The following is a 105,425-nucleotide window of genomic DNA, read 5'->3' as shown; positions in this document are numbered from 1 at the left end:
CTTATGAGTAACAACCATTGAAGATACAACCCAAATACATAGAAAATCCATCAGTTTGAAAGCAGGGATCCAAAAGCAATAATGAGAAGAATTGTCCTGCAGAACAAATAAATGCTTTTTGCAGCTTACTTGAACTACAGGAATGGTGTTAAACCTCAGGCTCTGCACACAGCTGTGCTTAGCTAAAATGGAAATAGTCATTCCTATGGTCACTTCCACCTGGGAGGGTGTCACCTGCAAAGCACATATCAAGAGCAAGCCCAGATGTAATAAACTTTTGATCATGAGCGACTGTAGTACTTGACACCATCCATGTCTGCTCTGCATTTGCTTCTTCTGCATAAACAAAAGGTACCAAATTTCTGTTCAGAAGCGCATGCAAGCTCAGAGTTAATTATTGTAATTATCAATTCAACAGACTCAGAATGCTAATTTATTATAAAGTGGTCTGTTAATTGGTGTTAAACTGTCATTAGTCTGCCATTTCCTCTGTTATCAAGCTGACCTGGAGCACAGCAGAGCTGAAAAACCAATCCATTTCTCATTGCTGGCAACTGCTGATTACAGATTCGGAGAAGAAAAAAAAAAAAACACAACTGCATACTTGGAATTGAAATCGCTATAAGAACAAAGGAAAACATAATTCTGCTGCTTTAAATTACAATCTTTTTGTTACATGTAGTGCTTTACCTGCATGTAACCCACCAGTGCTGCCCATGTGGGTCTGCCCGCTGACTCCTTCCTCTCCTCTAGGGTTTTAGTTACCAAAACTGAGTGCCCAGGAGGGCAGTGAGCTTCCATTTAAATATGCTGCAAGACAGAGAGAAGGCGTTTCAGTCTCCCCCCAAAGCTGCTGTGGAAGCAGCATGACCTGCCGGACCATTTCTCAGGGTAGCTCACCTAGTCTGGGGCATCCAACCACTTGCTGCATCCTCACCTTAGACCAGCAGAACTCCTCGCTGTACCTGCATGAACCTCATTTCTCCTTCACTTCAAGAAACATGCAAGCCTTCCTTTGTTTGATACTCTTTACTGCCACACAGATGCTCATCCATGGGAAATTCCTATTTACTTTAATCTGTAAGACCCCATTACATTGACAAACTGATCCACATGGCAACGAGGCATCCCATTCCTATTTCTTGGTAACAGACAACAGCAGGAGGCCAACACCACTCTGCAGAAAACCTACCCCTCCAACTGCCCATCTCTCAATATGGCTTCTTTGTCAGCATTTCCAGCCGAAGTGGAAGTCAAATTAATTGTTACAGCAGACGGATACCTCTTCAAAGAGCTGCAGCACAGATCATCAGCACTGTCTGTCAACTCCTCTCTCTCAGAATAATTTTCTTGGCAGTAGCTGCCGCATCAAAGTCATGCATACCTATGAGAGTTTTACACATTGCACTGTACATTATGCAGTGGTACCACTGGCCGCCTGGTTTTGGCAGGGATTGGAAAGCCATCGGGCCCCAGCTTTTTCTCAGCCTGTCCTATCACAAGCAGAATTTATTGTTGCTGGGAAACTGTTGCTGGGACATTCGCTGGACATTTTGTTTTCCTTATCTTTTGCTCTTGATGGCACTACATATTCCCCGTCCTTTATCTAATTCCCTCATTACTATTCTATCCATTGCTCGCACCTTTATAGTTCCCACAGTCGCCTTCATGTGGTCTGGCTGCCTTATTTCCTGCCACCGACTTCAAATTCTGCTTGAGTGCATATTCCTTTTACAGCAAGGAAGGAAAATAAACCTGTGCAGATGGAAACCCAGATCTTCTGCTGCTCAGGAAAGAGGGCTCTACATGATTTCTACTAGAGGAATTACTCAGGCTTAGGGAAGACTGATGAACATGATGTCAAGGACAGCTGTCAAAATGAGAAATGCCCATTGTAGCTTTCTCTACGCTTCAGTCAGTCACATTTGCTATTACTTCACAGTATTGATATACACTGACATGGTCCAAAATGGATACAGAGACTTAGTGAAGACCAAAGGCAAGTTTTTGCTGTTTCAGGAGATAAAGATCTTGCTCAGCACACTCAAAGGGGGTGATTCCTCTAAGTATCATTCCTTTCAGGAACAAACACACAAGTAAAGAAAAATGTTGCTATGAGCTGAAATTCATCTTCTATCACTTTAAATCTGAAAATAAAATGAAAAAGATTTCCACAGTGCCATTAAGAAACTTGCTTTAGTACATGTAAAACAATGAAGACCACTCTTGGCATCTCAGGACACATTGTACTCGTTGCTAGCAACTTAACATAAGTGCTCGTGGTGACAGTTATGGAGAAAAGGGAAACTGGAGAGTGCCACAAGGCACAGCATTTGATGGATTCAGAAAACAGAAACAATGCTCAAAGACGTACAGACTTTCTGTAGCAGAAGGCAAGCAAAAAGCACAGGGATCTCATTTGTTGGGTGGTTGGTCAAGACTTACTGTTCAGCAGATGCACACAGTCAGCGTGCTTCCCCTGCAATGAATAAACGTCCTTCCTTACAGGCATTTGCTTTTTGTGCTTAGCTGAAGTGGTTCGCTGGGAGATCAGAGACAGAGAAACTCAGATTGCTGGCTTGCTTCTTCTGTTTCCTTTGGCAAGAAGCTGGGTGCTAATTTAATACAAAATGTTGGCTTTTTTATGGGGTGTGTGGGCTGGCAGCCTTATGCTTGCAAAGGCATGCAAGGCTACAGGCGATGTTTTTTGGGTTTTGTTTCAGTAAACCCAAAAGGTTCATTTTCCACTTTCACCAACTTAAATGCTGTATAGAAGTTGATGACTGCGCCTCAGCTGCTGTTCAAGATGATGGCTGAACTCCTAAGGCCATATTATTTTATGACTCCAAGTATCCAACAATACTTTCTTATATCAGAAAACCACCCCTAGTGACAACATCTATTGCACTGCAAACTCCTGTAAGGAAGCTACTGGAGCACTCCAATCTGCCAACTTCGATGCTTACTGCATAGTTAATTTTTTCTGACTGCACCATATGCTACACCATTATTACAGTGGTGCCAGGGCTTTTCTTTCTCATATATTGATTGAAATGATGTATGTTGTACATGGCCTAAGAACCTGCAAGAGTCTCTGACTTTTGAGCTGTTTCTCTCTATCTTGGCTCTTCCTGTTGTGATGATGGGTTTGACTGTGCAAACCAGTTCCAGCCTGACTGATTTAGTTTCTTTATGCCCAAGACCAACTAATTAGCAGCTTTACCAGGATTTATCTACCTGGACAGGGAGAAAACTGAGGCATGAATTTACACAGTGTTGCTTCTCAGCAGTAATTCTCTTCATGGGAGCTCCTAGTGTGCACCATCAAACACAAGCTTGCTCACTTTCCAAGGGGAGTAAATGACTGGCACATATCAGACGCTTACAGAAACTGTTCTTGAATTCTCTACAAAAACAACACTGAAAAAGTAACTTAGATATATGGGGGTAAAAAAAAAAAAGGGGGGTGGTGGGGGTTAAAAAGTAAAAACTTACTTTTTAAGTGTTATTTTTCTTCATTTGCTCTTTTTGCTTTCCATTTGCTGTTCATGAGGACTAGTTCCCTAATTAAAGCAATTAGGTAGCACCTGCACTGGGTCCAGCTTACCTTCCCAGGCACAATGTAGAGCAGCTGGGGCAGCAGCAGGAGCTGATGTGAGTGTAGCTTCTAGGCTGGGATCTGTGCTCAGGGATGGAGAGAGCAGGGCAGCCACCAGGTCAACCCCTGAGCACATGCACAAGGAACTGATGATGAGTGGGAGGATCCTGGCAATCACCAGCTCTACTCATTGTCTAAATTCACTCATTTTTCTATGGTGAAGGTAGGTGAGAAGCCCGAGTAAATTGCTGGGGCATATTGTGTACAACCCTTAATGCAGACAGGTTGTAAAATTGCAGGCTATCTTGTAAGAACTGCCTGGCCTCCACAATTGTATTTTTTCAAATAGCAATTTCCTAATTAACAATTTTTGCCCTTTGAAGTCTTGCACTGACAAATTATTTTTCTCTTTCTTTTCTAGCGACAGCAAAATTATTTATCCAATTTCTTCACATAAAGGGCTCATTTTATGTTCTAATGAACAAGGGCAAGAACAGAACAAAAGCAGAAAATACACAAAGTGAACCCCTGCCCAGATCAGAGAGAAATTTCTTATCTTTGACACCTGCTGGCAATTAATCCTTGGCATGCCTGAATCTACAATTAGCAGCGCTCCTGTAAGGGGTCTGAGCTGTGGTTCCAGCTGCCATTCAGCACTGCCCTTTGGCTCCTTGGGCAGTGTCTGAATGCTCTTCGGCACACACATGAACAGGAATCTGGCTTACCCATGGTGGCTTCCTGCACCACACAGAAGATTCATCCCATTATTTTTTAGCTTTTTAGACTGCAGTAAGAGTGGGAGTTGGGAGATGCTGTTTCAGCAGACTCATCCACAGGAGATGGAGGCAGGTCCTTCCCTGCAGTGCAGTGATGCTTGTCCTCATGCTGCAAGGTGCTGCCATGCACCCAGTCATCCCACCAGTAGCATCCAAGGAGGAACTTCTCTCTCCCTGTTAACCATTATGAAATCCCTTTGGGATGCACCAGGTTTGCACCCCTTACTTGCTTAAGTTATCCTACATTCATTGTTAACTTTTCTGCTCAACAGACATAACCAGTTAAAGCTCAGTCAGTCCCTCTTGGACTTTACTGTTGTAGGTTCCTTCTTGTTTTCTTGCAACTCCATGTGCCCACTGATGTGCTGCACTGCTCTTCTTCCCAAGGTTTGGCATACAAGGCAATGAGTAGCTTGAATAATTACATTACAAGCAGCGGAATGTGGAATATGGAAGTCTACTTGGAAAAGTAACTTTCTGTGACACGAAATTAACTTAGCATTGCATTTAAACTTCTACTTTATCACGTATGTGGTAGAGTTTGAATCCAGCATTTTGTTGGAGCATGACAATACTCTGATACCACTCATCTTCTGATGTTTCTATGCTACAAAAATAAGTCAGCTGTGCACAGTGTAGAAAACTGAATAGAAATATTGTATAGAAATATTGTGAAGAACACTGTTCTTTGAAGCAGTGGATGGCATTTGGAAGCCATTTAGTTCTTTTAAGAGCAGTACTTTATGAAGTATTTCAAGGGAACTTTAAAGCTATTATTTCTTACTCGGCCATTAAAACCTAGAGGTTTGCAAATTAATAGCTATAAGAACTTTGATGCAAAGATCTCTGAATAAAATAATTTCTGAAGGCTATTTTCACATTGATTTATATTAAAACTTCAAGTCCCTTGTTAATTCAATGCACATCTCAGAAATTATCTTAAATATTAGGAATAATTTTATACTAAATAATCTAAAAAACCCTCACCATGACTTCTTCAGTTTTCTTCCATTCAGACCCACATCCCTCAGTGCTTTCTAATAACCTTTAAATAAACATTCTTGGGTTACTAATTAGCATAGTAAACAATGGGTTCACCTTTCATGGGTAATTTCATGGTCAAATGACCTGCCTGGAACAGGCTGCAGGTTTGGCAGCTCGCGTACCTGCAGCAGGCACCTCCGTCTGACATTTATTCTTTAAGCAGCATCTCCAGGAGCATCTTGGTGCCTTTTTTACCTAATTCCTGGCAGCTGATTGGCCTTAAGCTTCCAGTAACATGTAAGGCTTAGAGGAGTGGTCTCATACAGGAGGAGGAAGATGCATCTTCAGCTTCAGGAGCTTCAACCACAGTGCAGTCGCAGCTCTGGGGCAGCGGGGAAGTTTGGTGCACTGCAGAGTAACAATATGCATTGCACCGTTGTCACAACGCGTTTCTTATCACGCTGTTCTCAGGGCAAGTTTCTCTTGTCTTTTCTCAATTACGCTTCATTTGCTTTTATCACAAAATATAATTTGAGGCAGTTGCTTGGCAGATGGGTTAAAATGTTTTTTTTCCCTCTGTCAAGTAAGAGAAGACAAAATGATTACTGGTGCTGTCCATAAAACTGAGCCCCGTTTTGGTGCAGCACAGGAAATCACAGGGGAAGGTTTTTAGGCAGGTGGAGAGAGGCTGCATTCCTGTGTGCGCTGCTTTTGTACCACCATTGGCAACACAGGGTGGATGTTGTCATAGCCCAAAGTCAGAGCCATCCCAGGCAAGCAGGGCAGCTCCCCCCAAGCCCCAGCGTGCCCACAGCAGTACCATAGAAACCCATTACCACACAGCACTGTGGTCCCAAATGCACTGCAAGGCCTCTGCTGGTGCTGCCAGAATGGACCTCTATGCATTATCCTCTGGGAACACCTCCCTGCCCCATACCAGGATCACCAGAGATGGAGATCTGCAGGCTGCTGTGCTGATACAGCCTGATCTCCTACACAGCACTTGTATGTCTTATTTCCAGCAAGTTACAGGGAATTTTTCCACTATGTATCTATATACCTGTACATTGCAGTTAGATTAGATGATCTTAAAGGTCTTTTTCAACCTCTGTACCATGAGAATGACATTATGTGAATAATTTTATGGAAATAAGCTTGTCTGCAGTGCATTATATAAAGATAATATCATATAGATGAAAAAAGAAATAATATATTAAGGGAAAAATCTACAAGCGCTTCAAAATTCACCCTACAGCCTTCCCTAACACGAAGCCCAGGAGGTCCAGCTGATGTTAAAGGTACTCAGACAGGCCAAAGAGGGCCCAGAATTAGGTTAGTAAGCCACCATTTGCACACAGAATGACATGGCATGGTTTTCTGAAGTGCTGAATCCCATCTCAGAAGTTCCCTGGTGGGACACGAAGCTTTATTTTCAGCGCTTCCTTTGATAAAGGACTCTCTGTACCATCTTTCTCTAGCTGCCATGAAATTAATTCCACGTTACATAAGCCATTGATGAATAAGCATTATTTTCCATATATTAAATGCGCAGAGACAGGTTTCAGCACTGAGCTGGTATTTAGCGAGGAAGGCCTCAGAAATTGTCAATTAATGCTCCTTGACATTTTATAAGTATGCTAATTTACATTAAGCCTACCACAGGTAACTGCATAAGATAACTTGGAGCCTCAGTCATAAACTAAAAAGACTTATGTGGTTCACAAGTATTAGGGCTGCTTCTTATCATCACTTTGACATAACGCACATTGTGTATGCAACGCGGTGAAGATAAACACACATATAAAACAGGCAATTACTTCAGCTCACACAGACTATCGTATTTATGACCATTTGCAGAGGCTTCATGTAATTCATTCACTTCAGGTGCTCGAGTAGATACATCATTACAACCCCAAAGGCAGACAAGGCAACTATCAAGATCTGTGCCACCACCTTCACAGAAATCACTGCTCCCATGGAGGGCAGGAGAAGTGGGTCTGGGTGTCCCATGGCATAGGATGGAGTGGGATACTCTCCACCATTGTAGCCACACCAGCCCCCTTAGGTAACAACTGGACTCTTCACCTATCGGGATAACCACAAATATTGGTTCACTGCATATGACTAATCTGGGGCAATTAAGGGCTAATTACTCTTTGTCATGCTTGTTGCCATCACTCATATCAACACAAATGAGCGGTGGGATGGGAGGTGCTGCCTGCTGCTTTGATTTCCTGTCATTTCACACCCGATTTGATTTGATGCAAAACAGGGGAGGCAGTAAAGAATCAAATCAGAAAAGCCATTTAAACTCAAGGATTATGAGAACGCATCGCTCTGAATGCAGCATCTCCCAGACTGGCAGTTAAGCTGGTCTCAGCTGCCTGACTGCATCCCGAGCACATAAAGGCTGCATGTGCACATCTGTGCCATGGCAGCACAGTCACTTTTAGATGGATGTTTAGCAAACACAGATTCTGACAGACATTTCCTGAAATCTGAGACATTTTTTGGATTATATCTTTAAAAATCATTGCCCATGCTATTCCATAAAGTGTATAAGCAGCTACTTTAGGACATAAAATACAGAGTTTAAAAATAAATAAATAAACATGGGAAGCAATAACAAAAGAATTGCAGAAGCATGCTGAGAAAACCCAAAAGGGAAGAGCTGTTCTACAGAACCACAGGTGAAACTTTGATGTTCTACCAATACAGAAGGGGAAAAGGAGGGATAAATGAAGCACTTCACTCTGGAAGTCAGTTTTAAAGTAATGAGATAACAACAGCTCCCACTAGCACTTTTCCATGGCAGCAAAGACTAAAATCGATAATGAACATCAAGGCTTCCACTTTTTAGCCATTTCATAACTCAGCCACAGGAATCTGCTTTTCTCCTTCAGCCAAGAGAGGGCCACGACTGACCTGGGCAGCACTTCCTCACCTGGCATCTCCAAGAACCACTTGTTTATTACAGACAAAGAATAACATGGCTTCACAAGTTGTGCTAAGGTATCATTATTTTGTGGAATGGATGAAGCTTTGAGGACTTGAGTTTGATTTGAATAGATCTGCTGAAGGAATTGATAGAATTTTGCACGTGTCATCTAACATTGAGATGTTGATGGCTTGGATTGTTCCATATGTCTTAGTGTCTTGACCAAGAAAAACTCACAAGAAATCTGCTTGTGTGCTTCTGGTCCTGCTTCTGCGTGAAATTGTGGAGGCTGGCAACACTAAGACGTGATTCTTCAGGAGAACAATGCTCTGTGAGTGCTCAAGCCAGAAAAAGCAGAATATGCTAAGCCTACTGCACAGCCCCAGCTTCAGGAATACCCCTCTTTGAAGCCTCACGAATATTTTCTTTCTGAAAAACGAATATGGAACAAAAGGGCAACAAAAAAAAGGAAAAAGCTGAACATTCTTCTTATGGCAGTAGCTGATTTTCATAATCACACGTCCTCTGGACCACCTTGAGGATGCTGTGAGCCTCTGACAAGCACATTCCATCACACGGAGGAACCCAAGCTGCCTCGCACGGCAGGAGCCAGCAGACCTTCCTGAACCACTAATGAGCAAATAATTCACTTTCAACTACAAATAGACAGTCTTGTGTAAACTCACAGAATAACCCGACGTTGTACATGAGCCAAAAGTAATAAATGCTCTGTACCATGTCTTGACAATAAAGCTAATGTGCGTGGCTTTCTTTAATGCAGAGCGCCCAGTTTTGTTAGCTCAAGCATCCTTCAGCAGGATTTTGAAAGAGGTGAACTACACTCTATAAAAACCCTGGCACCACTTCCGTTAAGTGACATGGCAGCTTTTGTACTGCCTGAGGCCGCAGGAGTAATTTCCTTCTTTGCAAGGCCACACTCACTAACACAATGCAGACAGAGAAATCAATACTATCAGTGCAGAGCACGAACCCACGCACTGCTTCTTGGGCCAAGTTCAACAGCAGTGACCTGAACCTCTGCAACCCAGGAAGAACGTATTTCAGACCCAGCAGACTGCTCACCTCATGAAGGCATGGATTCACAGCAAGAAAACATCAGGGCAGCTCATGATGGCCGGTGGGGGCAACAAGCAGAATGCTGATGCTGGGAGGGGCACAGAGGGGTTCAGCCTGGAAACATATCCAGCACAGCAGTTATTTCTTCCACTGAGACTGAAAAAAGAGGTGAAGCTGTGCCCAGATTTAAAACAAGAGCACACACAGTAAAGCATTAATTCGTTGCAGGGCAATGCTTTTCAGACAGTTTTCTACCAGAAGAGATGAGGATATTTGCAGAAGGTCAGATACCTTTGACATTATCAGACTCTGACTTCACCAGTTTTATTACAGGATTTGTGACTGCCTCACCTTGGCTGGTTTGGGTTTAAACCCAGACAGTTCTGAAGTCTGGAGACGCACCAACCAGGGTCCATTCAGCTCCCTAGACAGCTTTGAGAGCTGACAGCCACGTCCTGTTGGGCTGCCCGAGCACAACCCTCACCCTGCCCCATGCCCCACAGTCCTTGCTGGGAGGAGAGGTGACAAATGGAGCCTGCATCAATGCACAGCTTGTGCTGCACTGCCTCTGATGGGGTCGTACCATCTGTAAGTGATATACCCAGCTATTTTGCTAGCTGGCCATTATTCTGTCAGGCGGTCTGCTGCCAGTTCCAGCCCTCCTAACCATATGCATGGCTGTAAACCCTGAGAACAGTCGTCTCTAAAGCATGCCAGCTGAGGAAGAATAGGAAAACAAATTATATTAAACAGATTAACTTCCCTTTAACATCCTCAGAAATATTTCTTTCCCATTAGCCACTGTAATCTCATTTTTCAGGGAGTTTGGTCTCTTTATTGGTTATACTTACCAGTGTGACTAGAATTTAAAGCTTTACACTTCCTCTTTCTGCTCCTGGACCTGTTGCAATTATAATTTTTGGTCTTTCAAGCTATGGAAACAGCTCTCAGAGCAGTCTTCAGCCTGCACCACTGATGCTCCCCAGGAGACAAAGATGGATGGTGCAGCCTGGTGCATTAGGGTGAGCAGACCATGGGTGGGCAGTGGCAATGCTCTGAGAGCCCTTACATCATTGTGAAGGAGAGCTCAAAGGTTGGGTGATGAAGCTGGATCAGCCCTGGGGTGGGACTGCAGAAGGATGAAGAACATCAGCTCCTACCTTGAATTCAGCTGCTCATGTGAAGGTGAGGTCCTGGGGGAGACCAACTTCAGGAGCACCTTTGGAGGATGAAGGAAGGTGCTGGAGGTGATGGTGCTGGAGCCATGAGTTGGAGCCCATGTTGGGGCCACGTGTCTGTCCCACTGCCACCTGGCTCGGCCACTGCAGGAGGAATGCTGGCAGCGTGGGAGGACAGGAGGTCCAGTCCCTCTGGGGACAGCAAGAGATCTGAGAGCTAAAAACTGAAATCGCTGCCCATACCCTCTGCAATTAAAGGCAACTTGAAAGAGTTTTCAGTTTGGTGATATCATTAATTTCCCCTCTTCCTCCTCCCTCCTGCTGCAGTTCAGAAGAGTCCTTTTCAACTGTTTATTGACTGTGTGATGAAAGACTGAGCTGATGAGACCCTAAGAAAAGGAAAGTTTGAAAAAGTTTTCATCCTTTTCATCAGTTCTTTAAACAATGTTCAGAAAAAAACATGAGAGGAAGACTGAGAGAAATATTGTAATTAAAGCTATGTGCCGTTGGCTTTGTCGTCCAAATGTGACTTGAATATTTGCAGCCCTGATGTAGTGTGAAGATTCAGTGCAGGCTTTTGTTACAAACAAGGCTGTTAGGAGATATATTTATACTTACCCAGTTATTTCTGGTATTCACTAAGGATCAAAAATTGCTTTGGTATGCTCTCTAAATAGGAAAAGCAGCATATCATCCACTTAAAAATAAACGTGCATACACAGCATGCATACAGGAGGACCCCCCCAATGCCATGGAGAAAGGGATTGTACAGCACACAAAGCACCTCCGGAATAAAACCTGAGCAGAGGGCACCCACACCTGTGCCCACTCCTGTCTCGCCCAAGCAGCATGTGCCTATCAGCAAATGCAGTATTATCTTCTGTATCTTATTCTGAACAAATTCCTGTCTTAAAACAAGTACTGAAAATTTCCTCCCTGTGTTTTGTCTCCTGTGACTGCTGGCACAACCTTGTCCTGTGGTTGGAAGGCAGCTGACCCTGGGAAGCTTGGTGACTCACATGATGGTCCCATGGATGACAAGAGTGATGGTGGGATGGGTTTCTACTCCAACCCACCAACTGGTGTAAAACGGCCTGATCTGGGTCTGCTCAGACATGCCAACAGAAAGAGCTTATGTAGCCTATGCTGAGTCTTAATAAGGAAGAAATGCTTAGAAACAGCTCTGGCCCATCAAGATCTCTGGGCCTCATCTACCCTCAGAAAGGATCAAAGACTTCAAACAACTGCATTTCTTTGGCATGGCTGGATCAAAGGCGCTTTCAAAGTCCAGCCAGCGACAAGGAAGCGACAAGGACCAGTCCCTGATCAAAAGTGTGTGGGCAAATGCACTCTGCTTGCTGGTAACCTCATATCAGAGCCTCATCTAGTGACAGCCTTGTTGTCATGGCAAGAGACAAAAGTCTGGAGCTCGCCTTGGGAGAAGACCATCCCAACAACACCCTGCACAGCAGCCACGCGCCAGCACTCCCTAATTGGAGCCAGCACTCAATGGCTCTCAGCTTCTGCAAATTAAAATTAAAAATGGAAACTTTCCTAGCTACAGACCACACTGCTCCACTGGTGTGGAGAAACCAAGGCAAAGTCCCCAGGGTGAGGCTGGGGTTGGCCCACACCAACGTTGGCCATCTGGTCTGCCTTTGGGACATGCAGGGACAGTTCCTGTAAGTACTAATTTGTGTTGAATAAAGCTTTCCTAACACACCGCTTGCACCTGCTGGAGTCTGCTGGCCTATTAACACAGCACAGTGCTGGGGGTACCTGATGTTTGGCCACCCCCCAAAAAATGTGCATTATTCACAAGCAGTTAGCACAGGGGAAGAGCATGAACTACAAGAAGGTAAAAAGGTGATTGAGTGTTTGAGATCTGTGAGTCAGAACTAAATGGGGACATGGAAAGGACAGCACGTGAGAGGGAATATTGGTAAGGAAACCCAAAATCTGGGGTGACAGAGCAGAACGAGATAACACTGTAATCAAATTATAAAACAGTCCTAATTATTTAAGCAATCAAAAGCAATGACTCATCTTATCAGGCAGCCAAATAATACCATCACAGACACTTTCCTTGTTTATATTCTTGTCTTCTTAGACAAGAAGAAGAACATGGGGGATCCCATTCCCAGCCATCTGGCACTAGTGTGAAAGATGCAATAAGAGATATTGTACAGTTGTCTCCGTAACTCCCTTCTAGATGATAAATTCACACATTCTCATTAACTAGATTTGGGGGTTTTTGTTGTTGTTGTTTTTTCTGTTGGTTTTCTTTTTTTCCAGGCTTTATGACTACAGCCCTGGGAGATTTGTCCATTTATAATCCGAAACACAATCAGATTACTTCAGCTGCATTATTAAATCTGTGGTTCCCAGAAAACAATTTTTATTCAGAACTGAGAATTTTATAACTCGGAGTCACGTGTGCTATCTGGCTGCTGTTCACACTTTCTCTTGAAGGTTGCCTTGAGGATCTGCCTCTGGTGTAACTCAAAGCTCACAGTGTAAACTCCCACCACAACTCATGGAGCAGCCATTGCTAATAGCACATTTTCACTGCTGCAGTGCACATGTAGCCCCAATCTGGTAGTTACACAGTCACCCCATGGTCAAATCAAAGCAGAAATTACTGACCTGCATTGCCATTGCTTTTGCCAATCACACCATTTGCAGACAGGAGGAAAAACCTGATGAAGTCTAAGCCTTGGCTGCATGGAATTGACCCATCAACATTTCCTGAGCCAGCAGGCTGCATCTGTACCCATTCAGTGCTTTACTTCTGAGAACCACGGCATCTCTGATTGCTACCAGGAACATAAAGTTGGATTTAGTACATCATAAATACAGTCTCAGATGCCTAAAATTAATGTGACTGAGTACTTGCTTACATAAAATGTGCAACAGCCTCACGACTTCAGAGCAAAATGATATATTGATAGTCTTACCTCCCTTGATGCTAGACCCAGTCTCTGCAAACAGTTCGCACTCAGGGATGCATTAGAAATGAAGTCTGGTCTTTGCTTCGCATGTTCCCCCTTTTTAGAACAGTGCTGGGAGCCCCGTGGGTGGCTCACCCTGCTCACATGCCCCTCAGACCCCGGTTGGGTGGGAAAGCTGCAGCCATCACCATCAATACTTCCCCAGTAGTAACAGTGATGGTCTCAGCATCATTTTCCTGACAGTTCACTCCCAATGAATTGTTTTACCCCAGCCCCACACACTGAGGCAGGGCAGAGGAGCCTGCAGGTGTCCATGACTTACATGACTTAAGTGCTGCCTTCATTGCTTTTGCAGCAGCAAAACTATGGGCAAAGCACATCCTCTGAATCCCAGGCCTCTGCTCTTTGCAGAGAACAACCTGTGGCTGTCCTGGCAGCAGAGTAGAACAGTGAGATCAGCCCCAGATCCTTAACATTTTGGGCACAATGCTTTCCTTGGAATAGCAGCTGCCTTACTCTTCTGCATTTGTCTCAGAAGCCTGAGAAGTGACGATGCGCTCCCTCCAGGTTTGTTTCTCCTTTCATACAAAGCTGCTCTGTGAATTGCCCTCAGTGCAAGGCAGCTGTTGGGAGCCCAGAGAGTGCTGCACTCAGGGGAAGCAGTCTCCTAGCAATAAGAAAGTTATAAAAGCCCCCAAAATAGCTCCTCCTCCCATTTCTCCTCGGTGACTCATACTGTACAGTACTGTTTTGGGATGGGTCTGGTTTTTTCCCCCAAACATTCTTACAGCAAAACAATCCCCAAAGCCATTGGCTGCGCTGCATGTCAAGATGAAATGAGGCAAGGAAAAGGGTGCGTGCAACGTCTTCGTTAGAGAACAACACACATCCCAGGTGTCCCACACAAGCTGAATGTGTTTCCAATTTTCTTGCTGACAGAAGAGAACAAGCTGTAAGCACTGCGATGATTTGCTGTTACTGTGCATTTGCACAGCCTGGGCAGGCTAACAATTGACTTTGCCTGCTAAGTAGTACGAACGCGGAGCGGGTACGCTGCAAAACAGAAGGTAAATAGTTTTGAATGTTTCTCGTGTTTGGCAATCAGGAACGACTGTACTCAAGGCAATGGAGTTACACAGCTATGAAATTGGCCTAGATGATAATTCTATTTTCTGAGCAGACTGTGGATTTAGCAGCAGTGCTGAGCTGCAGGTTTCTGTACCACTGTTCTTCTACCATCTCACACCCAAACGGCAGGAAAGGAATACTAACAAACAAATACTAACAACTAAAATAATCATTGAAGAAGCAAACAAAATGAATGGCCAAAGTTGCCTTCAGTCCCAGGAGAAGTAACCATTTCTCAAATCTGCCATACTTGTGTTCCCTGAATCACCCTCACCCACTAATTCCAATTTAAACACATATATCTAAAAGCAATTCCAGAGAAGAACGCTAATGAATTATGCAATGGACATATGTTCTCCCATCAAATCTTGGTGTTTACTTATCTGATGTCACGCAGAAGATTGAAGCACAGGACTGTGCGGGGAATGATCCCAACCCTGCAGCAGGATTCTGGGTCACATCGCTTCAGCTCTGTTCTGGCACAGGAGCACCTGGAAGAGCAGATGGCCAGACAATGTGGCTATCACTGGTGGTTTTAATTTTCCTGGATTAAGAAGCAAGTGCTATGCAAGGAGTTGGATCTGCTGAAGACACAGCAGTGGCCCTGGCACAGGAAATCCTCCCCGAGCCCTGATAACTAAGTTTTCTTGCACAATCTCTGGTAGGACCACAAATCTACAGGCAGCTCGTTCTGCAGTCATATTCCAGTTATTTCCATTTTTATTGCATATGTCTCCTTGTAAGAAACATACCCATCCTACCAAAAAAAAAAAAAAAAAAAAAAAAAAAGCAAAAAAATCCCAAAAACATAAATCCCAGCTTCTGATGACACAAAGCACGGTGCGCTTTCTCCCAGTGAAACTATAAACAAGGGGAAAGCAAAAATATTTGCATGGCAACTCTTTGCAGCTGTGGCCTCTCTCCACCAGGACCCTGCATCCCTGAGCCCTGCTCTCTGCACAGCTCCCTGAGCACTCTCAGCACCACCTCCCCAGTCAGAACATGCTACCAGCCAGCACCATATTTGTTAGCCCTTGGCCATCCCCCGTGCTCTGCTCAGAGATGGGGCTGTAGGGAACTGCAGGCAGCATGGAGCCCTGAAATGCCATCTCTCATCAGCAGCTTTTGGGGCTAAACTTGGGGAAATTTCATCCACAGCAGTAAATAAAGGAAGAATTACTGTCCTGGAAAAAGAATGGCTAACGCGAATGTGCTGTGATTTAGGGCTGTAACGAGGCAGTAGTTCAAAAGAGCACTATTTCAAAAATGTGTGAAAGGAGGTAAATTTATTCCTAGCATAAGTCTATTGCCTTCAGAAGAAGCGCGTTAGGAGTGGATTTAGTCCAGTATGGGTAGACAACATGGCAGAGCAATTTCTTCCTGAAAACGTATAGGCAGATGTGAAGATTACCACTGGAACTGCTAGATTTAGAATTCATAAATACATTTCTTATTCCTCTAAAAGAAGGACATAGCAGGATTATGTAGAGGGAATTACACATCCATGTACTAAATTATAGCTAGGAACAGCTTCAACATGAAATTAACTGGTGGTAGTGAAGGCTTTGCCACTAGAAAACATCAATATTAAAGTAAATAAATAAATGAAAGACTTACTACTCAAGTTTTCATACCTATCAAATTTGGAGGAATAAGAAAACTACAGCAGAACAGTATGTATTATCAGGACAGTCAATGAGACATGAAACAAGGACGAACTCCATTTGCCTGGGCAAAAAGCCCAGTTTGGAAGTAATTGCTGTAGTGGTGTAGCAGCTGCAGATATAGCCAGATCAAATCCAAAGATCAAATGCTTATTTCATTTTGATAAAAGTCATTAAACTGCAAATCAACTTACTTTGGATGACAGTCAGGAAATAACTCTGTCTATACCATCTGCACATAACTGTCCCCATATAAATTAAAGCAATGACAGCAGCTTTCTTATGTGAAATCCCCAAACTTACATTTCATTAAAATATCAGCATTTATCATTTAGATTTTATTTAGCGGATAAAGCAGTGCACCACGTTCCAAGTCAGACATGGGATTTCTCAGCATTGGAGTCCACTGGGACAGCCTGCCCAGATTGGGACCAAAGAACCCAGCACAATGTGGAATGGCCCTTCCCTTTCCATACTCATGAAAGGAGCAGCACTGTGGGATTACATCGAGAATTAAGGGAGCATCAAGGAAGTTCTGGAAGTGTGGTGTTGGTCAGAGATAGTCAAAAGTTAAGCAAGAATAATAGCCTTACTATACCGGTTAAGACTTGCCTACCTGAGCAGCGTTTTATTCTCCTGCTTAGCTAATCAGAATTCAAGAGTATGGTTTTTCAAATAACACATCTCTGCATTTCCTCTAGATTCTGCCCCTTTGAGTTCTTTATCTCCAAAAAAAACATAGCTCTCAAGCTGCGATTATTATAACCCAACTCTCACTGACGTTTAACTTAATAGATTGTTCTAGATGTCCTCACCTGAGATTCTAATACCACAAACCTTCATCAAAACTTCAAGAGATCAAAGATCAGAACTTTATATTAAGAAATCAGTTGATTTTTTAAAGTTGGAATCAATTTGTCAACCTAACGCACCTCCTGCAAGAGGCAACCCACCATCACTTGCATCCTTCAGAGAATCTGTTACTGATTGGTGGACTGATAGCTAAAAAATCATTATTAAAATCACTAATGACAAGAATTACCAAGCTAACGTTAGCCACCCTAATGGAAAGATTGTGAACTGAAGGAAGGAATCCTCATTTCTGCAGTCTTCTGCTATCCCACACACATTGTTCTACCAAGTCTCCTTTTTACCTGCATTCATGATTTGACTGGAAATTTTAGCCATATAAGTGGGAATTGCCTTTTATCCTGAAGTTATTAAAATTCTTATGGTCTGGGAAAGATTTCTAAGGATAAAAAGAGAAGTTTAAAATTAGTTTTGAAACATACTCCCAAAAACTAATATGATAGCACGACTATTGGATTTTTAATAAAACCCCCTCTATTTGAATTATTATATTTATATTAATAGATTCTCTCTATGCTAATTCTCGAGATGTTCTCACTTCAAGCAAAACTTCCCAAATATTAACCAGGAAGAAAGGGAGTCATTCCACAATGTGCAGTTATCAAGAGACCAAAGCAAAGTTAGTCTACCAAAGGTGATGATATTAATAATGACACTCATGCTGCGGGAATTTAATTAGACTGAAAAAGAATTTGTAGCAAAGATGTCGCAATAACTCAAGACAAAATGAAAATCAGTCCAAAGGCATTCGGTCCTTAATTAGTTTGGGAGTAGCAGATTAAAGATAAACTTAGAGCAGCCGGTGGAGTGACTGGCTATTAGGGGCCACTAGAACACACAATGTCAGGTTGCATTTTTCACTTCTCGAGTCTCTTAAGTGAGACTGAGTGCAAAGTATTTTTAAAAATGCAGGAGCTGACCTTTTTTCTTTCTTCAGAAGATCAAACAATTGTGCTTTTAATAAAACCAATGACAGCCACAAGCTTTGATTGTTGACAGCGATGATTTTTCTAAGCCTTATGAAATAATGAGCTGCACAACACCTTGGTTATATATGGAAAGTGGCAGCTTCACGTACAGACAACAGCCAATTTATATGTACTGCCTTTTGAAAACCAGGAGAGAGAAAAAAAGAAAGGTATTTCTTATCACCCGCAAAAAGTTACTTTCTTCTTGTTGACTTGTTCTGCACAAAATACATGAAAGGAATAATGAAACAGAATGTTCATAAAACACACAAGAAGATTTTCAGGTTCCACCTATTGATCTGTATGTGTTCACATTTAGGTAAGAGGAAAGGGAGATCTGTGCAAAACATCTTGCAGTCATGAGAAAATACATGCTAAAACCAGACAAGCCCTTAGCAGCACCTGTTCCCATATCTTTGATGCACCAGGCTGCTCCCACCCCATGGACACCAACAGCCAACTCACAGCATGTCCAAGTGGTCATCCTTGGTCTTTCACCAATACTTACCTAAAACAAGAAGTAGCAAGCCAAACCAAACCAACCAAAAACCAAAAACAAGAGACACTAGCCTGCTTTCTGCCCGACCTGGTGAAGGGACCTTAGCCCTCCTTGCCAAGGGATGGCTGTAACAGCTAGTTTTCATTTCAACCACAATACATTTTCTTCTATTTTATTCCAGCTAGAGAAGTCAGCAGATTAAGGGAATCTAAAACCAGGAAGGGAAAACACACGTCAGAGAAAAGTTCAGCAACACACAGATTATAAACATCCTATTAGCAGCAGCAAAAGCCACTTTGAGAATGTCATTCAACTATATTCCCATTTTAAAGAATTTTTGTGTCAATCCACAGCTAAAACAACAACACTGTGAAGCCAAAACAAAGCAAAACCTCTCCCCAGTCTGCATCCAGCGTGGTTAATTGGATGGACTGACTAATGGATTGCTTTTTGTTATAAATCTTGTGTAAATCATCTTGGTATCATTTTTCATCTAAAGAAATACCCAGCAGCAGTGCTAGATTACAACCTGCACACAGTAGGTTGCATCCCTGTGAAATAACTCAGCACAATTAGCACCGAGACACTGTATTTTCAATAAAAGCAGACCTGTGCTTGCCTAATGCTACAAGTAAGGCCCTGATCAGTTCATCTTTGTCCTTACTCAAGGACAAAGACATTTTCCCTGACTTTAGGATAGCAGGAAATGCCATTCTCAGCATTTTGGTACGCAGTGCATATGGTGCTCCCCATGCCATTTCCCACTGCAGCCTTTCTGCCGCTCTCCTTGATGGCCTCAGGCTTTCAGTACAGGTGCTGCAGCAGCCTGCATCCTCACTGCTGATTTGTGCTGCCGTGATTCCCTCCCTCAGCTCTTCTCCTTGACCGTGGTCAAGCTGTTTTCTTCTAAGGTGGATTGTTAAGCCGAAGCATATTAAGCACCATTTGGAAACATGTTTAAAAAACAAACAAAAAACAACAACAAAAAACCCAGTGTTGGAGGTTCTTTTTACCATATTATGGAGTAAATTACCATATGTGCCCCAGCAGCTTTAAAGAGTTTTAAAGCAGTTTTGGAGTACAGTTCCCACAGCCAGGAAGGAGAAGGACTTTGCCTTGCCAGCAGACAGACCCAGTTTCTTCAGATCTCATAGTTTGTTGTGTCTTGGTTAGAATCACTATCAATCACAATCCCTACAGGTACAAGAGACTCCAGTGCACCAGCAGGATGCTCTCACCAGCTCAGGGCAGGAGAGGTCAGTTTGCACCACACCTCTGCATTGCCCTGATGGCTCCTCCACTATAGCTAAGGGAGACTTGGAGCCTTTTCCCCACCTCATTGTGTTTCACCACACTGCATCGCCCAGCCAGCACTGAGTGTATCTATAAAGCATGATCCACCCTAGTCTCGCCCTCTTAGCATCCAGATCCAACCTAGAACACTGTGTTTTGAGGTTTCTGCCTGTTAATGTCTTCCATAAAATTAATTACTGGTTATTTGAGGAAATTAATTGTCTTATTATATGGTTTCTAAACATGCAATTGGCATAATTTTTGGAATTATTTTCTGTACGCAGCACCAAGTTCCTTCGTGTCTTACACCTCCACTAATGCCATCATCTGCAGAGTATAAGCCAGGGCAGAATTTAACCTCATATATATAAGTATACATAAGCATACACTCATTCCTCCAGGGAACTGACCTGATCTGGAGCACTGGCTATTTATAACACATTCAGAAATGAATTGCTAGGCAAGAGAGTAGAAAAGCTGTTAAGAAAGGCTGTATTTGTTGACAAGACTAAAAAAAGTAATACAGCTGTGGATTCCCATACAAAGCCAGCCTCACCCTCTGCTATAATTTTTATTTGTTACTAAAATGCATCTTGTTCAAGAACAAGGTTACATTATTTTTTCCACTTGTGACCAACCACCCCCAGGCAGCCTGCTTTAACAGAACCTAGGTAACTAAATCATAGAATGGCCGGAGTCAAAAAGGACCACAACAATCATCTTGTTCCAACCCCCTGCTGTGTGCAGGGTCGCCAACCAGTAGCCTGGGCTGCCCAGAACCACATCCAGCCTGGCCTTGAATGCCTGCAGGGATGGGGCATCCACAGCCTCCTTGGGCAACCTGTTCTAGTGCATCACCACTCTCTAAATCCAGTGGTAGAAACAACTTGTACCACTGACAGAAGAGTGGTGCACCTGCTCTTACCTTCCGTTTGTGAGGAGAATCCCCATACAAGGAAAGCTGGGCTCAGTTCCCTCCTTAGCCTACGGGAATTGAGGGCACTGTTGAGTACCAGTTAATCCTCGAACCAAATGGCCTTATCTGCATTACATGCCAGCTGGGACCCATAGGGGAATCCTAAAGCTAAGTGGTTAGGTTAGCCCAAGACAGCTGAGATAATACCAGAGATTTTTCACAGCTCATTAGAGCTGTGAAACAGGAGGTGATGAGAAAATGCATCGCATCTGTGAGAGAAGACCCTGGAGAGCTTTGTCTTGGAGAGAATTCACTGTCTGACTTCAGAGCAGTGTCCATCATGGACAGCAAGGAATGGGAGCAGACATGGGGGGAAGTTGTTTGGCAATGCAGAAAGGCCCTGAGTCATTTCTTGGGTCTGGGCTTTAAAAAAGGTACAACAATTGGAGCTGGTTGGGCTTTGGGAGAGCTTTACAAGAGAAGGCAGTGGTAATAGAGCTCAGTTTAGATTGCCTTGTCTTTACTGGGTACTGAGTCTTTCCCAAGGACAAACATCTGCATTTGGCCTGCAGCAGCTGGCGCTGTGCAAGCACATGTGGGGCTCTGTGCTGTTCTGGGACTCCTGCAGGCAGAGGGGAAGAGAAGTTGTACCAGAAGGAACTGAAGTTCTTTGTTGTCTCCCTGTTCTTCTAGGTAGCTCTAAGCATTAGACCCTTTTTCATTCTCATTTCTAACTTTTATCAGCAGAGAAAACTGCTGAAGAATGACATGAGATAGATTACTCGAGCCAGCAAAGCAAGACTCAAAGCAATGGCTTTGTATGATGAAATATTGATAGAAAACACTGTGACACAAGAAGGTGCTCAAAGCTCACGTAGTCCTTTATATACAAATGTTTTTTGCTTGTCTGTACCCTAGCAGTAATTATGTCACTTTTCTACCTTAGATATTAAAACAATTGACTTTTCCAGAAAGGAATGTATATCCTGTGAGAAATTATAAAATAAATTATTTTTTTTTTTCACTTTGCAGTATTTTTTTTTGTATTTTTCCCCATGTCATTTTCAGCAGTACATTATGAAACAAGGGGTATGAAAAAATGGCTGATTATGCTGAAGACGTTGTAACTCTTCAGTCTCCTGTTCTTTCTCCTGTAGCAAAAAGGAAAAGGAAATAAAATAAATTGGAAAAAGAATTATTATTATTATTTTATTTTTTTCCACCAGAAATACCCCAAAACCACGATCAATGTTTTTCCTTTGGAAAACCTGGAGAAATCAAAACGTGTTCATGAAACATTCATTAGAACAATATGCTGACAAAACAGTTTTTCAATCAGAACTTTTCACCAGGTCTACTTACACGTATGTGGTGTGCATCCCTTCAAAAACGTGTTCCTGGCATACCAGAAGGCCAGCGGGTTTTGTCTCACTTAGCTTTTCTTCCCAGAATAAACCCTATGTATCCCAGGAGGTCTTTCTTTGCAGACAACTTACTGGCTGCGCATTCTGCTTCTCTTTGCTCTGCTGAACTGACCCACGTACCCTGACTGTGAGGTCTCACTGGAGTCCCAGCCCGCAGCCATCCAGCCAGCAGAGCCATCCAGGCCATAGATCACCATGCACAGCCACACTGCTGCAGCTCCCAACTCCACCCTCAGTGACCACAAGAAGTACCTTTGTCACCCAGCATCCCACTCATACCCAGCCAGGTGCCCCCAGCAAGGCTCCCATCCACTGCTGCTGCAGAAGACTGGCATTTCCACATTCCTCTGTGATGCAGATGCTTTGCTCCACCACTCAGCATCTCCTGGTTTGATACATTTTCACACAATCACAAGCGGATCATTAGTAAAACTTGCTGTAACCAAATAATGATCACGGTGAAGGAAATCAGCTGAATCCCAGGAGCCAAACTAAGTATTTGGTATCTAATTAATGACACAATGTATTTGTTGATGCCCTAGTCAAACTATGCGGAGTTCTAATTAACTGCTAAAGAGCTGACACTGCCAAGGGCACACTAAACTTTTGTTCAGTCAACTTTGACACAGAAGTGCTACCTAAATTGTCTCTGGCATGTTGTGCAGACTTCAGTGGCACAGATCAAGAGGACCCAGATCACAGAAAGCTGCTAAGATGAACCTGGCAAAAGCATGCGAGTGAAATACCATGGCTTGAAGTCATGCCACCTTGCTGGGACAACGTCCAATCTCTCATGTCAAGCTACATAAACCAGGGTAATGAGTGAAGAGCACCTCGATGGCCCAGGAAGGGGCACTCATTAGTCAGCACGTCGCATGCTGTCAGCTGGGTCAGGGGCATGCTGATTTCTGGCCAAGAAGGACACTTGTGCCTCCACATGAGTGCCTTTTGGATGAGTGGCAAAACACAAAGGGCAGCTAAAATAATTACTGAGCCTGTTGTGGAGGTTCTCACACATGCATTTCCACGGTGTGAATACAGCTCAGAGGCTCTGTAGCCCTTCTGGTCTGTTTAGGAACAAATGAAACTTCATACCATCCTCTGGCCTGTTTCAAGAGAACAAAATTGAAGCTGTGCATGCGTTGCAACCATACCACGCAGCTCACAGTCAGGAGGTGACCATAGCAGAAGACATCTCCTTCCCATACAGAATACACTCACTTCTTTCAGTGAGCTCCCTCCATCTCAATAGCGACTTTTATTGACAGATACAAAGCAAGACTAATGTACTATAGATAACCCTGGCACAAAGGATTATTAGACAAAGCATTTTTATTTCGTGGGCATTGATTTATTTGTCACAACCACAGTTCAAATGAAACTGGTAGTTTAAACAAATGAACTTGAATGCTAAACATTCATCCTGGTTACTCGTAATAAACGGGTCGCTCTGTTTATTCCTAATAGTAGCCTAAATGCTCTTACAGGTGCATTGGCATGTGCCTGCATCTACCTATAGCCTTAGTCCAGATGGAATTATGAAAACAGGAATGAAATTTGTGCTCCTGCGTTGGGGGAAATCCAGAAGGAAATTTCACTGGTTAAGATATGATGATGTGCCTTTTCTGGCTATCCAATGGCAAACAGATAGCCAGCACCCATCTTTGTCTTTAAAAGCTCCCCCTAGCTCTCCTGGTGAGTTATCAGTCACCTATAAAGAATTGCCACTGGCTTCTCCCCCTTCATCACTAACACTCCAATTGCTTTCCTAAGACAACAGGAAGGGACAAAACACTCCTTAACATTTCCATTGGTGAGCAGTTCCACCTGCCGCTTCAGCCTGGAAAACTATAAAAGAAAACTGCATTTTCAAGAACTTTTAGTGGAAAAGAGTTGGTTCTTTTTTTGTTTAACTGTGTTTTTCCTTCACGACAAGCCCCAACAGCAGGGCGCTTCCCCTCCTCCCCCCTCTGTTAAACATGAGGCTCTCAAGCACCATCTTTGATACCCCGGGGAATATATTATTTTTGGAAAGCCAATTCGTCCCCATCCTTATTGCAGGTCTGAAGCTATGAGGTTTTTTCACTTCCTCCACCTCCTTTTATTTTCTTCTCCTCCACCCCCCCCCCCCCCACCCAATGCTAGAAATAGATTAAACTGGCACTTCAGGATGCTGAACTGCACCTTCAGCTGAGCTCTGTGGTTTGTGGAGATTTATCAAAAATGACAAGATTCAACATCTTGTAGTGCCCAGGAGCTCAAGGAACAGCAACCACAGAAATAAGAAAAGTGCTCAAAAAAAGAAAAAAAGAAAAAAAAAAAAAAGAAAAAAAAAAAGAAAAAAAAAAAGAAAGAAAGGAACTGTGCAGACCTTCAAAATAAAAGGTCTGATACGAATAGGAAGATGCTGTGCTGATCTGCACTGCCCATCAACAAGAAAGAAAGTGTCACTGCTGCCTTCTCAGAGTCAAAAGCAGGAAAGCTGCCCTTTGTTTCAGCTCCATGGGCTGTTTAAATGTCACAGCCACCTGTCTGAGCCATGCAGATGTACAGGTTCTCTCCCATTCCATTTGCAAAAAGCACAGCATACCTGATCAGTGGGGGCTGTGTATTCGCTATCTCTTCTTCTAAGCTAAGCTATCAGTAAAAAGAACAAAGCACAATATTCTATGCATTCACATTTCCACACACATGCGTGTAAAAGCAAACAATATATCTGAAAATCTATGGAAACTATTGAGCTATCTGGAGAGTAAATACTTATGAACCACAAAATCCTCTCTTCTCTCCTTAATCAGCTTTTGCCTGGATAACCCATGCTGCCAAAAGTAATTGTTATGATAGAGAAGCCCCTATGCACAGACTGCACTAGAATTAACACAATGCAGGTGGAACGGGCACTGCCAAGGATGAGTTTCCCATCTGGAAAGCAGAGGAACCCTTTCCCTGCTCCAAAACAGAACCAAGCTCCTCCTGCACTCCATGGCTACAAAATTCCTCTTCATGCAGCAACAAAGCACTGAGATGGCCCGAGGTTTTCAGTGGAGCATTCAGTGAGGGTCCTGCAGGGACCAGATGCCTTTCCCCCCCCTACAATGAAAGTTCAGAGCCATATCATAAACCTCACAGCCTAAGTGGGAACACCAATATGTGGTGCCCTTAATTTCCTGTGTAACTTCCATCTGGTAGCATCAGTCTCTCACAGGTACATGGCAGGTATCTGCACTATATCTCCTAGCCCTGCTGCCCATGCTCTCACCTCAGACAGACCATGCTTTCAGCACATTGGGGATCCTCAGGTGCTCATCAGCAGCCCAGGCAACATGGTTCCTTGTTTGCATCTATCTTCTATTGAGGGGGTATTCATTCCAAGGATCTATGCAGTAACAAAGAGATAACATTAGGAAAACATATATATATCAGTCTCATCTCTATAACACATAAGCACAAGCACCTCAAGGCTACCCCAATATTTCATTAGCTGTTTCACAGGCATAAACTGAGATGAAGTAGCTACAACAGTCGACAAGGGCAGAGAGTACAACAACAAGATATTTAACAAAAGAAATATGTGTGCATTAATGACTGTTCCAAAGAAGTGAGAGAAATTCATCACAAAACAGCAACCTTGCACATTAAAAAGCAGTGAGAAGGCAGTGAGTTCCCTGCAAGAGAAGCCCTGCCCTCAGGTTGGCTTCTGTGGATCTCCTAACTCCCTCTCTGAAGCAAATTCCCCCAGGAGGAAGAAATGCACTGACCATCCTCCCATCCCTCCCATGCACCAAAACCTTCTCCTTCACGGATGTCAAAATAGCTGAAGGAGCTATCAGCTATGAACTGAAGGAGTGAAGCTAACCTAGAGGAAAGTGATATGGAAATAACTCCCGTAAGACGTTCTGGAAAGCTTAATCCAATCTTCTCTTGTGAACTAGATATTATTCCCCTATTACTTGCCTTCAGTGGTGATAAACTGCAGACAAAAGAGAAAAGGGATTCACACACCTCACATTTAACCACTCACAGTAAATACACCTCTCTCTTTTGCTTATCTCACAGCCTGGTATGGATTTCCTTTTAGTAACCTTCTGAATTACAATCAAATTATACTTTGAGGGCCATTGAATTGCATGACTTGCAATACCTTAATGGGTTCTGTTCCGGCTCCTCGGGAAGGACTTGTAATCCTGTCTTCTCCTATATTTCAGTGAGACTTAAGGATATGCTTCACTGCTATGCAGAATAGCATCTTCCCTAAATTCACCAGTGAGTTCTATGCAAACAGTGCATGGGCGAGCGAACAGCCTCCTAGGAGAAAAAATTTAATAGCATATGCATCTTCTTCTGCCTTACTGTACAGGGTTTGAATGATACAATAATTCAAAACAAATCCTTCGGACTCATTTGTTCCATTTGATTTAATGGTGCGCAGCGTATGTGCCAGGTGGCTGCTGCTCTGCAAACTATTTGAAAATAAATGAAAGTATTAATGCTTAGAAATGGTGCAGCACGCCACATTCCCCTGGATGCTGCTGGCAGTGCATTTCTTAGGCATGCTATCATCCTAGAATAAAGAAATGGATGCTTTGTTAGTTATAGGCTACTCTGCAAAGAAAAGATAGTATCTGGTACACAGCTTTCTTTGCTGCAGCAAAATACACTTTTTAATTTGACAATTGTTAAGGTAATGGAAATGAGAGAGATGGAGGATGAAAGGTCCCCAAGTCCTGAAGAGACATCGTTCCAGGATTGAGCGCTGAGATTCTGAAGGTCAGGATGATGTCTATGGCAAACGTGCTGATTCTTCAGAACACAGTGTAGCTATAGGGCACACAGCTGTGCTCCTGCCTGCTCCCCTGTACGGACACAACACAAAAAGCACACAGTGGGCCCGGAATCAGCAGAGGGGTGGGGGCACTTCCAAAGCAAATCCCATTCACTCCCCACAAAGCGGCATGCACGTTCTACTGCAATATTCCTCATCCATGCCATGCAGGCAATCCAGAGAAGGACCAGCCTTATGATTTTTGGTTTTACTTAAGGCAGTAGGATTTCTGCTGCCCAAATACTGCACTAGTTGTTGTTTTTGCTTCTTCCCCCCCCCCCCAAATTAACATTTCTTATAGCCAAGTAAACTGCCAAAGTGGTATCATAGCTTAAAACAGAAATGCTGCACTCATATGAGTAGAAAATGGGCAATTATTAATATATGCATCATGAATATTCAAATGTGTCTGCAAAAGAGACTTCAGCTGTGTCCTTCTCCTTTGTGTGCTTTCCACAAACACTGTAAAAGGGAACTTTCCTGGCAGCAGCATTTCTCAGAACAGAAAGTTTCTAAGAAGCTCAAAGTTACAGTAAATGTGGATGAAACACGCACTTTGAATTGGAACGTCTTTGCAAGAGGAGCTGATTCTGGGAGCCTCCAATCAGGCAGCAGAAACTTCTCATATGACCCGCTCACAAATAAAGCTGCTGAAAAAAAGGGCTTATTTTGATAAATTATTCAGCAAAGATCTTTGAAAGGGCAAATATAAATGTGAGAAAAAAAGACAAACTTTGTCTGTAAATTATTCACTCAGTATTGCGAGGGAAGAAACATGACAGCAAGCTAAGCCTGAAGGAGCAGCTACCTGCAAGCCAAGCCAACCTCCTGTATGCAACCAGCAAACCAGTGACTTGCATGTTCTGACTTCCCTGCAAGCTCTAAACCCTGTGCCCAGTGCAAGAATTGTCCTCATTAATTTCTAATAGCCTAATTTTGCATCTGGTGGGGTTTGATGCACAACAGCAGCCTCAGCTCCTGCCTTAAACCAAAGCAGCAGCAATTCTCACCCTTAAAGCAGCAGGGCTTGTGCCTTCTTTTCTACCTCCAGGCACTGGGATTTGAGTCTATGATAAGACATCTCCAAACTCTAACAGTAACAACCAATGTTACCAGATGTCTTCCTTTTTCCCTTAGTGGGAACATGGCATAGAAAGTCTACGGATACAATAAATAAATACGAGTCAGGAATAGCTGGTCTGAAGGAAGAGCCTCAAATATCCAGGTCTCTCCTTGATTTCATTTAACTTGTAGAGTTTTCTGTTTGTCTTACAAAACACCCTGACAAGGATAATTAAAATAGAAATGTACGTGGCTATTCTAAATATTTTGTCAAGCATAGAGGCTAACATCTATTTTTCTCAGGTTCTGTTTGCCAAGGGAGATACAACTGCATTAGAAGCAGTACGTAGGTGGTTCATTTTTCCCTCTTCACATGCCCCTTAACAGCAGTTTGAAATAATGTTCAGCAAACAATACAAAAAATAATTAAAAGAAATTAATTAAACAACCTTGGAAGAAAAATAAGATGTCTTTTCAAAAGTATTTGGATGATTCAGTTCTATGTAGCTGTGCACTGCAACTCTAGGAGCTAAAAAAGCAGAATTATGCTGCATGTCTTTATGACTATGAAATATCACATTTTGAACATCTGTGCAGGTCCTACAGTCTGAAAGTGTCCTCCCAAAGACCTGCTCTGAATACAGAGCATCATCTCATTTCAGACATCACCCCAGTGATCATCACATCCAGAAAGTCCCAGTGCAGCTCAGCATCACTGTGTTCTCCAAATCCATTTCCACGCATCCAAAATCAATGCAATCAATAGACTGCTTAATATCCACATAGCTAAAGTCTTAAAAAAGAAAGAGTTATGAAAACATGCATTTAAAGAGTGGCCTATGGAAGACCCTCACATCAGCTTCAGATTGCTGCAAAACTCCCAGCTAATGTTGGAACACAGCCCTCAGGTAATTCTTAATTTCATGTTCATATTATCAGTTCCTCCAGGTAATAACAAAGGAGAGACTGCAGAGATGGTGTCATCCTCTATTCTCATGTTGTACCATTATTCACAAATAATCTGCTCAGTGCTGAGAAGCCACAAGGAAGGGATTAAACGTGACACACGCAAGCAGCTTGCTGAATACACAGCTCATTTTTCTCAGTGGATGCTGCTTCTAGATAAGCAATGACTTGAGCGTCTACCTGCATTTCCACCTATCTGGCTTAAAGGCCTTTAACCCTTTTCAGCATAATTGAAAAAGAAAATGAAGGTTGCCAGCATTGAGCTGGGTGAGGCCAGCACTCAGGGATGGAGCTGAACGCAGATCTGGGTTCTCCTCTCCCAGCCCTGCTGCAGCACAGCTCTGGGAAGGCCTTTATTGAAAGCAATGTACACTTAAAAATCCAAGCATTTACTTCCCATCTACTTTGGGTCAGTGGGTGTGCATCAGTAAGGATGGCTTGCAGGCCAACATGGACTCTCACTGCAGAATGAGTGGCACATTTCTACACAGGCTGTGAAATAAAAAGTGACTGAAGCAACAGCATGTTTTAATTACTTCCTTTATAAACTATCAAATTAAACTTTAAGAAGCTGGAGACATCTCTTATTAGACTGTGACTGAACTCAGAGATGTAATTTGTAATGAAACTTCCCACACCAGAAAGAATTTTTGTGATTTTAATTATATTCATTGGCCTACCACGTGTAATATCTTCCCAAAACTGCTTGTTCCCACTTTATTGCAACGGACTTCAATTGTGTTTGAACCAGATAGAGCTCACCCTCTGCTGCCAGCCCCCATTTCTGTGGGCATTCCTCTCCCAGGGGTGCATGTCTTGCACACATTGCCTCTGCCTTTCTCTCCATATAGCACCAAACAGGCACACAGCATCACAAAGCAGAAAGGCAGCAAGCACTATGCCATACGTTTCTGGTGAGAAAGCCAACCACAACCAGGTGTGGACTTGCTAGTCCAGAAAAGTCCCCAATTGGAAGCATTCAGCTCAAAGAAACATTAACACAGAAACATTAACACACCGCCCCTTGCCATCACTGCCAAGATGCATGTTTTTATACTTCATTATTCTTGTAAATCACTGAGGGTTTTATTTTTGTTTACTGTGGTCTTTTTTGTTGGTGGTGTTTTGAAATGTCACAGTCTTTATTTTCAGTGCAAAAAAAAAAAAAGGAAAACATGCATTAATCAACACTCATCACATGGGAGTGAAAATTATTATCACTGCTTTAAGCAGTAGGACAGTAAGCAAAGAGGCAGCAGTTAAAAGCTGTGCTGGTCTGCAAGTATTTGACTTGCAGAACTCAGTGATAAAAGGATGACACGTCTGGGGGCCAACCAGACAAGTATAACATCCACAGAAGTCACTGGATCTAATTTTTGAATCAAGCCTTAAGGGAAGAAGAGGAGAAACAGAGACGAGAATGAAGCGGCTGCTAGGAACATGAAAAACCACAAAGGAGAGTACGACAGAGAGAAGGGGAAATGTTGAAGTCACCAGGAGAAAAAAGAAAGCAAAAAACACACACAATAAAGATATGAAGAAAGGAGTCTCAAACTGTCAAAGTTATCGCAGTTTTATATGATGTATTAATGAAGCAGAGAGAATGGGAAAAATAACCCATAAACTGGTTTCTGCTTTGGGCAGGAGTGCAGCCTGCAGGTTATTTATTCCCTTATTTCAAGCTCTGTCGGTCAGCACGGTTCACCACGGGGAGCCCCTGACCTCCCTCCCGCATGCCCTTGTACAACTCATTTCAGCTGCTCTGGTGACCAAGGTTCTTCGGTCACACAGCGACAGCCCCAGGGGCTCCATTTCCATGCCCTCCTTTTGGCTGCTAACACCTAAACCTGACTAACCACTAACCACCACTGCACATCTAGCCACGGTCATAAACACTACTTATTCCAAACCACTATTTATTTATTGTTTTTAAGTGAAAAATATTGGTGTGCTTTTTTAAAGTTCCTTTTTTTTTTTTTTTTTGGTATTATATTCATGAGCTGAAGTGACTTTGGGCAGTCACAAACCAGTTTTTCACTGCACTGTGAACAGATGGTTGTTCCGAGAATACCGGCATCCTGGCAGTGTCACACAGCCTTGACCTTCCCAAGCAGCACTGCAGACATTTTATTCAAAGCCAAGAAGAAAAGAATCACTTCCATATATCCAATATTTTCTGGGCTATTACAACACGGCCCACGGCAGCGGATGATGCAGACACTCACTGCCTTCAAGGAAAACCTGAAATCTGACTTAAAGAAAGGAAGAACAGCCTCTGGAGTTATTATGCTGTTCTGGTGCTGAGCATCCAACATCACATCTGATCCTCTTGGTTCTATGCTGACAAGGTCTTAGGAGGGAAGACAGTTCCAATTGTTCTGCTTTTTAAAATATATACATATATATATATTATTTTTTTAATAGAAAAAATCCTATTTTTACCATCGCCTTTGCTTTACTTTTCCCAGAAGCCACATGAAAATCCAAGTTGATTTTACTGCACTGGTTTTTGTCAGATCTACATCCTTAATCACAAGGAAAAGATTCTCTTTCCCATTGTCTTCCTGGGGACAATTTTGCTTTTATTTTAAGCACATGTGAAATGCTTTTTTCCCCTCACCGCGGTCTGCAAAGGAACAGAAACGTCAGGGGACAGCACCCAGGCAACAACACTTGCCATTAGATCAATACTGCATTATAACTTAAACATAAAAATTACGCTTTCTTTAGTTTCCAGTTCATGAAGAGCGGCATAAATATCCACACAGTCTTTCAGGGGGATTTTGTGCCAGTTACTCACTTGATGTTGTTCTAAGAGAAAATGAAAAGACACCAGCCTTCCTGCAAGCACCAGCTTTTGCCTATGAGATATAAAATATCATGGAAGGATTGTGAAACAAGTCCAGTGTTAAACAGAGAAGGTGAACACAATCTCAGCTGGTGCCCTCTCTGAGGGTAAGAAAAGAACTGGGTTGGATAAGGCAAGTTGGATGATAAGAAAAGAATTGGGTTGGATAAGGCAAATTGGATGGAGTCAAATAGCTCCAACTCCATTGCCCTTTCAAGACAGCCATGTGTGAAAAGTGGTTGGACTGAATCAGTGGAACTGCTGAAACGCTGCTTTAATGCAAGAGGCAATTACAGACTTATGAGGTGTGAGCACTTCTGAGCAAAATACATTCCATTTTGAAGACAACAGCGTGTGAAGTGATGGGCCATCTTGAAAAAGGCAAAGCCAGTTCTTTAGTGTAAAGCATACTGCTTCATGCAAGTAGCCCTGGGTACTCTCGTGCTTTTAAAGCTATTGAGAAACACTCATTATGCCTCTGACTCAGAGGTTTAACTAATTCAGAGCAAAGCTTTGTAACTGGGAAAGCAGTAGAGGGAGAAGAAAGCTCTGCTCAGGTCTGTAACACGCCTCCAGTGTAACATGTTCACTGCGGGCAGAGGAATGGGTTCTCTTGTGTTTTACATATGGCACAGAGAGTATTAGGGAAAATAAAAGGCACTTCTGCTGAGGGGCCATGAGGAGAACAGGAAAAATAATAGTAATTGAGGTTCAGAAATACTTTAGAGAGTGAAGTGCAGAGTTTGTCATGCTAAAGCCAGGGCAGCGGGACAGGTGTGCTGCTAACCAAACATACAGAGATGGTCAGCAGCAATGCAGTCCAACAAATGCAGCAGCATCAACAGTCCACGCTATGCCAAATGAACAAACAAAAAAGAAAGAAAAGAGAAAAAAAAAAAAAAAAAAGCCATCTTCCTTTGGAAGTTTCCTCACTACTTCATCATTTAACTCGGGGTGATTCCTCTCAGTTCTTTGATGACTGGAAGAAAAGCAGAGCTTTCCTTGATGATTGGAAGGAAAGCTCTCAACCCAGAGCACAGGATAACAAACCACCTAAGCAGCGATCCAAATTCAAGCAAATGGAAAACTGGCCCTGGAAGCATTCATCACATTTTTCCTGACTTCATAATTTTACTTCAGCTGTCAGCACATCAACATGGAATAATGCTGTATGCTCATAGTGCCATCTGTATCAAAGTACAAAATCTACCAATCAACACGAATGTCCAGAGAACACTTCCAATTTGTCACAACAACCTTCAAAGCTTGACAGAAAATCATGCAAATTATTTAGTTTGGAGCTCTGTCTCATGATGGTTTCCTATTCTGCCAATATCTTTCTAAACATTTTAGTTTGTGTTTCCTGTATTTCTCAACAGATCAGTTGAACTGAGAGATTAGAACCTACCACAGGCTTGTCTTGCAATTGATGCTCCCATTTAGTATTTAGTATTACATGCAGGTTGGCTTTGCAAGGCACATCTCTATGCTTATTGCTTTGCAAGGCAATCTGCTCTCAGCACAGAGTTGGCTAGATACATTCAATATCAGGAATCACAGATTACGTTGGAAGTCTATAGGAAAAGCTCAGCTTAAATCACAGCCATATGGCTGCACAGGAGACCACCTTGCAGGGCAATGGGCAGACTACTGGAATGCGCTTTTAAAGGCCACACAGTAACCGTCTGTATGGATTTTACAAGTGGAAGCCAATAAGCCAAAAAGGGAAGCAAATAGTCAATATCCATCACTGATTAGAAAAACACACCACGTGCCTCTAAAAAGAATTTCTAAAATCATTATTGGAAGAACTGCTGAGAGATCCATCAGAGAACTCAGAAAACTCTCAGGATAAATGCAGCCACTGCTGCTTTAGGCCTGGATCCTCGTTAAGATATTTATAGCCAAAAATGGGAGAAAATAAGAAAAAGAAATAAACCCGTTGGGTGTTAACAGCCCATTGTGGATGCTACATTGGGCAACACCTTTTCTAAGAACTGTGCTGGGCATCAGGAATGAGCAGCTGAGAAGTCAGCGAGCCACAGCACTGCTGGCAGCCCTGCTACGTGGAGCTCATCTGTCCTTCTCCAGGCAAATGGGACCAAATGCCGCATGCAGCAAGACAGAGCTCTGACCTGACCCACGCACATCTGCTGCAGACTGCAAAACTTATTGCTGTTTGGCCTGTGACCGGCCAGACAATAAATACAGTCTCCAACAGCAAGAGTAAAATACGCTCTTTGTGCAGCAATGCAGTCAGGCCCGGACCCTGCAGCTGAACCGTGCAGCACAGCCTTCACAGCTGCTGTTCCCACGGACCCCCTGCAAAACCAAGGCTGTAAGTGTCAAATATGGAACTGACCATTTTCTTTTCCAAAGAGGATATGCAAAAAGTACTAATAGTAGAAAATAAACAAATAAATAAATTAGACAAATCAACCCAACCAAAGAATATCAGCAAAACAAAACAAAACAAAAATACACCAAAAAAGAAGGTAGCATTTATCAAAATGAAGCTCTACAAATCATCACCTGTTTTGGTTCTATGATCCCAGCAGCTCTAACAGCTTTGTATCCATCACTCCCTGACCTCACGGCCCTCCCAGAAGCAGGCGCAACCTCTGAGGCACTCAGCAGACACACAGGAAGGGCAGGAGGAGACTTTCTGTTTGTGTCACTCAGCAATGGACCCGAACATTACCTCAGCATCCATCAGCGATAATGCAGCATCAATCGCAAGGAAAGCACTGATGGAAGATTTCTCTTTTTTCGATGCAGCTAAAAAAGGCAGCGTGACACTCTCTGAGGTGCACAGCATCACACCCAAAGGCGAGCTGTGCAGGTGACTTTTGACTTTGGGAATTAAAAGATAACCTTTGGAGGTGGAAAACAACGTATTCAACTCTTAAACTACTTAATAAGAGAAATGCAAAAGTTAATAAAAAAAAGAACGGCGGGCTCTGAAACAAGCAGAATAAACCCGGATTTCAAAGTGTTCTTGCAGTTCTGTTGACTTATGGCAGAGCAGCCATCACATTTATTCATTTTGTTCATTTACTTGTTGGCATAAATGTACGCTACTGACAGCAGTTGCTAGGAAGAGGACACAGCATGCCCAGATACTGCAGAAAAATTCTATATTCAGCTCTACCCATTACATTATAATGTTTGAAACTAAAGCTTCCCTAGAGCAGAGTTGCACAAAAATTGTTTTGGATAGGGAATAAAGACACGTAGATGCCTCCAGCCAGACCCGCACCCACAGCAATGTAAGCAAGCAGTTGAATTACCAACAGTTCTAACACAGTGAGATACGCAGTTTTTTAATTGATCACACAAAGATAAAACCAATCAATAAAATAAAGAGCACGCTTGGAATAAACCAAAGCATAACCTTGCATAGAATACATTCTCATTAGAAGAAACTATGACTGCTTCAAAACAACCCCTGAGGTAACTTTGTGACTTGCAATTTTTAAGCAAAAACAGTTCTGTGCAAATTATGGAAAGCAAATACTTAAAGAAATAACCACATCTGGCGGCCCCTCAAAGCTTGATGGAAATGATTTCCAAAGCTTGGGGGAAGGGGGGAAGGAAAAAGATCACTAATACCAAGAGAAAGATTGCTTTTGAGACATTGTGCAGAATGACATTTCAAGTCATACACACATCAATGCTTAGTTAATGATTAATGTGGAACATTCCGCTAGGAGAGTGTATTAAAGCTGCATCTATTAAAACCATGAGGCATCTATCATACTGCAGGAAGATTTAGGTGAATTGGTGGTGATCTGCTTCCACTGTATGTCCCAACAGAATGAGTTCTGCAAGCTCTAGCAGCCATTGGATCAGGTCCATAGCACCTGCTCCAGGCTAAGAGCACTGGACTCAGAGAGTTAAAGCAGGTCCTTTGGTGCAGGCTGGCCAGGCCATGTATTTCAGCCCAAAGGTACACGGCTTCAACTGGCAAACCAAGACAAGCACTGGTCACTGGCTGTGCGTCTGAACCCAAGATACGTACATGTAATAGTGCCACAAGATAAGTATGAGCTGAACACTTTCACTCTTACCCCCTCTGTTTCTGACTCCCTGGGGCCGATTACCCACAGCAATGCTGAGCCCATCCATCACACACACAGAGCTGCTCCAGGCTAATGAGAAGGGAACTAGCAGCAGTGTAATGAGACGGGAAATCAATGCTCCTGTTTCCAACAACACACTCGCTGTAAAATTCTTCAGAGTAACTTTTGTTAACTCACAAATCACAGAGCTTAATAATTGCTTCCAAAGCTGTGTTAAGACATTACTCAAGCTTTCTGTACATGTGTATAAGAATGCATCACGTAAGCGAGCAGAACCTGGCCGCTCCATCCCACACCATGCTCCTGCTGGCTGCCACGCTGTGTCTGTAACCCACGTGCACATTTATCCTCACTCTGACATAAAGCACTAATGGATTTAGTAACCGCCTGGAAATTAACTGTGGTGCTTCACTGCTATACGTCTCGAATTAGAGCAGTTGTCTCAAGTACTGCGTGTTCTCAGTGCAGGATTAATCTTTATTACACAGCTCGCCAGCCTCATTTCAATTACTTTAGCAGTTTACTGCTGTATATGGGACCTTTGGGGAATGATGAAAATATTGTTTGTGGGTTGTTTCCTTCCCCCTTCTCTTTACCCCCCCCCCAAGTTCACCTTCAAGTCTTAGGAAATGCAATTCCTGATTTCCCTCATGGATAAGGAACTCTCCATTTTAGGGGAAACCTTCCTGTTTAACACTGTGACCCACAGCTCTTTCTAGGGATCTGGATGACTATCCAAGTCCCAGAGCAGATCAGAGTGTGGGTGACAGGAAGGTTTAACCAAGGCAACGCTAAAGGAAGGACCCACGTAGTGGGGCACACTCCAAGGCTCCCACCCTAGGAATCAAGGAGCAGCTCTGGCTGCCAGCGCTACAGATGTCCTTGGCACAACCCTGGAGCTGCAACAGCAATGACAAAGCAAAGCACAGCCTCAGCAGGATCCAGAATTAGGAGACGGACAAAGACAACCTGCCAACACATTTTTATCAGAGCTTTTTGTTCAAGCAGTCTGTCAGGCTCTGAACAACACAGGAACAACCAGTGAGGACTGCAGGGAACATGAAGGTAGCGGATCAGAATGGGGCAAGAAGGGCTGAGCCCAGCACCATTAAGGATCTCATTGTGCCCAGTGTGGTCCCAGGCCTCAGGATGCTCACCTGCCTGGCACATGGGCCACAGCTCTCACCCCAGCCCCGCCTGCACCAACAGAGACCAACCATAATGCTTCAGGTAGTAAATAGCTCAATGTGAACAAATCTGCAGCTGCTCATTCAGTCAATAGTCTTATTTAATACCACCTAAATCTTCATGTATTTTGGTGTAAATTTAAATTACTCATACATATTTCTAGGCCTGAGACATTTGGGGAAGCAGTGGATGTACAAGCAATTCAGGACAAAATTGATTTCAATCGTTGGTAAGGATTTCAGAAGGAAGATTCTGTTGTTGTTGTCGTTCTAAAATAATTTTTGCCTGATTCATGTTGCTACCAGGAGGAGTTTTATTGTTTGCTCTTTTCAGCTTCTTCCAAACTGATGACACATCTTATCTATTAGATAGCAATCTCCACTCATGTTGGCACAGATGGCTGCACGGTGACATATTTTTATCAGAACTCTGTAAACTGAAAAATATTGAAAATGGGTCCAGTAACACACTTGAGAAAACTCTAAGTGCACTTTGGGTAGAGAGACAGCCAATGTAAATCCCTGACTTGGATTTGTCCTCCAATTTACTGTAAAGCTTATTTTAAAGTTAGCAGTCTATTTTGAGTTATGATTAATGGTTTTGAAGAGGCTTTCTTCAGCTGCACATACCAACAAAGGATTTAGAATTAATTCACATCTTCTAACTTCTTCCTTAATGGGTTTTTAAGGTCCACTGCAAAGAATCAATCAATACCAGGCTGAAAGCTCTGGCATGTAATGCATCCTGGAGCGTCAGGAAGGGCTCTGCATGAAGTGAGGTGAGTTATGGCAGTCTGAATTAACTTGAATTGTTTGTAGCAAAATAATCATTTGCATTAATTTGATTTTAGGAGAAGATGGCAACCGAGTCCAACTTCAGAAGATACACCAAGGGCCGATGCTTCTGGTCATCAGATAAGTTATTGAGAAAGGACTTGAGTGCTCCTTAGGTGCTGATTCACTGAATGTTTTCTTGTCAGAAAGCATTTCATTTCCAGGATGCAATAACATTCTTGTGTTGGTTTTGTACCTGGTCCATAACACCAGTCTAACTGGCAAGTCCCATTTCAGAGAGATCACTGTCCAGAATAAAGATACCAAATTCTGGTTGCAAAAGTCTGATAAATATTTGGGTTCTGATGCAACAATGGTCTCGCAAACTCTTGAGATTAAAATAAAGAAAAGGGGGAGGAAAAAAAGCTGCCTTTCATTTTGTTCTCTAAAGGGAATCACTTTTCATTGATTTTGTTGCCTTAAGCAAACACATCGAGTTGTTAAATGACAGATTAACAATGGAAGCACAAAAATCCAAAAGTAAACGTTTCTGTTGTCAGTGCTTTGGATAACAACATCTCCTCACCTTTTAGAGCCAAGATCTTGTATGAGAATAGAACTAAAACCATAGACTGTCAAATAAGCCATCCAACTCCACCGAATATAACGCAATTTATTTTCACATTATCAACATTCTTTGCATTTTATGAATTACAATTTCATTACTATCTGCTGGGTGAGATACAGACAAGAATCTCTACAAGAAGAGATCAGCGTGTATGGTTGGAAGCTAGTTAATCTCAGAAAAATAGCTATGCCTTGAGAGAATCCTGAAGTTACTGATCTTAAAAGTCCTAAGAAGACAAAGAAGAACTGCACCATGTCCGCGGCGTCAAAGAGAACAGTATCAGATATTTCATGTGGGCAGCACTCAAAAATTTATCCCCTGCAGTCACAATAAAGTAGGTTGAAATGTGGATGAGATCAGGGTCAAGGTCTTACCTGACAAATACAAACCTCCAGAGGGAAGTAGGGGGGAAAAAAAAGTTGCAAAAATTAGTTTCACCGTGAATTCATTTCAAAATGATTTTGTTTAAACATATTGGATTTCGTTACTGCTCCAGGGTGTTAAGATTTAATGCCTTCAATAAACAGGCAGCCATCCTCTCTTTGCCTCCTTGGAAGTGCAGAAGTCTTACTATAAGCCCTGGAAACCACATCCATTTTCTTTCTGGTTCAGGTCAAAGTCACCAGTTTCTGCAATAACTGCACCAATCTTACAGGAAGTGAAAGGAAGATCCAGCTGTGTAACTGTAGTATTTGTATATAGAATTTCTCCCTGTGTGCCAGTTTACATACGTATATTTTAATACATGCAAACAATTAACACTGATTTCAATGGCTGCCTTCTCCTTTATGTCCAGATGAGCAGTTATAAGAAAGATGCTTTCATCTCCTTTTGCTGTCAGGACTAACTCAAAGCAAGGATGCTGAAATGCAGGAAGAACAAGCACTGCACAAAGCCAGCTGCAGCTTTTCCAGGCAGGTCAGTGACCAGCAGTGCCATGGGCAGCCCCCAGCACAAGTTTCCCTTACAGCTGCCTGCAAGAAGCAGCCCGAGTTCCCCCACTTCTCTTATTGTATTAACAGCAACTAAATATTCTCTAGTTTGTGCTTTTCTACTCTGACCTGAATTGCTGTCCACTTACTAAAATTATCTAAGTATCTGTAGAACACAATTAGCCTTTTGAGAAGCTGGAAACCAAGGAGAGCCTTGCATAGAGCCCTCGCTGTGTTATCTGCATTTGCCCTCTTTCCCCATTAAGGCTGCAGCTTCCCTCATTTCATAGGTGGTGCACATAAAACTCTGTGGAAGTGACATGGTGGTTACCAGGATATAGTCAACACAGCAGCAACCATAAACCATTGAACTACAGCTGCTTATCAGGCAGGGCTCATCTTGACACCTACACGAGTTCAACTTGTCTCCATCACTCCATTATTTATACTGCAACATTCGTAAAAAGTTTGCTTTTTTTTAAAACATGAAATACTGTTATGATTTTAGAGAAGATGGGACAAGCAGTACTGCAATAAGAATTCATCACATTTTGCTACCTTAGCTATTTCTATTGCTCTGACATAGCATTCACCCCAGTGCCTCAGCAAATAAAACCCACGCATCAGTTTCTGCTGGAAGGATCATATAGCATAAAATCACACTTGAGAAAAAAGAAATAAATCATCTCTTTTCCTGCTGCTTCATATTCATCTATGAACAGATTATCATTACGACACACTACAATACAAATACCCTGTAGTCTTTCTGGAACGTGTTTCAGAAGGAGTTTGCCTGTTTTAAACACGACTCGGGATACTTTACAGAAGATTAATTGTCTATCATGTTGATGTAAATAGGAAATCTAAGATTCTTGTGCATCCTTATTCATAAATTAAAAACAACACTTTTGTACAGTTATCGCTGTAAAGGGGAAATAGACCTTGACTGGATGTAATGAGGCATTTGTGTTCACCATAACTATAATTTACTATTACTGCTCTAAGAGCCATCAGTTCTTGTTTAGCCTGTTAAGTGACAATAAGTGAGGCTAAAATAAATTCAAATGAACTCTCTTGGGTCACCTTACTGAATTTATGGGGCGTAACGTGGCATTATTTGAAACAACTGCAATTTCGGTGCCACGTGCAATAGTTTGAGCCACTGCTTTGATATATATATATATTTAACTGATTCTTAAAGTGCCCAACTTTTGGAAGGATGGCCTGTGATGTAGTCACAGCTCTCTGGGCAGCAGCACAGGGGGTGATCTGAATGCTCACAAAGTGGGTATGTGAGTCGTGAGGACCACAGCCCCCCAGCAGGTCCTACCCTGAAACTCCCAAGCCTGTCTGGTTTGCACTCAAGGCATTCTATAAGTACTCATTCTTTCTGCACAGAGACCAATTCAACAAGTATCTCCAAGCACAAGAGCCAAGAAGAATGACAGCCATAACCAAATGTGGCACACCAGTGAAAAAAGACTGGTATCCAACCATCACCGCTAGAGATGAAATCATGAACTTCCCTGTCTACCTCAGTTTGGAGGGAGAAGTGTTTCTTCATATCTCGAGGCATCATTTGAAAAGAAGATTTATTTCCTTGCCTCTTTTACAGTAAATGGAATAAAAGGAGGCAAAGAACAGTGATGAAACATCCACTTCTTCAAAAATGTAGAAGTGAGAAAGTGTTTCTTTATAGTTGCCATGGGAAAACGATGCCAGTGGCTAAAAAAATAAAACAAAGCCCCTTCTCACTTGTTTCCATATTTACATACACAGTGGACCTTCTCATAGTATATTTCACTGAGCAAAATAATTGCACACATGTGCTACAAGAAGTACTCTGCTATTGTTGCCAGAAAAGAAACCAAAGAACTACACACCAAGAGATTTTGTCCATGAATTAGCCCAGGCAGTGATTTCTTCCACACTTTGAGTGAGAAGAGTATTTCCTCCTTCCAAAAGCATCCACAAGGGATGCTAGCACTGGTCTGCTTCAGAAATGAAGCTGCAACGAATGCTTCTTTAATGTTCTGATTCCACCACAGGACTTTTCTGTGCTGCAAGATGCAGGACATGGCAGGATTGGAAGTGCTGCTTGGGAGATGCTCTACTCACACAGACACTGCTACACATGCTTGTAAAAATGAGGATGAGGAGGGAACAGCTGTGCCTCTCAGCCAGTGATGACAGAGAGCACTTAGCACCAACAGAACAACTTCTTGGAAGATCTCCAACACGAGCCAGTCTCCAAAGACCAAGCTATCTGCTGCCTGCAATTTCTCTTCCGAAATGTGCTGAGCAGAAGGTAACAAGTGCCTCTCATGACCATCTTTCGAGCCAAAGACGGCCAATGAAGGAACAGCAGCTAAACGTGCTGAAAACAGAGGAGTGAAATCCAAAGTCTAATTTAAGGAAGTGACAAATTCCTATTGACTTCAATGAGGCAAGATAGTCTATATATGGAGATGATGGCAAGCCCTCACTTTTTGTATTCCCTTACAGTCCGTGACACAATCTGTTCCCAAGGAGTGTAAGGATATTTTGCTTTTCAATTAAAATAATGTACTTACATAACACCACTGCTTTTCACTCTATTGTGTCTCGCCTTCTCTTCAGGAGCTTATCACTGTGATCCAGATTTCTTTATCCACCTTTATATCTTATTCCCAGGGAGTTTCATAGAACTTCAATACAGCAGCAGAGCTATTCTTTGGAAACGCTTTTTCAGCTCCATTATGTATCTGAGGTGAAGGTATATGATGGAGACTGTTGTTACATTGCCCTTCTTCTTCGCAAAGTATGAAATACAGAAATGCTTGAATACAGTTTAAGGGAAAGAAAAGCCTGAGTTATCTGCAGTTTGCAAAGACTAATCCTGAAGTCACAAGCAAGTCTGTTAATTCTTCCATTGTCCAAGGGGCACAGGAAAATAATGCACAGTGAAATGTACCTCATCATAAAAGCTTTCATTATGGATCAGGCTCTTATATTTATTAAAAATAATGTTAACACCTCTTTATCTAATCCTTCTTTTCTTCAGGAGAATTTTTAGACTTTAGCTAATCATTTTAATGACTTGTAATATTTCAGGTGTCTCTCTCCAAGGCACAGCAGAGAAAAGGGCTTCATTCAGGGCATGGAAGAACATTTACAAATGGTTTTTGCATACCTGTGGTCTCCCATAGGCAGGACAATACCTCCAGCACAGTTAATAGCTTAAGAGGAGCAAGACAGAAACCAGGGCTACATCTTTTTGGTCCCAGAATGCCATTGCAGTGCATGCTTCGCTCAGCCTGCAGTGTGAGCACATGGACCTTCACCTCCTGGCACAGTAACCAGAGGATCTCACACCTTGGCAATAAACCTTGGCAGAGCCCCACCACTAACATGCCCAAAGCCACTGAGGGCTGCTCTGAACTAGGGTTGCAATTCCTTAAAGGCTTGTCTTCCCAGTACCTGCTACATGTATCCTGCCATCAGAGGCCAGGTTGACAGTCCATACTCAGAGAGCTCCTACCTCATAAACCAATGCTATACATACAAGTCTCTAAATAAAGCTATTTAAATGATTTGACATTGAGCAAGGATCTGTTCAGATATAACAGTAGAAGGCACAGAAATAAAAGAAGCTGCTTACCTTTAAAAGACCTCAGGTACACAGGGATCTCCAGAGATGAAGATATCCTCCACCCCCTTCCATCACTACATGCACCTGAGCTCCCCAGGCTGGCCCTGCCCTCCCACCAGGTGCTCAATCACTGGTTCAAGCTGTGACTCAGTATTTCCTGTACAGCTGTGCTGTACACACTCGCATTCAAGTTCCACAGACAGATAAGTTAATAGTACAAGCATCTACAGCCCTTCCTCACTGAGTGGTGTTTAAGTGCTGCACTGCCTCCTCTCCAATGAGTAATGGCAACATTTCCCTGTGTTAATTGCAAGGATCCTTATAGCACAGAGTGGGATACAAGGACACAAGAGATGCATTAAGTGCCCTGGATGCAGAGTGACCGGAGATGAGGCCAGCAGCGCCCAGGTGCCAGCAAGCAGCCTGCAGCCCACAGCTGGCAATCTGGTGGTACTGCACAGGAGTTCAAGAGCACGTTAAAGTGTTTCTAAACATATAATATTGCACAGACAGGACAATAATGCAGTCTCTTGTAAAACTACCTTTACCTCTCTTGTTAATAACAGGCTGACATTTATGAAACTAATGAACTGTTAGCTCTATTATGCTATATTGCAGCTCCTCTGACACGATCTTTGTAACATATTCATTTAATGAAGCCATTTGAGTCATTTAAACATCATTAAACCATGGCATTTAATGAATAGTTTTTCTTCTGGGCACACCCGTATTCCCTGCACACAAAGGGGTTTCTGTTGGGCATCCAAGCCATAGAGGTCATCCCAAAGCCTGCCTTGGTGCCTCAGAATGAAAATAACGAGCTATGCCTTCTAGCAGCAGCACTCTCATTATCACTAGTTTACAGTATTGGTGCTTCAGACACTTGCGGTACCCTCCTGCTTTTCTTTCTGCTTACCTTAAAATACTCCAAACAGCCTTCATAGTAAGATATGAGAACATTCATAAAATAATGACACTTATCAGTACATGATCAAAAGCCTAAAACACAAGTGGTAGCCTTGAGCTAGTGCAGAAAGCAGCCACAGCAGTCAGCAAACATCTGGCTGTCCTGCAATTAGCTCATCTCCTTAGCCCTGGCTGCCAGGGCAGTAACCAGGAGTGAGCTCCTGCTGAACATGAAAGAGGACTCTGGATCAGGCTGCTGTGCCACCTCAGCCTGGGCTGAGACACAGCATGAAAGCTGCAATGCAGATTAGAAGGTTGGTTTTCTGGCCTGTTGGGATGTGGCAATGCTTACTTTCACCCTCTGGGACCTGCTCTGGGTGTTGTTGTTTGTTCTGTTCCACTACACAACTGCAGTCAGACCAAGATCCAGCTGTTACTGCTTTTACGACAGTATCGACACATTCCAGTTTCATGACTTTAACAGGGAATTCCTGGACTAGGGGTCCAGGAATTCAGGACTAGGGGTCCTGATAGATAAGAAACTTAACATGAGCCAGCAGTGCGCTCTGGCAGCCCGGAAAGCAAATGGTATCCTGGGCTCCATCAGGAGAGGGGTGGTCAGCAGGGATAGGGAGGTGATCGTCCCTCTCTACTCGGCTCTTGTGAGGCCCCATCTGGAGTACTGTGTCCAGGTGTGGAGCCCTCAGTACAAAAAAGATATGGAGATTTTGGAAAGGGTCCAGAGGAGGGCCACAAAGATGATCAGGGGGCTGGAGCACCTCCCCTATGAGGACAGGCTGAGGGAGTTGGGTTTGTTCAGCCTGGAGAAGAGAAGGTTGCGGGGTGACCTCATTGCAGCCTTTCAATACCTGAAGGGAACTTACTCCCAGGAAGGGAGTAAACTCTTCGAAAGGGCTGATAATAGCAGGAATAGGGGAAATGGTTTTAAGTTGAAGGAGGGAAGATTTAGGTTGGATGTTAGGGGAAAGTTCTTTACTAGAAGAGTGGTTAGGTCCTGGAACAGGCTGCCCAGTGAGGTTGTGGATGCCCCGTCCTTGGAGGTGTTCAAGGCCAGGTTGGACGGGGCCCTGGGCAACCTGATCTAGTAAAGGTGTATGTTTGGTGGCCCTGCTAGGCAGGGGGTTGGAACTACATGATCCTTGAGGTCCCTTCCAACCCGGGTAATTCTGTAATTCTGTGATTCTGTGACTACAATTACATTTTTGGCACCACTTCAATACCAGTAATATAGGAATAATCATATATAAGCCTCTATAAGCTGCCATAATGAACTACTACTGCTATGATATGAAGAACATTTCTTGGTAGTAAAAGCCATTCTACTCATGGATGCTTTAGCAACTATTGCTGCCCTTTTCAACAAAAACTGACTGAAGCCAGGGCCTCAGCAACGCAGGACAAGCACCAATCATGTGAGAAATTAGATCACGAAACAAAATCTTGCTTCAGCGAGCCAGGAGTAAATAACGCAATTCAGAATCCTTAGACCAGATCACCGCTGGCATAACTACAGAGGGAGCATCAGCTGAGTTTCCTCTCCTTGTTCTGTGTGTCCCAAGAACTTTTTATTCTGCCTGTGCTTACAGCTCCTTGTTGTGTAATTTCAGTATCCAGGGACTCAGGAATACACTTCTTCAGAGGAGGAAGGATAGTGCACGATGTTCACTGTGTCCAGAGATCTCCTCCCTGCTGCTAAGAAGTTCATTTTGTGGGTCATTGGTGAACAAACCCTTTCCTGCAGGACTGTATTGCCACCATAAAGCTTCCTTCAGCTCCCGGTCACCAAAAGGAAACCAATGGACTCAAACTGCACAGGCTGAGCTTGGAGATTACTTTGCTCTGGTAATGAAGCAAAGAAACATGTGGAAAAAGCCTTCCATACCCTTTCCCTGCAGACAAAAAGCATCTCCACGGGCAATTATGAGCCAAGACATAGTTTCCAAACATCCTCTCCTTTTCTACACAAGGGAAAACTCCCTGGAAATGAAGACCAGGCTGGAAAGTGGAACCAGTGCCTGGTTAAAGAGCAGCAGCCATTGCAATATGGGTGCACTCAGAGAAAGGTGCACTGGAAGAGGCACTTGGAGATGGGAACTGCTCCAGGTCCCATCCCAGGTGTCCCTCCAGGTCTGAGATCAGCTCTGTGCAAAGTGAAGCAGATTTTCCCCCGCAGCTCACAGCAGCACATTCTGCTCCACTGCAAAACCACATGCTGAAGGTGCTGAAGCTCCCCCACAAAGTGTTGAAACGAATACAAAAATATTTTAATTGAATAAAAACAAGCAAACAGCACCAATATCGTTATGCTCATTTCTCATCTTCTACATTTGCATTCACAGAAAGTTTTCAGAGATATTAACTTCTTAAGTTGAAAAAGGTGAAGATTCTCATGTGGTGACATGAGCCCAACAGACAAATCAAACCTAATTACTAATATCACCAGAAAACAAAAAGTAGCAACTCTTTAAGGCTTTCTGGGCTTTGGATCTCAAGAATCGTTATTTAAAAAGCAATTGATCAATCTTTGCAAAAGGTCAAAATACTTATGGCTCTTGTAAGGAAAGGTGCACCAATTTAATGAGCAGGCTGAATGATCCCAGGGTCTCTGATACCTCCATTAGTTACACATGGGGAAAAAAGCAGAGTGAATGAGAGGCCCCCAGATTCTGAAGTGAGATTATTTTGACTTGAACGTGACCCGCTTTGAAATCCTGCAGCTGTTTTTTCTTTCCTGAGCTTTTCAAGCAAGTTCTAGATGTCAGAAACCTTGGATATGGATGTTAAAAAGCTAAGAAAGAATGTGAAAGGAGTCCACTGATTTAACTTCCCTCTGAAAATCCTCCCTTTCAGGGAACAAAAGGGGCATCACTGGGATCTTTTGTTCTTTTTTTGGGCTTGTAAAGGTTTGCTTTCTTCTTTTTTTAATTTCAAAACTGAGCACCAAAATCTTCAGAACTATGGTTAAACTAAGTTTCTTTTTCACTCTATTTCTCTGCTGGGTTGCTATATATTTCAGTACTGCATTTATTCCTGGCTTTGAAGCCAGGAAGGGGAATTTCCCCTTTATTTTATGAGGAACCCCTGGGGCTATGGTACCTTTGTTTCTCATCCATGAAACAGCAGCACTACCTCCAAAAATTGCTATTGTGATGAGCAGCTATTGCTCTTAGCAGGGAAAATGCTTACAGACCAACAGCACAAGAACTGCAAGGAAAGCTTAAGAACCACATGAGGAAAAAGGATGAGACTCCCATCAGTTAACGTTAAGTAAAACTACTGAATGCTCAGAGCAGCAGAGCCAGAAACTATGAGCAAAAAGCTACATGGACTGCTTGCCTCCTCCTTTAGTCCTAGAGCTTATACCACATTACAAGGTAACTAACCAGGTGCTCAACTACTCCCTTAAGACACAGAGGATCAGTAAGATTGCTAACTATTGCTCTCCTCAGTGAAGAGTTGCTGTAGGTCTCTGCCCACTCATTGGTGCCCTGGGCTCTGTGCTGGTGCTACTGAAGGGGGCTTGGTGGGAGGATGGGACGGAGCACAGAAGGGATGGAGAAGGTCTTCTATTTTCTCACAGATCAGCAGGAGCTGCTGCTGCTACCAAATACATTTAATTTAGAACCCCTGACAGAACACTTCCATCAGCTTTAAAATAACTGACAGGAATTGGGAAAGAATAATAAAGAGACAGGACTGGCTTGATGATCTGAGTGCTGCTGGCGTCAGTGCGGAGCACAGTCAGCTCCCGCACACAAGGCCCTGACCTACCTGCAGGAGCTCTGTCACAGCAGAGCCATGCAAACGTCTCCTGAGGACACAAGTGAGAGGCTGCCAGGAAGAGAACTTGCTCTTTTGCCACTGATGTCCTATATACATTTGACCAAAAAGTTTTGTTCTCTTTGAGCATCAAAAATGTTTGGCAAGTGTCCCCTCTGGGAGTAGCAGCACATCACCACACCATGCGTCATCACCAGGAAGGTCCACAGCCAACACAGAAATCACTATCCCGTGTTCATTGCCTCCTACCTCATTCCTTAGGGGAAAATCCAACAATTGAATGAAATCCTTTAAGTCCTGTTTCATGCTATTTTTCCATGACTCTTGCCTTTCTTTTGTGTGCCTCTCTATTGAGCCCTCTCTGCCCTGACTTCCTACCAGGATACCTTGGTTTTTAGCATCAGTTGATGAAGCATAAAACACTATTTGAATAATATCAGCTCAAGAGTGAGCAAAGAACACTGCATTTATCTTCACTAACCTTGAACACGCCTGTCCCATCTAATGAAAGGAGTGATTGAAGGGACTTATTTGAGCTTGATATCCCAAGGCCCCCATAAAAACTGAATGGTAATTTAATTAGTTCCCTTTCTGGTGATTAACTAGGAATTTCTAATCATTTAATCTGAGTGCATTTTGATTCATTAAATATCTGTTTCCTTTCTTTTTTTTTTAAAAAATGAGGTTATTAAATAACCCTGCCCAGGTAACCATTGTCATTGGTATGCAGAAGCAATAAGTGCCTTGTATGAATCGGATAGGAAATATTCATGATGAGAACTGGGTTTTTCAAGAATCACCTGATAGATAACAAATTAGCAGTTAATTTATTCTGACAGAACTTACAAACCATGAGTCAGATCTTGAGCTGAGGATAATCACTGTGGATCCTTGATGGTAATTTTTACCCAGCAAAAACTTGGGCTCTGTGTGACGCCATGTTATGTAGTTATAGCTTGACCCAAAGGTAGGCAGAGGGTTGACCAACACAGGCACTCATCCAGCAGCAAGAAATAATGCAGGAAATGACCAGTTAAAACTGCAGAGGTTTTTCCATCCAACAATGGCACAGGATGGAGGCAAACAGATCCAAGTGGAGAGAGGACTATGGGAATCCTCATGTCCCAGGAACAGCCCTCCTGACCAAACAAATCACTCAGCCTCTTGATATCTCATTTTCCCCCTTGGTGCAATGGAGGTAGTCACTGCTAGCCTAGCTCATAAAAGATGATTAAATAAATCTATTGGAGTACTATGAAGATTTAGAGTGCCATATACTTAACTTTTTATTTAGATTTAAAGCATATTATGAAGACGGTACGTGCTCTCCAGGCACTCATACGAAGAGGAAACTTGCAATCCATTAAAATGTTGCTTAGCAGCGTAATGTAGTAAGAAAAGTTAAATTATCAGGCAGCTAATACTACAGTAAAATACATTTCAACAGCTCCAACCAAAACTTTCCCCTTGCAGCTCTAACAAATACCGTGAATGAAAGGCACGTTGAAAGGCAGACATGAAGGTCATCTCCTCCTTTATCATATAACTGAAAATAAACAGAAAGCATAAGTATCTATATCAGACATAAGATGCCACGCCAGATTTCAAATAAGCTTCAGCAGCACGAATACACTGCAATTCATTTAATATCCATTATACCAGAACATTGAATAGGATTTGTTTCCCTGCATGAAAATGGGAAGGAAAGAAAAATATGTATTAGCCAAATAGTGTCTCAGTTCTGTTTCCATTTGTTTTGATTCGCTGATAAGACAGATGAAAGAAACCTGATCACCCTCAAAGGACATCAGGGTGAAACTCCACATGCAGCAGCATCCACCTCCAGCACATCGCATCCTGTACCTCCCAACCCAACCAGCAGCAACCCAGGGAAGGGCAAGAACTATCAGCATCCATCCCCCTGCTCTTACATACAACATGGCCTTGTGCCACACCTGAAGGTCACAGCTCGAGGCTGCTTGTAGCAGTGCTTTTCTGTACCTGCAGTGACTCAGGGCAGCCTCTGCACTGAGTGTTTGCCTTGGCTGTGCTCAGTGCAGCACAGCTCTGCACATGAAGTGCACTCTTCACTGTAACCTTGAAGGAAGTTCCCTGCATTGCCTTGTGACTGAATTCTCTATGGTTTCTGAAGCTGCAGCTTGTTAGAAGCATTATACGGGTCAGTCAGAAAACACAAACTGCGGATTCTCACTGGTATTCTTGCATTAGTGGAGATAATGCACTCCAGACTTAAGAACAGAGAAAGACTTTCACGGGAACTAAAAGAGGGTTAAAAACATGAGAACCCCAGTAAGTGTGGAAGCAGCTAACACAGGCTGCCTTGTTAATAATAAACCTTTCAAGATTTAAAATCAGATCTCAGACATGTTTCCAGTAAGACTGGGATGTGAAGATGGTAACTGTAAAATGAGGGATGGGGTCTGTTAACCTGCTCTTATACTGTGAAAACGGAGTGATTTCCAGGAAAGACCACCTTATCAAACTCTAGGATTCCGAACTGCTTTTCCCACCACATCAGATGCAAGGAACAGCAAAATGGCTTTACCTTTAAGCAGATGCTGAAACGTTAGCATAGCATCACATTGTACAGGACTACAACAGTCTCTCCTCTGTGATAGGGTAGGAGCAATGCTGGGCATTGGGCTCACCTCACACTGCCAGCACAGCCCCACAGGAGCCAACTGCCTCATTGGAGGGGGTACAGCACTGCACAGGCTGGATTTGTCCCCCTTAACAATAATTAATCAAGTTCTCCACCAGAAACCATATCAAAGGCACTGGAGCAACACAAGGAGAAAGGCGACAGTCTTTCACCAATAGATCATGATGTGTTTTCATTTTCTTGAAACACAGTTTCCTAAATCAAGGTTTCCCCACCCCAGCACTGGAAATGCAAGGCAAATCTGCATGAGGCACAAAGAGAGAAGTGACAGCAAACAAGGAACGCATCCTGCTGCTGCAGCCTGATGTGCAGCACAAGCTGCCTTAAAACCAACTCATTCTGTGATATTATTACTTGCCACGATGGAGAGTGAAGGTTCTGTTGTTTCTAAGGAGATCTGGTTTCTTAATTATATTGAATGCTTTTCAGAGGATTAAGTAAAAGTTGTTATAATTCTAATTGTCCATCAAGGAAAAAAAATATCATGATAGTATAAAGATATATCAGGTGATACTCAGCAGAACAATACAGTGATGGGAGCATGAAGGAAAGCCTGCAATTATTCAATGCAAGCTGAGATAGTTAATCATGTTGTTGGACTGGAGGAAGATTGCTGTTTTGAATTTTAAAGTAAGTTACTGTCTTTTTTTGCAATGTGTAGTTTTGTAGGAAGGGAGCCACAAGTGACTATCATCAGCTCGGCAAATGAAGTTAAAAGCAAGCACAAATTCAACCAAATTCCCAAAGCAAATGTCAGCAAGCCAGCAGCCAGATCTTCAAGGAAAAGCCATGAGGACTGAACCGTAGCGTACAGCTGCACTCCCAGCTTATGCTGAGCATCCCACACCAGTGATGGTTAAGCAAGGGAGCAATACTTGTAGGTTTATGAAGATGGACTGATTAGTTGAGCAAGGTGCAGAGCCAGCTGTTCTTGCTGCTTGGCTCAGAATAAAATAAACTGAGAATTCTTGAGAGGCTGCAGTCCCAGCCTTTGTGAGCAATTTGCCTTTGTGGTCTTTAGAGAACAAGACTGCTGCAGGAGAAGAAACAAGAAGCTGTACAATGTGAGATATACAGACACTGGTCCTGAGGCTGCCTTGTTCTGAGCAGAGGAATGCAGAAGTGAATTCTGGCATCAGCTGGACGAAGACACACCTTCATATAAATGTGTCTGCATTTGCAGACACACACACCTGAGTAAAGGTGGCTGCAGACCGATGTCTGTAGCAGAGAAGGATACAGAGGTGCCACTACTACCACTAACTTGAGCCCTGGGACTGCTGAATGAGCATATTAAGAAGGGGAGGGAATAATACTACAGGTTAGTTTTCTCATAACAACACGGGGCATTTGGCCACTCTGCTCGGAGGACAGAGCAAGTAAAAGTCAGTCAGACCCAGTGGTTCCCCCAACACTCAAGGAAGGGTGATCCCCACCATCCCCACCTGCACAGACTTTCCCTTAGCACCCATACAATGGCAGCACAATTGCTTAGGGTAAAGCTACCACACTGTAGCACGTGCAGAAGAGAGCATTATATTCGTCCTGCCGTGCTGAGGCACCATTTCCTTTGCTCTGTTTATTCACACAGCAGACTTTGTACATGGCACGCCTACAAGCTGCACACAGATGCTGCCTAGCCATGGAGGAGGATTTCCATTTGCAACTAATAGCAGCATCCCTTGTGAAGCTCCTGCTGTAGCACATGGCTGGGCTCAGGCCAAGGGAATGAGCCTCTAGGAACAGCGCTGCTATAAGTGGTGATTGAGAATACCAAAGAATTAAGTTAGATGAGGATGCAGCAGAAGATGGAAAAGGAATTACAACAGAAATGCATCGTTTCAAACCTCATAAAACCCTTTTGGGTCGTAGTCCACTCGATGTAACCATATGCACATTACTGAAATACACGTGAGAAAATGCAAGAAAAAGATTAAAGTGTTCAATCATTTGCAAATGCTCCCCAGATAAACACAAGTATATGTTGGAAGAATAGCTCTCATACAAAACACTTCACTGTGGGCTAATCTTTCTGGGAACACAAAATGAATTATGTGGATGAATGCATACATGAGTTTATCTGAGTAAGAGCACATTCCGATTGCCAACCTAGGCCATCCTGCACAGGAGCAGAACTCATCAGCTTGGACCCAGCTCACAGCACCACACATACACTTGGCATGGTCAGGAGGGGCTGGAGATGCAGCCTGCCCAATACTGGGCACAGCCCAGATAGGCTTTGAAGGGGATCATCATAGGAGCTCATCAACCATCATCTGATAACACCACCTCCAATAGAGAGCAACCTGAACCAACAGAAGAAGTGTTTGATAGTGCTCTGTGAAACGTCTCCATTAGCTGTCTAATAAAAAAGTGTGGGTGCAGTTAAATGCTGTCATTACCAAAAGCTAATTTAATACGAAGAGGAAAACATCAGCACTAGATGAAAAGTTCCTTCAGAAGATTCTGCACTGAGAGCCTTCTCTAGTGCCACAAGAGAAGAATTTTAGGCTCTATTAGCTCATTTCGTGTCCATTGATTGTTCTTTTTAAACCAGTTGAAAATAACCACCGTGCACTTCTGCTTATCACCTTTCAAACAACCTCTGATTGCTGGACATATCCTAAGAAAAGCGTTTGCTTACCTTGTACTTTCATGAACCACTGCAACTTCTTCTTGTAATTTTATTGCTCTGTAAATGAGGATCCAATCTCTAAGCCCGCTTTTCTTTTTGCTATGGCAGAACTGAAAAGGCAGTGGTAATAAAGCCGACAAAGAGGCACTTCCCCTTTCTAAATTTCACTACAGAAACACTTAAGAGCTTTTCTTCAAAAGCTTTCCTTGCTGAAAACTTCACAGAACAGGTGATCGCATTTATTAATTTCCTAATAGAATTTATTTATGGAGAGATGGATTTTCTGAACAATCAGAGCTTTCACTTCCACGTTTCTTCCAAATTTCCTGCAGCTTCATTAACAACTGGTCACACATTGCGACCTCTCGGGAAGCAAATCCCAACAAAGCTGACAGCCAGCCCCAGCCCCCCAGATGCTGAACTCAGACCTTCAGCTTCACGTATGATGCTCTCAGAAGCCATTTGTCGACTTGAGAAACACCTCATCCTCTTGAATACTGCCAAGCCATCACAGATGCAATTACCTCACCACCATAATGTGATGTCACTCCTAAAGGAGGTGGACTAGATGACCTTTCAAGGTCCCTTCCAGTTCAAACAACGCTGTGATAGCTGAGCTGGTACATGCGATTCAAAGACCTTGCAACAGCACAGTGCCTCAAGCTCTGTGCATGGAGCACAGCAGTTCTCCAGCAGCCCCAGTAACAGCTCCTCCTATCTGAGCTGCCAAGGCTGCCTAAGACAGAGAGTGTGAGATGTTGCTCCTGCAAACAACAGCGCAATCATGACCTGCCAGCAGCAGCACCGCCTGTGTTTGATGGAGCGCTCCAATTCAAAGAGCCAATAAACTGGTAAAAAAACAATAAAGCAGTTTCACTCTTCATCCTCCACTCTTCAGGGCAGTGTGCCACTGAGTGATGATGTTTGAGGCACGTTTTGTCAGCTTCCCTGTGAGTTTGCATCATTGCTGACGGGCATCTCTCAATAGTTCTGATGTTTTCCAGGAGGCAAATGATGCCTGCAGCAGGGGCATCACTCCTCATTGTCTGCTACTCACCTGCCACGTGCTGTGCAGTCACTGCATCACATGGAGACAAGGCACTTGTGGTGAAGGACACCAAGACTGCTAATGCTGACAGGAGTGGATAGTAATTAAAGCAACAAGCTGAAGCGAAACAAAACAAAAGCCTGAGGAACTGCCTATAATGAGGCCTGTGGCTGGGAACAGTGAGACATACCATGCAGACACCTGTTACATATCTGGAGGCATCAAGCAAGAAAATCATAGCAAGAGTTTGTTCACCACAAGAGACTAGTGCTTATTTCCTGGCCTTTGTCCTGTAGCTGGCACAATGCTTTAGAGCCCTCTGCCACATGATGGCAAGGCTGGTGCTGTCAGAAAGGATAGTTCAAGCAATTGCATATTATGCTATTACTGCCTAAGTGATGCGACTCTGACAAATGGCTGTATTTACTGAAGAAAAAGAGAGAAAAAACATTTAGGAGTGATCAAGTCTGAAGTGAATGTATGCTTAATGTCATGTTCAGACTCAGCTGTTCTGTGCACAGACATTTTTCTTGCTATCACAAGGACCAGAAGTTAAATGTCTGCGTGACATCGAGATCTCCTCCTGAGCCCACAAGGATGTGAAGTTCAAGATCACTTCAGAAGCGCCCTGAGTACGGCATCCTAGAGATAACGGGATTTTAACCATCTATTTACCTTACATAAAACGCTTGCATAACACCACGCCACCTACTTGTTAAGAAGAATGTCCAAAAACTTTCAATTAAATTCCACCATGCTGAAAAGGTCAATTCCTCCCTCTTTTTCTCCCCCCTAGAGAGAGGGAGTGGCAAACCCAAGAACTAAATTAAAAGCTCTTAGAACTGACATCAGCATAACCTATTAACGGTAACTGCCAGCACACAAAAATAACTGCTTTGCATACAAACCCTCAAAGGGACCCTTAAAAGGACCAGCCAGCACCACGTCTGTTCCAATAGCAAAGAAAGTCACCTTACAACATCACTCACCCTGACTGTAGGAAAACTTCTGATAAAATTAGAAGTATCATTTCTATGTTAAGGGATGTGGTGAAATTAAATGGTTAAAACCACAGCTGTTTAATCATAGATGCATTTGAAGATTTGTTAACTTGCAGTGTGATTTCAGCTTTTTGGCTGTTTTTCCCCCCCACACACACCATTAAAATACTTCTGAAGGACACAGCACAGTACCTGAGCACACATCTTCAAAGACAGAGGTGAGATTAAGTCTACCAAAAGGTCGAGTGTACTCTGAAATATGTTTACTTGTGATAAACAAGAGCCATGAAAGTGTGATTTATGTACAGGAGAGCCTAAAAGACAGGTCCCATCACTGAACTCCATTGGTAGTGACACCTTCAGCCACTGAGGTTTTAGGAGGAATGCAATGGATAAGCAGGAAATAACTGCAGGAAGTAGCAAGCAGCACTGTGTCACTAACAACTCAGGAAAATAAGGGGAGGCCAAAACAGGTGAACTAATGAACATTCAAGTTGAATGGCTAAGTTGCCTTCTGCTTTCCTGCACAATGCAATGAAGAACTACTCCTTACTGGATGCCAGCTAATTCTTTCTTTCCCTATGAGGCACTTGTTTTTTTGCTCCAGCCTCCCAAATCCCCTGCTTTCCAGCACTGCATGATCCCAGCAGTGAGCACAGCAGGCCAGGCTCCTCCTAGATGCCATGGTTAACTGCACAGAACCCAGCTGTGACAGCAGCATCCAAAACCTGTTGCTTTCACTGCATTTGGTGAGCAGGTATTTTAGGCAACCAGAGCTTTCTCCTCAGTCTTAACTTCTTCATGTTAACACCCTCAGAAGTATTGTTATGCTACTAAAATGTCTCTTCTAACAAGCTGGTATTATACCAGAATCCTAAACAACCTTGGCTAAATAAAGAGCTCTGCTGGCAGGATTTTGGGGTTATTCATCTTTTTATCCAGGTGTATGGGAGCATCACTGAGTCATATACAATGAACAGATGGAAAGTATCTCATATTTATGACCTGTCATCTTCTCTTTTTGTCCTAGAAATTCGGTTTTCATTAAATCACTTTGAAAAATCATTGAATTAACTTAATAACTTCATTCAAGGAGGAAAGATAGCCTATAATGGGCAGTTTGTATGAAAACTGGGACAGGGCTGACTACCTGCGTTCAGCCAATTAGCAGATTGACACTCCTGCTAATACACAATACACCACAGCAAAAGAGTGAAAAAAATACCCAAGGCAGATGTCTCATTTACCACCTCTGTCAAATTAGTTTTCCCTATTCCCGCTTCCTTGTACAGGACAGCATCTACTGACTGCCTTATTTTGTGTGCTGAATAGCTACACAGGGTTTATAACCCCAAGAATTAACAGAGAGGGGGTAAGGAATAAAATAGAAAAAAAAAAATAAAAATCACACAGAGGTCACAGAGAAGGTATGTGGAAAGGGCAACGTTGCAGGGGCTGTAACCCCAGGGCTTACAGAAACTCCAGACCCTATGAAATGGGCTTTAGAATGGGCTTTTTTCCCCAGCCATTATCACAGCAGTGACCTGAGCCCTAGGGGATAGGGCAACCTGTTGCAAGGCACCACCAGCCCCACTGCCCTAGACCATCACAAGCTGGACCTCTCCACTATTTCTGGAGAGGCTGGCCATCATTAGGCACAGAGATACACGTGTGGTTTATTATTCCAAGGAAAAGATATGGATAAAGCAGGAAGTGGATGAAATCCTTGCAACTCAAGCTGCACAGTTGTTCACAAAGCACCCTTAAGGCTTATCCTAGGAGATGCTGAAGGCCATCCAAGCTGAAAACACTAAGAGCAGGAATGTTACAGAACATAGTAACAAAAAAACACAGCAGTTTCATTGTAAGGAGATGCGCTGAACACTTTAAGACTGCAATTTCACATATCTGGTTCTGTAACAAAAAGAACGGCCAACTGGAATGATTTATCTCCTCACATTGGTACAAGTCACAAGTGAGATATGGCAAATTACAGATGAAAATGTGACACTTGAGAGTACAAAAACATCAAGTTGTGGTGGGTACTTTGGCAAAAGATTTATAGGTTTTGAGTGTTTCAGATGTTTAAGTGCACTTGATGTGAGCTTCAATTGCCTCAAAATAGCTGTAAGCACAGCACAATCCCCAATTGTTCTTGACAGACTGCTGGGAAAAGCAGTACCAGAACGTACAAGAATGTATTTTTATATTAAAAAAAATAAAGGAATGTGTAAAAATAAAACAGCAATTAGGAAGAACCAACAGAAATGTTTATTTCTGAACCCATTAGAAACCAGTTTGGAGGAGGGTGGTTTTGCTGAGCCCAGTTCCAGGCGGTGCAGCAGCACATCTCAGCCTGGCAGCAGCTCTGCAGCCTCACTAACAACTCACTTCTAGACACTGTCAAAGCAAAGTACAGCTCTTACAAGGGACAAGTGGCACCGAGCATCACTGACCTGCATGGCAGCGGTGAGCAGGGACACAGCAGGACCACCGTCTGGAAGCAGAGCACCCTGCCCTTATCAACCAAGCACTTTCTTTGCTATCACACATGCTTAACTATACTTTTCTCTCACATAAATAAAAAGCCAAATCTTTACTGGGGGAGGAACAAAAAAAAATGCAGCAGCAGCAACAGCAAAAAGCACTGCTAAAAGAACATTATTTATACAGCAAAGTCAGGGCAACTCTTAAGGTAGGTAATAACAGAAATAAAGTTGAGCTGAATTCAGCCTCAAAGACATTTTAATTGCACAGCCACACATGACTTTCTTCTTCATTATTTCCCATTCAGTGAATAATATGAAAGGGTGAAATTAAGGCTATTTAGGGAACCTGAATTCTGACATTTTGAGAGCGTTTAACTTCTCAAATCAGGGAACACTTAATACATAATGTATGGATAATATATGCGTAAATTATGCATGAGTGTAGACACGCAAATATTTGACAGTACATCCTGCCATAGCGGATACATACAAAGGCCAAATCTGGTATTGACAACCCAAATTGGGTCTCTTAGCTTCGCTGACATTGGCAGAAAGGGAGCAGAGGAAAGAGTTCAGTCCTAAATATTTTCCCCGTTAACTTTACATACTCACTGAAGCTCTGCTATTTATATGCATGAATGATTTATTTCTCTATTACCAGTTACCTCCTTTGATTAAATATATTAGGGCCTTTTAAGTTATTTCAAGGCTACAATCATTTCAAAATTAAATGATCCTTTGAGTACCCTTTGGGAACTGTGCACTAAACTGACGTTTCCATAATGCAAAAAAATTGCAGTTGTGCTCATTTTATTTAATTAAACTGTACTCTTTACCAACTGAACCAAATGGGAGAACATTAGCCTTTTTTGTGTTCCTGGGAAAATAATAACATTGAAGCTCTGCATTGTCACGGTCACATTTGGTCTGTATTCAAAGAGTGACAACCAGAAGTGTCGCATTATGCCCAATGTAATTTTATTCAGCTTCAGCAAAGGTCCCACCCCCCCAAAAAAGAACATTTCCATCTCATACCCCGTTAATGATCAATTGAACCTAAGTAAGAAAGGTTTTAAACTTCACAATTTTTTCCTCCCTTTAAGCTTCGCTAAAGGCCCAAATTCCAGTGACGCATTTAAGGCACTGAGTTTTCTGCCTCTGTGGAGCACAAGTAACAATGCCAGCACCTCTTTTGAAGAGCACACAAAAATACTTGTGGCCTGAAAGAAAGGAATGAAGTTACAAAAAAAAGGGAAAGATAAAAGAAATTTCAAGTCTCAAATCTGCAGAATCCCCTCTATCCCGGCCTATTCTTTTGGACTAAACCTCATTTTGCAAATCAAAGGACCAGCTGCTAAACTTTTTAAAAAAAAAAAAAAAGAAAAGGAAAAGAAAAAAAAGAAAAAGAGGTATGTGGTGAATGTGAGGGTAGGAAAGTCCCAGGGATGCTGGCCTCGCCATCAATCAGTCACTGCTGGTGGGTGCGGAAAGACAAACGCCTCCACTCCTGCAGAGTAATGCTGAGCTCCCTGAGCTCTGATGCAGCACCCTTGACTCAGGTTCAGTCCCTGCAGAGCAATCCTAAAGCCAAACCCCTCATTCCTGGCCCAGAGCATTGCAGTAGCAGTGCCTGAGCACAGTCAGGGGGGCACCTCTGCTGCACAGCCTCCTGCTCCTCCTACAGAGCTCACCCCAGGCTGCAGCACCACAGAACTGGTTATTTATGTCTCTCAGAGAGCAAAACCACCGTTTGCGATCACTGTCTACTTAAGCATATCAAACAAGTAACACTAAATTCCATCAAAAGCCAATGTATGAAAGATAACCTCCCCACCACAAGCCAGTAAGAATACACAGGACAGAGAAGTACCCATCTGCACATCTGGTTGCAGAAGGCAGTTCGCAGCTGAAGAGTGCTGGCCATAGAGCGCAGGACTGCATAGAACATATTCATCAAAAGCACCAGATGCAGTCAGCATTTAGAGAAGCAGCATGCACCCTTTCACTTGGGATTAGAGGTTAATGGGAAAGGGGCACAACAGGGAAAGACGTTTCTCTTTGGGTAAAACATCTAAAAACCCAAAGTATTTAGATCAGATTTCACGTGGAAGCCTTTGGAGTAGATTAAAAATAATCCCCGAAACATTTTCAGCTTGCACAGCATGTCCTCCCATGTGAAAAGACAACTTCAAATTCTATTTGTAATTATATCCGCATGTTGCATTTCTTTGCGATCTGAGCCACCGCTGCTTGTAAAACTTACCGTGGGCAATGATCACCCCCAGCAGAGAATCATGCAACTTATTCCCTCAGTTTTCCTGGAGTTTTTGGTGACTTCAGGATGCACTGAGTGGAGCTCACCCTCCCCAGTTACCACACGGTGCTGCCCAAAGCTGTTGTGAATTTACAGTGAATATAATTCAGTTACAACGGACGTGGCACCTTTTCCTATCGGATCTCCACACGTTACACCTGATAAAAATCTCCGCTTTTTGATCTCAAAATACCAGGTGTTGCCGTGATAAAAGTCAAGACAGAAGTGCTAAAGCCTTTCACATGCCTCCCTCCAATTTCCACAGCAGCAGAGCTGTGACAGAGGGCTTCTGACTGCTCCATTTGATGGCCAGGCACACTTAGAACAGCTGAAACGCCGAGTTTCCCAGGGGAATGGCATAATGAAATAAATGCACTCATGAATATGCATGGCAGGAGGCGGCCATCTGTTCTCCACCAGCATCTTTTCTTAAAAGAAGTTTCAAATATTTCTGCGGAGAAGTTGTATCATTATTTCCATGTATGAAATTAGACCTTGAGTTTTCCACCGTCTCTGGTCACCAAGTGCTATTGTTATGGAAATGCATTCTTTGTCGTTCCCCCCTGCAATAATCAAGAGATGGAGCAATAAAGTAATTTCAAAGAGACCAGGTAGAGATTTCAGCATGTCTGTACAGAAGCCTAAAGATGTTGTCAGTCAGAGCACGCAAGGCATTATGTAAATATAACTGTGTCCTCCCTTAGAGCAACAGGAGTGTGGGACCCTCACCTCCATGTGAGAGGTGAAAAAAAAGCCCAAGCAGGAGTTTTAAACAGGGCCTTTGCAGGCAGTGGTGGAAGTGATGCTTATGTACATGCCTTCAAATGATGCAGCACAGTGGTTTCAGGCACAGCCAAAGCCTCCCAACACAGCCCTGACATGTAGCCCCTGAGCATAGGGTCACCAGCAGTGCTGGGACAAGCCTCCAGAACCAGGCCCAAGACCCGTTAGTTCAGCTGAAGTACTAATTAGCCAGGCCCCCAGGAGCAGGAGGCTCTGCAAGATGCTGTTGCGGCTTTGCAGCAGGTTTGATCCATCCATTGCTCTGGTCACAGTGATAAGGGAAGAGGCAGAGCTGGAAGTCCACAGCACAGCTCGTTAGAGCCACTGTCTCCCTAATTACACAGAACATTAGCCATCACGGCAATGGCAGGTGCCATCCCCCCTCTGAAAGCAAGGCTGGCTCACTCAGCTTCAAGCTGGATGTGCCGGTATCTGAGTCCCCCCACACACACTGCACCATGCTGCAAGCAGCCCATACAAGTGCAAGTTCCATTTACACGGACACTTTTCAGTGCAGACACTATTCCACAACCCCATCAGCAATGGGGAAACAATGCAGAATGATTTACACAAGCAGCTCGTGGGGCTTTCCATCCAAATGCATCCACACTTGCAGTTAGAAGAAAGGTCAGTACAGATCCTGGGTTTGATTTCCAACCTTTGTTTCTGCCACTGATCATAAATAAGGGCAACTTGGACAAATTACACTGCAACAGATCTCCCGTTAACATCCAGATATGGGCATTGTGCTCAACCTGCTCATCCACTGCAGTTCAGAGGAGCAGATGACTGCATTCGCATAATAACTATCTACAACTAATTATCCACATTTGTTCATGGAAACAACCACTTTCTGCAGGGCTTAAAATTAACATAAACTGTGCACGAGAAGCAAGAAAACACCAATTTATCTTATTAATGGTGGCAAAGAGTTTACGCGGTAATTAGCAGCATATCGCTTTGAAAACGCCATTAAAGTGCTCTGAGGAGCAGTTCACTCGATGCCCTCGAAGCGTTTTTCAGGATGCTGCAGGCCAACAGTGTGACAGAAGGAAACCAGAAAGTGGTGCAGAGCAGGAAGCACAGGGAGCAGCAATCCCAGCCACGTGGGCTGCGCACAGCTGCCACACTCTGCATGGACACTGCAAAGCTGCAGGAATAATACGTACAACAACTATACAGCACTTATTTAAAACGACAGATTAAGATGAGATAAAAATAACTGCCTTGCACCACCACCACCACCAGAAGCGTGCAAGGGTGCCCCATTCATAATCAGCAGCATGGTTTGTTTTCTGCAGCTTTTATGTAATTCTGGGCATATTTCTATCAAGGACAACTGAGGTCCTGCCTCCCAGCGATCTTAAAAGACTTCACATTAATCACAGCATTGTGATTTTAGCACCAGCTGCTTGGTAAGCATCTGCTCACGCGCCTTCCCCTCCTAGATGCTCTTGTAGAGTACTTCCCATAATATTCATTGATGCTTAATTTTTTTCCAGCAGCAGGTGGTACAATTTCTGTATCTGCAAACTATAAGCATATTCAAATTGAGATCCTCCTGGTTAACAGCTATTTTACAGCCGCAAAGCGTTATCCTTCCTACATGTATTTTTAATACTAAAAACCAAAGTAGGAACTTGTTTTTAAGAGATGATATGAGGAATACTTAAGTGTCACTTCTACTCTGGCAAAGTATTACAGTGAAGCACACCTAGCATCTACAATACAGAGCCATTGGCTGTAGTCCTTCTCTATACCCCACCAATGCTCCTAAAAACAAGAACTCAAGCACAGCTTTGTTGCCTCCCCACCTGATCTAACCAAGTGCTTAAACAGCATTTCTGACATCACAGCAGCTTCTGGAGCACACTGGGTAGTTGGTTTTACTCAAGTACAGTATGGTACAGAAGGGATGTTTGTAGGAAAACAAACAAAAAACCACTGCCAGACAGAAAGCCCCACAGATATTCATTTGCTGCTTTTCCATTAGAGCAGACAATGGTGTTTAATGGAAATAGTCTACCATCAAAGGAACACTTCAGGTCTGCAACTAATTTTCACAGAAAATAGATCCATTATTCGTCCTCTTCTGGTATTGATTTTGAGCACCATTTCTCTAGTAAAGACATTGGAGCAAGAAATCCTGTCTGCACAACAAACTGGGATGGAGCAATGGACTTAACAGCTCCTCTGTCAACCAATTCATTAATCTCTTCATAAAGAAACTTCTGATTCTCAAGCATGCTTTAAAGAAGCAAATTTGCCTCAGCGATCCTGAGAAGAGGTGTTTAATGCTCTGGAAGTTAACTGAGCTACTGTGCATAGTTTTGTTCTTCATCTCCCCATGCATAAGTGAAACCTTACTGAAAGATAAGGGGAAATCATTATAAAGGCATGTCCTACAGCACATCTGCCACCCCATGCAGCTAAACATTGAATTGCAAAACCTGTATCATCTGCTCTCTGATAGTGTCCTATGTCAATGAAGTAGCAGGTCATAAATATGTAACCACATGCAATGGCCAGAAGCACACCTGCATTCCCACAGTCTGCTAAAATCACTGCTCTGGCTGCATGCAAGGGCAAAACACTTCAGCTTCATTCTAGCCTACATACATGCTATCTCCTCCTGCTTATAGGAAGGGAAAGAATGTCATCCAACTCTGCATTTTCTAAGGCTGCAGCACCCTGCTCCAGCACAGCCACTACATAACCCAGCACCTTGCTTTCTGCCAAGGGCTCCCAAAGCACACACAGCCTGTGCCTGCATATCACAGCATCGCATTACTGTGTGCTGTGCTCTCAGCACCAGTGCTGACCTGCACAGGGGAGGTGAAGGGAGCAGCACCTCCTGGGCTTTCACAGAGAGGAAAAGGAGGAGAAAAAAAAAAAAACACCTCACATTTTTACAATACAGACCGAACCAGGTATCTATTGTGTTCTTCACAAACAGTAAATTAAGAGGGAAGGGTGGTCCCATGGAAAGCCATGGGAAGTTTGAGGATGACGGAGCACCACAATCTAAAAAGCAACTATTTTTTCACAGATGGCCAAATACTTTTTGCAAAGAATGTTTTGAGCCACAAGGTTGATTTTGATCTTGATTTTTCTTTAGTCTTCAAAGAGGAATACCTGTGGGTATATTCTAGTGCTCACAAATACCAGTTTATAAACAGTCAGTTTAAACATTGGGACATCTCAGCACAGCTCATCTTACCTCTGCTCCTGTCCCACAGGACCTGCTGATACCAGTCAGAGCACACCACAAAAAGCCAACCAGCACTTCAGGACTGCAGGCACATCAACAGCACTTGGGGCACTGCCTTTTATATCCACCAGCTGATACCCAACACATCACTGCTCACCTGGCCTCTTCCCACCTGGTTTTTGCCCCCAGAGGGATGAGGCCACGTTACCAGCTACCACCAAAAGGAAGCTTACAACTTAGTGCCCAGTACCTGCAGAACACCAGGACAGAAATGCTGAAGAGAGCTGAAGGTGATGGGTGGGAAATGTTCCATCCTGCCTCAGACTGAACAACAGCCAGGCTGAAGCTGAAGTTGGTTCAACTGCTTTGAGTTTATTCCTCCTCTGGAAGTTGGTGGTTTGTTTCTGAGCCCATATATAGTTCTGCTGATGAGTGAAAGCTGTGCTGTACAATCACGTTGATAAGGCTGCAGCGGTTTTCTGATGATGATGGGCATTTAAAGGCAGCTCTGTGGGTAGGGCAGGTTGAGGGTGTGAGCAGCAAAGCCCTTCCAGTTGAAATTATCAGCAGCCTGGGGAAAAACCACGAGGATGGTTACTGGAAAATAACTATTACCTATTAAAGTCATTTCACAGCAAAGAAGAAAAACCTGAAAAAGTGATTCCTGAATGCATAACACTTTCCATTAACTTCCCATTAACAATTTCCTGTGGCGTGCAAAATTAATTTTGAATTCTCTTCTACAATGCTGCTTTTAAAAACAACAGAAGAACAGAGGGGGGGTGCATAATTTCATATAAAAAAGCCTGTTTCAGGCCACAACTCACTACCTTGGAAAGGCTGTTCACGTTCTCCCTGCGTTCTCCCACACAGGCCTGTGTTACCTTCAATTTCACTTTCATGGAACATCTGTAAATCTGCTACGTTGCACCAAACTGAATTTGCAGCCCCCTCACTATCAGTTTGATAGCAAATATTTTCTCTGCCCTGCGAGACCTTAAAAGCAAGTTTGCAAAATGACAGCCCATTAACATTAGCAAGTCTCTCAGAAAATGCATCTGTTTTCCACACAACGCTGCTTTTGAAGAAGTAGGGGACACGTGCCAGTAGGAATCAGTCTCTTAAATACAAAGGAAGGAAAATATTAGTTAAAAAATGTATCTGTGCATACATAATATAGTTTTTGCAGCTGGGAGCTTTAAGGAGCTGCAGCAGCTTGACTCACAGTTGTAATTAAAATGTTCTGTAATGGTAGTAATTACCACATCAGGTAAAGCACAATGCATTACAGAACAAGCCTACAATATAATTGTTATTTAAAAGTTTCCTTTCCAATTTGGTCGCTTTTGCAGAATTTAAGTAACTCCTTCCCACCTGCAGAGGACCGATGCAATACAGCAGCCCCAGCCCTGGGGCAAACTTCTGCTCCCTTTGCTGTCCCTACACCCAGAGCCCTTAGCAATGACTGCAGGGAACAGACCAACAGCACAGTGCACAAAATAAAAACTCTGGAAGAGGTGTTAGAAGAACCAAAGTGACCAAACTAAAATCCACCAAGGCACAGCTGGATGTTGGTAACAGCCATGAGCAGTTCAGGCCATGTCAGGAGGAAGGAGCTGCAGGCGGTCTTACTCACAGCATCATTCAGTGCCCTTCTCCTCCTCCAGGTGCAAAAAACTCTCTCAGCTTCTGGAAAACAACACAGAATATCCCAACTGCTACCACAAGGTTAAAGCCCCTTCCCTTTGCAAGTGGGTTTGAGGCATCTGACTCAAGGTGCACTGGGTTATTTTGGGGATGGAGTGGCACCGGGAGCTCTATCAAAGCTCAGATTATCACTGCAGACCACAGCGCTGCATTTTGGGGATGCAGTGGAGCCTCCCACCCGCACTGCCTCCTGACCCTCTGCTTTCAGCACACAAGCTGACAAAAGCTTGTAGCAAGCAGGGCGGTGATTCTCTGCTCACAGCATCTTTTTACTGCCCATTTTTAGCACTACAGAACAAGAACAATCTCTCTTTTCTCATATCAAAGCCTGATGGCACGCCTGGAAAATACTAACCCGTACCATTTCCCTCCGTTTTCCCCGGTTTCAATGGGTGATTTGCAAGCAAAATACACTCTTTCACTCTGGAATGGGATGATAGAGATGATGGATGCTTTCTGGAGTTAATTTTAGACGCGTCCATAAACATTCCCCTAAGAGCTTATCGCAGCTGATGAGAAGTTTTGAAAAGCCAACTGCTGTTGACTGAAAATATCTGACGATTTCTGTTTCAAGTGCGCTGTACAGAAGGAATTATTTATATTTGAACAGCACTTTCCTGTGATCATGAAATATACATATTTGTCATAGTTAGCGCTGGGACCAGCGATGCCGGCACTGTTAATGAGCTTTTATTAAGAAATCCTCTTCTAGTCTCTCTCAATTTCAGTCCCTTCCTCCCAGGAGGCAACGTGTGGCTCCCAATGTTTGTCTGGCATGGTTTATTTCCCTTGCACGCTAAGACAGTTACATCACTGCACCAAATTCAGGGCAAGACCAAGGAATCACCACCTGCTTCCCTCCCCAAGCTCAGGGCTGAGCACTGACCAGTGTGTTCCCAAAGGCAAAAGGTTTCAGCCCCGTGTTCTTCCTCCCCACACAAACTTGAAAGCCGCCTTTGAATGTTTGGGGCACTTTTGTATTTCAAAAGTTATCATTTGTGTCTATCTCAAAGTGATCCTAGCGATGTGAGATAAGCTCAGTCTGATGCTGGCAAAGAAAAGGAGGAACAGATGCATCTGTTAGAAATATTCTTGCTCATAACAGTGCCCGGCTTTCTGAGAGAGAAGCAAAAGTGACAAAGCATCAGCATGACACTGAAAAATGCTTTTGAGCCCCTTCCCCCACAGTCTATATGTCTGCAGAAAGAAGAGGAAAACAAAGGGCAGGTAAAGGCAGGAAGGTCAGCCCTCAGCTCCCTGGGCCCTTCTCTCTGCTGAAACAACTTATCCAGGAGGAATGGAACACATGTGTTTAATGCCCAGCACTCTGTATTTTATGATGCCTTTAACCATTCGTTTCCTTGCTTTTAGTGGTTGGGTATGGTAAGTAATGCAAAAGGCATGAGTGCTGCTGTCACTTAGCAACCTAAAATGAGTTTTGGAACAAAGATCTTTATTTCTGGAACCATTGAACAGCAGCTGGTGATGAGGATGGAGGAGCTCAGGGGCATTAGGCTGAGCTCCTTGCTGACCCAGTGCTGACATGGGGCTGCCTTGGCCCCGTAGCTCACTGCCCTGCTGCAGCTCCTGAGCTCGCTGGCGTGGAGCAGGAAGGACAGAAAGAAATTCTCAATAGAATGACATAGCCTTCCTTTTACAGAACATGCTCGAAGCTCAGATCTCTGCTTTTGTAGTGACACTTGAGTGCAGAGCAGAAAAACCCGGGCTGTGCCTGCAGGTGGGCTGAGCTCTGCCCAGCTGCTTGTGCTTCCCCACCTGCACCCAGGCTGAGCACACCAAGAAAAGCCCCTGTGCACGCACACAGCCCCATGGGTCCATCCTGCAGCGCCAGCCAGGTGGGAGCCAGAAGCCTCTGCTGCCTGCAGGGATCTTCCTTTAGCCTGAACTAGGACACATTTAATTACTGCCAGCTTTAATTACCGTGCCAGCCTCCCAGAGGGCTTTCAACCTAGCTCGCTTCTCAAGTCTCATTCCTGTAAGATCCTTGCCTCTCTGTCTCACGTGGTGGCAGCTGCAGGAGCTTCCCAACACGTCCACCATGTCTACTGGGGGACAAACAGAAAACTCACACAGTGACTGAGGCCGGGCCTCATTAAACTGGCAATTTGTGTGTGAGTACTGCTATGATGGATGCTGGTTTCATAGTGCCCATTACAAAGCTGATGTTGATCACTTGCTATAAACAAATGGTGCTGTGTACTACTTGCCTTTTTTTGCTTGTATCTCCTTGTTGCCATGTAGGTGAGGTCAGCTCGTCAAAGTATGTCCATGCTCTGTCAGGACTCCTTGGTGGAAGATTGGCCTGGGTAAGAACACAGGGAATGCAAAGAGAAAAATGAGAAAGGGAAGTAAGGAGTTTGCAGTGATCACAATAGCTGAAAAGTCAGATTGAATTCTCTTCCTCCAGGAAAGATTCTGGATAACTTCTACCTCTTAAGTCCCATTAACCAAACAACATTCTTGAAGAAGAACTGGAGAACGTAAAATAAATCCTATTGTATGGTTGACTAAGATGTGAATCCAACCAATCAGATCTTTCCATGAGTCTTTTTACAGGTCAGTCAGATGCTGTAACTGACAGACCACTTTGTGACCCTTGGGATGAAGAACCCTGCCCAAATGCACGGATAAATTAAGACAAAGACAGCTTTCTAGGAACCAGCACTCCTCAGCAAAGTGACCCCTTTTAAAATGCACAGCAGAAAGCAGTTTCCCTTACAGCATCAGTCTGGACACGTGCAAGTTGTCTTTAGTGAAGTTCTCGTTAAATAAGATTCAAGCCCCACTGAAATCAATAGGATCTTTCTATTGACTTCGGTGGGCGTGGGATAAAGCTCGCGCAGCTGCCACTGTTCAGAAACAGAGAGAAAATGCAGTTTCACTGAAGCAATTTATATTGCCTTGATTATTTTGTCCCACTGTAACTACACAGATCTGCAGAGAACTGCTCTCCCTTCTGTCCCCATTACATCTTGTACACATTTTTGTGGGTTGAAGCGTGTGACGCACTGTGTTGTCTCACAGGCTCAGCCAAACTGTCCACCCTACAGGTTTCACTGACGTCTCCTGATGCCACTGTTTGAAACCTCCCCAAACATAATGGCTGAAAGGAATCACAGGTCAGAAATTAGACAGCTTACAATTTATTCTTACCTCCTATTCACTTGTGCCCTTCAAAAGAACTCACCCCTGGGGAGCTGACAAATAAAGATAAATTACCCTTCTGCAGCGTTCCTTCTAACTAAGCCATTGTAGTGATTAAATGAACCTTAGAAGCCAAATTCAGCTTTGTTAGCGAAAATTGGGTGGGATTTTTTGCTTTTTAACAAATATGAAGCTCATAACTTCCTGGTCTAAAGGTATGATTTGAAGATGTTCTCATTTTAGCATTTGGCAGGAGTGAGCTATGTGTTCATTTTGACATACAGCATAGTATGTACAAGGATAATTTATATGTGTCTCTAAGGATAATTATGCCTCTATGTATATACAAGGACACTGTCAAGCACACAGTGCTGAGGTCTCCCTGCCCATGAGCCCTATGCAGTGTGGGCAGAGGGATGGGCAGCAGCACTGCTCACAGCCCCCAGGGCCTCAGAAGCAGCCACAGACATGGAGCACCTTCTCTTTAAGTTCATGTCAGAGATTCAACCCATTCCTGAGTTTCCAGGGTCCTCAGTCAGACAGCAGGAGCTTGGTCCCTATCTGGCCCCATGGATACCACTGCTACTGCAGCACAGCGTTCCTCTTTGCAACTGCTTAAAGAAAGCTCTGATAAACAACTGAAAACACCAAGAAATGAATCAAAGTCTACCTGGGAAAAGCTCAGACTAGGAGAGCAAAACCTTCTAGCAACAAGGCTGAGAGGTTACTGGTTTACACTATAGTGCCTTGATTATCTTCAAGAAAAATCAGCATAAGAAGCTTCCTCAGCTTAATGCAGAGATGTCCAAGAAGAACCAACAAGTGGGTGCCAAAACCAGACACATTCAGGAAAGTGCACCAAACGAGCTCAATCAGCAAGCTAGGAAGCACCAATCTCACCATCATCACACATTTCCAGACCAAGACCAGGCGTCCTTCAGGAAGGAATTCATGTCTTTGCTAACTCAGTACACTTCTGCCAGCGGTGCTGTGTCAGGAGGGAGGTCAGCCCCTTCTGATGTGAGTACACAGCCAGAAGGGTGAGATGCAGCTGGGGAACAGAGTAGGGAGCAGAAGGAAGGACAAGAGGAGGTGTGTCTCTGCTGGGAGCTGTTGAAGGAGGCACTGTACTGCCAAGCAGGTGCCATGCTTGCAGGGAAGCTGGCAAAGGTGCAGGGATAACGGCAGCAGGCGCTGCTATGATGCTGTGTTGACGAGATGATGAAGTGAGCAGAATGTGAGCTGCCAGCCACATCACCAGCAGCGTGTCCTTCAGCCCTGCTCACACACACGCTTCACACATTGGAAGATGATCACTCACCCTTCAGATCCTGGGCACTGGGCCACACGTGTTTCCAATACTTGGTTTGGATGGATGTGAACCTCAATGCACAGCCCACAGCAGCACAGGGTCTGTCATTCTGCAGCGAGGGACACTGGAAGGTTTTGGTGCAGGAACTTTCAGATTCCAGCATCACAGATACACACTAATAGAAGAGGGGAAAAAAAGAAAGCATCTATAGACAGATCCATTTTAAGGATGATAAAAATATGTATTGTTCATCTGCATGCTTCATTAAGAATGAAAATGCAGCAAGGGTTGGGAGCCATGCCAGCAAAACAAGGGGGCTTCTCGTATTCCAGAAGAGCAGAACGTATCCAAGCGGAGGAGATGCTGTGCTTGCACTTTGAGGCTGGAGAAAAGACAAATCTAATCATTCTCCCTTTTAGCCTGAATTTTGTTGCACTCAAGAGATCAAGGTACATAGAGAAAAATACATAAAGGAGAGGATATTAACCCCACACGCTTTTGCCCATTTCAATAAGTCTTATAACTCATTAGGTTAGCTCCATCTCTCTGCTGCTGGTAATGAGGTTCAGAGTTTGTGTCACTATTGTAATGGGTTATTGATCACCTCTCAAAGAACTTCATAGTTTCTGCCATCTGAAAAAAAAATATCCCTGTAATGAATGCCAGTCCTGATGAATTTTATTTTAATTACATACAAGTCTTGTTGCACATTCCCAACGCTAAGCTTTCATCTCTCCCCAGTAACAGCTTTATTTTAAGCTTGCCTTCAACAGACGCCTGTGTTGGTCATTTGGGCTGAGGATTACGTTTTTCACCTGTTCTAGGATTCTTGCGAAGAGCTATTTTTTAATCTGTATTTTCTAAGAGAGGGAGCACATTCCTCCAGATGCAGAAATAGCCTACGTGATGCCGCCGGCTGCAGAGCTGGGGAGCATCCCCTGGCGCCCAGCTGTCTGCTCCTGCTGCAGCTCCGAGATCTGCCATCCCCCATTTCAGCCCCCAACACCGCTGCTTTGTGGCAGGGAGCAGGACAAGGGGCAGAAGCCATTGCCAGCTGGAGTCAGGGAGACCCCGGTGTCCTTGGATCTGGAGCAAGATGCTGCAAGCACAGCAGCAGAAATCAATTCAGTGCTGCAGGAAGATGGGAACAAGCACAACTGCAGCAGGGGGAAATCCCAAACAAAGTTTGCAGGCTCCTCCTTGCTCCCCAGGAGACTGCAGCTTGCTCTGCTGAAGTGAAGGTTTCCCACTACAAGAAGTCAATATTGCTTTATTCTAATTGCATCCAAATACTTACGCCAGACCTGTGAGCTGCCAACACACTGACAATAAGAGGGAAGGCAAAAGCTGTTTAACTGTTACAGAATAAACCCAGATGGAATGAATGAGTATGCTGGGCAGGGTGGATGAACGTTAAGCCAATCGAAAATTATTTTTTTTGTCAGCTTAATGGAAAAACCAAAGGGCTTTTTGCTCTTGAGTGCCTCTATGACTCTTCTTGTGTTTTAAAATGCTGTATAATTACATGAATAAGCACACTTCATCACACAGTTTGATTTAGTCCCAGAGCTGGCAGAAAGCAAGCAGGTAACACAGCTCCCAGACAGGGCATCAGCTTTGGGCAGGAGGAGCCATCATGCGGCAGTGCAGACTGATGGGCAGCACTCCATCAGCAATGGCACAACCCAGGGCCAGGGAAGGTTCAGACAGTGCTCCTCGTTGGGGTGCTGGGAGCACAACCCCAGCCAGTGTAGCAGGCACTAAACAGAGAGCAACAGCTGAGGAATGCACATCCTGCTAAGGAGACCAGCTCTACCCTTGCTGAAGGATCACCTGCTCATACTCACACTGCTCTGAAGCCGAAGTGCTCCTTTTAAGGCCAAAGCCCACCAGGGCAGACATAAATACCCAGCCGTGTTTTTCCAGCTGGGGCTGTGGATATGCTGTCAGCCAGAAATAGCCCAAGAAAATCCTTTCCATACTTCGCTCTGTCTGCACGTCTTTGGTGTTTGTGAGACCAGAGACAAGGAGTGCCAGCTTACCCACATCAGTGAGACCTCCAGAAGGGTCATTCCTGGCTCCGTGAAGGTCAGGAAAGACTACTAAGATCAAGTCCAACCCTCACACAGAACCCCCGTGCCACTAAAACATGCCCCTTGTTCCAGGCAGTACTCCTCTTGTTGTACTTAAAGTGTTGGCTACTATGCAGCACAAAAAACACCTAAAAGTCCCTTAACCTATTAAATCTGTAAGAGACAAAGGATGTATTTTATTATTAATCTTAGAAACAATTCTTTTTCTTTTTTTTCTTCTTTTAATAGGATAATTGCAATAATTATAGCCTTAAGTACGTGCCTGATTCATGCCAAAGGAGGTGCCAATTCATTCATTCGGAGAAGAAACATCTTTAAATAACACACAGAATCTGGGCCTCACTTCTGCAGTACAAATATTTCACATTAAATGTATACAGTTCTGGGATCACCAAAAAGATCATTAAGGTGCAGATCTTCATTAGAAACAGCTATTTTCAAGAAGCCAGAACTCACTTTTCTGAAGTTATCTAAGTATTGAAGAAGTCTGATTTAAAATGTTATTTGTTAATTCAGCATTGTTCAAACTATTACATTAATTTCAAAGAGGAAGAAGTGAATAGCTTAAAAGCATCTTTTGAGAACTAAGATATTAGTTGCCTGCAGGATTTTCTTCCCCTAATCAGACCGCATAGAAGAGTTGTCATTTCTATCTAGTTCACCAGCAGATATGCTTTAGTTATTAAAATATTAAATCAGAGAGAACAGAGGTTCCATTCAGAAAAAAAAGAAAAAAAAAAAAAAAAAAACAGCTCAATTTGCCAAATTGCTGCTTTCATAAATTATGTTGTGAATGTATTTTGATAAAAAAGGCATTATTTAAATACGAGACCAAATCTAATGATAAATGAAACCCCGCTTCGATTCTGTAAACTCTATTTTAATAAACATAGAAGGAAAAATCCTTTTTAATTTACTTTTTTTTTCCATTTTTGCTTTCAAGATGGATGCCTGCAATAAGAAATGGTGTTTACTGTACATAAAGATCATAATATAATATCCACAGAGGAACAAACTATCTGGCTGAACAGAGCAACACAGAAGAGGGGAAATCATTGTAAATCTTCTACCAACCAGGGCTGTGCAAATAATTCATCATGAATAATTTGCTCAACAAACGTAGCCTTGTTTTATGCTCACAAGCCATTTATAAACCAACTCTGATTTCCTCTCCTTGCTTTGCTTTTAGCCGTTTGACTTAATGCAATAATTTCATACTTCTGAAAATAAGAACTCCAGAGATGGACGTTGAGCATTCTCCAACGAAACCACATTTCTTGGTTTTCTTTGATGAGGGAAAAAAAAAAACAACAAAACACAAAGCAAAAGGACTCTTCTTCCTTTCCTGAGCGTAGGCATTTGCAAACAGCTCAGTCCTGCCAGGAAAGAGTTTTGCAGGAGAGCAGCTCATTTGCAGGGCACTCACTGAGGGCTGAAGGCTGTGCTGGGGGGTCCACTGCAACCCAATGTTTTCCCCTCTTTCCAGCCATCTACTTCTTATTCAGCAAAACTGCAAGTTCTTACCTTGATAAGGAGATATTTATTCTTGATTTTACATAGGTTTTCTGTGCACATTATTGCAATCAAATTTAATTCCCTACTAGTTGAACTGGCACTTGTTTCAGGTTGAAGTGCTATCAAATAATAGCCTCTTTGTGCAGAAGTACACCATAAAACTCCACATCAAGCCCTGCCTAAAGAGACTTTGCATTCACACTGCACCATGCTGCCATCTCAGAGAAGATGCATATGCAGCCACTGTAATGACATCGTTAAACTTTAAATTGGTTGATTCATTTCACAACTACATCACCAGAATGAAAACGTCACTTTCTCATAATATTGTTTTAACGATCATCATTGCCCTGTGACTTACTGTTATACCAAATGCTAAAACTTAAATTACAAAGGTCTTCTCTTAATTAGCCAATGTACTGATCATTTCATTTTAATTTTAGGCTGTGAGTTAAAAGAGGCATCTCTGCAATGCTTTCAGTTTATTTCAATAAACTGTATCGCAATGACCATCCAGGAGGCACATAAATCTCTGGTTTAAGTCCATTTGCTATAATATATACATAAATGAAATGTTAATAGAACACTTAGGGCAAAATAAATTAATTCTACTTTAATTCTTGATAATTCTTCAAGTGCTTGGTTTCCAAAGCCCTCACTCAAGAGTATTACAGCATTTACATCACGCCTTGCCGAAAAGCAGAACTGAAATAATCAGCCTGGGGATGGAAGATCCATTCAAGCCACCAGGAACTGGCCAAGGGATGGACAGGCTCAGATCACAGACTCACAATGATGAGATGACCCTAAGCTCATGCTCCCATCAGGTTACCCATGCCAAGCACATCATCCCAGAAAGCACCTGATCCAAATAATTTCATCTTTTGGGGAGTAATTCCTCAAATGGCACAAAGTACTCCATGGCCTCGCACAGCAGCTGTAACCTCATCCAGACTTTACTAGAAATGCCTCACGTAGCACATCCTAAAGATAAATGACAGTCTTTTCACAGGTAGGTGATAACTGTCATCCCACAAACAACCCTTCTAAGTCAGATCTTTTTCCCTCCTCATCATTTCCAGATGACAAGTCTCCAGGTTATAGCAAAGTTGCTTTAAAAGCATTATTTTGCACTTTATGCTATCCGGTTTCCTCTCGGTTCTATTAGCCTAATCAATACTGTCATCTAATTCTCCCCATATCTCATCTAGTTCTTCTTAATATTGCCAGTTCCACTCAACTCTGTGCTGACTGCAGAGCTGGTAAGCACAGACCCCAACACCACCGCTGCCCCCGCAGTGCACCCCACAGCCCATTCCTTCCCTATAGCATTAATTCCTGGTGGCTGTACTTCAGCAAACGACTTTCTCTTGGATAGTGTATCAGGTGCTATACCTAAATCTAGAGGACTCACATCTACCTGCTACCACTGCCTAAGAGATCTTCTATGAAAACGGATATTAAATTAGATTGCAGTACAATAACAATAACAACACTGTCATGTTGCACTCCTGCGTGGCCACAGAAATTCCTTCTGTCCCCAATTCCAGCTATGCAGGTCTCATTCTGCCTTTTTAAAAGGAAAGTAACACCCGAGACAGCTCTGGGTACAGGGCAACATCTTCTATAGACATGGGTTCATTAAATTTGCTGAAATGACACACAAACTCGTGGGACAACCCCCCATAATCCACAGCTGGGATCCCCTGAGTCACCCAACAGGGCCATGTTAAGCACACAAGGGCCCTCTCCTGCCTTGGGTGATATCATTTCCATTTGCACTGGGCAGCCCATCATTGCCTTTGTGGGCACCTTCAGCCTTGTGAGGGACCCACTGAGGACCCATCCTTACCCGCAGCAGGGAGGATCAGTCACACTCAACACCCTCTGTGCATCTCAAAGCAGATAGCCCAGCTTCCAGTTCACATGACAGCATATCTCTGGAGGAAAAGGTAACACAGGCACAATGAGAAAGGAATCAGCTACAAACCAGTTGAATACCTAGAAATAGGTGCAACAAAATTTGGAAAGCTCTTGACTTGAGGTTGCCACAGGTCAAAAACAAGTGCTATTTAATGTGTCTGCTCTGGGACTACTTCTCACTAAAGCATTAATTTATCACATAAAATCCACTAGTAAGTAACATTTGCAGGGGTCATACAGTGGAATGTTTCTGACCTGAGCCATTACTGTACCTATTTGATTTTTCTCTAACAGTATGGCGAGGCTCTGAAGGTACAGGGGTAAAGAAAAGGAGAAGTCAGTAAAGCAGTGAATGGCTGCAGAAAAAAATAGGAAAATGGTCAATAAAAACATTAACTGGGGCCACGCAGTGTTGGTGTTGGAAGACGCCTCAGCCTTAGATCCCCACACCTACCTGTAAACCATTTCTTTGAGATGGAGCTGCAAAGGAAGCACCATACGGTGAAAATTCAGTCTGTGACTCCCCGCTATGCTGAAAGTAAAGCCCTCAAAGCAGATTCATATGCTTGAAGTTCAGCTAAGTTAAGGGAGGCTTAGAGGTCAACCTGGAGGGCACAGACAGGGGTTTTGTAAGTGGTGCTGCAAATCTCCAAAGGATTCAGCAAGGCCGAGGCAGCTGACCTGCTGCCGTGTGGGGGTGGTGGGATCCCAGCTGCATGTTCCATGCTGAGAAGCTTGGATGTGCTGGGAGATGCCAGATCCGCAGCGCTATCCCAGCAGCCTCACAGATGATACTCGTTTGGATTTTCTTCCTTATGGAAAACAAAAAGAAACCAGGAAGCTGTCAGGGAGAGGACTGTTGGCCTTGGGTTCCTCCTGTAGCCTGGAGCATTCCCAGAAGCACAACATGGCATCAAAAAACTGCATGCAGAGGCACAGCCACGCTAAGTATGGGGAAGAGGGTTTCTTCCAGTCACTCTCCTCACTCCTAAATGTTTCCATTGAATTCACAGCACTTGAAATGTAGATCTCCATGAGTATTGACATTACTTGCTCTTGTTGAGAGAGCTGGAATCAAAGGGCATAGATCTGCTCTTGAAATGCTGGGAGCAGTGTGCTGTATCTGAACGGTTATGAAGCAGCCAGGGCAGAGAGCACAACAGAAATAGTGGGAATACAAATAGCTGAAGGGCAGACCACGTGCTGGAACTGCTGGAATAGAGCACTATTACCAAGCCATCCTGCTGAGTTAAAGGTCTAAGAAATACATCTCTATAGGTAGGACATCTTGTCAATGAAAACTGTAAGTAAAGCAGGCATGGATGCTGCCGCCAGTGGGGCAGGAAGGTCACTGTGCCTTGATCACCAACTCGTGATGAAATGCCATAGTGACACGCATGCAACTCCTTCCCTCTACATCAGCCAAATTCATACCAACTTCAGGGTGATTTACAGACTGAGACACCACACCTGCCCTTTGGAACATACAACAATATCCCCAAGGTTTACAGAAAGTTTCTTGGCCTTAATAAATTTGGTCAAAATCATCATGTCAGGACAAAGAAACTCAGCAGCTTCTGGAACATTCCGTAGTGGAGGAGAGCAAACCACTTTCTTTAGCTTCCCCTCCTTTCCACCACTTGAAATTTTGAACCCACATTGATTTCTTGTTGCTCCTTTTCCCTTCATTATTTCCCTCATAACCACCTTCCCCGTGCTCTGAGACAGGGAAGGTTTTTAGCACACAAAGCTGTTTCTTGGTTGTGGCATCCCAAGGTTTTTAGCCATTTCAGAAAACTCTTGGTAAAGACTTCATCATCATCGTAGAATCATCAAAGAATCCTTAGTTGGAAGGGACCTTTAAAGGCCACCTAGTCCAACTGCCCTGCAATGAACAAGGACACGCACAGCTAGAGCTGGTCCAGCCTGGCCTTGAAAGTCTCCAGGGATGGGGCATCCACTACATTGCTGGGAAACCTGTTTCAGTGCCTCACCAGAATGGAAGGAAAAGCAAAAGGGATTTTAGCAGCCAGGCAGTGTGCTGTATGCACTGCTCACTTAACTACGCCAGACACAACTGTTCTTCTTTAATCTCCAGATCCTAATGGTTGCATCGCACCCCACTGCCTTGCTGGAGGATGGGTCAGTAGAGCAATGAAGCATATGGGCAAGGCATTTCTTGTTGACCTTCTGAAGCAATCAGCTCACAGCCAGAACCACGTGTGTCATTCACATGGTTGTATAATTCTGTTTCTTAATGTTCACAATTAATTCACCGCCGTTTCCAACACAGTCTCTGCTCACAGCCCACACCTTGATCTTGTGTCAGTCCAGTTTTAATGGAGCAGAGCCACAGCCAGCCAGGGGGACTGACGTACAGCAGTCAGAGCCAGGCTAATTTATCAGAAGGGAAGAAAGGAGCTCAATGAGCTGTGTGGCTGAGCAGGACCAGGCTGGGAGCACCCAGAGCTAACAACCTCATTAGGAAGCCCAGGCCATTCCCAATGCTCAATGAAATGCTTTGTGCCTTTTCAGAACTCCATGCCAGAGAAAACACCTGGAAACATGAACAGGTGCTCTTTTGCCACCAAAGTTAAAAATACTTCTCCAAGAGTCTTTTACAGGCTCATAAGAATACACGTTTGTCAAGCGAAACAATAACACGCGGTAATACAAAAGCCATGCTGCTAATCAACAGAACACAGCACCCAGCAAACACCTTCTATCCAAGTCATTTTTCAGCTGCAATTTGCCCTTCCCTTTGGGCTGGGGAGAGCTGCTTTGCCCATTTCCTTTTCAGCATCCCACCCACATTATACAAATCTCTGCTCATTAAAACATCCAACTGCCCTTCCATCCTGTTCTCCTTGCAGGGGCCATGAAGACACAAGTAAGTGGTGCCCATGAAGCCTCCCACGGTGCCAGTGTGTCCAAGCAACCACTGGTGCAGCCATGCCACAACCATTTTGCAGACCCTTTAGTGAGGGTCGCTCAGGCACAGCTTGTCAGTCAACACCCTGCTTTGCACTCCAGACTCCCTTGAAATCACATTAGGACTGCAAATTGCTGTCAAAATAAATGAAAACTCAGAGCAGACTTGGAGAGAGAGGGAAAAGAAAAGATCTTAATGGGAGAAAAATTAAGTAACGGTCACTTAATTCCGTAACTTCAATGTTCCCAGCTTTAATTGGGATCCGGGGAAATCAAACGTTATAAGCTCAGCTGCTTATAGCTCCAGAAAGATGAAAATCTTCAAAAATTATATAAATAATAAATCCCTGGGCTGCCAACACGTTATTGAGTTCCTCCCCATAGATCTCAGTATATGCCAATATTGCAGGCATAAAATTTATTTTAAAACACACTTTCCAGAAAGTGAGGTTAATTCATTTAGCAATCTAATACATTAGGGAAGAGTGATTATTTATTAAAAATGGCATTCCCTGATCTCTGTAAAGCCTGTATGAACACAGACAGAGCTGTAAAGCAACGCCAGCACAAAGGAGGAGCGAGAGTTTGTTGAGGCACAGAGCTGCCCTATAGCCAAGCTGGGATGCATCCATTCCTCCTCATTTCAAAACTACATTTTCAGAATGAACCTGTTCTACTTTAAGATAGAATCGTCAATTTCTCATTCATTCGCTGTTCTGCCTCACTCCCACCAGAGCTGTGCACACCATGCCATACCCATCATGTCACCGCCAGCACAACGTGCCATCCTTTGGCACAACGCAGCTGTCTGCACTGCTGGGCTTGCTGGCAGCTCACATTGCCAAGGGCAGTACCTGCAGCTGCCAGATGTCCCAGAAACACAGGGACAAGCACAGCTGACATTGGCTCCTGCCCACGTGCAGGTGGTGGGGAGAGCCAGCGCAGAGCAGCCGGTCACCTCCATGCTCCCCTCAGATTCACAAACATGGGCTGCTGATCAAGCTGACTGAGGAAAAGGCTTCAGGAGACTCCCACATAACTCATGTCACTTGTGCTCCAGTGTGACCATCTCTCAGCATTTGCTATTGGTAACACTTTTCAGGCCCCAGCCCCAAGGTGGTTCTGCTTCTCAAGATCTTAGCTCACTCTTCAAATAAATACAAAATTTAAAGCTCTTGCAGGGGAGGACAGACAGTTCAGAGCACTAACTCAGGGTACCCAGAGGCTGAACCCCACATTTCCTGAAACAAAATTAAATTACATTCTAAAACCTTGAGGCTTAAGTTAATCCTATGCTTTGTTAAGTCTCAAGACATCATTTTGAAAAGCACCGACAATGGCAATATTTCTTCCATTTATTTTATTTTAATTTAAGACTTGAACTTGGAAAAAAAATAAGAAAGAAAAATGCAATTTTATTCAAAATTATGCCTTCCTGTATATTTCATTCTCTGTTTGAACTCCTCCGGAAATGTGTTGCGATGTGATAAAACTGATGCATTTCATTTCTTTTTCAATCTTGTATTAAATCTACCAGAGAAATACTGACCTTATTTATGTCAGCGGAGGGCTCAGCCTCCGACTGCAGGTATTTATCAAGATGATTTTCAAGATGCCATTCCTTTTCGCACAGCCACACACACCGCCTCACACTGACACTTCTCATGAAGCACCAGCTGGGTTATCGGTCCAAAGGCACCAGATGTAGCACCCCAATGCTGATGGGTTGTCTATGGGTGGAAAAGACGTTGGCTGACTGACTTTGGACCCAACAGATGCTTGTTGAGCCCAAATGAAGTCACTGTTACCGCAGCAATATATGCAACATGCCTACAGCATGAGGTAAGCCTTCACACTTTCCTTCAAGCACCAGAAATTCACCTTTTTCTTCCTTTTCAAAGACTCTGAGTTCAACAAACATTGCACCTGCAGGAGGCTGGCACTGCCCCATCTGAGGGAATGCCTGCAGGGAAGCACAAAGCATTCCTTACCAGCCCATAGGACAAGGCCTGCTCCACAGCTAAGGAGCGCTAGCAGTCAAAGCAAGGTTAACACTCTCTTGAAGATCCAGATTCCTTAATTTCAACACCACACTTTAATCATCTATAGGTGGTAGTTTTTAAAGATGAGGCTCCTCAGTCATGGTTTCCAGCAATTGGTGCATTTCCTAATGAGCTTTCCTAAGTGCCTGTGTTAGGCACGCTTCGAAGAGCATCCTTGAGGAGACTGCTGGCTGCTGTTAAACCACCTGCAGGTCTGAAGTTCCTGGGTTCCTCGTGGATCAGAATGAGCTTCTTAATTAAAAAAACCTGAATTTAATGAAATATTAAGTGAAGTGCTACAGCAATCCGCTCTGTGCTTTCGAAGGAGAAATTCGGTGATGCACAATTATTTTGTTCACGGAGACAAGGAAGAGTCAATTTTTAATGTGCCATGAAGGATTTATAAGGAATATATCTTGCAGGAGAAATAAATACGAGCAGACATCTATCTCTCTGGGTTGATTCTGTGTCCAACTCCTTTAATTATGCAGATAGAAGAGAAAGCACAAAGAAAAGCTGAAAGTATTGCAAGGCTCTGTGCAAATAGCTTCCACCAGGACAAGAAGTACATGCATCCAAGCAACTGGGAGATGCACAAGCTGTCACAAGAAGCAGGAAAGCACTGAAGGAGTTAAAGCAGACAGTGACACAACTGACATGAGCCAAATGCTGGGTATATGCGTGTTAAGCAGTAGAATTACATGTGAATCAGGAATAGGAAAGGAAGAGTAAGATTTTGAAACTTGAGCAAATTCCTACCCAACCCAGAACCACTAACAAAATTTATGTTAATTAGCACCTTTTAAGTCTTTCTATACATTGAAGAGTTTTCATTACCAAACAGAAAGAATAACAACTGTGTGCTTATATGGGAAATTGTAGGGAATTAATGCAAATCTGTAATTTGCTCAAGGGGCTCCAAATACATCATAAGCTTTAAAGGCACAATTCAAAAGATTTACAGGTGGTTGCAGAGCCTCACGGGGGAATTAAGCTGTTGTACTGGTACAATCTCTTGTACTGGTAATTTACACAACAAATTCTGATATTAAAAAGTAATTCCATGAGTGGAAAGAACACACATTAACTTCCAAGTTTCTAATGATTTTTCTCTCCCTTTGAGCACAGAAATAAACACATGAAAACACCCATTTCCATCACATTTTCCAGTGCTTTGGCCAGGTCAGGACAAAGTGTGCAGATGGGAAAGCATTCAGGAAATCAGCTCCCGACCAGAAACAAGCTTTGTCCACTGAAATTCCACCCCATAGCCCAACAAGCAGATCTGCTCAGGGCAGAGAAGATGCAGCCTCTCTGCAGAGCTGCCTCAGCACAGTACCTTGCCAGCAGAGACACCCTGAGCTAATAAACATACTGCAATTAAAAAGATGCAGCTGCAAGCAGCACGGTGAATGATACCTGGTATCCAAAGGGATGCATCACATCACAGCACGCAGCAGCAGCAACTGAGCATCACACCCTGGAGGTGGCATTGCTGGCAGATGCCTTCAGCCCAGCCGTGCTGAGGGTTACAAGGAGAGCAGAGTTTTTTGAGAGGAAAAGCTGGATTTGAAAGGCATAAACTAACAGTGGCAGACAGGAATGGGGCTTGCTGTGGCTCTCCAACTTGATTGCCTTTATGCAAGCCCTGACCTGGGCTCCATTGCAGTGCCTGTCCTCGCTGCCCTCCTGCCACGGCCTGCTGCCCACAGCTCAGGCACAGAGAGGTTTTCTTCCTCCAGCCCTCCTTTATCCCACAGATTGCCTCAATCAGCAGCAAGCAGGGGCGGGTCTGCAGGAGGTCTGCTGGAACTTGCATCTGATGCAGATCTATGGTGCTGTGATGCACTACAGCTCTTTCCTCCTCTCTCTCATTCAGTGCTCAGGCTGCTCTCTTGGAGCCCACCCTCTCCGTGGGCCTTTTCCCAGCCCACCTCAGGCCTGGGCTGCTATGCCACTAAACCCATGTGCCTGTAGGAACTCTACCCCCAGGTTCCTGTTTAAGACTCTCAATCAAAAAGCTGCTTGCCAGGTGACCATGTGCTGGTACACACCTGTGCTCTCCTTGAGGACCGGGCAGAATGTGCTCCATATGGAAAACTGCTCTGCAAAGTCAAGAGGCTGTGAGCCAGGAGCACCTCTCAGCTGCTGGCAGGACATAGTTGTCAAGGCATTTCCTGTGGACATGCAGCTTTACAAATTGGATCTTACATCTCTAATTGGAACAGGGAAAAAGGACAGACAGGTATGATGGGCAGCTCATAGACAACAAATGAACCATAATGGCACCACTTTTACAGCTGCTATTTTTTTCTTAGCCCTTATTTATCACTTTTCTTTTTTTTTAATTAGCATTATTATTATTATTTTATGAGAACAATTAGCCCAGCTGTTATGATTATGGGGGCACAGGGTTTAATGCCTTGCCATTTGCAGGGCACTGCAGAGAAGCGGATCCACACCCCCACAGAGCAGGATGGACAGACAGGGCCAGGCTCAGCTCTCTCTGCTCACGCAAGTGCTATTTAAAACTGGAAACGCTGCCTAAACGAGCCCAAAAGCAGAGAACTTCCAGCACATAACAATGATAGCTTTGATACAGCCCTTATCTAGGTCACATTGGAAGGAAGGCATGAACCACTCCACACGCTATGAAAAAATAGCACTTTTTTTGACACATTGCAATAACTTCTGAAGAAATTAATGGCATGCCCCATCCACACCTCTCAGCCTGTGAGGCACTGATTTCAGACCCACTGTCAGAAGAAAATCCGATTTCTTAAAAGTAATGATGCTTTCTTATACTGTCTGTGTCAGCCAGCACCTCTGAAATGTAGGTTTGTAAAACCACAACCAAAAATAACCAACCAAAGCACAAAATACTGTTTACCAGACTTCAGAATATGGATTAGCTGTGCTTTATTTCTACTCCTTCCTCTCGGTGACCCAAAGTGATAAATAAAATAAAACCACTGAGCTCAGTGAGAGGACTTGGGAACATTTCTGCCCCTGAAGAAGGACTGCAGTGAGCCCCATGAGATGCAGGCACTGGGAGGATCAGTCACCAGAAGGAACTGGACATGATAATGCATCGACAGCACCCTACTGAACTGGGAAACCCCATTACCCCGTTAGCTGAGTTCTTGCATTTCCATTTTTCTTCCAAGTAGCTTAATTGCACTTAAAGGGAGCATCTTAGAAGTACAGAAATCAAATCTGATCTCATCAGCTTACAGCCACACCAAATGAAAGCCATTTCAGGTAACTCTAAACACACACACGCTCTGCATTTCAACTAACACGTAACCCTACCCAGCACCAGTTCAAGCCTAGATGAGCTACTTTCAATAAAGAAAAATTAACCCCCCCAGGCACGTGCTTCACAATGCAGCAATCAGTACAAAACCTGCAGCCACTGCAATTACAAACATGCATGATTATTAAACAAATACATCATGCACGGACCAGTTCAGACGACATCGTCTCAGACACATCCAATAACTGCAGAGCTCTTCCTTGCAGAGAACTCTATGGTTTTCTGGAGTGAAAGGCAGAAAAGCAGCCAAACACAAATTGTAAAACACCGCTGAAAGCTTGCTTTATTACAGCTCTTCTGATTACTACCTTTCCATAACTAATAAATAGCGCAGCAAAGACAGGAAATTCTGCTTTTTCAGCAGTTTTGCCATATCTTACCTTTCCCCCAAGAGATGCACCACACTGATGTCACCATGCCCCCGCCAAAGCCACTGATGTATTATTAATGTTAAGAGGAGACTTGGTCCTGGGCCGGGCTGAAATACGCCTCTGAGTCTGCAGGAGCTTTGCTTTCTCTCATCTCAATAACACTGAGGCTTATAATGGGTCAGGACACGGATCCTGACACTTGCTGCAATGTTTCTGCACCAAAGGCTGCACTCTGAGATAACTCTGTGCTCCTCCTGATGTTTCAGCCATGCACTTCCATCGAGTTTTAAGAGCAACGCAACACTACCGTGATTTATTGTCTAAGAGTTCACTGATGGTTAAACTTTTATAAGCCATAATATGGCAGGTCCCAAGCTCCAGTGAAATTATCAGCTACAAAAGTAATGACTAAGCTTGCAAATAATTTAGACAAGGAAATCAATCAATTCTGACCCACACAGTAATGCTCAGACCTTAGCTGGCAGCACCAAGACTGCGTGTTCATTGCTACTCCAAATCACCCATCACTGGAGACTCACCAGCCAACAGCAGCTCATTAATTTTACTGGCATTTGCTAGATACTTTCTTAAGTTTCAGACTCCACTGAAGGAGAACGTTCTTGGATTTCTCAAAAACAATACAGGCTTTGTTTTTTAATGACACCCTGCACTGTATTTTGTATCCTCCTCGGATGCATTTATGTTAAGCAACAATTGGTACCGCAAGCAATGCAGTAACACTCACCTGGTCACTGATGCTGGCACTGGTGCTGTGGGGCACTGAGCTCCTGAATGACTTGGAGGCCTCAGCCAAGAGAAGGCATCTCTCATGCTATGCCAGTAAACGTGTGCTAAAAAGCCTTCTGCCCCCAAACATCAATGGTTAGTAAGTGAGAGAATGGCACATTAAAAGAAAGAAGCTTTCTGTGCATGTCACTAATGACAAATGGAAGCACAAGGCCCAGGCTGCTTGCTTGGGGTGCTGCTGCAAGGAGCCCAGTGCTGCCAGCCCCACCATTGAAGCCTTGGGCTGCCTGCAGACACCTGACACCCCTTCCGACTGAAGTTCCAGCCATTTCAAATCACAGGAGCTCTTGCCCTCATACCACCTCCCACCCCTGGAGATGTTCAGGAGCAGGTTGGATGAAGCTCTGGGCAACCTGATCTAGTAACACATCTGGAGGTTGGTGGCTCTGCCTGTAGCAGGAGATTGGAACTTGATGATCCTTCAGGTTCTTTCCAATCCAAGTCATTCTATGGTTCTATGATTCTACCCAGACTGAAGTGTGTACCCTGCTAGATACAGGAAATGAAGAATGCGAAACTCAACAAAGATCCAGCTTTTCAGGCTAGAAATGCAATACCAAATGCTCCCATTACTGACCTATGGGGAAATGAAACGCTCCAATGCTGTGCTGTGCTTCTTTGTACAGCATCACTGCTGGACTCAGCCTGCAAAGCAGCCAGTATACGAAGCACTGCTGATAAGGAGATCTATTTTCACATCTCAGGAGAATATCAATATCTGTCCTTCATGAAAAAAAAAAAAAAAAGTGAATGATAACTCTTCGCCCGATGCCTGCATGATGGATTTGCAATAGAAAGAGCTGTTAGAGGAAAAGAATTGGCCTCAAGTGAGCCATTAATATCAGCGCGTTGCAGCTATGTCAGATGGTACAATATTTAAATGAATAGAATATTACTTTTTGTACTTAACCAAAATGATTATGTACACACACACACACACACACCAAGAACAGCACTGCACAGAACACACTGCAGCTCTGCACTTGGGGACAGCTTGTCAGAAATCACTGCTGCAGCCCTTCAAAGCACAGACTGGCAGGGCACGACCACTGTATTTCCCAGCAGTCATTGGCTGGGTGTGCAAATACAAACTGAAGAAGAGGTGCCAGTAACACACTGCTTTCACCCAGAATAAAGCTTATGGTTTCAAAGCCTCTTTTAGAAGCTGTGAAAATGGAGAATTGTAATAATCTGGGAATGTTACAGCAGAACAACCATTCATTTGTATTAGATGCTCGCTATTAACATGCTTATCTGTTAGTCTACCAACACATGGGTCCCTTTGAAAGTTCTGCATGGTGGCCCAAGCTGGAAGGAGCTGGGTCATGCCACCTGTTGGAGCAAGCAGGGAAACCTTACAGCACCTAAAGCGTACAAACAGGGGCTGCAAGGAGCTCAGGCCAATGAGCAGACACACAGCCAGCAAGGCTGGCATCAGCCAGAGACCACAGGCATCACACCTTCAGGTGCTGGCAGGTCACACTGTGAACTGTAGAAGCAAATCATCTTGTCCAGGAGAAAGGAGCTTATGCAACATTTCCAAGGGCGTATATATTGAAAGGGGAAAAAAAAACAACCCTATGATAACTCAGTGAAGAGATGAAGGGTCAAGAAAGCAACACAAGAGCACAGTAAAGTAAAAATTATTAACAGCAATTTTTACTTCTCAAGAACCAACATAATGACAAAATCATAAGCATGAACCAACAATATGCAGAGCTAACGACTGATCATACATCATCAATTTCTCTTAATTTAAACTGTATTAACCTAAAAGAGCTGATGCTTGGAATTTGGCCCAGTTCAGCATTTCAAGCCAAGAAAAACTCAAGTTGTCACAGTGAGGGGCACGAAGCCTCACAGAGCCGTGGAACAACCACAGGCAGTCCAGAAACATGATTTGAGGGCTTCAGAAAGGATGGAGAAGCTTGTTTTATTGGGTAATATTTGAAAGCCTGCAGGGCTAAATACATGCAGCTGCTTTCATTGACAAATGGTTCCTATTGCATTCTGAGCTGAGTTTATGCCAACAGTTCAGGTACCACAGGGTGAGGCTTTCAAAAGCTGGGGAAAAAAGAAAAAGGTTTCCCAGTGATTCCTTAAAGATCTATAAAAACAGGCCAAGATCCATCCATGAATCAAGTTCCTGAGCACCCGGGTTCTCTGAAAATTCATTTAACAAAACCTGGGCATAAAACAGCCCCAGGAGCCACCGCTATCACACGATAAGCACCGATTAGCCTTTCATCCCCGGCAGGGATTTACAGGATCAAGAATAAAATGGGTTCCTGAGGATGCTGTGCTGAACCCTAACCCGAAACCTCACCTTAGCCCTAACAATTCCACACTGATTTACAGCTAACATAAAACTCAGTCTTCAGGGACACAGGATTTAATCTTAACAGAAAGCTTCCCAAAGCCAGCCAATAAACTGGTTTCCAAGCATGGAGCAGCTGTAATAGCATCGCCCTTAATGCAGGCAGCCCACAGAGCTGAGCAGAAGCCACTTACCCACGTGGGTATCACTGTACATCCCTGAACCTTCACCCAAACGTGTCCATCTTCAGCCATTTGATTTCTTGACCAGAAACCCAGCCCCACCTGTGCTTCAGAGCTACCTGGCAGCAGCAGGCAATTGCCCTGTCTGCAGCCATTCCTTAGTTAACCCTCACAACCCTTGAAAAACTCTACCCAACCACATGGGGACAATTCTAACATAAATATGTTAAGAATACACAGAGCAGTCCTCCAACAAACATTTCCTGTGCCTTTTATAGCCTGCATCTCTACTGCCTTTCCAGTGCCCCCTCCCACATGTAATGAGGAAATGCCAGAAAAGAATATGAGTCGAACAGATGCTCATAGTACTTCAGTGAATAATTTGAGCATTCATTTAAAACTCTTTTAAAAAGCCACAAGACTAACATGCAGAGGAATATCAGTAAATGTATGAGAGATTTCATGTATAAAGGTAATGAAAATTATTTTTTAATGAGCAATACATAAGAAAATGTGTTTCTATAGAGTCTAATATAGAATTTCTTATTACAGACACAGCAAAGACTCTATGTCATCTTTGGATTCTGACATCTAAAGCTAATTCATGTAAATGTCTTTAGTTTTAGTGCCCCCACTAAACTAATTGGAGTTCAAATTCAGCAATCAAACCCTTCTAATCAGATGCTGAAAGGTAAGCATGTTATCAAGCAGTATAACTGTCATACAGTACAATATACAATAACTAACTCCACTCACAGAGACTCAGCATCTGCAGCATTGAGCCCTGCAGCCCCCAGGGCAGCTTACAGGGGAGCCATCCTGACATCCCTGAGCATGACACATCTGGGATCTCCTTACAGAAGCCTGCTTCTACCCCTTAATTTCATTTAAGCCAACTCCTCCTCGTTCCTCAGATCAGACCAAAGCCAAGACAGAGATCCAGGATACCTACATGCTGCCACTCCAAGGGATGCAGTGTTTGCTCTCTCCTTATCACCATTCCCCAGCCAAGTACAAAACCATCATTAACTGCCTTTGTTCCAATACAAAGCCAGGGGAACAATTCCTATCAAGTGGCTCAGTGCTGGGCCCCAGGATTTCACTAGAACCAAAGGGATGTTTTTATTGGTGGAGAGGATCTTGAACAAAGATGCTTGGCCACAGCACAGCCCTTGCACTGCACCCCAGCTGCATCCCTGCTCCACACCAAGTCTGTTTCTTTCACCAAGGTGAACCAACAAGCAGCAACCCTGAGGAGTTCTGAGAATTAAGAAAATAGTGATGACTATTGGTTCCTGTCAATTAATGCCAGACACAGCTATAATGATATCAGAGATAGTACGTGGTCACCAATAAAAATTATAAGTATTGATTTGTATGTACTTGCCCTGCTATAAATGTCATTTGGACCTCATATTCAAGGAGACCTTATTAACTAGCAAGTCTATGCAGCAGTAAAACATGAAACTGCACTGAAGCAGAAATGCAATCTCCACGGATTTTCTCCATCCCCACAAAATTCTAGTTCAACATTAATTTTTTTGTGTTGAACAAATATATCGTGAGGCTGAAATGAGACAGGTGAATTCATTTGGAATCTCTTCCTGCTGATAAAAAACATCCTAGAAACAAGGTGAGAGAGCCCTCCCATTACACAGCCAGGATTAAGGCAGACCCTTTGCAGCAGCCTCACCAAACAGCTGCACAGCTCTCTCCTCACCCTGCTCCAAACTTGGCATCCACAGCAGGAGGGGCTTTGCCCGCTCCACAGGGCAGCAAGCCTCAGTGCAGGTGTGAACTGGAATGGAGAACCAGCAGGTTTGTTCTGATTTGAGCTCTCAGCCATCCCGAGACAACAGGGAAAGGGTTTCTCACAGCACCTCTCATTCCTCTCCTCTCCCTGCAGACACCCCCCTGGCTCCATTCAATTCTCTGCAATGGGAACAGCCTTTGGGGGGAGACAAAGGGGAAATGCCACTTTTGGTGGCATTTTAACACGATTCTCCTGCCAGCACAGAGAAAATTTGCTGTGATGTAAACTCTCTGCTACTGCAAAGGTGGTGTGATGTGACTCCAACACACTCAGCTTCAGCTTGCTGCTTTGCGGTCACTCTTGGTTTGCTGTGTCCAACCATCAGTGGTTGCTGAGGGATGAAGATAGGGGAGATGGGGCCAGCGGTCACACAGTGCTCCCAGCACAGCAGCTCCAGAGGCTGAACATCACCCACCAGCAACCTCAGGCCAATTGCATCAGAGGTACCTACATTTTTTTACACTCCAGTAAGTTCATCAAAAAAAAACAAAAGAAAACAAAGCAAAACACAATCCAACAAAACAGCCCCAGGAGGCAGCATGTTTCTGACCACAGGAGAGAACTGAAGAGCAAAAAGCAAACAGCAAGAAAAAGCAATGAGGACAACACTCAGAGCAGCCCTAACACCACTGAAGGGTCTTCCCAGCATACCAGAAATTGGCCAGGCTTCAAAAAAACGTTTACATAATTCTGCAGTTTCAATTACTGCAGATTCCAGACAAGGCAAAGCCCTCAATGCTGTACATACACAAATACCACTCAGATTGCAGACTCACTGCATCCACAGCAGCACAACAAACCCAGCTGGGTGAGCAGCGCTGCCAGGATGCCACTGTGGGTCTCCCAGCCCTACCCAGGTCAGGGTGGGCCATCCCAGCAGCACACCTGGTAAGGCAGCTGGAACAAGCTGAAGAGGATGAGTTTCCACGCCCCCAGCTATGGATGGGGAAACTGTCCTCAAAATGCAGTCAAGGACAGGACAGGTTTAGGCTGGATATAAGGAGGAAGTTTTTCACCCAGAGGGTGGTGACGCACTGGAACAGGTTGCCCAAGGAGGCTGTGGATGCCCCATCCCTGCAGGCATTCAAGGCCAGGCTGGATGTGGCTCTGGGCAGCCTGGTCTGGTGGTTGGTGACCCTGCACACAGCAGGGAGCTGAACCTGGATGATCACTGTGGTCCTTTTCAACCCAGGCCATTCTATGACACACCCCTGCATATCCACACAAATAGGCTTTAAATGGAGCACTCCCCTTTTGTCATTGACTTGAAGTTTTAACACATCTCTGTTGTAAATGTGCCAAAAACAAGACCATAATTTATTAATTTCCTCCGCATTCATTTAGTTCTGTTTTCTTTCCAGCTCTTCAGCTGCTGTGAAAAGTTAGAAGAAGCAAAGAAAAACAAACAAACAAGCAAAGAACATCCCTAAAGGTTAAAACTTTGAGCCAATTTCAGCTCGGACACACACTGGAGCAGCGTCTTTCTCATTCACTCCCAGTGACATTTCAAGAGCTGTTACAAATCAATCAGCACCTCCAAAAGCATTTGGAGAGGCAGGAAGCCACCCTGGGTATGAATCCCACAGCATCTATTATTCTTGCCATTTCACTTGTTTTGATGAAATACATTGCAGAAGGTTATTTTAAAAGAAGACAAGAATTATTTGACGCTTTGGAACAGATAAAGGATTTCTGAGGAATATTTCTACAGGATAAAGTTTAGCAACACATATGAAATGTATTTAATGATGATTTGGTCAAGCATTTCTAAGGACATGGCTCTGAGTGACCTGATACAGAAGAATGTTTAATGCACGTAACATCAGTGTGATGCAGAAATATTGGGAAAACATATAAAGTATCTAAAAATTCATGAAAGACACACTTAAGGGCAGCATTTTGGAAGCTCCCTCTGGTATGATACACAGCACACAAGGCCACAGTGTTCCACTGAGAACAGAAAAACAACAGTTTTCCTGCTTTGATGGGAGACAGCTGCTTAGATCTGAGCACCAGCAGAACTGTAACTCTGCCCCTGGCTCCCTGCTTGCACACAGCCCTTGTACCTCAGGCATTGCAACCTCATCATGATGGAGAAACTGTGACAGCAATGACCTCCCTGGTGTATGTCCCATTGGTGGGGATGGGGCTGGCACCAGCAGTGCAGGGACATCATGGCGCAGTCCATCAGGACATGTTTTCTACCTTGAACCATTCAGCCTTACGGTACTCAAGGAAGCCTCCTGAGCTGTAGGCACACAAGTTAAATACACACAGTGCCTTCCAAAACTCCAGGATGGGCAGAGGTGGGCGGCTCTGTTAGAGGGTGACACTGGGAATCTTTTTCTCACCTTTTCTTTTACCGAAGCACGAATCAGGCTTGCTCATTTATTCTAGAGCCCAAACCGGAGCACTCCAGCTTCTGACAGAAGTGCTGATAACCACAGCGCTGAGGAGGCTCCCTGGAAATAAAAGACACACAGCCATGTTATCTCTCTGGTGTGACCGCAGCTGTGCTGGGACGTGGCACAAGGGGAAGGGCAGCAGCAGCACACAGCCTGGATCCCAGCCATGTCACTCAGCTGTCCCCATTGCAGGAGCACACAATGCATGGTGCTGAGCAGTGTGATGGCTCCCATCCCGTGTTGCAGCCCTTGTTTCACACTGTACACCCACAGCTTTCCCCTTCCCTTCCACCACCTTGCACCTGCACATGTTGAAATTACAGCAAAACAAATGCTTCTGCAACCTGAACCATGCCCAAGTCCTCATGGGCAGAAAGGGAACGGTGCTGATAAATGGTTATCTTGATTTGCACAGTGTGCTGCTGAAGCTTTTAATCAGGGACCATAATTGCTCTTCTTTGTTTGGGAAACTCACGGGGATCCAGTATCAGGCAAGCTCAGGGAGGAAAATGTGCAGAGAAAATGACAAAAATGGTGAAAAAGTCGTCTGATCTGCAAACCAACAGCCCTGCAAAATGGTGCAGCACTGACAAGGCACTGCATGGACCTGGCACAGACACAGCACTGCATGGATCCAGCATGGTCCCAGCACACCCCAAGAGCTCGGCTACATTCCATGTCCCATGAGGACAAACATCCAAAACCTGCTGTACACAGTGCAGGTACAGCTGGTGCATGGCTGGGACACAGCCCAGGTCTGCAGGAGGGAGTGGAGATGGAGCACTTCCAGCTCACAGCTTGTCACCTCTGGTTAGCAGATGAGAAGGGAAATATGAGCCTCAGTAACGTTATTCTCCATCGAGGCTTAGGGATGAGCCTGGGAGCACAACAGAGGTTCCAAAGGAGAACACTTGCCATGACCGATGAGCAGCCCTTTCCAATTCTCCACTTGCTGCCATCCTCCACAGCACAGCCTGCAGATAAAGCTCTCTTCAGCCCTCAGCTGATGATCAATAACGAAGCACAAAGTGGCATAAGGTCACATGTAATGATGCCTTAGGTTGGGAAATGAGAAAGCTATGTTTGTATTATTTTACATTGCATCCCTAGCCCTGCGGCAGCTCCTTCAACCACAGCCACACAATTTAGAAATGGCATCAGAATTGAATGCAGACATTACCATAAAGATCAGAAAGATCCTGAGCTGCTATAAGCTTTCTTCAAACCGGTGAAATTTATGCTCCCATTTCCCAAGCTATCTTTTCCTCTTATCCAAATTCAAATGAGATGGAAACTCAGGGTTCGGGCAGAGAAGCCCTCATGAATTGTCCTGAAGATACCAAATCATTTAGAACTGGTGTCATGTTAATTCTGTATGAACCTGTCATTTAAACTGTTTTGTAAATATATCTTCTAGATGATACAGAAGACTGTAGTCATTAAGAAGACGACATATTCCTTAAGGAATTCATACATACATTTCATCAAGGTATGAATGTTAAAGTCACTGCCCTATCCTAATTTGCCTAATTACGTACCACCCTAAAATTCTCTTTATAGCTTCAACTGCACATGATAATTTCTTCCTACCCCCTTCTAAAAAATGCTGCTAATTGTCTTTATGTGATGTTAATCAGCTGCAGCATCCAAGCCCAGGCCTAATTTGTAGCAACCGTTTACTTTTCTCAGAGAGCTGTTAACACCGCTAGGTTGAGAATTTCAGATGAAATTCAGATTTTTAATGTAAATGAAGCTACACAGCAGAGATGGAAAAGCTCAATAATTATTAAAAGCTCATTTTAGCAAAACCCAATACCTGAGTTCAGCCATTTGAAATTCAGATTCGCTGCCACCACGTGCTCACTGAAACGAGATGTGGGACAAACCTCACATGCTACATTTTGAACGCTCTGGTTTAATTTTATATATTGAAATAAAGGGAATTTTTTTCTGCTGGCATAAAAGGACTGAGATTTGTTATCAACCAGAAGGGCAGAAATGGGATTCCGTCCTTCCAAGGCTGCGTCCTAAAATATGCCAGCATGATTCCAATGGGTACATGCCAACCTGCAGCTCCACTACCAGCATCAGGTAACTCACATCAGGGTCAGATTCTCTTTGCTAGAAGTGGACCAAAACCTTAAAACTCTGCCCAGATGCCTCTAGCAAGTTTCTGCTTACCTTCAATACTGTCATCAGAGCTATTTCTGTTCCAAAATGTTATGTACACAGTCATATTTGATTGTGTAGGACGCTGCTTATTTGATCAGTTTCCCCTATTTCTCTGTCTGTGAAGTTAGCAAAAGATCTCTCATTTTCCTGAGTTTATTAGACATTATCAGACAGATACAATTTCCATAAATAAAACTAGTGGAGCCCAAGCTTGTATGGCTAGAAACAAATGCTTGCAATTACTGCACTTATGGAGCTCAGGAGAAGAAGAACTGAGCGAAGGAAACCAGTTTGGGGTTTTAAATGGTGCCTAAAGGCCAGCAGCACATCACCCAAATCCCTAAGGGCATTTTGACAAGTCCTGCCTTACTTTAAGCTCTTCTGGTTTAGAAACCAAGCAGTAACAGTGATGTTACTGACTCAATGGGGCGGCGCCTCTCTCCTGTGACATTTTCCTTTTAATTTACTATTTTCTGCAATATCTTGAACTCTCTTTGCCACACTGTCCATCTGGCACGTTCTCCCAAAAGCAAAACACCTTTCCTACCTGTTGGCAATTCTTTAAATAACATCCAAGTTTTGCACACACCCTATGTGCAACCTGCAGGCTCAGCTAAGCAGACAGGCGTCAAAGGGGACGGGCCCAACAATACCTGCAAGAAATCTCACATGCTGTGCTTCCAGTCATCCTGTGGATTGCTGGGAGAACACATTAATTATTAATCAATCATTTGAAACAGCAACCATTTGAGTGTGCAAAACCAAGGAACAGTGTCTGCACAGCAACCATCAGTGTTGAATATGCAGCTTTTCTGGTTAACAAACACATTTAAGCAGGCTTCCCTCATAAACCCCTTCACTCTTGCCAGCTTTGTTTTAATGGATGAGATGGGAGCACCAATGGAACACATGAACAGACACACAGGAGTGCAGATACCCACAGGTGTCTCTGAGCCCCTCTTCAACAACACCTTATAGAACCCCACACAATGAACATGCTTCAGAGAGACCTGCACAGCAATACCAAGAACAAGAAAGCTTCCCACCTGCAGTACAACCAGAGGCAGTCGGAGGCTCACATCCCACACGCTGCCACCAGAGCAGGACCACGGCTTGACACTCAGTAACATCACCTGCAAAGGAAATCCCAATTTACTGGGGGAAATATTAACAGGAGGTTCGTTGATTATCAGACTCTGCTTTCCTTTAGGACCACGAGAACAACACTTGTGCATGGAGACAGGAGCGTAATTATGAGCCTTTACTTTGAAAACGTGCCCCTGCATTTATCTCAATAGTAAAATTCACATGAGTTCACCAGTCATGGTCTACAGTTAAGATATATATAGATATAGAGATCTTTTTTGGTTTTATTTCTAATAAATATCTGAACAGAACAGGAAAAATACTTGTGTGTGCTTTATCGCCTTCCTAAAGGAAAAGCCTCAGTACATATCCTACAGCAAGACACATAGCTGAGGTCACATATCCTGTCACTAAGATCACAACAATCCTTTTTACATTAAAAAGTAATGAGCTCCATCTCATTTGCAGATTCTTAAAAGCCCAGAATCCTGTGGTCACTTTGTAATACGAATGCACATCTCATAAATAGTAAATGAAAACAGAGCTTTCTTACCTTCACATAGAGGCAGGACTGAGAGCTGCGTGGTCCCACAGGGAAATGTATTTCTTCCAGGAAGCTTTCATTTCAGGACTTCTGAAAACCCTGCTCATATGAGCTTGTTTGCAGGAAGAGAGAGAATTAAACTGGACATTTCAAGTGCTTCGCTACTCCTGTCTTGTTAATTCTCACTAAAAATGTAATCCCTTCTTATAATGGAGAAGTGTTAAAGTTCCTGGTAAAACCCAAATCGGTCATTTTTATGGGAAACCTGACACAAATGCCTGTTTCACCAAAGAGCAAATTTGGGAAGCATCAACAGTTGAGCACAATATAACAAGGGGCTGAGATGTGCACCTACAGGCAGCTGCAGCCAGAGAAATGAGAACTGTAGCACAAAGCTTTGCCAAAAAAAAGTCTTCTCTTTTTCTCCCCTTTCTTTCTAATATACTTGTTCAGCCTCTCTTGTAAGAAAACCTCCACAGAACACAAAGTCCTCATTACAGATGTGTGTGTTCTGCCAAAGTTTTGGTCCAAGGATGAGGTTACTGCAATAACGGGCCCAAGACATCAAGAATAAATCTATTTGATTTAAAAACAAACACACAACTCTGAAGAAAGGCTTTTAGTGTTTGATAGATACGAAAGCAATTAGACGTTATGGGAGCAGGTTGTATAGAAGCTGCCTTTACAGCTGTCCTAGTGTTCCTCAAGGGACAGCCACAATGTTCTGTTAAGCGCAATGCAATACTTAAAAAAATCCACATTTAATTTCAAGCCTTTTCCTTTACATTTTGCTACCCCACCAGATGTCACTGGGGCTTGTGCCCAAGGGCAAACAGCTTCCCATGAAGACATCGGGGCTCGCAGGTGGATTTTCAAAGCAAAAATACCTTTTTATTTGGCACTAGCTCTCGTTAAGCACACACGTGCCCACGTCTCCCCAAATGCTTTGGCCACCTATGCACCCTTGAACCTTTTCTCTGAAATCCTAGAATAGGTTTTCATTGCTTTTCCCCTCAGCCACCAGAGCTCTGGTTCTGATGGTGTGACAAGGAACTTCTCATCCCCCATCCTCCCCAAGGCACAGCACAACCTGCCCGAGAGCCAGCAGCCCCCACCCCCATAAATAACAACTAAAACTCACAAGGTTACAACTCGCCAAAGCTGGCCTCGTGCTTGTTGGGACAGCATCCTGCTAGAGCAGGGGCTGTTTGCACAGAACACTCATATTTATTTAGTGAAATAAGCAGTGCTGTGTCTGCACCGCAGATAGGAAAGCATTGCGGTGGAAAGGCAGGAAGCAGCACACACCTGAACACCTCCAGATGCCCTCCAGACATCCAGGCTCAATTCTACTGTCTAAGCATGTTCCTGATGTTTATGCAGGAAAAAACAACGCAGACAATAAAAGCCAGCCTTGAGCTTAGGTACTGTACAACTTGCAGTATGCAGCCACATGCTGGGTCAGTGCCTGCCCTGCAATCAGCCCCGTTCTGCACTCCTGGCTAACCCTAATTAGAAGCTTACTCACTGATACCCAGACAGCGCATACAGAGAGGTTAGCTCTAAGATGTGTAACACCCCGCTGAGCATTGGTAAGTTGTTTTTATTTATGTAGGGCACACGGCACTAACATTGACATGTATAACGTGTTTGGAGCATTATAAAAACAGAAGGATTTTTGCCTGCTTAGCACTGTGCATTATGCATCTGTCCTGCACCGCGCCAGCTTTCCCTGCTGCTGGATTTCCACAATGGTAGGAAATAACAGGGATAAAGGGATTAAAAAGCAATGATTTTCTGTAAAGCCTTAGAGGACATGTCTGCTATGATCTCAGCTTACTTGCCTCATCTATACCAGTAAAACACTATCGAAGCAGACAGATTTATGGATTAAATGCAGACAAGTGTGTAAAATAAATATTTTGCTTGTAGCCTCCACACCCTTTAAAATATTCCCAGTGATTATAATGGCTTCTGAAGCCTCTTTCCAACGGGGTGATTTGCAGTTCAGAAGTTGAAATCAGGGAGCTCCTTCTGGCTTCAGTGCAACTGAAAGGTCACAACAGAAGCGCGGCGTTTAGCAATTGCAAATAATTGTATCCAGCTCTCAAACGTGCCATGCTTTGTAACAGCTGCCACTTCAGGTCAAACTGAACTTAAATTATATTTATCATACCGTTTATAGAGCCTCGGTTCAGGCAAAGCCACAAGAAATACAGTTCTCAGTTTCTTCTTTGCATTTCTCCCTGTCCCAGGGGTCTACAACTGGAACAGAAACTGTGCACCTGCACTCAAAGGATAGAAACCCGTGTTTTGGAGACCAAGAAAGCAAGCGGTGGAAGTAGGCATCCATCACAGCCAGGACCCCACAGCCATTCCTCACTTGTCATTTTTGCCTGCAAGGGGAGAACATGAGGCATCTTCCCCACTACATCTCCAGTGCAAAACCTGCCTGTGTGGGAAGCCAAATCTCCACTATTTAATTTAATTAACATGTGCTTAACCACAACACAGCCTCTTCATTTCTGTGTTTCTTTCTCCTTTTGGTTTGCAATAAAGAACATAGTCTTACACCACACTCATTATCAAGTCTTTTAACACCAGAACAAGTTGATATTTGAATTTAATTAAAAATTCTTCCCATTGGAAATAGAAATATCACTGCATCTGCTATAAAAGAATGCCATTTGCCTCCTCAGAACACACACAGTAACAGAATCCACTGATTGAGCACAGAGATTCCAAAGTTTCCATTGCATTACATGAGCACAAGAAGCAGACTTTGGTTTAAGATCATTGGTTCATTGATAAAAACACAGCTTGTCATCTACAGTAGCTTCAGATCCTGCCCACGCTTGGGAAGGACAAAGCGACCTGCTTTACCTTCACGCCTTCTGAGCACATCAGGCACTCAGTCTTGCAGTGAAGTGCCAGACAGACGCGCAACTTCTCCCCACAGAAGTGGGGAGGTGGCACTGCTCACGTCCTTCGCACGCAACCCCAACAGTCTCAGTGTGTCACAACCCCAACCTAACTCAACCCCAGCGCAACCCCAATACAACACAGTCTGAACATATCACAGCCCCAATACATTGCAACCCCAGTGCGTTACATCTCCTTCATGCAGTTCCACCCTCAAAGAGATGCCCTACCCTGGCCATCTCAGCCCTGGGAGCCTCTATGGAGAGCACCAACATAGGTACCAATCATAAAACAGCTGGTCTTTGCTTCCCTAGGAGCTAGATGAAAAACAAAGAAAGGACAATTGTATATTACTATTATCTTTAAACATGCCACGATACAGCAAAGATGCTGTAAAGATTTTGTATCACAAGCCATTTGAAAGTTAAAGGGTTCCCCTACACTTTTACATATTACGGAGTATTTTTTTCCCCACACACGGAATCAGAAACAAAAAGCCACAATAATTAAGATTTGATATTCAAATGTTAATACATGGAAACACTGAGAGAAATGTTACACTTTTGGCCAAATAACTTCCTTTTGAGGATTTCCCCGTAACAAAGCAGGTCTTTGGATCTACAGATACCAATTCAATACCTTATCGGTTTAATGAGATTCAAAGTTAATTTCACACTGAGAAGGTTCTCAACAAACAAGCAGCAGAAAAAAAAAGTACATGAAATACTGAATTTCTAAGATGGGCAGAACATTCTTGGCGAGTAAAAAGGGAAAAGAAAGCACAGTTCTCAGCTGCCATCCTGGAAGCAGAAGCTGAGGAAGGTGTGAAGGAACACACTTGATTGTGCCATTTGGTATTGCAAGTAGTTCTGAAACCAACCCAAAAGTTGTTTATATATTAGTGGTGTTCAGATACTGAGTGAATCCAAGCGAGTGGCATTAACATGAGCTACAAGAGAGGAAGGTTGCACTTGCTCTCATGCACTCACATCAGAAGCAAAGCAATACAAACTCACTCAAAGGAAATGGAGGCAAAGAGCAACACCAGCCCTGCATGCACAGATAGCCTGGGTTGTGTTGTCTGAGCTTTAATGCCTCAGCTGCCAGGCTGGGGCTCACACGTAGCATCCCTCCCATCCAGCCCCTCTGAGAGCAGTCACTGCATCTCACTAGTTAGCAATGACAGGCACCTGCCTTTGTGGAGCAGAGCTACATGCACTGCATATAAAATCTACAACAGCTCTTCATTTTGATTTTCCTTCTGAGTGTCACAAGAGGTTTTTCTATGCAAGTTCTTTTGTACTCACTTTATTGTCCCGGTAAAGGAGAGCTGTATCTCAAACAGTCTGTGTAAAATGCAGTGCTGACCTACGCAGGTCCTTGAGGCAGATGACAAGGCTCCAACCTTTCTCCCAAAAGTGGAAGCAGTGATTCCATGGCCTGCTCATAAGGTACTGCTGCCAGAAGCCACGAGGAAGAGCCTCCATGGCCATCCATCCATTAGCACATGATGGGAATGCAGCAGAAGGGGTTTCACGCTGTGTGTGTGTTACCACTTTTACACCCAGAGTAAATACAAACGAAAGGCTTGCAATTAAACACTCCGATTTTCTTTCAGGTGCTCTGGCTTTCTAAGAAGCTTTGAGGGGGGGTTCCCAGCAAAATGATAAAATGAGTTTTGAGTCCCTCCTCATGAAACATTCACACAGCAGATCATCTGGGAAAACACATCAACCAGAAGGAAAAGCTCCGCAATTAATAATACATTAAAGAAGTGAGGTGGAATCGTGTGTGAAGTGACTGACCTGCTTTAAGAACACTGCCTGGTGTCATCCCAGCTCCTCATTACAGAGGTCCCCACGTAAAGATGTGCTCTGCCTGCATGCAGACAACTGTCAATGAAAGGAAGGGTGAATCACAATAACTGCTGCTATTGAAGAGCTGGTTTATTGCTCCTGAAAACAAAACCCAATTGCAGTCAGCAGGTAAAACGCTGCACTGGGCCAAAACAAAGGCCTTAACTCTCAGGTTCTGTGTACCAGTGCTATGGAGACTGGTGCAAGAGCTGCTCACACAGAGATGGGTTTTGCGGCCCATGCACACGTGACTGCGTACACTTTTGCACCTGCAATCACTTACACCATTTGTGCCTGCAATTATTATATCTGCATGCATAATTAGGAGTGCATTATGCAAATAACCAGTTATTGATGTAATTGGTCATTGGCTTACACGGTCGTTCAGAGGCAATTAGCATGCGCAGCTCTGGTATCTTCCCAAATAAATCCAGCACGCTCCTGCAGTTCTGACAATAAATACACAGCATCTACAGAACCAGGTGAAAAGGAAACTTCACAGCGCTCCAGCTCACCAACAGAAAGTGGCAGCAAAGCAGAAACCTGCTGGCACAAGATGCAAACCGCAAGACCTCTTTCTCAGCTCACCTTACGAATGAGCCTTCGGCTATAACCACTTCTCCTCCAAAAACTCCAGCTGACGGTTTCTATTTTTACAGCCTTATTCAGTCTCTCAGTGGGTAGGAGCTATGACTGCTGGATCACAGGGCAGCAGGTCCTCACCTGCCCAGCACCACATCTCTTTTCTTATAGGTAACAGCCTTCCTACCAAACCTCCCCACCTGACACCACTTCTTAACAGAAGAAGAGAGACAGAAGAGTTCCACCGCATAGTTCAGGGTAATGGATTATGCACACACTCAGGACTATAAGCAGCTTAATGTCTGCTTCAGACAAGAAATGCAGTGACACATGGGACAGGACACAGAGAGCTGCATTGTTTTGTTATTGTCCAACATACACCAGTGAGAGCCTTTGGAAGGTTTGAAGAGCAGCAATTGTGGTGCAAACACATATGGCAGCAAACATCACACGCACCTGATCATGCCTTCAGAGATTGAGATGGCACTGGAAAACTGCTGAAGAGTGAAGCTGATTTGAAGAGAGCTCCTGGAGCTGTCAGTGCTGCACGGAGCGCCAGGCTGGGAGAACCACCACTTCCACCTCCTGCACACACAGCAGCATCCATCTGCAGTCTGCAGGAGCAAATCCTTTGTTAAATTCCCATCTTAGCACTATCCTCGTTCTCTTCATGTTGTGAAAACTGCCTAGAAACGCAGGCATCAAACTGCAAAGTTTTAGCTGTTGCTGTATTTCACTTCCTTGTTGTTTGTCTTATAGCTTTTAGGTTCATCTCATTTATGTCTTTCATGCAATCAGAAAAAAAATATATCAAACTTGTTTTATATAAAAAACCCCACACTACGCCACCATTTTCTTAGTACAGTGCCATTTCATAAGCTTGAATTTTAAGGAACCTACAAGCTGCCAGTCATTATCCCTACAAACCTACGTACTTTTGCAGGTGATGCTGGTCCCAGCAGGTAGCCGCACCAAGGCAGGGCTGCTGCAGCCATTCCTGCTTGCTTGGCACTTCCAACATGCAAGCTGTGGTGTAAAAGTTTATTTGTGAGCGTTTCACAAGCTCCTTGTGGATCTTGGCAGAGAGCGGGGCCTGTTGGGCGTGCAATTTCAAACAGCATCGCCTGGAACACAGACAGCATCGCCTGCAATGACAGACAAGTGATGAGCTGCTTAGGAAAATCAAATATGGAAAACGCTTGTCCTCTGCTACAAACCTGCTGCTCTTCCCTAGTATTGTGCACATAGAACAGATCGTGAGCACCCAGACAAGCCTCACTGTCAATGGCACTGCCAGCACATGTGAAACACTCACACATTAAGAGCCAGAGATGGCTTTGGGGCCATGAGGATTCATAAGTGACTTCTATAACAAGGTGTGTGAGGATGGCATCTAGATAACACTGCGTGGAAGGATGGAGCCACTGCATGGAGGGAGGGAAAATAAATCCCCTGCCCTGAAACAGAAAAGAACTGAAACCATCCACAACACAGAGGAAGGAAGCATCAGCTGTGACATTACTTCTACATCAGTAATAAATGAGAGATGGGGAAGCAACATCCGGACTGATGGGAGCACAGCCGCTGGGGGAGGCAGCGCGGCTCTTTGGATGGCAATTATGAGCTCCTTCTGAAAATTCAATTTCCTCGAATATGAAAAGCTTCACTTTTAATGTTATCCCAGTGACCTTTTGGACCTCCAGAAAAAAAGAGGGGAAAAAAAAAATCACTGCCTCAAGAATCAATCCAGGCCATTAACCAACGTTACACATTCAACTTGTTACCTCCTTTTAAGCCTTCCTCATCATAAATCATACAGCCTTTGTTTTGAGGGATCACTTTGGCATCCCAGCAGCAGGCCAGGAGAGGCACCAAGGGCAGCGATGCCTCAACTACCACTGCAGGACTGAGCAGCCCTAATGTAAGGATTGAGGGGAAAAGAAACCATCCCACATAACTACCAGCTACCTGCTTAGCTGGGGTTTTTGTCCATAAAAGCATTAAGGCCGCTGAGGTGTGCAGAATTCCCATTATCTTATGTTAATAAAGTATACTTGGAAGGAGGCAATACGGCACCCGCAGCCTTCATGTTGGGTGGTGAAGTGCAGAATAAAAAGGAATAGGAAATAATGATTTAAGGGTAGGAACAAAAGCTGACATGTAAAATGCTGCTAAAGTGCCAGCTGCCATCTGGCATCCAGCCCCAGGAGCTCAGAGAACTGCTCTCCTCTGCCCTGCCACGGCCAAGGGAAATATACAAGTTGCAAACCAGGATAACCAAAAAGAGACAAAACAGAAACTGGGAGTGAAGAGGAACTGACCACATCCAGATCCCAATGGGAACATACAGCTGAAATCCTCAAACCTCAGCCTTGGGCTGCGCTTCGGGTTGATGTAGCATCCTATTTTCTCCTGTTTTATACAGCAGTCTCTTATTTAAGCAGCCCCAGACACACAGGTACGGATGCAGTGAGCAGCCCCGCTTTACTCACCAACAGGACCATGTCCTCTATCTCCAGCCGCCTCAGCTGGACACACCTATGGCCACTATCAGCTCCCTATATCACACACGTATGGCCGCTATCAGCTCCCTATATCACATAACTTATGGCCGCTATCAGCTCCCTATATCACACACGTATGGACGCTATCAGCTCCCTATATCACACACCTATGGCCACTATCAGCTCCCTATATGACACACCTATGGCCGCTATCAGCTCCCTATATCACACACCTATGGCCGCTATAAGCTCCCTATATCACACACCCATGGCCGCTATCAGCTCCCTATATCACACACCCATGGCCGCTATCAGCTCCCTATATCACACACCCATGGCCGCTATCAGCTCCCTATATCACACACCTATGGCCGCTATCAGCTCCTATATCACACACCCATGGCCGCTATCAGCTCCCTATATCACACACCCATGGCCGCTATCAGCTCCCTATATCACACACCCATGGCCGCTATCAGCTCCCTATATCACACACCCATGGCCGCTATCAGCTCCCTATATCACACACCCATGGCCGCTATCAGTTCCCTATATCACACACCTATGGCCGCTATCAGTTCCCTATATCACACACCCATGGCCGCTATCAGCTCCCTATATCACACACCCATGGCCGCTATCAGCTCCCTATATCACACACCCATGGCCGCTATCAGCTCCCTATATCACACACCCATGGCCGCTATAAGCTCCCTATATCACACACCCATGGCCGCTATCAGTTCCCTATATCACACACCTATGGCTGCTATCAGCTCCCTATATCACACACCCATGGCCGCTATCAGCTCCCTATATCACACACCCATGGCCGCTATCAGCTCCCTATATCACACACCTATGGCCGCTATCAGCTCCCTATATCACACACCTATGGCCGCTATCAGCTCCCTATATCACACACCTATGGCCGCTATCAGCTCCTATATCACACACCTATGGCCGCTATCAGCTCCTATATCACACTCCTATGGCCGCTATCAGCTCCCTATATCACACACGTATGGCCGCTATCAGCTCCTATATCACACACCCATGGCCGCTATCAGCTCCCTATATCACACACCCATGGCCGCTATCAGCTCCCTATATCACACACCTATGGCCGCTATCAGCTCCTATATCACACACCTATGGCCGCTATCAGCTCCTATATCACACTCCTATGGCCGCTATCAGCTCCCTATATCACACACGTATGGCCGCTATCAGCTCCCTATATCACACACCTATGGCCGCTATCAGCTCCCTATATCACACACCTATGGCCGCTATCAGCTCCCTGGGGGCGGGGCTACGCGGGGCGGAGCGACACGCAGTGGGCGTGGCCTCTCCTCGCCCCGCCCCTCGCAGATGGTGCCGAGCAGCCAATCAGCGCGCAGCCCGTCAGCTGACCGCCGGCGCCTACCCAGGTGCTCGCCGTCGGCGGCACAGAGCGGTGTGGCGGGCGGGCAGTTGGCAGCTGGGGGCTGCGCTGCTCCGTGCGCTCCGTCCGCCTTCTCCCGCCGCGGATGTCGGCGCCGCCGCCGCGTTGTGGAGCGGAGCGGCTGCGCGGGCAGCGCCGCCCCGTGAGCCGGTAAGTGCCGATGGGGGGCGGGGAACAACGCGAGGATGCCCGGCAGGGGGTAAAGTTTGCTGCCCGCTGCGGTGCACGGCGGCCCTATGGTGGGATATCGGTATTTTATTATTCGCCCGTCGGGGTGCGCGCCCCAGGCTGAAGTTTGCAGCGCTTGTCCGCGCCCCCTGATTTACATGCGAATGGCAGCGCGTCC

The 105,425-nt window shown here is 43.9% G+C and overlaps 1 protein-coding gene and 2 long non-coding RNA genes across 3 annotated transcripts in view; 1 reads left to right on the top strand and 2 right to left on the bottom strand.

Moving 5' to 3' along the window:
• Window positions 1-3,483: 3,483 nt before the first annotated feature.
• Window positions 3,484-70,422, bottom strand: LOC107319736 (uncharacterized). Its single transcript, XR_014934547.1, has 9 exons — window positions 70,261-70,422; window positions 64,318-64,638; window positions 26,406-26,569; window positions 25,524-25,640; window positions 13,198-15,121; window positions 10,534-10,940; window positions 9,380-9,487; window positions 5,541-5,934; window positions 3,484-3,724 (listed from the first exon to the last, which is right to left on the bottom strand). It is a non-coding gene; the product is annotated as an uncharacterized LOC107319736 (long non-coding RNA).
• Window positions 70,423-91,911: 21,489 nt separating this feature from the next.
• Window positions 91,912-101,736, bottom strand: LOC146758339 (uncharacterized). Its single transcript, XR_014934544.1, has 4 exons — window positions 101,585-101,736; window positions 95,778-100,582; window positions 95,185-95,271; window positions 91,912-92,023 (listed from the first exon to the last, which is right to left on the bottom strand). It is a non-coding gene; the product is annotated as an uncharacterized LOC146758339 (long non-coding RNA).
• Window positions 101,737-105,085: 3,349 nt separating this feature from the next.
• Window positions 105,086-105,425, top strand: part of LRRN1 (leucine rich repeat neuronal 1) — a 19,273-nt gene continuing 18,933 nt past the window's right edge. The window contains exon 1 of the mRNA XM_015875419.3: window positions 105,086-105,229. The gene's annotated coding sequence lies outside the window, so the exon portion shown is untranslated. The remainder of the gene's footprint in view (window positions 105,230-105,425) is intronic.

Source organism: Coturnix japonica, chromosome 15, assembly GCF_054131305.1.
Source record: "Coturnix japonica strain WE chromosome 15, WE-NBRP24, whole genome shotgun sequence".
NCBI lineage: Eukaryota > Metazoa > Chordata > Aves > Galliformes > Phasianidae > Coturnix > Coturnix japonica.
The sequence above is the reverse complement of the archived record's forward strand: the minus strand, read 5'-3'. Positions and strand labels throughout refer to the sequence as shown.